This window comes from Somniosus microcephalus, chromosome 11, assembly GCF_052327205.1.
Source record: "Somniosus microcephalus isolate GS21.2 chromosome 11, FLI_Smic_1.0, whole genome shotgun sequence".
NCBI lineage: Eukaryota > Metazoa > Chordata > Chondrichthyes > Squaliformes > Somniosidae > Somniosus > Somniosus microcephalus.
Genome location: NC_140997.1, coordinates 64,964,687 through 65,108,865, shown reverse-complemented (window position 1 = coordinate 65,108,865; position 144,179 = coordinate 64,964,687).

Genomic DNA, 144,179 nt, shown 5'->3' with positions numbered 1-144,179 from the left:
TGTGCAGTTTTGGTCGCCTTATCTGAGGAAGGATGTTCTTGCCATGGAGGGAGTGTAGCGAAAATTCACCAGACTGATACCTGGGATGGCAGGAATGACGTATGAAGAGAGATTGGGTCGATTAGGCTTATATTCGCTAGAGTTTAGAAGAATGAGAAGGGATCTCATTGAAACTTATAAAATTCTAACAGGACTAGACAGACTAGATGCAGGAAGGATGTTCCCAATGGTGGGGGAGTCCAGAACCAGAGGTCACAGTCTAAGGATAAGGGGTAAGCCATTTAGGACTGAGATGAGGAGGAATTTCTTCACCCAGAGTGTGGTGAACCTGTGGAATTCTCTGCCACAGAAGGCAGTTGAGGCCAATTCATTAAATATATTCAAGAAGGGGTTGGATATATTTCTTAAGGCTAAGGGGATCAAGGGATATAGGGAGAAAGCAGGGACAGGGTACTGAAATTGGATGACCAGCCATGATCTCATTAAATGGCGGAACAGTCTTGAGGGGCTGAATGGCCTACTCCTGCTCCTATCTTCTATGTTTCTGTGTTTCACGCCTGTCTTTGGCAGAATTTGAATTTCTTCCCCTTGGCTTCACAGCCCTCTGGCTTTCTCTGCTTTTACTGTTGTGGTAATTTTCACCCTGCTCACCTGGTGGGGTGGCCAGTTAAAATCGTTGGGGGGCGGAGGGGACTTATTCACAGGCTTCAATTTTCTCCTCCTGTTCTAAGCAGGCGAGAAAGACCCCCCATCAGAAAGTGGTGGAGTCCTTCTTTAAAGATGCAGATTGAGCTTTAATGACCTCATCGGGGCCCTACTGCTGTTTGAACTGTGGGCCTGAGTGGGGAAATTATTGTGGCTTTCCTGCCAGTTCACCCCAGTGGGAAGAGGAGTCAGGGCCAGAAGAGGCTCAAAGAAGTACGTTTTTCAAACTTTCTTTGTAAGGCCACGAGGAGCAAGAATGCTTCTCTGGACCCCATGTGGAAAGTTTGGGCCTCTGCTGTCCTGGGCTGCCCCCTCCCGATCACAAGGACCTCCCAGAGCCCCCTCCCCATGACTTACTGGAGCGCCGGGGATCGTTCCTTTGGTCTGCGCCGGTGGCCTCATGCCCTTGACACACCTCCCCTGCCCGCCAGCCAGCTGGTGCTTCCTGCTGGTTTTGAGCTGGAAACTGATCATGGGGCCATGCAGGTGAGACATGGGAGTTAAAATCTTCCTGACTTCATGATGCCAAGGTCAGGACTGTTTGTCACCAACCCCAGCTCCCTCTCCCTCCGGATTCCTGCCCTGATTAAAATCCAGCCTTGTGTGTCTTTACACAGATCCTCTACACACGTGCAATACATGGATCAATTCCTTGTCCTGGGTGAAACAATGAATGGTGTGGCTCTGAAACACTGCTCCTTCTAGTTCTGTAGGCTTCACGAGAATATCAGCTGTGAAATGAAATTATCAAGGCGCCAGTAATTTAGAACGCTGTCCTGGAGTGTTGGTCAATTGTCTTAATTTTCTCCTTTTGATAGTTTTGCCTCCCTCAAGTCATTAAGACAGGGTGAATCCATGATAGTACATGGCCTATGGGGTGACCTTTTCTCAATCTATTCTTTTAACCCAGTTGCTACAATATAGTGACTGCTTTGCTAAGAGTTTTGGTTGCAAAATGAGTTATCTGGACTGTTTCTCTAAGGAGAATGACATCCTATTAAAAGTAAAACCCTGTAACTCTTTTTTGTCCTTAACTATTATTCTTTAGATGGCAAGAATTGAAGAAACACTAACCGTAATCTTTAATTATCCCTTACTTGTATACACAACATGGGTCCAGTGATTATTATAACTATTCATGAGTAATGTTTATGTTTATTACCCTCATTCACCAAAGACAATCCAAAAGACCAATTTTAGCGACAATGTTATTGGTAAACAATCTCTTCCAGTTGTTATCATAGACAAAGATGACACTAAAGAGAATACAAAGCCAAAGGAGGGTATTATAAAAGTAACACGACATCTGGTGTATATTTTTTGTCTTTGCCAACTTATGCCAACTTACTCATTACATCTGTTTGTCCATTAACAAAGACCTGTGGTACATGACTGAACTATTCTCTGTATCTACGCAGGAGATTGAAGAGCTTTGTACATATCAGCCGGGTTAACTCATTTATTGCAGATAAGTGATCCCGTGAATGCTATGTGTGGCCAGTCAATTCAATTATTCTATTATAATGCATTATAATAATCTAGAAAGTCCTTGATAGTGACAGCTTTACATGACAGTTAAAGATTTTTAATGTTATTTTTTATGAGGTCACAGCTGCCAGGTGAGGTGTAATGAATTTAATTGACTCGAAGGCTCTAATCTGACATGTTTTATTTAGAGTATCAGGAATGTACGATTCCCTCTTCTGGGTTCGGCCCAGGCACACAGAGCTGCTTGGCTTCGCTAATCTCTTCATCAGGTGATGGTCTGCAGTGGCTGATGAGGTTCCAGTGCAACCCAGGCGGGACGATGGCTGAGCCACATAGCACCTCGACCGTTAAGGAAAGCAACGGAGGATGCAGGGTGATTCTTGGCACTGCAGCTTCTTGGCAGTATTTCAATTCCAACAGACTCCTGGTCCCTGATACTTAAGCAGAATTCACTTTCAAATAACCAGGTATGGCCTGAAAGTTATATATTTCTAATCGGGCAAATACTTGAACATATATCAACTCCTAAACTAAGGGGGAGAACAAGACAAAGGAAAACATGCCATGAAAAGATAGAAATGGGGAATTCCTTCACTTAAAATATATTTTCTAACTTGCTATTTTAAGGTTTTTAATAAAGTTCTCTCTGACAGTATAGAGTCGTCCATGGACATTCCAAAGTGACAGGTCATTTGGGGTCATTCGCTCCTGAATAACATTCTAGAACGTGGTAATGTAATACTTTTGTTGCCTAATGAGGAAAAAAAATCATACCCATTAAACTTAGGGAGGATGTTGTTATCAGGTCATGGTTCTTTCATCCAGACACCAACCCTTATGTCACCTGTACTTTGCAATCATATGCCCCACCCTTCAAAATATATTTCCCGTGGTGTTTAGGGTTTATTGGGCAATGAATCATGTTATATTTAAATAGTGTACATGAGGTTGATATTGGTTACATGTTTGAAATAAAAGCATTTTTATAAGTCTTTATTCAGACCTCAGTTTTGATGAAGTACTTATTTACTCTTGTGGGACTCATTTCTTTGCAGTTGGGCCTTGAAGAGTATATTTTCCCAAGTCATTTTAAAACAAGACTACGAAGAGCCTGCAATTATTCATGGGGAAAAAAAGTGAAATAGCCATTTTCAAATCCAGGGCAGCCCTTGGCCCTTAGACTTATGGCATGTTACAAGACCTACATGTTCACCATACAGGATGTCAAATGGTTGAAAGTTTTTTTTCCTTCACATGAATAAACATTTGCATTCACACTGCAGGATGCTCTCTGGCCCCTGACTCATGTTTTTGATTTCTATTAACGCTCTTCAGTCTGCCTGAGGTATTCTTAAAGTCCAATTGACCTAGGTGTGTGTTGGAGGTGTTTGTGTCTATGCTGCAGGATTGGAAAAAATAAATGAGAATATTATTCACAATGTTAGAATAGTCCCTCTTCAGGGAAAATGGATTAGTGAGGAAAGACTTGAAAAAGATTAGGGTTTAAAGGATAGGACTGAGAAATAACCTTCTGTACTTATATAAGGTATAGAATGAGAGTACGACAAGGGGATACAGGTTGAAATTAGTGAAAAGCAAATTTAGGATTGAGGTCAGGAAGTTCTTTATACAGAGCAATCAACTCATGGACATCTGGGTATACTAGTGGGAAAACCTTGGAGTCACTTAAGACATTGCTACTTGATTTCCCCCTCTTCTCCTTCCCAGGACACAGAAGGGCGAGTTTGTTGTTGAATTTAATGATGTATCAAGGCAAATTTAATAGGTTGCATATATAAAATTATTGGGGAACTTCTGGGTAGACTGAATGACTCTACATCTATATCTATCATGATCTTATGAAAACCTTTTTCCACCTGTTCCTTTACATATGGGCAGTGCATCTAAGAGGCCGCTTCCCATTCGGTGTTTGCTGTCACTAATAAGAAGAAAGGGACCTTTTACCACACAGCCACATGATTTGTTACTTTTTTTTCTATCTTCGAAAGTATTGTAGTGTGAGAGAAGATTAACATTGAAGTGAGATACTGTAGTGCCGAGTATAAATAATACACGGACTGCAGGAGAACAATAATAACAGGTATTTACTGAACAGAGGGTACTCTTTTGTTTGGACCGCAAAAAAACCCAAAACAAATTGGACTGTAAATTAACAAAAGTTCAACTAAAACTTAACAAATCAAATTAAAATTTGGATTTCCGGGTTGATGATGCACTCCAGTCCCCGCGGCGCCCACCGGTCGCGGAAATACGCAAGCGTGCCGGCGGACACCGCGTGCTCCATCTCCAGGGCCACCCGGGCGCGAACATGGCCGCGGAAGAGAGGCAGGCAATCTGGCTGGACGACCCCCTCGACCGCCCGCTGCCTGGACCAATTGATGACTCTTTTAGCCAGGCCCAGGAGCAGGCCCACAAGGAGGTCCTCCAACCTGCCCGCTCCCCTCCGCACCGGGTGACCGGAGATCAAGAGCGTGGCACTGCAGTGCAACCAAAAATCGAGGAGCAGCCCCTTCAAGTAGTGAAAGAGGGGCTGCAACCTCTCACACTCGACGTAAACGTGAAACACGGACTCCTCTAGGCCGCAAAAAATGCAGGCGGCCTGGGAGTCCGTGAACCTACTTAAAACCATATTGCACGGGACCGCTCCGTGCAACACCCTCCAGGCCCAAGTCCCCGATGGAACAAGGGAGGACTCCCGTGTAGAGAGCCCTCCATTGGGGACCTCCGCCTCCGCCGGTCGGCAAGACGCCACGCCAAGGCATGTCCGGACGGCAGATGAAGATGGCAAAGTGGAGAGTGTGCAGGAGCAGCCTGTACAGGAAACCCCTCCACGCGGAATGAAAAGGCACGGAGGGTATTTCCTCGAGACGGCTCAAGTTGTGAGGCACTGGTTCCCGAGGGGAGTTTCGGGGCTGGGCGCCGATGAGGAATTCCGTCCGAACGGGGGTAAGCTCGGACGGGATCGTCCCACGTGCTTGAGCCGCCTTGATACACCTAGTGGAGTCGGGGCCCAGTGCCACTTTCACCGACTCGATGGCTTCGACCGCGAGCCGGACGTTAGCCCAGGACAGGCGCCACGCCAGCTCCTCCGGCGCCATCCAGCCTGCTCCTCCGCCATCGAGCAGGTCCCCGACTCTGGTCACCTTGCCAGGCACAGCCCTGCCCTCCGCCAGCCGCCTGAAACCGCGGTCGTGGAGGTGCGGATTCCTGAGCAGCGGCTCCTGAAGGAGAGCCGCCACTCCTGACGGGGGAGAGCTACGCCTGGAAGCGACATAGTTCCAAACCCATAGCAGTTACTGGTAGAAGACAGGCAGCTCCCGCAGGCCGGCACGCCTGCAGCCCACTTTCACAAACAGGAGCTGCGTGTCGTAATTGAGGCCGTGCAGCTGGTGGAAGAAATACGTCGCCAGCGCACACCATCTCGGAGGATTCTCGACGTACAGGTATCTCTGCAGCGTCTGAAGACGGAAAGTCGCAACCTGGGTGCGAAGGCACACCAGCGCCTGACCGCCCTCCCTAAGTGGGAGACTCAGAACCGCGGCAGAGACCCAGTGCTTCCTTTTGTCCCAGAAGAAGTCGATGAGCTTCTTCTGCATCTTGGCGAAAAACGCAGGGGGAGGGATCAAAGTGACCAACCGGTACCACAACATGGCGGCCACCAGCTGGTTTATGACCAGCGCTTGACCCCTGTAGGACAACACTCGGAGCAGTCCTGTCCAGCGTCCTAGGCGAGCGGTGACTTTGGCCTCCAGCTCTTGCCAGTTCGCTGGCCAGGCATCCTTGGCAGGGCTAAGGTAGACTCCCAAATAGAGGAGGTGCGTGGTGCTCCAGGCGAAAGGCCTGAACTCCTCCGGCAGGGAGTCCACCCGCCACTGACCCACCAGGAGTCCGGAACATTTCTCCCAGTTGATCTTGGCGGAGGATGCGTCCGAGTAAATCTGCTGGCATTCCCGCATCCTCCGCAAGTCAGTGGGATCCGTGACCGTGAAGAGCACGTCATCAGCGTAAGCCGAGAGGACCACCTCCACGCCCGGCCCTTGCAGAGCCTGTCCCATCAACCTCTTCCGCAAGAGGTGCAGGAAAGGCTCCACGCAAATGGCGTATAACTGACCGGACATGGGGCATCCCTGACGCACCCCCCTCCCGAAGCGAAGGGGCGCCGTCAAGGACCCGTTAACTTTAATCAGACATTCCGTGGCGGCGTACAGAAGTCGGATCCGGGCGACGAAATGCATCCCGAACCCGAATGCGCTCAGAGTCCCGAAGAGATACTCATGATCTACCCTGTTGAATGCCTTCTCCTGATCCAGGGAAAGGTAGGCGACCGACAGACCAGCCCTCTGGGAGTGGTGGACCAGGTCCCGGACCAGATGGATGTTATCATGGATGGTCCGGCCCGGGACTGTGTAGGACTGGTCGGGGTGGATCATGTGGGCCAGCACGGTGCCAAGGCGAGCAGACATGGCCCTGGCAAAGATTTTATAGTCCGTGCTGAGGAGGGAGACCGGGCGCCAGTTCTTAAGGAGGCGGAGATCGCCCTTCTTAGGCAGCAGGACAATGACCGCCCTGCGCCAAGAGAGGGGCATCTCCCCGGTCGCCAAACTTTCCCCCAGGACCTGCGTGTAGTCACCCCCCAAGACTTCCCAGAACACCCTGTGGAACTCCACGGTCAGCCCGTCCAGCCCCGGGGACTTCCCCCAGAGAGCTGGCGGAGGGTCAGCTCCACCAGGCTTAGCGGAGCGTCCAATTTTTCAGCGTCCTCCGGGCTGACCTTCGGCAGGTCCTCCCACAAAACTCTGCACGCATCTTCGCTGGACAGATCCAGAGAGAACAGAGCCCCGTAATAGGCGCGGGTCTCCGCGCTGATTCCCTCCGGATCCGAGACCAGAGCTCCGTCATCGGCCAGCAGCCCCAAGAGCTGCTTACGGACCCCCCCGTCTTTTTTCCAGCGAGTAGAAGAAGGGGGAGCCGCGGTCCAGGTCCCGCAGGAGCTGGATCCGCGACCTCACGTACGTGCCTCGGGACCCGACGAGCAGCAGGTCCTTCAGCGCGCCCTTCTTCTCTTCGTACACCTTCCGCAGGGCCGGGTCCTCGACGACCTGACCGAGACGGGACTCCAGGTCGAGCACCTCCTTCTCCAACCGCCCGACCCGGGCCTCCCGCCTCTTGGTCGACCCCTTCGCGTACTCCTGACAGAAGAGACAAACATGAGCCTTGCCCACGTCCCACCATAGCCTCAAGGAGGGGAAGCCCCCCCGCTTCCCTCTCCAGTCGGCCCAGAACCGACGAAACGAATCCCGGAACCGCGCGTCCTCCAGCAGCAGGTTGTTAAATTGCCAGTACGCGGACCCCCCCACGTGCGCAGCGGAGCGAGCTCCACCCACACCAGGTGGTGGTCCATGCATGGCACCGGCCGCATGGAAGCCGCCAGAACGCAGGAGACGTACGCCCGGGAAATGTAGAGGCGGTCGATTCTGGACCTTCCTCCCCCAGACCTCACACTAGTGAAGGCGCTGGAGTCGGGGTGGAGATTTCGCCAGACGTCCACCAAGTCGAAGGACCCGACCAGGTCCCTCAACTTCTCCATCGCCGCCGGGCTTCGCGGGGGACCCGAACGGTGCCTCGCCTCGAAGGTGCAGTTAAAATCCCCCCCGAGGATGACGCACTCACCCGCGTCGACGGAGCCCAAAAGAGCGGGCACTTCTTCGAAGAAGCGCACTTGCTGCGCACCAGTCTGAGGGGCGTACATGTTCACTAGATGGAGTGGCACGCCCCCCAGGCGAACAGTGACCTGGAGCAAGCGGCCCGGCACGTGCTCCTTGACGCCCAAGATCTCCGGCTGAAAATGCGGGGCCAGCAAGATAGCCACCCTGCTGGAATTGTTGGAGAGGTGACTCATGCTGACCCCTTCTTGCCACTCCAGGAGCCATGTGGCTTCATCTCCTGGAATGGTGTGGGTTTCTTGCAGGAAGCACACCGCATACTTCCCGTCCCGAAGGACCGAGAAGTTATTGAATCTGCGGCGCGCCTCCCTGCTGCCGTTGATGTTGAGGCTGGCTATGGTTATCTTCATGTCAGAAGCATAGTGCAACCTCTACCTACACCTAACGGGGGGAGGGAGCGCAGCCGCTGGTCAGCCGCCACTTCCTCAGCAGCCCAGTAAGAAATGTTCTGAGCCGACGCAGCTCGAGCAGGTCCACGCCCTCGTCCGCGCCCATGATTTTAACAGCAGCGCGGACGGACATGATGAGCAGCGCCAGCTCCGACCACCTGTCGAGGGCCAGCCGGATCTTATTGTGCCGACCCTGGCACGTGGCCATAAAGTCCCGGAGTTCCCTTACGGGAATGAGGAGAGACTCGGCGAGGGGCACGAGGTCATCCAGCGCCTCGTTGACGGTGGAGTCCAAATCGTCCTCCGTGCCCATCACCGAGTCCCCATCCTCCTCCAGGGGGTCATCACCAGCGGCCGACCCGTCCGTCGCGCAGTGCGCAGCGAACGGCTCCGCCACACCAGCCGGCCCCGCCTCCGCCCGGATCCCACCCCCAGGATCGGCAGCAGAGGATTCCTCCCTGGGCTCCTCTAGGGGCGCCGGGCCAGAAGACGGCGGCGGTTCGGAGTCCCCCCCTGCCTCAGACGCCAGAACGACCAGAGAAACTGGGGAGAGAACAATTCCCAGCTCCTCCAGTACGTCTGGCACCAGAAACACAGCCAGGGGGCCATCCTCCTCCCCACCACCAACCTCCGACCCAGCGGATGGGGTGTCTTGAATTAAAACCTCGACCGGGATGAGCAGCCCCTGGGAGATGTCTGGATCGCATTGGGCGAGCTCATTTTCCTCGAGTTTGCCCGACCCGGGCCCCAGGCCGCCCAACCCGGCGAGGGGTAACGGTACATATAAAATGTCAATTTCTGCGGGTTGATCCGCGACCCCCCCCACGGGCAGGGTCTCATCCCCATCCCCGGGAGGCACGTGCCGGACAGACCCGTCTGCCTCAGCCTCCCGAGAGACAGGCGACCCCTGCCGATCGCTGGTGATGATGACAGCGGGAGGGGGGTGTGCAGTACCCGCGGCGGGCGATGACTCCCCCTGCTCGGAGGGACCTTCCTCCTCCCGGTCCTCCTCCTCTTCCAGGGGGTCGCGCCTTCTTTTTAGCACGGCGGGAGCGAGGGAGACCTCCATGTCTGCAGAGGCCTCCTCCTCTGCTCCCTCCGGAGGAGCAGGTTTGTCGGGTTCCTCGGGTCCGAGCCCGGCCGCAGGTATTGGCGTTACCGCTACGGCGGTTGCGGCCACAGGCTTGGGCACGAGGCCCCTCCCACTCACGTCTGTCCCGATCAACTCCGCGAGGAGCGCGGGTGTAAGGGGCGCAAGGGGCAAGGGGTGGCCCTCCACGGGGGTACCTGCCCCAAGGTGTTTAGTTTTATTCCGCGCCTTCATTCCGGCCGGACGCGCTCCCTCCCCCCCGCCGGAGGCCTTGGTGGCATCGGCCCCCGATGTCGACCGCGCAACAGACGTTCCCGACACGCGGGCAGAACTGGGGGGGAGGAGCGGCAGTGGCGCCAGCCTCGGCCGCACGAGATGATCCGGCGGCTTTGGAGGCGGGGCAGTTTTTCCGGATGTGCCCCACCTCCTTGCAGGCGTGGCACCGCACACCATCCGACGTCCAGAAGACGCGATAGGTGGTCCCCTCATGGTGGACGATGAACGCCCCGTCGGTGTCCTTCTCCCGCGCCAGCTGGACGAACAGCTGGCGCCGGAAGGAGAAGACGTGGCGATGGCTGGCTTCCCGGAAGCCGAGCGGGATGGGCGTGATCCCCAACCTCACCTCCCCAAGTTGGCGCAAATGTGGGAGGAGGAGCTCACCAGGGACATAGGGCGGGGCATTTGAGATGACAATTCTCTGCGCGGTGGCCTCGAGAGGAACCACCGGCAGGAAGGTCCCACCCACGGTGAGCCCCTTGGCGACGGCCAGGGACACCGCCCGCTCCGACCCCAGGAAGAACACAGCCTTCCCATACATTTTTGAGGCCGCGACGATGGCTGAGGGGCCGATAACCCCAGCCATGGCTTTAACGCAGGCCTCAATAGTCATAGTGGGGTGAGTGTAGCTCTTCACCCCAAGCTTTTTTGTTATCAATCTGAATGGTGACAGGGCAGCAGAAGCAGCGGGAGCAGCTGTGGCTGTGGCTGCCACTCCCGCATAAGTCCTGGCTGGCCCCGCCACCGGTGAAGATGCAGTCGCCATTCTGGGGTGTTTTCTAAAAAGGGCTACACTCACCCCAAGTCACAGGCCTGAAGGTGTTAATTGTGGCCTCAGGTATTTTTTGGTCCTCTATTGAGCAGAGGGAGCTGTTTAAATTGAAGGCACACCTCTCCCCTTATTGATTAGAATTGGGGGAGGGGCCTTCTCCCCTCTGCTCAATAGGTAATTAAAATATAGATAGATGAGGTGCCTTTTGAGAGAAAGGCAGAGAGAGAGAGACAATGAGAGAGAGAGAGGGGGGGTTGGGAAGGAGGGAGGCCGCAAGGGCAGGGTTGCCACTCAGGATGGTGGGTGGGTGGGTGGGTGTTGGCAGGGGTGCACTCTCCGATGAAAAATTAAAGTCTTTGAAGGTGGTCTTCTAGCAGGGGGAGAAGATGTCTTCACCTGGGAAAGCTGGAGATGCCCCAGGCTCAGTCCCACACCAGGTCTTAACGATGTATTAATTGGGCTGTTCACCTAGGCAGCTCCAGCTATCCCAGGTCAGGCAATAGGAAGGGGTGCTTAATTAGTGGTGTGTGTGGCCTAGTGTTTTACAAGAGCCACACACACACACACACACACCCCTTGATGATCTGGCCCTTTTTTCTTCTTTTCTCCCCCCACCTAAAATACAAAGTCTTTGGGAGAGTGCACCAAATAACACCCACCTGTAGATGTTCTGAAAAGATGATGTTGTTCTTCCCTCCTTCCAAACAGTTGGTTGTTTTCTGTTGATGGTGGTTTCTCTCCCCTCTCTCCCTCTCCTGAAGTGGAGGCCAATTTGGGGAGGCAGTGATAGGAAAGGCCTCTCCCCTGGTTGATGTTGTTGCTGGCCTCCTTTCTCCTTCTCCTCCTCTGTCCTCTCTCTCCAGGCACCCCTGTTGATGTTATGATGATGGTGGAGGTGGTGGTGGTGGCCTATCGTTGTCCTCCTCTTCCTGGTCAGGAGACCACCACTTTCCACTCTCCACTCTCCTGGTTTGGCTGCTCCTTCTCCTCCTGCTGACTGAGGCAGCTGCACAGCCAGCAATGCTGAGAATGAGGTATGGAATCGAGGGTAATGTTAGACTGACGTACAGAAGCCTGCTATGGCTTTATATACAGGGGTGGTCACTGCCGGTACTGCTGTATAGAATCAGTTCTTCTCTTAAAGGTACATACACAACAATTCCTCCCCTTTTAGATAAACAGTACATAACATTCGTTTAACAACTAAATAATAATTAATTACAATTACAATTTTCTCTGTACTATATACATCAACTGAAATAATCATTTATAATTTCATTCTTTGAGGAGGCTTCCTGATCCTGACTGGATAGCGCCTTTCTCGAGTCTCCTGTTCTTGCGGCAGAGTTGATTCTGGCTCATTGTCATTGGTTGGTTCGTCAGCTTCCAATACCACTGATTCTGAGGTAGACGCAATCTGTACTTCGGGTTGATTACCAGGTGCACCTGCTCGTGGTATGGGTTTGGCTTGTTCCTGTGACTCTAGAATCTGGTCAGCGTGGCGTCTCACGATGCTCTCTCCAACGTCCACTGTGTACATTAGTGGTCCCTGCTGTGTGCATATCGTTCCTGGCTGCCATTTTTCTGTTCGGTAGTCGCGGTCCAAGACTGGTTGCCCTATCTTGAAGCTCCTGGTTGGCTTCTCATTTATGTGCTGGAATTGCTTATCCTCAACATCTCGTCTTATGTTTGGTTTGAGCAAATCCAGGCGACATCTTAGCCTTCGGTTGAAGAACATTACGGTTGGAGCTTGGTTGGTGACTGCATGTGTCGCATTCCGGTAAGCAAACAAAAAATTATCCACCTTGTGTTGTAGTGGTAAGTCATCATTATACATTGCCTTTATGGCCTTTTTAAAGGTCTGAACAAACCTCTCAGCCAATCCATTTGTGGCTGGATGATATGGGGCAGATGTGTAATGTTTCACCCCATTATTCCTCAGAAACCTCCGGAAATCCTCGGACACAAACTGTGGCCCATTGTCGGAGCAAATCTGTTCTGGCAAGCCATTCCTGGCGAAGATGGTCCGTAGGACTGCAATAGTTTTCTCCATGGTGGTGGAGGACACTTTGATGACCTCTGGCCATTTCGAATGGGCGTCCACAGCGATTAGGAACATTGAGTCCATAAACGCCCTGGCTAGGCTCTTCATTTTTACCCCTCCCAGATGACCCTCATGAAGCTCATTGAGTACTCTATCTCTCAACTTGGGTGGAATTACCACTCGGGATCCACACATCAAGGTCCCCCGGCACACTGACAGCTGTTCTCTCCTTGGCGAGAATGCTGGCAACAGCGAGTCGCCATGTGCTGGCCATCCCTTCACCGTCAAATCATAGACCCGAGAGAGTGTCGGGTCATTTCGGGTTTCCTTCTCTATACTTGAGTTTGTAACAGGTAGACATTCGACGATGGTTGCATGGAAGTTCTCAACAGGGTCCACTGCAGGTGCTTCCTCTACCATAGGCAACGGTAGGCGCGACAGCCCATCAGCATTTCCATGCTGTTTCGTACCCTTGTACTCTATGTCGTACTGATGTGCCCCTAGAAAAAGTGACCATCTTTGCAGCCGTTGCGCCGTCATCACCGGAACGCCCTTCTTTGGGTTAAAAATGGAGACCAGGGGCTGATAATCAGTCAGTAGGGTGAATTTCTGCCCGTGCAGATAGTGATTGAACTTCTTCACCCCCCACACCAGGCTGAGGGCCTCCCTGTCAATCTGGGCGTAGTTACGCTCGGCTGAGGTTAACGAGCGCGACGCAAAGGCTATTGGCCTCTCTGAACCGTCAAGGAATTTGTGTGACAGCACCGCCCCGATGCCATAGGGAGATGCATCACATGCTAACCGAATCGGTAGTGTTGGATTGTAGTGGTCCATTACTTCTTTTGAAGTGATTAGGCATTTACATTTCTGAAAGGCACGCTTACACTCATCACTCCATTTCCATGTTACTCCAGTTTGCAGTAGGGCGTTCAGTGGGTGCAGAATTGTAGATAAATTCGGCAAGAACTTATGGTAGTAGTTCACCAACCCGAGGAACGACCTCAGTTGCGACACATTTTCCGGTGCTGGAGCCTTGACTACAGCCTCAATCTTGTCCGGCGACTTATGCAACCCTTCCTCATCAATCATGTGGCCACAATACGAGATTTGTCTCCTGAAGAACTCGCATTTGGGGTGGTTGGCTCGTAGCCCATATTCCTGTAATCTCGTGAGCACCTGCTCCAGGTTGGCAAGGTGTTCACTGTCATTTTCGCCCGTAACCAGGATGTCGTCCAAATAACACTGGGTCCCCGGGATCCCTTGCAGGACTTGTTCCATCGCCCTCTGCCAAATAGCCGGGGCTGATGCTACCCCGAATACCAGTCGATTGTACTGGTAAAGGCCTTTGTGAGTGTTTATCGTGAGGTATTTCCGAGATGCTTCTTCCACCTCCATTTGTAGATACGCTTGGGCCAGATCAATCTTTGTAAACCGTTTCCCTCCAGATAGTGAGGCGAAAATATCTTCTATCCGTGGAAGTGGATATTGTACTGTGTGCAGGACTGGGTTCACAGTTACCTTGAAGTCCCCACAGATGCGAACCTTCTTCGGTTCCCCAGGCGTGCTGCTCAATGATTTCTTCATTACAGGAACGATGGGTGTGGCCCACTCGCTCCAGTCCACCTTGGACAGCACACCCGAACACTACAGACTATCCAGCTCTGCTTCAACGGCTGGGCGGATCGCGTAAGGTACCGGTCTGGCCTTAAAAAATTTTGGGTTTGCGTTATCTTCGATTTTTATCGTTGCCGTTACTCCTTTTAGAGTCCCAAGTCCTTGTTGGTACACCTTTTTCGCGTCAGTTAGAATCTTTGACAGTCGTCCAGGTGTGACGTCATCATTCTTTTTATCAGTCACAGTTAGCGCCTGAATGGAATGCCAATCCAATTGTATTTTTCGGATCCATTCACGTCCCAATAATGGTGGTCCTCCATCTTGTAGTATATGTAGATACAGTTTCTGTGTTTCCTTGCCGTTGTATTCAACTGGCACCCTTATTTTTCCTCTGGGGTAGACTTTTTGCTCCGTGTATGTCTTCAATACAATGGATGTGTCCTTCAAGGGTATGTGTGAGAATAGCCGCTCATAGTCTCGGCGATTCATGACAGTTAGGGCTGATCCTGTGTCCAATTCCATCTTTACTGGGGACCCTGCTATCATGAGGGTGACCCAAATGGTTTGGTGATCCTCCTTTGCGATCACGTTGTGTAACTTTAAACAACTTAGTCTCCTGCTCCCGGAGTCCTTATCACTCTCCTGATCTTCTGAACTACTGTCTGTCAATTTCTTTACTTTCTTGTACTTTTCCTTAGTAGTTCTTGTAGTATTGGTTTTCTTTCCCGACCTGCAGACTCTTGCTATGTGTCCCATTTTCCCACATTGCCTGCATACTTTGTCCTTAAACCAGCAGTCCTTCTGATCATGGGTTGTTCTGCTGCAGCGATAGCACTTTTCTGCTCCATACGCCATTTTGTTAGCGCTGTATTCCTGTGGTTTCTGTTGTATTTTCGCAGCTCCCCGTGCTGCTGCTTCATAGGATACTGCCACGCTGAAAGCCTGTTCTAGTGTCAGGTCCTTTTCTGAAAGTAGTCGTTTCTGGGTTCCTTCACTCTGGAGCCCGCAGACAAACTTATCCCGTAAGGTGTCTGCCAGTCCTGCTCCGAACTGGCAGTGCTTCGATAACTTGCGTAGTTCCATAAGATAGTCAGCATTGCTCTCATCTTTGTGCTGGTTTCTTTTATGGAACTTGAATCTTTCTGCTATCAGCAGCGGTGTAGGGTTTAGGTGTTCCTGTAAAATATTAATAATCTCCTCAAAACTTTTCTCCATTGGTTTAGCTGGGGTAATTAAATTCCGCAATAGGCCGTACGTTCTCACGCCCATCAAATTTAATAATACCGACGCCTTCTTTCCATCGGCCACCTCATTTGCCTTGCAGTACACTTCAATTCTTTCCACATACGTGGTCCAGTCTTCTACCTCATTGTCGAAAGCAGTGATACTGCCACTTTTCGGCATCTTGGGTGATTTAAAATGGCGCCTCCCGCGCTTTTTCTTCTTCACCAATGGATTAAAATGGCGCCTCCCGCTCTTTTCCTTCTTCCCCAATGGAATAAAATGGCGCCTCCCGCGCTTTTCCTTCTTCCCCTTGCTGCCACACTGCTCCTAGCATTCTGCAGGGTAATGGCGGCGACCCACGGCTTCGGCGTGTCTCACTTTTCCTTCCCCTTGTTTTATTTTCGCTACGCTGCCTCATTCTTGAGCACCGACCGCGCCTTGTGCGCTCCACCCTCTCTCTCTCTCTTTTCCTCCCGACGACGCTGCACGGCCCCTTTGCAGAGCCGCTCAATCGAGCTTGAGCCCGCCGCAGTCCGGAAGGGTCAGCGCACTACCTGCTACCAGCATGATTTGCTGGAACACCTTGACTGGGGAGCCAAGCCCAGTTCTCCACAGCCATCCTGCAACTCTCCGAACTCCGATGGATCCTTGGGCGGTTGCCCGCGGTCGACGCCTGTTGTTCTGACTTCGACCTCCAAAAGCTTCTTCTCAGGGAAAGATCCCCGTGAGGTGATGCAGTACTGCAGGTGAGTTCGAACCTGTTCGTCGCCAATGTAGTGTCCGAGTATAAATAATACACGGACTGCAGGAGAACAATAACTTAAGGCTGACGTACAGAAGCCTGCTATGGCTTTATGTACAGGGGTGGTCACTGCCGGTACTGCAGTATAGAATCAGTTCTTCTCTTAAAGGTACATACACAACAGATACCCAATCATTAAAAGGAATACTTTGTAGATGGTTGATAAAAATTTGAGTCTGCTGTAGATACCTTCTCAGGTTTAACGATGTAGGTTGTTCTCATAAGTAGTCTCAGCCGCTTAGCTTTATGGCAGTTGACTCAAACTGTCCTAAATCTACTTGCACAGAAGCGTAACAATAAATCCCTTTGTGATCTGGACTGGATATTCATGCTTTTTCAATCTCTTCAAAGGCAGACTGTGCAATCACTTTGTGAGGCAAGGCTTTATCCAAATCATTAAGCTGCACTATTTCACAATGAATGAATATATAGAGTGATAGGTCAGATTCACTTAGTTCCCTCAGTACAACCTTTCTTTGTGCAGTAATACAAAATAATGAAGACGCTGCACTTCCTCACTTCTGTGCGTTGTCTTGCTTGACTTAAAGAAGATGGGGGTGATTTTCACTTTGTGCAGACCGTGAGTGGGCGGTGGGCACCACGGTTGCACTGACCACCTGGTGTCCTTGGCGAGAGGCCCAAGCTAGTTGAGGGCCAGGCTTCATTTCCATTTCAGGGCTACGCTTTATTTGACCGGCAAGCTCTGATTGTTGAACTAGTGAGCACAGTCAGCTCGTTGACCGGGGTAGAAAGAACATCAGGTAGCTCATCCTTGGATCCAAGCTGAAAGTAAGTGGCTAAAGGGGAGGGAGAGGCAATCGTTGGGGGGAGGGATGGGCCAGCTGCAGGTGGGAGGGTAATTATGGGGCAACGGGGAGTGTGAATACTCCTCCTCTTCCCATAAAAACCAGTGCCACATTGTTTCTGGCCATGTTTTCTGAGCGGCCTGCAGTGATCCCTTTAAGGACTGCTGGTTAGGCCACTCGATGCCTGGCACACTTTGCCCATTGGTACCTGAATGTGCCATTAGGGTCTTAAAAATGGTGTAGGATCCAAATTAGCATATTAAAAATGTCCCCACACCTGAGAGAGGTGGACGCTTTGCCTGTGCATTTCCAGGATGAGTTGAAAGTGGCGGCAGACTAAAGCGGCAGCAGGAACAGGATAGTAAGCACTGCACCACAATATTCGGAGCACGACTGGTGTCCTGGCCAATATTAAGCCCTCAATCAACATCACTAAAAAAAAAACAGATTATCTGGTCATTATCACATTGCTGTTTATGAAAGGGAAATCGTGTTTGACAAATCTGTTAAGAGTTTCTTTAAGGTTGTAACTAACAGATAGATAAGGGAGAACCAGTGGATGTGGTGTGTTTGGAATTTTAGAAGGCATTCAATAAGGTGCCACACAAGAGGTTATTAAACAGAAATTAGGACTCATGGGATTGGGGGTAATATACTAGCATAGAAGGGTCATTGACCTGAAACATTAACCCTGTTTATCTCTCCACAGATGCTGCCTGATCTGCTGAGTATTTCCAGCATTTTCTGCTTTTATTTCAGATTTCCAGCATCCGCAGTATTTTGCTTTTGTATTGTTGTAGCATAGATTGAGTATTGGTTAACAGACAGAAAACAGAGAGTAGGAATAAATGGGTCATTTTCGAGTTGGCAGGCTGTAACTAATGGGGTACCGCAAGGATCAGTGCTTCGGCCTCAGCTACTCACAATCTATATCAATGATTTGGATGAGGGGACCAAATGTAATATATCCATGTTTGCTGATGATACAAAGCTAGGTGGGTATGTAAGTTGTGAGGAGGATGCAAAGAAGACAAAGATCGATAGATTTTTGGATATTAAGGGAATCAAGGGATATGGGGATAGTGCAGGAAAGTCGAGTTGAGGTGGAAGATCAGCCATGATCTTATTGAATGGCAGAGCAGGCTCGAGGGGCCGAATGGCCTACTCCTGCTGCTGTTTCTTATGTTCTAATGTTCTTATGTTCTTGCTGTGTGCAAATTGGCTGCCACGTTTCCTACGTTACAACAGTGACTACACTTCAAAAAGTAATTTATTAGCTGTAAAGTGCTTTGGGACGTCCTGAGGTTGTGAAAGGCGCTACAGAAATGCAAGTCTTTCTTTCTTCTTTCTATTCCTGCCTGATGGAAGCCCTAAAAATTGCCCCATGTTTATTAACTGTTCCTCCAGCGTTTTTTATTTTTCTGAGCCTGCCGGAAGCTTTTTCAACACTCTGTTTAAAAGCCTGACTGCCCTTGTAGCCTTTCCCCTTAACAAACCAATCTGTCCTTGCAGCTTACCTATTCCAAAATTGCCTCTCCAGCTATGGTGCCGTGTCTTCTTTTTATCTCGCTCTTCACAGACACAGATAGGACTTTCCAAAACAATGGGTGTTCTGTGTTTTTTAATGACCTGGACAAGCTAACAAATTGCTTATTGTTTAGGATCTGGGGAAAACAACTTCCATTTAGCAAATTAACCACCTTTTGTCCGAGTATCGGTTTTATAAACTTGTGAGAAAAACTTTGCTTAGAAAACATTAAAAAGTTACTTTCAAACCCTTTCTGTGGAAAAAAGATTTTTTAAAATCCTGAACTCTGACAGTAGCAATAACCTTTCTGTGCAAATGAGGAATAATCGAGTCCGTTGTTTATATCTATGCATTAAGAAGGGCGGGGGGAGGGGGGAGATTTTCTACTTGCGCCTGTGCAAAAACCTGGTGTTGTGGATCGGACACCTGTCAGAGAAACTGTATCATGTTCACTTCTATTAAAATCATTGGAAATATTAATTGGGTGATTTATATAATGACCAGTCTATCCACAAAAAAACAGTTTTACGCCCAGGAGTCAAGTTGAAAACTCACCCCATGGTTTTTAGCTGGATTTCATTCAATCTATTTGATGAACGAGGCTTAGATTTCCACAGAAAGTTGTTCTTGTACATTGAATAATAAAAAATGGGCTCCTACTTTGAAACCTTTCCAAAGGTTAAATGTTCAGTGTGGTGCAAAATAATCCCAACGTATTCATGTGAGGGGAAGGTAATCTGTTGCAATTCCAAAATAACGTTATGTATGCAACCTGTCAAATTTCACTTTGTTACATTTTAAAATGCAGCAACAAATTCTCCCTTCCTTCTGTGTCCTGGGAGGCAAGGAGGAGGAAATCGAGTAGCAATTTGTCCACATTTTATCTGCTTCATAAAATATTAGAGGCCCGACATAATTTGCTAACACTAAGCCCATCATGATTGATGTACCTCATTAGTCTTGGTATGTGCTGCACAAACAAATCAAGGACTGCAATTTATTTTCTGATACATGCATAAAAACTGTTGCAGACACAAATGTGTTTATTTCTAATCAAAGGATGCTGTATTGTTTATTGCGTAAAATTTCCTTTAAGAGGCTGCCGCATAATATTTGTGAATTAACAGTCAAGGAAATTGAAGCAAAATTGTCCACACTGGTGATTGATAGGAAAGGAGCTGGCGACATCCGTGTGTATAGTCTCCTTGCTTTACATGGCAGATGTCTGCTTCGCTGCTTCCTATACGTGTACGGAGCATCCCAAAACTCAGATCAATAAATGGCTTCCACAAGAGATAACATTTTGAAAGACTATCGAAGCAAGATCCGACTCCTTGCTTCGATAGTCTTTCAAAATGTTATCTCTTGTGGAAGCCACTTATTGATTTCATCTCGAGGAAAATTTAAGATAGACTGAAGTTACTTTGCTACTCAGTCAAGCAATAGGTGACTCAACCCTTCCACCAGCTTCAACATATGAGTCAGAACAAAATGTGCTCAGAATACCAAAGCCTAGATTCAGTTTTTTTTGGTGCTATTTTCATTTTGGTGCAATAAATACAATATCACAGCCATACAACATTTTAATAATGAACTCTACATAAATCTGATAAAACTGATGTAATCCAACAAAGATTTTGCCACAATCAATTATAGAAATCTGCTCAGCTGATCAACCTCGTAGCTGAAGCAATAGGTTATATGCCTTTTACCAGGGGGTTGCATCTTTGGGCCCTTAGCATCTGTCACCCAAACTTTGCTTATCTTAGCCGGACAGTTTTCATTAGTTTGACCAATGGAGTGTTGTTTGATAGTGAGGTGGCTCATCTGGGAGCGTAAAAGAAATACTGGAGACAACCAAACCATCGGGTCATAAGATCATGGGTTCAAGTCCCACTCTAGAGACTTGAGCATAAAATCTAGGCTAATACTTCAGTGCAGCACTGAGGGAATGCTGCACTGTCGAAGATGCCGTCTTTTGGAAACAACGTTAAAGCAAGGCCCTGCCTGCCCTCTCAGCTGGACGTAAAAGATCCCATGGCTCTACATAGAAGAAGAACAGTGGAGCTAGTCCCGGTGTCCTGGCCAATATTTATCCCTCAACCAACATCACTAAATCAGATGACCTGGTCATTATCGAATTGTTGTTATGGAACCTTGCTGTGCTCAAATTGGCTGCTGTATTTCCTACAATGAGTACATTTCAAAAGTACTTAATTGGCTGTAAAGCGCTTTGGGATGTCCTGAAGTCGTGAAAGGCGCTACAGTAAACTCTTTCTTAGCCGGCACCTATGGGAACAGGATGGTGCTGGTTGATGAAAAATTCTGGATAACAGTGAGGTATACCTACCAAGGAAATTTTTAACACAAACAAAAATAAAAACCACTGGCTCACTCGGCTACCGCGGGAGACTCGGACTCGGCAAAACGAGTGCTGGATGGATTCGGCAAGATTACCGGTTATCTATTTTGCCGGTTATTAAAGTATTCCGGATGATTAAGTGCCGTTTAAACAAGAGTTTACTGTATATAAATGCAAGTTATTTTTTTCTATCCTGCCTGGAACTTGGATCCCTGTAGGTCATTCATAAAGTGGCTATGGCAATGTCTGACTGTCTTAGCCTCCTGGTTGATGGAAACTATATCGGGGAGCAGTGGCTCACCTGTAGCCACATTTCCCTTCACTCTCCTACAATCATGGCACCATACTTCACTCCTTCTCCTCCTACTCACACACTCTGCCCCTCCTACTCTCACCATGTTGCAACCCTCACTTCCCCATACTTCAACTATGACAGGCGCTTTCTGAAAATACTTCACAAGGACGTCTCTAACACACTCCCTTCTTTCTTGCAGGAGAAGGTCGCACATAACATGTGGCAGGAGGCGGCAACCGAAGGAGGATGAGCCCGGAAGCACAATCTTTCCTCTCTGGAGCAAGACGTGAAGGCCAACATGTCATGGCCGTGGTGAGTGGCATCGCTGGAGGAGACATCATGCAGGATTTTTTCACACCTTATCCTCTGTTTACTTTCTTCCTTCTATCTCGCCTTACACACTCTGCATGACTAACTGCATCTGCTTTCACCAGCCACTTGTCCCTCTCTTTCATTTGAGGTGCTGAAAATGTCGAGGCCTTTGTGTCAGTGCAGGAAGAAGAGGCCAGCCTTCCTGAAGATGCACCATCACTTGTTCTGACCCTCGCAAGTACCAGCTCAGAGAGTGGCACCACGCATACTTTAGAAGTTGGAGGAGGGGGTCTTCACGTGGTGAATCGTCGGCCTCAAGTGTGCTGGGGCTGGTGCGGGAAGGTAGGAAGCCACAGGTGCCAACTCGCCGGAGGGTGAGATCTCATACTAGCTCTGCCTCAGAGGACTGAGATGCAAATTTCAAAGACCCAGCCTACCAAAGATGACTGATGAGCATACACCAGGAAATGCTAGAATCACTGGGCTGCCTGAAATCAAGATAAGTTGTGCTTTTGATTGAAAAGCCAGTATTCATTTCTCTTGCATGTCTGATACGTACGTCAAATAAATGACATAGAAATGGTGCATGTCACATACGCAAGTATTACGAAGTTCCTATATGACATGCATTTGATATAAGCATCAGGGCAGCTTTTGTAATGTAACCACTTTCCTCCAATGCAGTTCTATGTTCAGTATGCAAGAGGCTTCCTTGTTGGCTGAGGGAAGTGCCAGTTGGAATCTCCCCTGTTTTAAGATGCTCTGCCCAGTGATCTATGCGAGAATTGACAAAACGTATCAAAGTTTAGGCAGACAGATTAAAGTGCAAACGACACCGGAGCATGAAACTTACAGAAACGATTGCTCTTACAGCTGTGTTGTAAGGCTGCCAGAAAGTTAAGATTGTTCTACCACGAGTAAGAAAACAGTTTGGGGTAAACTTTCATCCATTGCCTGGGTGTTACGCTGGTGGAGCAGGCCTCCCACCCACTCTAGATCCCACCCAATTTTTATCCCATTTATTTCAGTGGATTGAAAATTGGTCATTGCCTCTACGAGATGTATGATCCACTCGGCCAGATTACTGCCCAGACACTGAAGATGAAAATTTACCCCATTATTTACAATTTTTGGAAATGTTGAAAGGAGATATTTTCATCTCTCACATGCCCCCTCTGCCACAGAAGGAGACCATTCAGCCCATCGTGACTGTGTCGGCTCTTTGAAAGAGCTCTCCAATTAGTCCCATTCCCTGGCTCTTTCCCCACAGCGCTATAAATTTCTCCTTTTCAAGTATATGTCCAATTCCCTTTTGAAAGTTACTATTAAATCTGCTTCCACCACCCTTTCAGGCAGTGCACTCCAGATCATAACAAGTCGCTGCGTAAAAAAAATTCTCCTCATCTCCCCCTACGGCACAACGGGCGATACTGAATTGGCTGCTTGTATACTCTGGAAAAGAGGTTTTGTGAAGATGGAAAGAAGCAAGTTGGTTCGAATTTTTTTTCAAGTTTTGGACCATATTTTAAAAGTCAGTCGATTATTTAATGTTTTTAGGTAAGGCTGCTGGCTTGATTTCTATCTTATTGAAACATATAAGATTGTGAAGGGGTTGGATTGGGTGGATGCAGGGAGGATGTTCCCGATGATGGGTGAAACTAGAACTAGGGGGCATAGTCTTAGAATAAGGGGCTGCTCTTTCAAAACTGAGATGAGGAGGAACTACTTCACTCAGAGGGTGGTAGGTCCATGGAATATGCTGCCCCAAAAAGCTGTAGAAGCTACATCATTACATAAATTTAAAACAGAAATAGACAGTTTCCTAGAAGTAAAGGGAATTAAGGGTTACGGGGAGCGGGCAGGAATTTGGACATGAGTCTAGGTTCGGATCGGACATGGCCCTGTGGGTAGCGGAGTGGGCCCAGGGGCCGTGTAGCCTGATCCTGCTCCTATTTCGTGTGTCTAATTCTGTTAGATTCAGGAGATGGTTCTGTGATAGTAGATTGGCGGTTAGGATCAGATCAGCCATGATCTTATTGAATGGCGGAGCAGGCTCGAGGGGCCGATTGGCCTACTCCTGCTCCTATTTCTTATGTTCTTATGTTCTTATGAAACGCATTGGCCCAGAAATTCGGGTCGGAGGCTTCCCGCGGCTGCAAGCCTCCAACCTGCACTTACCTAGCGCGCCAGCCGTTGAGCTGTGGGCCCGCGTGGGATTCCGATCCTGGGCCTGCTCCAACTGCCGGCGCGCAGTGCTTGCGTATCCCAGGGGCACAGTTAGTTCGATGCGTCCCCTGGGATCACGTGGGCCATGGAGAGCCAATGGTAGCAGGGAAATGCCCATTCATAAAATTGACAGGAAGAGCTATCAAAACCGTAAATACTATAAGCCCCAAAACATCACTAAAACGTCAAATACATTAAAAAAATCACATTTTTAAAATAACTAAATAACAAAATAACTATTTTAACAATAATTTAAATTTTTGAAAAAATTAGTTACATTTCTAACGGGGCTAAAAGTAAACTTACCTTTCTTTAAAGTATTTAAAAATAATAAACCTGTGGAAAAAATGTTTTAATTATAATTAATTCACCACTTACCTTGTTAAAAGCAGGCCTTGCACCTGCATTTTACATCTGTAACTTCTGGAGACTTACCCTCCCGGAGAACCTTTAAAAAAAAACGTAAGTTCCATGCGCACGCGCTGCCTCTCCGATGTACACGTTCGACCTCTGAACCCCTTCCTTTAAGGGAACAGAAGTTCCGGTTTCCCGCGCATGCGCAGTGCATGCACGAAACCGGCACTTCCGTTGGGGCTACGGGTGAGTACCCCGTGCGTACTCACCCGCGGAGACCCGAATTTCTGGGCCATTATGATTTGTATTAATTTTGTTCATAGTATTGTCTCGTGTACCTCCAGCCATGTGGGAAGAATGGAAGGAGTAGTAAGGCAGATTATTTAATATCTGTTTCATTAGGTTACTGAAAAATTGTTTATTTTCTAACAGTCTGCTATTCAATAATTGTAGTATGGCCAACACAATGAAATCATTCTGGTGTTGAATAAACAAGTTTTAAAACCAAATTCAGAGGACTCTTGTATTAATTGAGGTAGAAAGTGAGAAAACCATAGAAGAAGGAAAAGAAACAAATACAGAAATACAGCAGAGTATCCACAAGAGTTGACCAGATTTGTAGTGGAAAGTCAAAGGCTTAGAGATTTGATGACGCTGTGCCCGTTTACAAGCGCAAAAGCATCCAATATGGCGGGCAGTGTACGCGCACACATTCTGAGCTGGAAGTGTGCCACCTGCCATATTGGTATAAGCATCAAATGAGGCATCAAGGATCCACACCTAAAGCATGCGTTAGGCTCTTTGCATATGCAAATAAGGGACTAACACCTATTTGTAGAATTGGGCTGTCCTGAACGCAAATGACACCGGGCTGGCTGCATTCAGGAAATCCAGTTCCACATATGGCCTACCCGGTGGTCCATAAAGGATCCACTGCAGGCCGCCACCACAAAGTTAGGTTTTTTTGAAAATAATTACCTGAATGTGGAGTGGGGAGGTGCAGGAGTACTCCTCCTGGATTCCCATTAAAACTATGGGCCGCTGACGGTCATCGCTCGCTCCCTTCCTTCCTGATTTGTTCCTTCCCTCTCCCAATCGCTGCCTCTCTACTTCTGGTCGCAGTTTCCCTGCCGATCGCTTCCCAACCCTGTAGGGGGGGGGCTTCTTTTAACTGGTTTAAGGTAATTCACCTGGTCAGGCAGCCTTGCTGCTGCACTGTAAACCAATATCCAATAAATCAATTTTCAAACAGCAGTTTCGAATCGCTACCCCACCTTCCAGTTCTGACTGCAGGACTTATAATTAATGATATTAAAACGGACACGTGGTTTGGATGAGAGAAAAATCAAGTTTTATTAACTGAAAGAAACTATAATCAAATATCAAACTATACCACACGAACACAGTAATTACAGTAAAATTGCTTAAATGGGGGAATGCAGATGGTAAAAACAAGGGGTAAGTGACTACAATGTTAATTAAACAATCTTAGCAATATCCCCTTAATTACCATCCCCTAACCCTTACTAGGTTGCTTTGCTGAGGAGTCAGAAACTCTGCTCACATGTGGTCCAGTGAAGTGAGAGAGAGAGAGAGAGGGAGGCTCACCTGTGGTCCCAGGAAGTAAAGAGAGTGATAGCTTCTCAGGAGCTATCATATATACCTGGTGAGACCCCCCCCCCCTGCTGTTTGCCTGTCTGGAAAATTTGCACCCAAAAAGTTCCAATTCACAAGAGAAAAGCTGTGATTGGCTAACTCAAAGTGGTTGGACTGGGTTAGTGTGTCTGCACTGTGGGGCCGAAATGTTCCCGCCCACATCCGGAGCCCACCTGAGCTAAAACAAAAGGGAAATTCAACTGCTCTATTGTCCAGAATGATGGGTGATTTAAACCCATTCAATTCTTAAACGGTTGCAAATCGAAATCCGTTCCATGATTTCAGTCTATCATTGTCTAAGAGAGCTTTGAATGGCTGTGTAAACAGAAGCAGTTTCAAATCGATTGTCCTGCGGTTTTCTCAAGTGGGCAATTGCTTAAGTCAATAAACAACTTCAAGTGCTTCTGAAGGGAACCTCCCTTTGATTAGCAGGTCTGACTCAGCCACTGCTAGATCCTCCCACTTTTTCACACAGACAACTCGAGCTGCCTTTTCCAAGCCCCATTCTTCTTGGCCAATGCTTTCTCTGCCATTTTAAAACCTTTTGTGATTACCCAAACTCCAGGGAACAACTATTCATAAAAGTACTGTCTTAAGGTGTGTGAATATTTCCACGAATTCCTCAATTCCATTGTTGTCCATGCCATTTTCAGGCCCCTCTGCAATTTGCACAGTTCGAAACTCAAAGGGTACCATTTTAATCTTAAAGTCCTGGTGTTGAGACAATGTAGGTCACGCAATTCTTTATCCACGATGTGGACCAATATTTTTCAATCTTCAGGGAAATAGGGGATTTTGCGAAACCCCTACACCCCTTTCAAGGCCTACCCGAGGGATTCTGCCAGCAAAGTAGTGGCGCGAAATTCAAATCCTCTTTGCCGACAGATGCCTGGGAATGGCCAACAGACATCTGTAGCTGGCTGGCCTCAAGTAACTGAGACACGAGGCTCAATATCGGGCGGGCTTTGGGCCTACCCGCCCTGGTGCAAGAATCTATCCCTGTGCTCAGTTTGCGCCGGCCTGCGGGCACGAGCCACTTTCTAGGCCAACGTGCCTAATACCCCGGTGGCACCTGGCTACATATTGCGCATAATGCTCGGGGGAAACCCTTTTTTTGAAATAGAAAATCTTTTCTGCTGCATCCAGTGAAGTTAAGCACTTGTACCATTCTTTCAAAACTTCCTTCCTGTAACAAGGATATTAATGGTTGCATAATTTTAATGTTTTATCTATTTGAATTTCAAACTATTGGCTAGCCTACTTCAAACAAATGCAGTTCGTGAATTGATTAGAACACTGATATTATGATATTTCGAACTTGTGCAATTTGCATTCTGCACTCTCATGCAAGTTTATACCACAGTTTATGATGTGCTATCTCCTATATTTATGCGTTGCCGCAGCTGTTATTCTGTTAACTAATTCAGAAGTGATAGCCACCCACTTTCTGCCCCGTTGTTTATGGCATAGGAAGTAGCACAGAAAAAAAAAAGTGCTCGGTATAAAAGTCTGTTTATTTAGTGGGGCTGCAAGAAGCAAAACGTTAAGTGGATAATGCGTATCCCCTGAGCTATGCCCACTTCTCCCCATGAACAATTTATAACAAATCAAGTGGTTTTTATATACAATAAGGACTAGGGGGATCTTTTAAACAGGGAACCTGTTTATGAGGATTTTCACAAAGAGAGATGGCAAAATGTCAAGACTGATGAAGGCTGAAAATTCTGAAGTGAATAACATGCAGAATATTCCACAACAAATGGGTAAGGTAAAACAAAAGCAAAATACTGCGGATGCTGGAAATCTGAAATTAAAACAGAAAATGCTGGAAAGCACTCAGCATCCGTGGAGAGAGAAACAGAGTTAAGAGCCGTAAATTTGCTGGGAAAATAACAGTGATTTTAATACCCACGCCGTTATTACTGGTTAAATAACCCAGCAATTTGTAACGAGGGAGAGATACATCGTGATTAGCAAATCGCCACAATTCGCTGCTGTTAGCGTGGCAAAAATGGAAGCTCGCTATCAACCTCCCCGTGAGTTTCAAGAAAATTAAACTCACTGTAGAAAGTTAGGGCTGGTACTTAATGATGTAAGGACCCTTTTAATGACAGGATTTATGTTCCTGTAGTGCCACTCAACCTCTCAGGCTCAGAAAGGAACAACTGAAAATGTGGAATCTCATTCTTGCAGGTAGTAAATTGTTCTTAGAGGTTTTTAAAATGAAAAAAGAAAAATTTAATTTTTTCTTTACTTATCCCTTCTGTTCGCTTTCTCTTAGTCCAACCTTTCTTTCCTTCTCTTTATATCTCTTTCTGTATCTAATTTGACTCTTATTCGCCCTATTTCTTTCTCTATCCTTGAATCTCTTTGGTTAAGGAGATAGGCTGCCAGTCCCATCATTCCCCAAGCTCCCAGGCGCCCCATTGACCTCGCCGCCCCATTATCAACTCGCACTTCCAGCAATTTGCAGTGCAAATTATTTTGAGCTGAAGGGTGAAGGAAAAAAATCCAACAGGCGGAGCACGCCACGAGATGCCCCACTCCAGCTAATTCTGGGCCAGCGTTTCAGGTTGATGACCTTTCATCCTTATGGATAGGTGCTGTCTTCCATTGGAAACCTCCATTGACTTTGCTAATGGACATGTCTAGGGCGGTACCCCAAGTAATGATGGCAGCTCAACTCCTTTTCCAACCTATGGTCAAGCAGCAAAATGGAAATTGAGCTGTGTGTTTTTCAAACTGGATTATTACTTGTTTAGTAGCACATTGTATCGGACGAATACAAGTGAGGGGCCAATTGTCCTGGGCAGACGCTGTTTGGAGGCAACTAAACTGATGTTAAGATGTTCCAATTGCTGCAAATGAGGAAAAAGGACAGTTAAAATGGTGGTGCAGTACTTAATGTACTTACTGCCCTGTTTGCGCCTCTGTTGCAGCCACTGCCATTTTGAAGGGGCCTACCTCTGGGCGTCCGAAGCGCCTGCCTGTTTCAGGTGGTAGACCTCATTTAACATGCAAATTGGAATCCTCGATTGTCATATTAGGAGAGAACTGGTCATGGCGGCGCTGTGCATGCGCCAATCAGTTCCACAAACGATACAGCTGACGAGGTCCAATAAAGGCAAGATTGAAATTATTTTTGTGGTGGTGGCGGGGGGGCGGTGTGGAGGGGGTGAGAGGAGCAGCAGTGCTCCTCCAGGCCCCAGAAAAATAATCGGGGCCACCCTGAGATCTCCCCCTCCATAATCTCACAACCTCACCGCAATTACCTGGCTGCTGGACAAGGCCGGCCCGATATTCACCAGCCTTAATCTTGCAAGCTGCATCTAGACGTCCGTTTGGTGCACTGCAACTGGCTGGTTTGATGCGAGCGAGGCCCGGGCCTCAAAACCGCGGCTGCCCTTTGCCAATGGGACTGCCAACGCACTCCGCCGGCCGACAGCCCAAACGTCGGAATCGACCCCAACAAATGCACTTGTCCCTCGAATGGTCATTTGAATTGAGGGTGGATTTTCCCCGCGTGGAGGTATGCAGCTGGAGCAGGTCACAGAGGCAACTGTAAGTTGGGGCGTATCTCAAAAAGAGGCATGGAGCAAGTCAAAGCAGGAACAAGGAAATGCAACTGAACAACTACTACTGAATGGTCCTGAGGTTCTTGCAAGAAGATAAGTGGCTGTTTTAGCCGCTCCTGATAGTCTTAGTGTATAAAAAATTTAAACTAGCTGGGAATTTTAGTATAAAATGCTTTCAAAGTATTGGTGACTGAAGTCTGCCCTGGAATGAATGTGCTTTTGCTGTTTTTGCAGTTCCGTCCCTTGATACTGTTTTTCTGCTTCTCGGGCAGAATAGGAAGGCAGCAGCACAACAAGGAAAGTAAAGCATTCTACAGTTTCAGGTGAGTACACAGGTTGTGGAGAGGCAGAGGGCAGTGTCATAACCTGCCTCCGGCAGATAAGTCTTGAAAGCAGCTGGACGCAATGCAAAGCAGCAAATAGCAGAAGAACTGAATTCTGGTTATATCGCCCAATGCACATGGATACAATGCTGAATCCTTTTAGAAAAGACAAGGGAGGTTATGCTTCTCGCTAATGAGAAGGCGATTGCCATGCACACCTTGATACATCTGTCTCTTACGATCTCTACCGCTTTGCACGGATCCTGAAAGCCTACTCTTTTCACTCTTCTTCCATCACCACTCAGTCTCACTCCTCCAGGCACCTGAAGTGTAACCTGACAATGCCGATGGCTTGCCCGATGACACATCTTGCTGTCATATGGCTGTCATCGTCGTGCTCTTGGAGTTCATTGGTGGGATTCCTCGGAGATGTCGTCAGCCAAATTTTAAGGGGGTACCCTTTGTCCCCAGCAGCCACCCCTTAAAGGTACTTCCTGGTACAATCAGGTCGGGGATGTTGTACTGACACAGTAGGAAAGCATTATGGCATCTCTCGGGGAATCTGGCGCACGCCTGCATGAACCTTTTCTTGTGGCTGTACACCATCTGCACATTGATGGAATTAAATCTCTTGCAGTTGACGAATACCCCTGGTTAATCTGGAGGTGCAGGATTGCCATGGGTTTGCAGTCAATGGCACCCTGTGCCTGTGGAAAACTAGCCAGAGTCGTGAATCCAAGTGCCTGCTCATACTGGCTATTGTCATCACAGGGGAAGTTTGCATAACTGCCAGCCCTGGCAAACAATCCATCCATCACTTGCCTTATGCATTTACGTGCAGCCGATTGTGAAACCGTCGCTATGTCTTCAGTGGCGCCCTGGAAGGAACCAGAGGCAAAATAGTTGAGGGCAGTGGTGACCTTCACAGCCAATGGTAATACGTGGCTACCAGGTCCAGCAGGGAGCAAGTCTTCTTCTAGGAGGCTGCAGATGTCTGCATCCATCTGATGTGATAATCTCAGGCTCTGGAAACACTGCTCTTCTGAGAGGTCAAGGAAGCTTAGCCTCTGCCTGTAAACCCTGTTAGGTGGGAAGTGCCTCCTGCGAACTCAACCCCTCTGTTGTTGCCTTCTCTGTTGTCCTCCTGCAGCTCCTTCCACAGCACGCCCTTGCTGCTACTGATGCTGATTGCCTTCCTCATCCGAAGTCCAACCATGGCGCACCCATTCTGATGTCCTGTGTATGAAGATCTCCAAACTCTACAAATAAGTCTCTCACAACAACTACTGTCACCAACACGTTTCCCAGGGGGAACTGAGAAAGCAGCTGCAAGCACTGAGCTTTTATTAATCTCGGGACTCCTGACCTTTAACTAGCCCCATGAAGTGCCGCTCAATCTCGCCTCTGTTAAATGGCAACTTTCCTAAACCCCGGGAAACCTGTGCATGAGGCGTTAAGTTAAAATCGTGGCGAAAATCTTATTAATTCACCCTAATTTAAATGTTGACATCACTAACCCACCTCTCCGGAGGGGGTTACTCACAGCTAAACCCAACGCGATTAAACAGGAAGTAGACGCGTTCTTAGCGGGTTGCATTCAGGTTTTAGATTTCTGCAAATTTACCCCACCCCCCAGACCCTCTCCCACCCATACGTGCATGAGCACGATGCACAATGTAACTCATAGCCTACAAGATGTACCAGGTCGATCAACTTCAAAGGCAAGCCAAATACTATACCTGCAACTTTGATGGACAAGGGATATCTGAGGCGTTAGATGGACTCCAATGTTTGACGTTGAATGACAAAGATGAGAGTAATTTTTATTCCATTAATCTTATTCAGATACATTCACCAGAGGAGAGTTATTTGGACTGGAATCAAGTATCCAAAATATATCGGGTAGGGCCATGGAAATAAATAGAAATGGGCAATTGGAAACAGTAAATCTGAAGATTTTGGAATTGTACCCAGAAACATTTTACACCAGACTATAGTGCTGTGGGACATCTGATCTTGAATATTGCTTAAAGCACCAGAGTTCATGGATCACTGAACATCATCACTGGATGTGATGCAAAAAAGCCTTGAGTTTTTTCTGTCCGAAACTGAAGAGCCCTCCCAAGTGGCTATGTTAAAGATAGGTCAGATCCCAATTGTCAAACCAACACCAGATCAAAGGAAAGCTGCCACAAGGTCAAGGAAGACCACTCTTGGAAAGAATACAGCAACTCTAAAATACAGATTTTTCTTAAAGCAAATGCTTTTAAAAAATATTTTCAAAAAAGAAGTACCCAAATGTAGTAATATGATTCAAGTGTTTACCAAATGAAGAAGTAGAATAAAGTCTGCGGCCTAGTAATTCGATCGAGCTGCTCCTATTTTAAAAGCGTAAAACGGATGCCTAAGGGTCCAGTATGGCAGGCAGCACGCACGTGCCAATTCTACACCAGAAGTGCGTCACCTGCCATATTGGATCGGGCATCTGCATAGACATGCAGAGCGCATGCTGCAGGTATTAGTAACACTCATTGTAATATTTATACAAGGGTGCTACGCTTGTTGTAAGACCCTGTCATGAAATTGGTCTGCCCCAGCACCTGACTTGCCATGTGATAAACTCGTTCAGGAAATCATGACACTAACAGGCAGCAAGGACCCTTGAGCAGCACTATTTAAACGGCTCTTCCACTCTGTAGTGATCAATAACATGTCATTCTATAGTGGACACTAGGTGGAGCCGTAGAGCTGCGTAGAGCTGTATATAGCTATATGTATAAGATTACACTACCCAGCTGTATATATATTAAGACTACATTACCCATGAGGCACTAGGCTACCCAGAAGGCAGCAGTCAAGATGGAAGCCTCCACAGATACAGTCCACATGTGCTCAATAAAAGGTCTAGCAAAAGCTAGCTGTGTTCATAATAAGAATGTCTAGTTATTAATGAACATAACATGGTACCAGGGTGGTGACGATCTGCTGAAAATTGTGAAAAGCGACATGGAGAATTTGAAGCCACCAGAGCGTTTGAATCTCGAGGGAAATGTCGACTACAATTGGCGGATTTTTAAACAACAATTCGAACTCTACATTGCAGCCATCGGATTCGGTACGAAGCCAGACACAAGGAAGATAGCGTTGCTGCTTACGGTTTCAGGCCCACAAGCGATAGAGGTATTTAATACATTTGTATTTAATCCAGTGGGGAACAGAGAAAAATTAGAAGATGTGCTAAAACAATTTGATGCACATTGCTCTCCCAAAAAGAGTGAGACCTATGAAAGATACATCTTCCGTTCTCGGACACAGCAACAAAATGAGACTTTGATAGCTTTATAACTGATCTGAAACTGAAAGCACAGACATGTAATTTCTCTGAGCTCAAAGCATCCATGATTCATGACCAGATTGTGTTTGGTATTCATGATAAAAAAGTCAGGGAACGTCTGTTGAGGGAAACCGAACTAAATTTGGAAAATGCGGTGAAAATATGCCACGCCAGCGAGCTAGCTCGAAAGCACGCGAAGACTTTCAGTGAAATCAATAATGATGCGAATGTAATGAGTGATAATGCTGCTGTTGGTGCTGTGTCCTACAAGGGGAAGAAACGTGGGCAGAACAGAAATGAAAAGCAATCGGAGGATGAAATTTTTAATTGTAAACGCTGTGGTTACAAACACCAGTTAAGACAATGCCCAGCGTTTGGAAAAATGTGCACAAAGTGTAATGGAAAGAATCACTTTGCCAAACAATGCTTTTCAAAAGTAAAAACAATGAAAGGGCAACAAGTTAATGTAATTGAGGACACTGATTTAAGTGAGGCATTTTTTGTAGGAATGGTGTCATGTGACAATATCAAAAAGGATACAGAAAATGTGCAGCCCTCAGAAATGGACAATGCTGAACATAAAGTTAATGCAGTAAAAGAGGACAAATGGATGATCCCACTGCAGGTAAATGGAGCATTAGTTACCTTGAAACTAGACACTGGGGCAAAAGCAAACTTAATCAGTATGAGTGACATTAACAATATGAAAGAAAAGCCCAAAATACAGAAAAAGTCAGTACTACTGAAGAGCTATAATGGACAGAAAATAGATAGCTTAGGTGTATGCAGACTTAAAGTGACAGTCAAAGACAAAGTGCATCATCTCATGTTTTCTGTTGTGGACTGAAAGACTTGATTTGATACTAGGTGACAAAGCTTGTGAAGACTTAGAACTGGTCAAGAGAGTCTACCGTATAAACTGTGCCATAAGCAGACCAGATGACTCAGCTGATGAAGCAGAGAGCCCATCAAGGATGAAAAGGCCAAAGGGTATCCATGTCTTCAAAAAGCCTAGTTTCTCCAAGAAGAAAGAAAAAGACTTTAAGGTCAAAGAGAAGCCAAAGGAAGAAAAGCACAAAGAGGAAAAACACAAGGAGAAAAAGTCCAAAGATATAACCGCAGCAGATGTTGGTAAGCAGTGGAAAGAGAAAAAGAAAAAGGAGAAGCCTGCACCAGAGCAGGAAGCAGTTCCGGTGGATACTCCTTCTTCCCTCAGGCCAATCTTTGGTGTTCCATTAGCCGAGGCTGCTGAGAGGCCTATGCTGTATGATGGGATCCAGCTGCCAGCAGTTTTTCGAGAGTGCATTGACTACATTGAGAGTTATGGCATGAAGAGTGAAGGAAACACTGAAACCCTCTCCAAGCAAAGATCGCAAGGAGACCTCGATCTATACAAGAGCAGATTGATGACAATGCCGCAACTGCATCTTGTCATTCACCGCCAGAACAATCTCATGAAGACACATCAGACTTACCCATGTTGAGAAGATCCACACGTGAAGTAAAAAAGCCTTTGAGTACAATGTAAAGCTTTGAAAATGTGTTGACTGTTTTGAAAATGTTTATGTTTATAGAGCACTAACAAAAGTGTTACTGATATTATCTTTATTGTTTTCTTGAAAGTTGATTGATATTGATTTTGTTAAACCTCAAAGAAAGGGGAATGTAGTGATCAATAACATGTCATTCTATAGTGGACACTAGGTGGAGGCGTAGAGCTGTATATAGCTGTATTTATAAGACTACACTACCCAGCTGTATATATATTAAGACTACATTACCCATGAGGCACTAGGCTACCCAGAAGGCAGCAGTCAAGATGGAAGCCTCCACAGATACAGTACCTAGTCCACATGTGCTCAATAAAAGGTCTAGCAAAAGCTAGCTGTGTTCATAATAAGAATGTCTAGTTATTAATAAACATAACACACTCCATACAGGTTAGTTTCTGGTTTGCCCTTTTAGGCTGTTAGTTAACTTCTGGGCGTTTTTTTTTGTTGCCTATTTTTATAACTAGTTTGTGACTTCTGATAAGATTTTGCTGGTGATGGACTGCTTACGTTTGCCTTCAAAACCATTTTTCTGCAGTCATGGGTGGTCTGGTTGGTTTGCCTTTGGGGCGGACGGATGAGGGGGAGCAGTGAAGCAGACAATGAAGAGCAGTAGAAGCTGGGAGAAGAGGAAGGAGCAGTGCACTGCGCAGGGGCCCTTACTAACAGTGAGTCTTCAGGGAGCACTTAACTTAACTGAGAAGCAATGTGTAAGACACCTTCACTTCACCAAGGAGGTTGTCACTGCTGCAGCCACGAATAGACCCTTAAGCTAGGGCATGAACAGCACCACCTGTGGACATAAAGGTCACCGTGGCCTTTCATTTTTATGCAATGGGGTCGTTCCAGGCTGCAATAGGTGACATCAGCGAGATCTCCCGGTTTGCTGTGCGCCGTTGTATCTGGGAGGTCACCGAGGCTCTGTAAGCCAGGTAGAACACTTACATCTCCTTCCCATAGGATTGAGCGAAGCAGGAGGAGGGTGCACTAGGCTTTGCCTCATTCCAGGCTTCCCTAGGGCCCAAGGTGCCATTGACTGCACCCACATTGCATTGCATGCTCCACATCACCATCCTGGCATCTTTCTGAATAGAAAGGGATTCCACTCACTCAGTGTCCTGCTTGTTTGCGACCACAGGCAGCGTATCATGCAGGTCTATGCTCAGTTTCCTGGCAGTAATTATCCTGCGCCAGTCCTCTGTGTTGCCTTTATTCCAACAAGGCCGTCAGGTCACAGGCTGGTTACTGGGCAACAAAGGATATCCCCTTTAGACATGGCTCATGATTCCTGTCAGGAACCCGGGCACAGCTGCAGATTTGGCCGACAAAGAGAGCCATGCCACCACCAGAAATGTCATCGAACAGACAGTCAGCATGGTCAAGCAATGCTTCTGTTGCCTGGACTGTGCAGGCGGAGCTTTGCAGTACAGCCCTGACCGTGTTTGCAGATTTGTGGTTGTGTGCTGAATGCTACATAACTTTGTAATAATGAGGGACCAGGCCTTTTCACCACTTGGGCAACAAGAAGTGCAGGAGGAGGAGCAGGAGAAAGAACAGCATGGAGAAGAGGAAGAGCATGAGCAGCAACGACCCTAGCTGCCAGAGCTCTTAGAGAGCAGCTCATCCAAGAGTGCCTCACATGAACTATCACTTCCATCTCCAATGCAGCAACAGTCCCGCAATCCTTATCACCACTGTCCTTACTACCAACCTCCGATTGCTTTCCTTTAGTCCAGCCTTATGGGTCTTGCCATCACTTCATTACAAATATTAACACCAACACCAAATCTAGAAAAAGAAATGTACCCGTGGATTTTCAGCTCCTTTGTGTCTTTTAAGATATGGACCTCGAGGTGTGGCCTCTTTCATTATTTAATAAATCAATATTGATTCCTTTAACATTAAAGCCTTAGTTCTAGCTCTGCCAAAATAAAGTTGCTTCAGCTGTGTAATGTTTTGCAGAATGTATAATTAAACATTAACATTTTGGTGTAGCTAATTTATGATAAATAAAAATGATTATTAATATGTCGGCAAAAATAATAAATCTGCTTTCCTAAGCTTTATGCATTTCTTTACATATGGCATTTTCTCCCTGGCATCATCCATCTTATTAGGTTTAGCAGGATGCTTCAGCATTTAGGTAATGAAATTTATCTATCGCCTGAGGTAACCTATATTCATGCCTCAATCACTGGGAGATTATTTTCTCACCTTTGATAGAATTATGTCAATGGGTGATTATTACATTCAGAGCAACTGATTCTAATTAAACTGCTGGCACACCACGAGAAATATTAGGTCAATCAGTTTCTCCAAAGAGTGGTCATATCTTGCCTTGTACTCATAAACCATATTTATGATACCCTCCTCTTCAATTGCCCTGTCCAATGTTAGCAGCACTGCTATTTCTCCAGAAATGAATCTAGGAGCAAAAAGGGACAAAAGGAGCATTCGGGGCTGAGAAGAGCTTAATAATATTTATTTTACATTTGCTGGGGGTCAAGAAATTCTAAGGTTTGTTAGCACCTTTTGTGTAGAACGCTTCTATGTATACACTTCTAAAAGCTCGACACCATCCAGGACAAAGCAGCCTGCTTGATTGGCACCCCATCTACCATCTTAAACATTCACTCCCTCCACCACCGGCGCACCGTGGCTGCAGTGTGTACTATCTATAAGATGCACTGCAGCAACTTGCCAAGGCTTCTTCGGCAGCACCTCTGAAACCCGCGACCTCTTCCACCTAGAAGGGCAAGGGCAGCAGGCACATGGGAACACCACCACCTCCAAGTTCCCCTCCAAGTCACACACCATCCTGACTTGGAAATATATCGCTGATCCTTCATCGTCGCTGGGTCAAAATCCTAGAACTCCTTACCCAACAGCACTGTGGGAGTACCTTCACCACACGGACAGCAGCGATTCAAGAAGGCGGCTCACCACCACGTTCTCAAGGGCAAATAGGGATGGGCAATAAATGCTGGCCTTTCCAGCGATGCCCACATCCCGTAAACGAGTTTTTAAAAAATGTACTTTATTAGTTTATTAACAAACCCTTTTTGCATGTGGTGATAAACTATGGGGGCAACATTGAACCTCACGTTTCAGGCACAAAATGGAGGCAAAAAGGTCTCAATTTTGGGGCTATGTGTCACACCCCAAGGGCGCCTGAAATATAACCAATGCCATAATGGCTTGGGTAATAATCAGGTTACCCCAGCAGCCACCTTAAGCAGGCACTAAGCCCCTTGCATATGCGATTGAGAGGTCAAAAGCCTGTTTAAGGATCACATGCTGAAATTGGTCAAAAAACTAGGCACTAGATTTTCCGGCTCCACAGCAACCAAACCACCAGTTCTTAAAGGGACCGCTGGAGGCAGCCAAAGACAAGGTAAGTGAACATTTTTTCACATGCCTCAATGTGGAGCCAGGAGAAACTGGAGTGCTCTCCTTGTCAGCTGTGGCTCAGTTGGTAGCACCCTCACCTCTGAGTCAGACAGTTGTGGGTTCATAGTCCCACTTCAGGAACATGAGCACATAAATCTAGGCTGACACTCCAGTGCAGTGCTGAGGGAGTGCTGCACTGTTGGAGATGTCGACTTTCAAATGAGATGTTAAACCGAGGCCCCGTCTGCTCTCTCAGATGGACGTAACAGGTCCCATGGCACTATTTTAAAGAGCGGGGGAGTACTCCCAGCATCCTGGCCAATATTTATCCCTCAATCAACAGCACTCAGAAAAACAGATTATCTGGGCATTATCACATTGCTGTTTGTGGGAGCTTGCTGTGCATGAATTGGCTGCCGCGTTTCCCACATTACAACAGTGACTCCATTTCAAAAGTACTTCATTGGCTGTAAAGCGCTTTGGGATGTCCTGAGGTCATGAAAGAAGCTATATAAATGCAAGTCTTTCTCTCTTCTTTTCCTGCACCTGGACCTACCCGAGGACCACTGCCAGCACCACAACCAGCCCAAATTAATCTGCAGCAAGCTGGCAAGTTGCCTTTGGACAACCGATTGGAATCTGCAGCTCGCTGGAATTATTCAGTTAAGGCCCGAGGCCCAATTTTGGCCAAGCACTGGGTGCCTGGCTTCTGCCACATGCTTTGCACGTGAAAATGGGCCTCAAACAAATGTCTCTCCTTATAATCTTCAGGATGTCCTGAGGATATGTTGTGGTGCAATACAATGCAATTTATTTTTCTGTCTTATGACAGGTCAAAACTTTACTCTTTAATTTTACGTACAGCAAACACTTTTACCAGAGGATCAGTAACGATTACAAAGCCACTGTATTGCATGCTGGTGGTTGATAATTGAATAAGCAATGACTCTTTGCTTTCCTATTATACTAAAGCTTTTCTTTATAAACCTTTTTTAGGCCCTCTTTTTAGAACTAATTTTAAAGAGTATTTTTGCCGAACTGCATCCCTTCCACATGCACTGCGCCCATTAAATGTAACTCAGAGGATAGCTATGCAGGCTGAAACTTGTATTTATGTCATCTATGGTTTAACCTAAATAAAGGTTTATAGTAGAGGAATGGTTACACCACAAACCAGGTGCAGAATTACGAATTGTTGAATAGTACCTTCCTTATGTTGTCACAATCGTATATTTGTTCATGATATTCTTAAAATGCAATAAAAAATTGTGCTTACATCTTTTACCATATAAACCAAATACACAAAGGGGAACATTCAATTTATTCAGTCTAGGAAAGATCTACCTACACTCATAAGTCTGATAGTTCTTACAGACGGAACCATTGGTGACATCAAATATTATTCATTTTTGAACCAGAAAAAAATTCATTGGCAAAGATGACTTTTTAATACAAGTGTCACTCTGCATAGCATATTCAAATCAGGCTTCACTGCACAAAGATTTACTTATTATAATGTAAAAGAGCGTATATTAAGTTAAAAGATCGACACATCTTAAATATCAGTTGTATTTCTTTTCATCAACACAATGAGACAAGTCAGCTTTGTTTATTCCAACTTATATTCTTAAGTCCTTTGAAGGCTTGATTAAAGATAAAAATGGTACAAGTTACATAAAATAGGTTGTAAGAGTGCTGGGGACCTTGAATGGCCTCATTAATGTACAGGGTCACTTTAATTTTTAATATGCGGGAACAGCTTCTGAAAAAAGTGTGCCTTACCTCAGTATTATTAACAAATGCAACCAAGTGAAGCGGACTGCATCTGTCACTGAGAATAGAGATGCTTGTTTGGAGGAAAATTTCAGACTCCTTCCCAGCATGCAGTATTCACGGTTCAAAAACTATGGCACAGATTGGAGATTCATCCCAGGTCAGCTTCTCCTTGACAGTAAATGCACCATTGCATACTAAGTGACTAAATGTAAAAGTTCAATGACAAAAATAAACAGAATTACCCTAGGGTAAAGGCATGCACTGTCAGTTCATGTGCCCTTAAATATGCCTTCCAGTTTTCGCTGTATAAAAACAGAGATAGAAATTGGGACGGAATGATGTATTTAGCTTCACTGTTACGATACATTTAATAATAATTTATTATGCAATCACATAAAATAATTTACCAGGGTAAAATAAAAAGGGAGGAACTATGCCAATCAACAATACAGCTACAAATATATTTAAGTATATAGAATGAAATGTCAGATGCATAAGGAGTTGTCGCTGACTAGCTGTGATCAAACAGATTTCAGAAGGACTGAAGCGTAGCATCAATTAATTCAGCCATGCAGATTTCCACTGTTAGTTCTCATTGGAGGCAGTGCATCTATATCATGAAGTATGCAATTTATTTATAAACTCTTCCCACCTGCATGTCTGGGAAATGTGATATTTTCCTTAAAAGCCTCAGTTGCATTATTTTACAATGCAGTTTTTAAAGTGTATGCATTGTTGCATCTTATCCATATACAGAATACCAAACATCTCTGAAGAGTGTTGCAATAAGTTTTTTTTAAATGCAAACCTCCCTCCTGACACCATTAACCTTCATTCCGATTTGTACTGTGCTAGCTTAATTCATTGTTCAGTGAAACCTCACAGCTGTGCAGGATTTTGAGAATTAAGTGTGTATAATTAGGGCAAGTGGTTTGACGCTGTGTGACATCCTGTGACAAATCCTGCAAATCTTTACACTTATCATGTACAGCACAATTCGCTGTCTGATGACTGCAAGAAGTCACAGGGGCAGTACAAATGCTGGGATCCGAGAGATAAATCATTTGTCCACGTTCCAATTAACAAAGAATTTTTTGGCAAAATTTGAAACATCAGTTCTTAACAGACGAAAGCTATATTTAGAGGCCACTCCATAACAGTTGGATCCGAATGACAGAACTGACCTGTAAAAATGACTACAGAAAATGCTGGAAACACTCAGCAGGTCAGGCAGCATCTGTGGAGAGAGAAACAGAGTTAACCTTTCAGGTCGATGACCCTTCGCAGTATTTTGCTTTTGTAAAAATGACTAATATGGAGAGGTTTTTATAGCTGTCATCCTTGCGTCTTACTCTCTTTATTTGGTAAACTGCGTACACAGTGACGACACTTCAGAAGTATTTCATTGGCTGTAAAGCGCTTTGGAACGTCCTGAGGTCGTGAAAGGCACTGTATAAATACAAATCTTTCTTTTCTTTATGGTCAGTATAGGTTACAATCATTACGCCTAAATAACATTAGTAACTGCAGTTCAAAAGTAATTAATTTGTGGGAAGTGCCTTGATTTGTTTCAATATGATAAGTTTGCATGTAAATGCACCTTATTATTATAGTGCTATTATGGTACAAGTATCATTTAAGTGCATGTTTTTCAGACTAACTGTTAGAAAGATATTACATTATTTTTAAAATGAGCCACTGCGCACTCACTTGTGTATTTAACAAATTAGCATTTTCCAGATTGTTTAAAGCAAAGTCATCAAATAGCATTCATTCTATAGAATAATGATCAGATAAGACGCACTTAGAAGAAGAGGCACTGTTCGCTGTGTTCACCTTGTAACCAAGTTGGAATAAACTGTTAGCTTCAAAGGTAAAAATAAACTAAGGAGGGAATGGCTGGCTGTTCCTGCCAACTTTAACAATCCTTTATGCTTGACCCTCGGAGGCCATTCTAACTTCTCGCAAGCGTCTTATTATAACAATGATATCTGAGGGTTCAAGTAGCATGATGATGTGAAGCTCAAGCAGTTTGTAAAAGGGCAGTTCTATAGTCACCTTACTAGGCTATTATTTTATTAGTGAAGCCTTCTGTCTGCACGTTGGTTGCACTTTACGCCTCACGCTGGCCCTGAATTTCCACAGGGTTCTCCCGATCGATCGTCGTGACTTCAGAAGATGATCAACTGGAAACAACAACAACAACTTGCATTTACTGTATATAGCACCCTTAACATAGTAAAACATCCCAAGGAGTTTCACAGCAGTATTATCAAACAAAATCTGGGACCTAGAAATTCATTTGCCCCCTGCGGGGATCGCGATGCACTTTGTGCTGTCTGCTCATTTCCATGATTGTGGAGTTCAGCCCAGCGCTCCTGGGCCTCATTGGTTGGGTTCCTCACAGGTATCATCTGCCATGTTTTAATGGTAGTATAGTGGTAATGTTACTGGACTAATAATCTGGTGGCAAGTGTTCAAGTCCCACCACAGCAGCTGGGGAATTTAAATTCAGTTAATTAAATAAATCTGGAATAAAAAGCTAGTATTAGTTATGGTGACCAGGAAACTACCAGATTGTCATAAAAACCCATCTGGTTCACTAATGAAGGAAATCTGCTGTACTTACCCGGTCTGGCCTATATGTGACTCCAGACCCACTGTTGATTCTTAACTGCCCTTTGAAATGGCCTAGCAACCCACTCAAGGACAATTAGGGGTGAGCAATAAATGCTGGCCTTGCCAGCAACGTCCATACTCTGTGAACAAATTTAAAAAAAGTGGGTATCCTTTGTCTCCAAGCAGCCAGCCAGTAAGTCTGCTTCAAGGTGCAAAGAGATCAGTGGAGGGTGGACTGGCCCAGGACAAAAGAATCTTGCGCACATCTGCATAAACATCTTTTGTGGTTGCACACCAGCTGCACGTTGATGGAGTGGCATCACATATGGTTCACAAACACTCCTGAATGATCTGGGGGTGCCTTGATGGCCACATGTGTGCAGTCGATGATGCCCTGCACCGGTGGGAACTCAGCCAAAGCAGCAAACCTGAGCACCCGCTCATTCTGACTGGCATCATCAGTGGCAAAGTGTACATAATTGCCTAACATGACATCAATCACCTGTCTTATGCATTTGTGGGCTGCCGACTGCGAGATCCTGCAAATATCTCCGGCAGAGCCCTGGAAGGAGCCAGAGGCAAAGAAGTTGAGGGTGGTGGTGACCTTGACAGCCACTGGAAAAGCATGGCCACCAGGTCCACTTGGCAGCAGGTCTTCTTCCAGCAGGCTGCAAATGTCTGCCACCACCTGACGCGAGACCCTGCGCCTCCTGAGACACTGGTGTTCTGACATGTCCAGGAAGCTCATCCTCTGCCTGTATACCCTGTGTTGCGGGTAATGTCCAGGAAGCTCATCATCTGCCTGTACACCCTGTGTTGCGGGTAATGTCCAGGAAGCTCATCCTCTGCCTGTACACCCTGTGTTGCGGGCAATGTCCAGGAAGCTCATCCTCTGCCTGTACACCCTGTGTTGCGGGCAATGTCCAGGAAGCTCATCCTTTGCCTGTACACCCTGTGTTGCGGGCAATGTCCAGGAAGCTCATCCTCTGCCTGTACACCCTGTGTTGCGGGCAATGTCCAGGAAGCTCATCCTCTGCCTGTACACTCTGTGTTGCGGGCAATGTCCAGGAAGCTTATCCTCTGCCTGTACACCCTGTGTTGAGGGCAATGTCCAGGAAGCTCATCCTCTGCCTGTACACCCTGTGTTGCGGGCAATGTCCAGGAAGCTCATCCTTTGCCTGTACACCCTGTGTTGCGGGCAATGTCCAGGAAGCTCATCCTCTGCCTGTACACCCTGTGTTGCGGGCAATGTCCAGGAAGCTCATCCTTTGCCTGTACACCCTGTGTTGCGGGCAATGTCCAGGAAGCTCATCCTCTGCCTGTACACCCTGTGTTGCGGGCAATGTCCAGGAAGCTCATCCTCTGCCTGTACACTCTGTGTTGCGGGCAATGTCCAGGAAGCTTATCCTCTGCCTGTACACCCTGTGTTGAGGGCAATGTCCAGGAAGCTCATCCTCTGCCTGTACACCCTGTGTTGAGGGCAATGTCCAGGAAGCTCATCCTCTGCCTGTACACCCTGTGTTGTGGGCAATGTCCAGAAGCTCATCCTTTGCCTGTACACCCTGTGTTGCGGGCAATGTCCAGGAAGCTCATCCTCTGCCTGTACACCCTGTGTTGCGGGCAATGTCCAGGAAGCTCATCCTCTGCCTGTACACTCTGTGTTGCGGGCAATGTCCAGGAAGCTTATCCTCTGCCTGTACACCCTGTGTTGAGGGCAATGTCCAGGAAGCTCATCCTCTGCCTGTACACCCTGTGTTGCGGGCAATGTCGAGGAAGCTCATCCTCTGCCTGTACACCCTGTGTTGTGGGCAATGTCCAGGAAGCTCATCCTCTGCCTGTACACCCTGTGTTGCGGGCAATGTCCAGGAAGCTCATCATCTGCCTGTACACCCTGTGTTGCGGGCAATGTCCAGGAAGCTCATCCTCTGCCTGTACACCCTGTGTTGCGGGCAATGTCCAGGAAGCTCATCCTCCGCCTGTACACCCTGTGTTGCGGGCAATGTCCAGGAAGCTCATCCTCCGCCTGTACACCCTGTGTTGCGGGCAATGTCCAGGAAGCTCATCCTCCGCCTGTACACCCTGTGTTGCGGGCAATGTCCAGGAAGCTCATCCTCTGCCTGTACACCCTGTGTTGAGGGCAATGTCCAGGAAGCTCATCCTCTGCCTGTACACCCTGTGTTGCGGGCAATGTCGAGGAAGCTCATCCTCTGCCTGTACACCCTGTGTTGCGGGCAATGTCCAGGAAGCTCATCCTCTGCCTGTACACCCTGTGTTGCGGGCAATGTCCAGGAAGCTCATCATCTGCCTGTACACCCTGTGTTGTGGGCAATGTCCAGGAAGCTCATCCTCTGCCTGTACACCCTGTGTTGTGGGCAATGTCCAGGAAGCTCATCCTCTGCCTGTACACCCTGTGTTGCGGGCAATGTCCAGGAAGCTCATCCTCTGCCTGTACACCCTGTGTTGCGGGCAATGTCCAGGAAGCTCATCATCTGCCTGTACACCCTGTGTTGCGGGCAATGTCCAGGAAGCTCATCCTCTGCCTGTACACCCTGTGTTGCGGGCAATGTCCAGGAAGCTCATCCTCTGCCTGTACACCCTGTGTTGCGGGCAATGTCCAGGAAGCTCATCCTCTGCCTGTACACCCTGTGTTGCGGGCAATGTCCAGGAAGCTCATCCTCTGCCTGTACACCCTGTGTTGCGGGCAATGTCCAGGAAGCTCATCCTCTGCCTGTACACCCTGTGTTGCGGGCAATGTCCAGGAAGCTCATCCTCTGCCTGTACACCCTGTGTTGCGGGCAATGTCCAGGAAGCTCATCCTTTGCCTGTACACCCTGTGTTGCGGGCAATGTCCAGGAAGCTCATCCTCTGCCTGTACACCCTGTGTTGTGGGTAATGTTCCCTTTAATTTTTTTTTGAGTGTGCGACCCATTCAAATTCCCGCTCATGCGTGGTTTTTTCTATTTGAAAGCCGGTGCGCCGGCTGCACGGGAACGCCAGACAGTTGTGCGGCTGTGCAGCTTAACGGGAACATTGGTTGTCTTCTGCAAGCTGCACCTTGCTGCTCATCGCCTCTCTCCTGTGGAGCGGCAGGTCTGTGAGGAGCAGGCTGTTGCTGCTCCTGCTGGTGCTGCTGGTGGTGCTCCTGCTGCTGGTGTTCTTCCTGCTGCTGCTGGTGCTGTTGATGCTGCTGGTCATCTTGGTCCTCATCTGAAGTCCAAAGTAAAACAGCATAAGCAGCGCCCATGCTGATCAGATAGATCACAGCTGCAAAGTGGAGATCAGATGTACAAACCTCCAAAGTAGTGAAAGTGACAGGTACTGTGAGCAAAAGCCTTTCACCCATTTAGGCAAGAAAGCAACTGTGAGGTTTCAGTATTTATTGGAATATTTGCCTGTCGTTTCTCCAGCCCCCTCAATTGCCGTTGTGTTCTCACCTTGCTTTCACTGGCAAGTTTCGGGAGCCCGTGAAAGGGATGGAGAGGAGGAGGAATTTCTTCTCTCAGAGGGTCGTGAATCTTTGGAATTCTCTACCCCAGAGAGCTGGGGAGGCTGAGTCATTGAATATATTCAAAGCTGAGATAGACAGATGTTTGTACTACAGGGGAGTCAAGGATTATGGGGAATAGGCAGAAAAGTGGAGTTGAGCCAAGATCAGATTAGCCATGATCTTATTGAATGGCGGAGCAGGCTCGAGGGGCCGAATGTTCTTATAAACTCTTGCACCCACAGTTAAATCCCAAAACCCATGTTAATATCGCTCTTAATGAGCTATTAACATATTGAAATTAACAACTCGCATCTTCCAAGGGGGTGCTGCATGTGCTGAAGTTAAATGCGGAAGTCAACGGGTTGGAGCCGGATTCCTGTCGCGCTGTCAATTTCAGCACTTTTAACCCCCCCACACTCTCCCAAACTCAGTCGCTCCTGCAAGTAAAATTTCCCCAGATTTTAAACCTGTAAACTCTGGTTACCAATCCTTCTGCCAGTGGAAACAGTTTCACCCCATTTATTCTATCAACACCTCTCATAATTTTGAACACCTCTATTAAATCTTCCCTTAACCTTCTCGGCTCAAAGGAGAACAACCCCTGCTTCTCCAGTCTCTCTACATAACTGAAGTCTCTCATTCCAGGTCCCATCCTGGTAAATCTCCTCTGCACCCTCTCCAGGCCTTGACATCCTTCCTAAAGTGTGATGCCCAGAATTGGAAACAATATTCCAGCTAAGGCCTAAACAGTGATTTAAAAAAGGTTTATCATAGCTTCTACAATAGTAAAATACTGCAAATCTGAAATAACAACAGAAAATGCTGGAAACACTCAGCAGGCCAGGCAGCATCTGTGGAGAGAGAAACAGAGTTAACGTTCAGGTCTGTGACCCTTGAAGTTCTGACCCTTGAAGAGCTTCAAAGAGCTGTCAAACGCTGATATTTCATCTGGCAAAAGCTCTTGACAGATGAAATGTCAATCTGTGACGTCACCTGTTGCTGGGTGGCCCTTAATTGGCCTGCTGAGCCCGCTGGGTGGGCTCAACAAGATCAATCAAGTGAAAATCGCGTGGGTTGGCCACAACTCGATGGAGGTGGGACTACAACCCCGAAAGTTGTAGTCCCGCCTCCATCACACCTCCCGTATCAAAATCCAGCCCTAAGCCTCTATAAAGCCAAGGATCCCGTATGTTTTTTTAACAGACATTAATACCTGAATTTTACAGACTCACAATACAGAGACTATTCCACCCCAAGCCTCAATGGTTCATTCCTATTTGCCAGCCTGCTGTGTTCTCAACTCCCTGAGCTGCAAAAAGGACTCGCCAGTCAATGCAGGTTACAGCCACTATGACATGACCGAGTGTGAGTGCACAGGTATATGATGGTAGTAGGATATTACAAGGTTATTTTTGCAGCGAGCCACTGCTTATTCGGATATAACGAATTAGCAAATTCTGGATTAGTGCTTAATGCAAAATTAAATGTTTGACCTTAAACAAAGTTCATTCTGCACATGAGTCAGTCAGCTACACTTGCAGCTTTTGCTCAGTATGAGAGCCGATCTTGAAGTACATTCATTGGTTTCTGCCACAGATAAAAACATAAAACTGAATCAGACTTACACACCAGTCAGCATTGAGGTCAGTATCGAGGTAGCACATTATAGATTTTAAAGCTCTGCAGTTCTTTCTCAATTTTTTATCTTGCTTTTGAATTGAACTATTGAAGTACTCAGATGAGTACTACTGAGATATTATATTACAATTAGGTAAGCACTAATATCCATTCAACAAGATATGCTGAGTGATAAAATCTATGTAATATGAAACAGGAGCAATCTGTACCTATCAATGCTCAGCTTCAGTTCACTAATGGGTTAATTAATCAGAAAATACCAAATGCTACTTTGTAATTAGTTGGTATTTGCTCCTTTGACCGTCCCCCTTCAAACCTACTGAGGATCTGTGTGCCGTTGTCCTGAAGGTGGGGAGTGAGCAGATGGCTGACACGGGATTGTAGATCCCTATTCGGGACATACGGCACCCATTTAATACAAATTGCTTTAGATTGCAGTTCACTCAGACCTGTGCATAGACAGCTCTAATATAAGCTGGCAAGGGATGAGGTAGACAGGATGCCACCTTTCCCCTCCTCTCCCCCTGGTGCACCACCCAAGCTGATTGCAGAAGAACCCGCTTTTTAGAGAAGTTGTTGAGAATCAAGTTAATGGGCCTGAATTTGCGGTCGGAGGCTTCCCGCAGGCGGATGCCTCCGAACCGCAATAAATCTATGCACCTGCCTGATGCTCCTGGATCCACGGAGACTCACTCTCCTGGGCCACTTCGTGTACACCTGCGTAGAAGCCCTCGTATCCCAGGGGCGCAGGCGGTTCGGGAGCGTCCCTGGGATCATGTGGGCCGGCCCAACCAATCAGAAAGGGGATTCCCATTATGCTTATGGGGATTCCATTTATGTGCGGAATCCTCATAAGGTCAATAGGAATCACCCAAAAAACACACTTTCACAACACTGAAATAAAAAAAAAACACTACATGTTTAAAATTAATTAAAATACAATTTCATTAAACATTTAAAACAAAAATGTAATTTTTTGAAAAATAAATTTAAACATTTTTTAAGGGGCCAAAAATAACACAAACTTATTTTACAGGTTTTTGAATATTAAAATGTCATAAAAAATGTTATTTTAATATTTATTTCACCCATACGCTGGTAAAAGGCCTTATGCCTGCTTTTAGCAGGCGTAAGAGTTTCACGGGCGTACGCTGGGCAGTAGTCTTTGCCCGCGGATGTCCATTTCCCAGGCATGCGGAGGATCTGTCAAGTAGATTCTTGACAGATCACAAGTTCTGGCTTTTCGCGCATGCGCAGCCCATGCCTAAACACAGAACTTGCGAGCCATTTATGCGTATGTGGTCATAGGCCACAGAAAATCCGGGCCAATATTTATAGTGACCCATTTTTATTGGGTTCTGAAGAAAGTCCATTGGTATTTTCTGAAGCTACTATAACTATAGGCGTATACTCACATATATATTTTATGAGGTTATTGTACATTTAGGTGTACATTCATATGTTTTATGAAGTCACTGTACATCCTGGCTGCATGATGTTTGCGACTGGGATGCATCGACATGTCCAGACTTCTTGGTATGACTGTACTTGCACTGGGAGCAACGTGGGCCAAGGGTTGAGGCAGCTTATTTGGCCTTAGATTCTGGGAGTTAGGTAGACTTGGGGTGGTGGGGGATGGGGACTTTGTATACTGCTGGGCATGTTGGTTGTGATCACTGCCTCTCATGGCCAACAGGCGGGTCGCTGCACTGAACAGGCGGTTTGTGCAGATAGGTTCTCCAAAAATAGGCCCCAGACTACCTAATATTTCCCCAATCTAAGTTGTAATATACTTGGGTATAACAAATGAAGGACAGAGACAAGATGAGTTGCTAGTCCATGTGCTTGCTTTATTAGGCCAGAGCGAACTGAGCATGCTCATACCAAACCATGTGATAATACATTACATAAGTGAAAGTTAAGTATCACTTGTTCTGATTGACAGATGTTCCATGGGTATTTCAGCCAAGTTAGCTGTGGTGTGGATGCACTCCACCACAGAGGAAGGATGCATCTTCTTGTAGTTAGTAACGAGAGTTGTGTTAACCTGCTCTTTGTTGGGGACCCTTCCTCGCTAATGGGCAGTGGGGTAGGTCTAGCTTTCAACTGGAAGTGTATGAATGGCAGGCTGTGTGGGGGAGGGTAGTCCTGATTCCAATCCCAGCCACGGGTTTTGTTGGGAGGGGCTAGGGTCCAGGCCACAATCACTTGTATCTGGGCTACCCAGTAAATGTATTTGAAATTTGGGAAGCTCGGAGGGGGTGGGGGGCGGAGGGGTTTGCCTGCCCAGCGGAACTTGGTGATGCAACTGCCCAGTTTGTAGAATTGTTGGGCTGACACCTTGACGGACATTGTCTGAACTAGGTAATGAGGCAGTAAGAGGATTCACCATTATTGAGTTGACCCTACCCAAGGATGATAAGGTCAGCTTAGTTGATCTGGTTAGGTTGGTGTATATCTTGGCTGGGAGCAGGGGGAGTGGGTGGGGTGGGGGGTGGGTGGAGTTCCTTTTGTACAGGGTGATGGGTGTCAGTGTAATGTGTATGCCAAGGTATCTGGAGCATACCCTGATCATGCAAGGGAATAGGAGTCGTGTATTTGTGTGGGACCGTTTAAGGGAAATGCCCTCTTTTTCAGTGTCATTGAGTTTGTAACTGGAGAGTTGTCCAAGTTTTTTGATGCTTTGAAAGATGCTTGGAAGTGAAATGGTTGGGTTGGTTATGCTTAACCAGTATGTCGTCAGTATACAGGGATATTTTGTGTTCAGTCCTTCTTGGCTGTATTCCATGGATGCTCGGTTATAGTGTAGCTTTTCCGCGGAATATTATTCATTTATGCTCCTAAAAATATTGCAATATCTCACTTACAATCACAAAAATTCTACTAATTTGAGAAAAAGTTCGGAGTTAGTAATGTATATGGAGAACAAAGTTGTGGGAATTTTCAGTAAGACATTTCTGTACATAAGCTAATTTGCTTCCTTTAACCATTAATTTTACTGAACTAGTAGCCATAGCTATTGGAATTGCTTCTGTGACGTACTGAAATTAATCTCTTCCTTATTACCACTATAATTAGTGATTTGCTTAAATCCTGTTTAATTAGATACGTCACTGCAATTTATCTACATTATACAGGTAGTAGCACTTAAAACAAATTGAGATGCCTTACGTTTATGAGCTTAGAAATGACTGATATTACAGCACAAATGGCTGTGCTCAAGTGGCATTCCTCTGTCTGTGATTTTAACTCGGGTGTTTATTTTAAATAGGTTAAATTCTCCTCTAAATTAGCAGACGGGGCAATTTCATATGAATGTATTAGGTGTTCATCTTTAATATTGCAAATTGTAATTTCAAGGCTAGCATTCCTAGCATTAGCGTCGTTATGGTGCAAATGGCAGAAAATACACCATATGATATATATTCAGCATTTGTATCTCATTACAGGAAACTCTCGATTTACCGGCACCTAAATAACCGGAAATCTCTGTTAACTGGCAAAATTCAGGAGTGGGTTCAGGTAAGTTTTACTTCATATTAGTGGCCGTTCCTGGAACTGTGGCTGTGTAATCGGGTTCCTGCACTTATTGCTAAGCAACAGGGACACTTGGTCTGTGGCCGGGCTTCTTGCACCTGTTGCTAAGCAACAGGGAAGCCTGGATTTGTTGCTGTGTATGGAGCTCTCGTACCTTTTAACTATACCTCTCTGTAATCTGGACTTTTTGACAAACCGGCACCACGCCGGACCCATCGGTGCCGGATAAAAAAGAGTTTCCTGTACAATGTGTCTGCCCATACTTGTGAGGGTGTGAATGGGACTGCCACCAGCACTGCTGCTGGGAAATCCCACAAGTGGTGGAGAAAGAGCAGAACATCTCTCTGTCTGATTTTCACCCCTGCCTGCTGGAGTTACACTGGTGAACTGGTGTAACTCCTGAGAAAAGTTGGCTCCTTTATCCACCTCCATTTTGAAGGAGTTATGCAAGCATTAGGGGGGAAAAATTCAGTTGGTAGCGCCACCCATTAGCACCTTAAGAGGACGCTAAGTGGGGCGAAATTGACCGAACATTTTGCGGCGGTGCTAAACAATACCGCTTGATCTCCTGCGCACGCAGACCTTGACGTCATTCGAGAGTGCAACGCCCTTGGGGCGCCCTGGACCGTAAATTCAGTGGCGCCCCCCTCCTTCCCGCCTGGCGCTACCAACGACAGGTTGACTGGAATGCATCCCAGTCGCTGTGGGGCTGGGGGGGCGCTTTTTAAAGGGGGCCTCTTCCTGTGTGGTAGCCATTTTTGCACCACTCATTCTGAGAGAGAGAGAGAGATTTGGAGAGAGAGAGAGACTTCTGCATTGAGTCAATGCTGTCTCAGGTAGTTTTGGCTTCTGACCATAACTTTGCAGGTACTTTGCTTTTTGACCTTCATAACTTTGATTGCTCAGATACTATGGGGGCTGCAATGGATGGGAACGTCGTCATTCTCCATCACATTCGGAGGGCGCAGAGACGCAGAGAGAGAGTGGCAATCATGGCCAGACGGAGGAGGGCCAACAGGCCTCGGTACAGGAGACCTTACCCTCCCAGGGTTTTTCGCCAACAGTTCTCCTACATTAATATGTCTGAGGAGCACTGTTTGCGAAGGCTGCTATTCAGCAAGGAGGTGGTCACTGAGCTCTGCCACCTACTTCAGCCAGATCTGCAGCCTCAACTGAGGAGCAGGACGTCTCTGTTAGTGGCAGTGAAGATAACAGTGGCTCTCAACTTTTAAGCCACCGGCTCATTTCAATCAGCTACTGGGGACATCGCCAATATCTCCCAGTTCGCGGTGCATTTCTGCATCCATCAGGTAACAAATGCCCTCTTTAAAAGGAGACGAGGGTGCATCTCTTTCCCCATGACCCCGGCCAAGCAGCAAGAACACGCAATGGGCTTTGCGATGATAGCGGGCTTCCCACTGGTGCAGGGCGCCATTGACTGCATGCATGTGACATTGTGGGTGCCGCAAGAGAATGCCGAGGATTTCCGCAACCGAAAGGGCTTCCATTCCTTAAACGTCCAGTTGGTCTGTGACCAGAGATAGCTGATACTCGCTGTCAATGCCCACTTTCCAGGCAGCAGCCATGATGCCTTCATCCTGCGCCAGACTTCTGTGGCAGACCTTTTCCAGGCACCGCATCACCCAGGACGTTGGCTTCTCGGGGACAAGGGATATCCTCTGTGCATCTGGCTGATGACACCGCTCCGTTCGCCCAGCACCCCTGCTGAGCTATGATACAACGAGAGCCATCAAGCTACCAGGAACATCATTAAGCATACAATTGGCATGCTCAAGCAACGGTTCCGCTGTCTGGACCATTCTGGAGGAGCCCTGCAGTACTCGCCTGAGCGAGTCTCCCACTTCGTTGTTGTGTGCTGCATGCTGCATAACCTTGCAATCCTCAGGACCCAGCCAATGCCACCAGACATTGGAGCACAACCAGAGGAGGAGGAGGAGGAGGAGGAGGAAGATGAGGAGGTTGATCATCAGCAGCACCAATGCAGGAGGGTGGCATAAAGTGGAAGGGCCGTCCGTCAAAGGCTCATAGCAAGTCGCTTCCAGGCCCCCTCTGAGGGAATGGCTTCTGCTATTCAAACAACCTGAATGAAAGCATCCCGCAACCCCTAAGCCGGTCAAGGCAACAATGAGTGCAAAGACCAAACATGTACATTTTGAATACAGACTCTGTGTCATTTCATAAACTCTGTGTGTCTCATTTCCACATGACAAAGTAATAGAAAGAAACACAAAAAAAAGCAGTCATTCACATAACTGGCTCTAACAACCTGGAGACAATGTCCAAAACAGTAACAAAAATTTGACCACGAATCTCAGCCTTCAATAAAACAATGAAAAACATTTTGCCACACCTCCTACTTTTTTCCCTTCGAGGGTGATCTGCTTCCCTTGCGAAATTCCCCCCTTCCCACCCTGCAGCTCCTCTGTAATGGGACCCCAGTGGCTGGAGCAGGGCTGGGGGAAGGCTGCTGAGTGTCAGAAACTGAGACTGCAGATGCCCTTGAGGGACGGCCTGGACCAGCTCTGGGCCTGGAGGGCCCAGCTGCTGACTGCACCAACACTGCATGGGCGGCAGCAGTCTGTCCTACAGGTGGTGGCAACTGCAGTGGAGAAGTGCCAGTGGTGGCAGCAGGAATGCTGTCATCTTGAGAGAGGACAGCAACTCCCTGCTCGACAGACACACTGGCTCTCCCACGGGGCAGCACTTCAGCATCCAGAGTAGTCTGATGGAGCACAGATTGCTGGCCTGCTGTGGCGCGGTGAGAGCCCCGGGGAAATCTGCCCAATCCTGCGAGGGTGGCAGCAGTCAGTGTTCGCATGGCCTCAATCTGCGTCTGCATGAGACCAGCCACTGACTGCATTGCAGCACTTAGCATTTGTGTGGCAGCTGCCTGTGCTACAGTGAAGTGCTCCACACTCCTTGCCAGCGATTCAATGGATTCGGGCAACCTTGCCACTGCAGCCATGAGCTCAGTGTGCCTTTGCTCCGCCTGGGCGCTCATTTCAGTGAGGACCGGCGCCTCGTCTGCGTCCAGTGCAGCAGGACTCGAGGCCATACTCTCCCTCCGGGGAGAAGGCCCCTGAGCTTCCCTACCCCCATCGCGTTGCTGCAACCCGCTGGGTCCTGAAGCTTCACCCTCATCAGACCATTCCCCCCTGCTCCCCTCCAGGGAAGGCATGTCCCCAGTATGGGCATGGGCTGCCCTGGTAGTGGGTAGCGCTGATGGCCCGGCTTCCTCTTCCTCCTTGCCTTCAGCTTCACTTTCACTGGCAGCTTGAGGGCCCGTCTCCTCACCTGGTGAATCATCATCTGAAATCAGGGAGGTACAAGAGTGGCTTTAGCGTGAGGACAGGGTGGCAGCACGGGAAGCATGAGTGCAGCGATTTAGTGATTTGGATTGAAAGTGTCAAAGGCTGCTGTTGTGAGGAACAAGTGGAAGGAGAGAGGACAAAAAGGTGATGACCTTACCATTGCTGTCCAGAACGGGGTTGGCATCTCCAGTGGCGACGGGACCAATCACCCGGCTTGCCACAATCCTGTGGAGCGCTCCTCAAGATCGCAGAGGGGTTGAAGCTGAGGCCGCCCTCCACCGGTCCGTTGCTGCTGTCTCCTATCATGAGACAGCTTGGCCTGCAAGAAAAAGGACGGCGTCTGAGTAAATATACAGCCATGGTCTTGCCTGATGTGCCTCCCATAGTTGAATAGCCCTTACTGTATGCAGCCATGGTCTTACCTGATATGTCTCCCATAGTTGAATAGCCCTTACTGTATGCAAAGTGTGGAATGTGCGTGTGTGTTTGATGAAAGGGCCATAGGTGTTGGATGAGTGTTGGGCATTGGGGCTTTCAAGACCCTCTGGCCATAAAGTGAGGTTGAGATGGAGGGATGAAGAGGTTTTGAAAAAAAGGCACTCACCCCGACGACCCGAGTGAGGTCGTTGAACTTTTTCCTACATTACACATGGGTCCTAGGCACCATGCTGCTTGAGGAAACGCTTTGAGCCACCTCCCTCCACACTCTTCTGTACTCGCGTGGCAAAGGCCTCCTGCCACTCTTTGGGTATAGAATGGATCTTCTGCGCTCCACCCCGCGAACCAGAGCCTCCAAAGCCCGCTCGCAGAAGCACTGTGCTCGCTCCCTGGCCCTTTCCATAGTGTCTGGCTGCTAGATTTAGCCACAGGTCTGCCCAGGCCAAGATTCAAGGCTCCAGTGAGCAGGGTGTGGCTGCAGAGCAAGATCGACCCTCCCTTTTAAGAACTGACTGGCGCCAGTGTGTCTGTGTTCAATCGCTAACTGACAGCACCTGCGCTGCGCCCGCCCTCTGAGGTAGCGCCTCGCTCCTCGGCGTTAGCGCCTTAAGAGAGTCGTGTAGCGCCTGATTTAGTGCTCCAATCACCTCCAGGGGCGATAAAAGCCAAGTTTGCTGTCGGAGGCAATAATTAGCGCCAGGCGCTAAACTTTGCGCACCACCAATAATGGCGCCCCATATAGGGCGATACCGAATTTTTCCCCCTAACTGTTTTAGATGAGAATATGTTTCACATGCCCACTATTCAGCAGGAAAGCAAACAATCTTCTAGTTTCTAATTTTGTTCATTTAATAGTGGCCAGAATTTTTACTTCTGAGTTGGGTCGGGTGCGTGCGGGCTGCGTAGCGGGTCGGGAACGTGATGTCTTGATCAGACTGCTCTTCAGTGCGACTATTAGCATAATGGCCCCAAATAAACCAGCCATGCGCATTTCCCAGCCTTGTTAAAGGGTGCGGGTCTGATGACATCATCCATGACTCATTTCCAGCATCCATATTTAAAGCAGCCTTGCAGACAATTCATTTGAAGTTTGGTAAAGGAGTGTGGAAGGAGCATTCGAAAGGTTGGTGTTATTGTGCAAAGTGAAAAATATGAATACCCAAAGACAGAGGACTGCACCCTGCTTTACAGATGCCTCGCTGCATATTCTGGTTGAGGCAGTAAGAACACGCAGGGTGGTCCTCTTCCCAGCAGATGGGGGCAAGAGACCTCCTCAAGAGACCAGAAGAGCCTGGCTGGAAATAGCAGAGGAGGTCAGCAGCAGGGAGGTCGTGAGGAGGACCTGGATCCAGTGCAGGAAGAGATTCAATGACCTCATGAGGTCAGGAAAGGTGAGTGGAAAGCCACTCTCACCCTCATCCTGAAGTACCTGTCACCACATCCCCATCACTCTGCCTTCCCCAACCTACTCCTGCACATCATTCCTCACACCAATACACCTTGCACATCCACCCATCCCTCTCTCTCTATGTACTTACTCACATCCCAATCTGACTAACCACCCCTCACACTCACCCTCATCCTAATGCAATCATAGCAAGTTGTTGTGTATGTAACCTGTTCCACCTTAAGAGAGCTTAAGCCTGTTCCACCTTAAGAGATGTACTACTTTCTCAGGCTGCTGTAGACGTAATACCGGGGGTGAACACACCGGTATATAAGCACTGTGCAGTAATCTTGTATTCAGTATAGTCCCTACCTCCAACCAGTAAAGACCTGTTTTTATTGTTACTCATTAGTCTGTTTTAATTAACTAAATAATTCACAGACTTAACACTGGCGACGAGTCAGGTTCTTACCCTGCGGCAGTTATTCCACGGAGGTTGAAGAGAGGTTTCAAACCTCACCACTCACCACCCCACTGGAAGTGACAGGCATTAGGACCCTGAAGCCTCCATCAGCTTGTGAACCGGAGTAGAAGACAGGACTGGGGAAGAGAGAGGTATAGGGCGATAGCGATCGGCAGATAAGGGCCGGGCCGCTTTCAAGTGCGAGGCGCAGCCGGGCCATCGATCGCATCCGCTGATAAGGGCCGCACTCGGGGGCTGAAGGGAGACGGCGTCGGGGGACGGGTGAAGACCGCCAAGCGTGGGAAAACCGCCATTTTGTGGGCGGAGGACGACGGCAAGAGCGGGAAGCCGCCAGCTTTGATAACAAGTAAAGAAAAGAAAATCTGAGAAATTGCAAATCTACAATGCCTAAACACGGGAATATTAGCACCTTTGATAGTGACCTCGAAGATTGGGCCATATATGTTGAAAGAGTAAAAAATTATTGTAAGGCCAATAAAATTCGTGACCAAGATAAAGCTCTAACATTATTAAATTTAATGGGTGCGAAGACATACGGGCAATTGAAACACCTGTTATCACCAGATGAACCGGCGGATAAGACATTCGATGAGATTGTTACTGTCCTGAAAGATCATCTAAACCCCACGCCGCTGATGCTAGCGGAACGATTTAAATTTTACGACAGAAGGCAGCTACAGCATGAAAGCAATGCTGAATATTTGCTGGAATTGCGTAAATTAGCGAAATATTGCCAGTTTGGAACGGGACTGACAGAGGCACTTCGAGACAAATTTGTGTGTGGTTTATTTAAACAGGATACACAAAAGCGACTGCTCGAGGAGAATGAGCTGACGCTTGAGAAGGCGGTCACTATGGCAGCAGCACACGAAGCCGCAGCGAGAGGCACGGCAGTAATGCAGCTACGGTCACCGGAGCTCAGTGCACACAAATTGGGTGTGAGTTCTGGCAAATGTTATCGTTGTGGAAAGACAACGCATGATCAGAACCAGTGTTGGTTTAAAAACCAAGAATGTAGAACTTGTGGTAGGCTTGGACATATAGCTAGAGTATGCAGGTCAGCGAAGAAGACCAGCAACAAGAAGTCACCGCAAGGGAAATACGCAAAGGTACACAAGGTGGCCGAACAGGAGTCCGATTCAGACGCAAGCAGTATTGAACTGGCTAGCTTAAGGGTACTCAACGTTGGTAAGGGTGCAGACCTCCAGACAATTTGGGTTACTCTTCAGATAGAAGGAGTCCAAGTAAAAATGGAATTGGACACTGGATCGGCATTGTCGGTCATGAATAAGAAAGATTACAGAAGGTTATTCCAACATATTCCCCTACAGGATACGGAGATTATATTGACAACCTACATGGGGCAGAGAGTGTACCCCATTGGGACAATAAAGGTTGCAGTGGCCAACAAGGGCGAAGGAAGTCAAATAATGGACTTATATGTGCTACCGGAGGGAGGTCCACCACTACTAGGCCGGGAGTGGTTTAGAAACATAAATATGGACTGGCATTCGCTAAAAGCCATAAAGGGTGAGAACTCGGTGCAGATAATCAGCCCAGACTCTAGAACTGATGATGGTAAGACCAACCCATGTGCAAAAGACAAAGTTTCAGCACAGAATTCCACTGAGCAACAACAACATAGTTTAACAGAGAATTCTGAGTCTGTCAAGTCTACTGATATGCACATTTTTGAGGGACACTGGGCTCGAACTCAACTCCATTTCAAACTACAACAGCAATTAGAACAAATGATTCGCCGTTTTGAGCAAGAGATGAATGAAATAAAAAAGTTCTTTGTTACAGAGTGGGAGAATCTGGAAAGTCAACAGAAGCAACTGATGGAGAAAATGGAGCAGGAGCACACCAACCATCTGCGCGAGGAGGCCGAACGAATCAAAGCTGATTCAGGTTCTGAAGGTGCGTGCCATAATCTGGTGTCAGAAGAGTTAACGGTCAGCCAACTCCTTCATATGCTGAGGGACAAGACTCTGAAATGGGAAAAACTTGAACACGAGCTGCGATCTTCAAAGGAAAAGGGTTCGGAGCTCTCAAAAGTCATTGAGATGGCTGATGTGACGACACAGACTGAAACGACTGCAACAGAGCAGCCATTGGATGCCAAAAGTACGCTGACTCACGTCAATGTAGAACAACAGACCGCTGAAACAGCTGCTCCGGTAGAGGGATTGCATAGTCCGATCAATCAATCTCCAAAGGAAGTTGAAGTATTAAAATCACAAATGAGGTCACTAGTAAACGACTTGCTGAAAGCCCAGAAAAAGCTGGATGCAGAGGTACACATGAAGAAGTCTCTTCAGGAAAGATGTCTGGATTTGGAACAAGAGCTGGCTAACGTCCAGCTGGGTATGGAGGAAATAGACGACCCTCTCACTGGTCTAGCTCAGGACGACACCGAATATTACCATGACCTGGTGGACGACACCGAATATTACGATGTCCTGTCCTGCCCAGCTTGTAACTTCGACTCCCAAAGTGCAGAAATCATGGAGGAGCACCAAAAGTCTACGGAACATCGGGAGAAGCTGGCTCTACGACGGAAACAGGAGGAAGAGAAGGAGGAACTGCGCATGCAGCTGGCAGCTGTGGCAGCTGACAATGGAGCCCAGAGAGTCTCCAAGAAGCAGAAAAGGAAAAGTAAAAACAGAAGATGACCCATCTGAACCATTATCACCTCTACCAGATCACACACGTGGTCCCTCCGAACAGAGCCAAATCAGTTCGGAAGTTCAAGCTGTTAAATCCATGAAAGGACTATTGAATGAGTAACGTGAACCGACTACACCACAGAGATTGAATCTGTGAACTGTTTTCCGCAGAGACTGAATCTGTGATATGTTACGTTAAACATGAAGTTATATATGTATATATGTTATTACGTTATGTTAAATGGGGGGGATGACTATAAAGCTAAGAAGGGAGGAGTGTTGTGTATGTAACCTGTTCCACCTTAAGAGAGCTTAAGCCTGTTCCACCTTAAGAGATGTACTACTTTCTCAGGCTGCTGTAGACGTAATACCGGGGGTGAACACACCGGTATATAAGCACTGTGCAGTAATCTTGTATTCAGTATAGTCCCTACCTCCAACCAGTAAAGACCTGTTTTTATTGTTACTCATTAGTCTGTTTTAATTAACTAAATAATTCACAGACTTAACACAAGTAACACCAGGGAAGGAGGCTATTTGGCATTGGCATCCCACTCCCTCATAGTCACCCTTTACAGATGTAACCCATCCATTCCTTACATTCATTCCATCACTCTCACTCAAACTTCTCTTCTTTCCCTCCTTGCAGGAGAAAAGAGCCCAGAACAACAGAGAGAGGGAGAGAATGGGAGGTGGCCCTCCAGTCTATGCAAACCTAACAGCAACAGAGGAAGGGGCTCTGGAGATCTCAAGAGCTCGAGAGATGCTGGTGGTGGGAGACGGAGAGAGGGGGAAATCATAGCAACCAGGTGACTGAATCACATCTCATAAAGCCACATGGCATACAGCAATCACTCATATGATGACTGATGTCAGCAGCCAGTGAAATGTCATCATGTGCATAATGGTAACATTACCCATTCTTATTATAACATAGAAACATAGAAGATAGAAGCAGGAGTACGCCATTCGGCCCCTTGAGCCTGCTCCACCATTCAATGCGATCATGGCTGATCATCCAAATTCAGTACCCTGTCCCTGCTTTCTCCCCATATCCCTTGATCCCCTTAGCCTTAAGAAATATATCTAACTCCTTCTTGAATATATTTAATGAATTGGCCTCAACTGTCTTCTGTGGTAGAGAATTTCACGGGTTCACCACTCTCTGGGTGAAGAAATTCCTCCTCATCTCAGTCCTAAATGGCTTACCCCTTATCTTTAGACTGTGACCACTGGTTCTGGACTCCCCCGCCATCGGGAACATCCTTCCTGCATCTAGTCTGTCTAGTCCTGTTAGAATTTTATAAGTTTCAATGAGATCCCTTCTCATTCTTCTAAACTCTAGCGAATATAAGTCTAATCGACCCAATCTCTCTTCATACGTCATTCCTGCCATCCCAGGTATCAGTCTGGTGAATCTTCGCTGCACGCCCGCCATGGCAAGAATATCCTTCCTCAGATAAGGGACCAAAACTGCACACAATACTCAAGGTGTGGTCTCACCAAAGCCCTGTACAACTGCAGCAAGACATCCTTGCTCCTGTACTCGAAACCTCTCGCTATGAAGACCAGCATACTATTTGCCTTCTTAACCGCCTGCTGCACCTGCATGCTTACCTTCAGCGACTGGTGCACAAGGACACCCAGGTCTCATTGCACTTCCCCTTTTCCCAATCTATTGCCGTTCAGATAATAATCTGTCTTCCTGTTTTTGCCACCAAAGTGGATAACCTCGCGTTTATCCACATTATACTGCATCTGCCATGCATCTGCCCAATCGCCCAACCTGTCCAAATCATACTGGAGTTTCTCGGCATCCTCCTCACAGCACACACGCCCACCCAGCTTTGTGTCGTCTGCAAACTTGGAGATATTACATCTAGTTCCCTCGTCTAGATCACTGTGATATTGTGAATAACTGGGGTCCTAGCACCAGTCTCTGTGGTACCCCACTAGTCACTGCCTTCCACTCGGAAAAAGACGCGTTTATTCCAACTCTTTGCTTCCTGTCTACCAACCAGTTTTTTTTATCGAAGTCAGTACCTTACCCCCAATCCGATGTGCTTTAACTTTGCAACCTAATCTCTTATGCGGGACCTTATCGAAAGCCTTCTGAAAGTCCAAATACACCACATCCACTGGTTCTCCCTTATCTATTCTATCAGTTACATCCTCAAAAAATTCCAGTAGATTAGTCAAGCATGATTTACCTTTTGTAAATCCATGTTGGCTTTATCCAATCCTGTCACTGTTTTCCAAGTGCTCTGGTATTACATCTTTTATAATGGACTATAGCATTTTCCCCACTACCAATGTCAGGCTTACTGGTCTATAATGCCCCATTTTTTTCTCTACCACCTTTTTTAAATAGTGGGGTTACATTAGCTACCCTCCAATCCATGGGAACTGTTCCTGAATCTATAGAACTTTGGAAGATGACCAGCAATGCATCTACTATTTCTAGCGCCACTTCCTTATGTACCCTAGGATGTAGATTATCATGCCCTGGGGATTTATTGGCCTTCAATCCCGTCAATTTCCCTAACACCATTTCCCTACAAATACTGATTTCATTCAGTTCCTCCCTCTCATTAGAACCTATGTTCCCCAACATCTCTGGGAGGTTATTTGTGTCCTCTTTTGTGAAGACACAACCAAAGTATGTATTTAATTGCTCTGCCATGTCTTTGTTCCCCATTATAAATTCCCCTGATTCTGACTGCAAGGGACCTATGCTTGACTTCACCAATCTTTTTCTCTTCACGTATCTATAGAAGCTTTTACGTCAGTTTTTATGTTCCCTACAAGCTTACTCTCATATTCTATTTTCCCCCTCTTAATTAATCCCTTTGTCCTCCTTTGCTGAATCCTAAACTGCTCCCAATCTTCAGGTTTGCTGCTTTTTCTGGCCAATTTATATGTCCTCTCCTTGGATCTTATGCTATCCCTAATTGCCCTTGTTAGCCAATGTTGAGTCACCTTTCTTGTTTTATTTTTATGCCAAACAGGGATGAACAAATTCTGTAGTTCATTCATGCGATCTTTAAATGTTTGTCATTGCCTATTCACCATCAACCCTTTAAGTAACATTCCCCAATCCATCCTAGCCAACTTGCGCCTCACACCATCGTAGTTTCCTTTATTTAAATTCAGTGCCCAAGTCTTTGAATCAACTACTTCACTCTCCATCTTAATGAAGAATTCTATCATATTATGATCGCTCCTCCCCAAGGGGCCTCGCACAACAAGATTACAAATTAATCCTTTCTCATTACATAATACCCAGTCTAAGATGGCCTGATCTCCAGTTGGTTCCTCGACATATTGGTCCAGGAAACCATCCCGTATACACTCTAGGAATTCCTCTTCCACAGTATTGTTACTAATTTGGTTAGCCCAATCTATATGTAGATTAAAGTCACCCATGATAACTACTGTGCCCTTATTGCACGCATCTCTAATTTCCCATTTAATGCCATCCCCAACCTCAGCATTACTGTTTGGGTGTCTGTATACAACTCCCACTAATGTTTTTTGCCCCTTGGTATTTCTCAGCTCTACCCATACAGATTCCACATCATCAGAGCTAATATCCTTCCTTACTATTGTGTTAATCTCCTCTTTAACCAGCAATGCTACCCCACCACCTTTTCCTTTTTGCCTGTCCTTCCTGAATATTGAATACCCTTGGATGTTGAATTCCCAGCCTTGGTCACCCTGGAGCCATGTCTCCGTAATCCGAATTATATCATATCCATTTACATCTATTTGCACAGCGAATTCATCCACCTTATTATGAATGCTCCTCGCATTAAGACACAAAGCCTTCAGGCTTGTTTTTTTAACACTCTTAGTCCTTTTAGAATTATTGTTTACTGCGGCCATGTTTGATTTTCACCCTTGATTTCTCTGACTTCCACTTTTGCTTTTCTCCTTCCTGTCTTTTGCTTCTATTCTTGCTTCCCTTTCCTCTGTCTCCCTGCACAGGTTCCCAACCTCCTGCCATTTTAGCTTAAACTTTCCCCAACAGCACTAGCAAACACTCCCCCTAGGACATAGGTCCCAGTCCTGCCCTGGTGCAAACCGTCCAGTTTGTACTGGTCCCACCTCCCCCAGAACCGGTTCCAATGTCCCAGGAATTTGAATCCCTCACCCTTGCACCATTCCTCTAGCCACGTATTCATCTGAAATATCCTTCTATTTCTACTCTGACTAGCACGTGGCACTGGTAGCAATCCTGAGATTACTACCTTTGAGGTCCTATTTTTTAATTTACCTCCTAACTCCTTATATTCAGCTTTTAGGACCTCATCCCATTTTTTACCTATATCGTTGGTACCTATATGCACCACGACAACTGGCTGTTCACCCTCCCCCTCCAGAATGCCCTGCAGCTGCTCCAAGACATCCTTGACCCTTGCACCAGGGAATCAACATACCATCCTGGAGTCTCGTTTGCGGCTGCAGAAACGCCTATTTGTTCCCCTTACAATAGAATCCCCTATCACTATAGCTCTCTCGCTCTTTTTCCTCCCATCCCGTGCAACAGAACCACCCATGGTGCCAGGGAGTTGGTTGCTGCTGCCTTCCGCTGATAAGCCATCCTCCCCAACAATATCCAAAGCGGTATATCTGTTTGAGAGGGGGATGGCCACAGGGGACCCCTGCACTACCTGCCTGCGCCTACTACTCTGTCTGGCGGGCACCCATTCCCTTCCTGCCTGTGCAGCCTTTACCTGTGGTGTGACCAACTGATTAAACGTGATATCCATGACATCCTCAGCATCGCGAATGCTCCAGTTTGTATCCATTCGCAGCTCCAGCGTCGCAATGTGTCTGCCAGTAGCTGCAGCTAGATACACTTCCCGCACACATGGTCGTCAGGGACACAGGAAGTGTCCCTGATTTTCCGCATAGTGCAGGAGGAGCATGCCACAGGGCCGAGCTTTGCTGCCATGACTTACCCTTTAATTAATTTAAATTAAATCAATACCACCAATTATACTACAATTAAATGATATACTCAAGGGCTCTTGCTTCCTAGCACACCCCGCTACACAACAGAGACCTTAGAAACTATAACCACAAAATTAAGACCTTCTAAACTTTATAAACTATGGCCTAGAAATTCATTGTAGCCACTTTTGGGGCGGTAAAGTGGAGCGGCTGCTAAAGTTTGCACCCGCCGCCAAATCGAGGCCACTTCTCCGATATTCATTAGCTTCGCCCTAAGAGTTCGCTCGAGCGCTAAAACTGGTGTTGGACGCCTCTGTTTGGGCGCTAAGCCGGAGGTGCTGATCGATAGCGCCGAGGCCGGGCGCAGCGCAGGTGCGGCCATCTCGTGATTGACAGCAGACACCCTGGCGCCGGCCAGCTCTTAAGGGGGAAGGGTCGACTGTGTCTGCTGCCACGCCCTGGATAGTGGAGCCCTGCAGCTAGGCCTGAACACTGCTGCTGGACCCAAATAGCGCCTGAAGCCATGGAGAAGGCCCGTGAACGTGCGCAGCGCTTCTCAGAGCGTGATCTGAGTGTGCTGGTTGGTGCTGTGGAGAAGAGGCGCCATGTTTTGTACCCGCACAATGGCAAGAGGGCGCCGTTCCACGTCTACAGGAGAGCCTGGAGGCATGCCGCCAGCAAGCTGTCAGCCAACAGCGAGGTCCCCAGGAGCGGTGTCCAATGCCGCAAAAAGTTTAATGACCTCACGCGGATTGTCAGGGTGAGTACCCTTTCCAGTGGCCTCCTCATCCTTGCATGTGCACCTCACATTATGGGCAAAGGGACCTGAAAGCCCTAATGGCCAGCCCTCATCCAGCAGCGATGGGACAGGCATGAACATCAATTGCACATTCTGCACTTAACACACTGGCCAAACTATTCCACCATGGGAGGCAGTGCACACAAGATCAGGGCGACACACTGGCCAGGCTATTCCACTATGGGAGGCAGTGCACACAAGATCAGGGCGACACACTGGCCAGGCTATTCCACCATGGGAGGCAGTGCACACAAGATCAGGGCGACACACTGGCCAGGCTATTCCACCATGGGAGGCAGTGCACACAAGATCAGGGCGACACACTGGCCAGGCTATTTCACCATGGGAGGCAGTGCACACAAGATCAGGGCGACACACTGTACTTAGAGGCCGTCCTTTCTCTTGCAGGCCAAGCTGGCAAATAATCGGAAGAGCCGGACTGCGACCGGGGGAGGCCGACCCCAGATCCAGCCGCTCACCGAGCTTCAACATCGCGTGGAGCGCATCATGGGTGCCCGGGTGATTGGCCCTCTTGCATGTGGAGATGCCGACCCTGTTCTGGCCACCAATGGTAAGGACATCCACGTTTGGACCTCTCTCGTCCCACTTGCGCATCAGATCTACATCCTTTGCCACTGTCCGACCAATGCGCTGAATGCCACCACTCATGCATCCCTTGCTGACGCCCTCTCCTCACTCTAAAGCTACTCTTGTGCCTTCCTGCTTTCAGATGGTGAGGAGGAGGTCCCTGAACTTGCTAGTGACAGCCCCTCAGAAGAGGAGCAGGAGGAGGAGCAAGAGGAAGGCGGCCCATCAGGGGAACCCTCAGCCGCGGCCACCCAGGCCAATGTAGGGGACACGTCTTCCTTGGAGGGGAGCGTGGCGGAAGTTTCGAAGGGGAGGGGAGCTCATGGGACCTGCGGCCTGCAGAAATGCGGGAGGGGGGTGGAAGCTCGGCGGCCTTCTCCCCAGAGGGGGGATGCGTCGGAGGGGAGTCCAATTGCTGGGCCCAGCGGCGAACAGCAATGCAGGAAGGGTCAGCCAGCTCGGCGGCCTTCTCCCCAGAGCGAGAGTCCGGCCCCCAGTCCGGAGATGGTCTTCGCCGAGGAGATGGAACGCCTCGAGGACTTGTCCGCGGACTCGGAGCGCCGGCACACGGAGCTCATGGCGGCAGTGGCACGGTTGCCTGAGGCCATCGAGTCCCTCTCTCGGAGTGTGACCGAGTTCAGGCCCTCAGAGGCCATCAGTCGGGCGGAATTCCGGGCAGATCACGCAGCGAGTCGGGCGGAATTCGGGGCAGATCAGGCAGCGAGTCGGGCGGAATTCGGGGCAGCTCTGGCAGCGACTGGCCAGGTGATCAGTGGTGCCATCCAGTCACTGGCTGCTCTGATGCGGTCAGTGAACAGGTCAACACGGGCACTCACTGCTGCCACACTCGCTGTGTCAGCCAGGCATCGCCAGGGCACGCGGCGCGCTGCAGCAGCACAGCGGTCTGTCCCTCGGCAGATTGGTGCGCATGCTGCAGTGCTGGCCCGGGCGAGTGCCAGTGTCTCAGGCGACCAGCGAGCACCTGCCATCCACCAGCTTGCCCGCATTCCTCCAGCCGCCACTGCCACTCCCCCAGTGGAGCTGGCAGGAGCTACTGCAGCGACTGATGCTGGCCAGCCACAGCTGCAGCATTCAACAGCCGACCGCTCGACGGCCAGACCTCGACTAGGCCGACCCCCAAGGGCATCTGCCGTCACGACATGTGCCCCTCCGGCGCCTGCCCCCAGCCTTGCAGCAGCCAATGGCCTTACTTTGAGGAGGAGCAGCAGGGCGGGCAGGGGCCACACAAAGATGGCCAAGGCATCGCCCTAGCGGGCCAAATAGTCGAATGTGTGGCCAGTTGTGTTTGTTTTTTGAGGCCGAGATTTGGATGTTTGTTTTTTGAAGGCCGATGATGTGATGTTTGTTTTTTACGAAGGCCGAGAATGACGGCCATTTTAGTTGCACTATTTTGTTAATCCTCTCCAGGTTGTGGGAGCGAGTAATTTGTTTGAGTGTTTTTTGGGGGTTTCGTCTGTTTTTGGTTTTCATGTGGGAAGGGAGCTGAGTTTGAACAATAAAGCATTTTATTTATTAACATTGTCCATGTTTGATCTTTGAAGTGTTTGTTGCCTTAACCGGCTGAGGGCTTGCGGAGCGGCTGCAATCATGTTCTTTCATTGGCACATGCCATTCCCTGACAGGGGGCCTAGAAGTGACGTTCAATAAGCCGCCGACGGGCGGCCCTTGGACCTTGTGCCTCCCTCCTGGGCTGGTACTCCTCGTCCTCCTCCTCCTCATGCTCCTCCTGCTCCTCCTCCTGAGGTGGTGGTCCAACGTGAGGTGGCAGTGCCTGAGTTCTGCGGATAGCCAGGTTGTGCAGCATGCAGCAAACGACGACGAATTGGGAGACTCGATCCTGCGAATACTGGAGGGCTCCCCCGGAGCGATCGAGACAGCGGAACCGTTGCTTGAGGACGCCGATTGTTTGTTCTATGATGTTCCTAGTCGCTTGATGGCTCTCGTTGTATGCCTCTTCAGCAGGGGTCGTGGGCGCGCGGAGCGGGGTCATGAGCCAGGTACACAAAGGATAGCCTTTGTCCCCGATAAGCCATCCTCTTGGGGGAGGCTGTGCCTGGAACATGTCAGCCACAGTTGTCTGTCGCAGGATAAAGGCATCGTGGCTGCTGCCTGGAAAGCGGGCATTGACAGCTAGGATGCACTGCCTGTGGTCACACACCAGCTGTACATTGAGGGAATGGTAGCCCTTCCGGTTGCGGTAATCCTCGGCATGCTCAAGAGGTGCCCGCAAAGCCACATGCGTGCAGTCAATGGCGCCCTGCACCATGCGGAAGCCCGCTATTCTTGCAAATCCCACTGCACGCTGCTGCTGCTTGTCCAGGGTCATGGGGAAGGAGATGAATTGATGTCTCCTTGTGAAAAGGGCTTCTGTCACCTGGCGGATGCAGCAATGCATGGCGAACTGGGAGATGTTAGCGATGTCCCCAGCAGCGGATTGGAAGGAGCCGGTGGCATAGAAGTTGAGAGCCACCGTCACCTTCACTGCCACCGACAGAGACGTCCTGCGCATCAGCTGTGGCTGCAGATCTCTGTGAAGCAGCTGGCAGATGTCTGCAACCACCTCCCTTCTGAATCGCAGCCTCCTAACACACATCGCGGCAGACATGTTCAGATAGGAGGACTGCTGGCGGTATACCCTGGGTGGGTAAGGCTTCAGTTGGCGATGCCTGTTGCCCCCTCTGCGTCTGGCCAGGGCTGCCACTCTCTCACGGCGTCTGTAAGCCCTTCTGGCATAAGGCTGAAAGTCAGCGTTGGCACCCAATGCAGCCCCCATTATATGCTGGCAAACACTGAGCTCTCAATGAAGGCAAAGATAATTGCTAAGCTCTGGCCTGAGCCAAAAATACCTGTCCTAGTGTTGGTCCAAACCAGTAAGCTCTCCTCCTTGGTCTCTGTCCAAAAAACCGTGGCACAAGAGTGAATGCAGCAAAATGGCTGGCCTTTATAGTGCAGGGTAAGTGCCCTTTAATTGGCGCTCCCCGCAGCCCGGCACGGCTGTGTACCGTTCCACTTCACAGTCGTTAGGGCCGCCCGGCGCACAATGGGCCGGCGCGAGTGAAGTTCCGGTTTGGGGCGCACAAAGGGCGTTGCACTATTAAATGACGTCATGATCTGCGCGCGCAGCAGGGCGCGCGCTAAGACTTTGCGCCGGCGCTAAATGTGTCCTGAAGTTGGGGAGAGGCACAGATCGCGCTGCGCCCGGGCGATAAGCGCCTAGCGCTCGAGATCTACTCCTCCTAAGGCGCTAACGGCTGGCGTGCCCAACTGAATTTCTAGGCCTATGAACCTTAACTGTCAAACTATAGAGTAGTATAAGTACTCACCCAATCAGCTGCTTCCTCCTGCCCGCGTCACGTTTTGAATCGTGACGTGGCTCTGGAATGCCGCTGCGGTCTGCGAGATTGGTAAGACTGTGAAAAAAACCCGTGAAAGTGAGTTTAAATACTCACTGAAACTCCGCTCTCACTGCTCCCGACAATAGCCTGTGAAAAAAGCCCACAAAAGTGAGTTTAAATACTCACTGAACCTCCGCTCTCACCGCTCCTGACAATGGCCTCTGAAAAAAGCCTGCGAAAGTGAGTTTAAATACTCACTGAGTCTCCGCTCTCACCGCTCCCGACAATGGCCTGTGAAAAAAAGCCCACAAAAGTGAGTTTAAATACTCACTGCGTCTCCGCTCTTACCGTTCCCGACAATAACACTTCTAATTAATCTCTTTACACTCCCACAGGTCCATCAACTGCTCCCCCCCCCACACTCTCCAGCCAGAGGAGGAAGATGACTCTTCAGAGGAACCTCCAGCCTCTGAGGGTGCAGCGTCAACAGACTCAAGCGCAGTCAGCACCAGCGCAGATACGCTCACCATGGTGGGTCCTGTGCGCCATAGATTAGAGCTGTCACCTGGTGTCTCACAATTCACAAGTGAGCAAGAGCAGGTGGTGTTGACAGGGACAGCAGTGGAGACTGCTCGCCAGAGGGTGCAGGACGCTCCAAGCTCTGCTGAGCAGCATGCAGATGCTGAGCCTCGGGGACCATCCAGAAAGAGGGTGATCTTGGAGGGGCAGCAACAACTGCATGAGGCTTTGGCATCTTTTGCAGCCGTGATGTCTGCAAATGTTCAGAGAATGGAGGAGTCCATCTCCAACATGAGCATCACCATGTCGCAGGCGATGGCGACGATGTGCTCTTCCATGGAAAGGATGGCCACCAGCATGGAGCAGCAAATGCGCCACTCACATGAGCACATGCTAGCTGTGGATAACAGATAGCAGGCGCTCATAGACCTCCTCTCAAGGCAGGATGTAAACGTAAACTTGGGCCCTCATCAGCTCCTTGCTAGCAGGGAAGTGCGGGTGGCCCATGAGAGGTATGATGGTGAGAGGGACATGGAAGTGGGGCTCTTCTCAAAGCACTCCCACTTCTCCTCCATTGCCTCCCCCTCAGTTAGAGTCCCAAATACTTTCTCGGATCCCGATGGCCGAGTCTGCCCCTGCACAATCCCAGGAGGAGCATGTAGTGTATGTACCTTTAAGGGGGGAACTACTTTTTACAGCTCCTGTATACTGTAGTACCGGCAGTGACCACACCTGTATATAAACCCTGAGTAGGGATCTGTATGTTTAGTTTTAGAGTAACCCTCATCCAGTAAATACCTGTTGATTGTTCCCTGCAGTCTCGTGTCTAGTTATTGAAGGACACACAACATAAAAATACATGGATCTAACAGTGGCGACAAGGCAGATTCGAACCTACCTGCAACTCTGCATTACCTCCCAGGGATTCGCTCCTGGAGAACAGTGGAAGAAAGTTGAGGCCAGATGCACGGGCGTCGACCACGAGCAACCGCCCAGTCATCCAGCAGAGATTTGAGCATCGCAGGGGAGGCTGTTGAGAGCTGGGCTTGGTTCTCCAGTCACGGTGGTCCAGTGAAATGGGCTGGCAACAGGTACGGCGCAGACCCTTCCCGGACAGCGGTGGCTAGAGCCGACCGACGGCACAGAAAAGGCCGTGCAGCGTCGACGGGAGAAGAGAGAGGGTAGAGCGCACAGGGCGCAGCCGGTGTTCAGGACCGAGCGGCGTTGATGGGAGAAGAGAGAGGGTCGAGCGCACAGGGCGCAGCCGGTGTTCAGGACCGAACGGCGTCGACAGGAGAAGAGAGAGAGGCGCGAAGGAAAATGCGCAGAGCGCAGCCGGTGTTCAAGGGACAAGCAGCGTCAGCGGGGAAAGAAGGGAAACGCGCAGAGCGCAGCCGGTGTTCAAGGGCCGAGCAGCTGCAGCGGAGAAGAAGGGAGAGCGCGGGAAATGCCATTTTGAGCCACAGCGGAGAAGAAGGGAGAGCGCGGGAAAACGCCATTTTGAGCCAGTCTAACCACACCCAGGGATGTCGAAGAGTGGCAGTATCACAGCGTTCGACAATGAAGTCGAAGATTGGACGACATATGTCAAACGCATAGAAGTGTACTGCAAGGCGAATGAAGTGCCAGATGAGAGGAAAGCGCTGGTATTGTTGAATTCCATAGGTGCAAAAACGTATGGCTTACTGCGAAACCTAGTAACCCCAGAGAAGTCAGTGGACAAGGATTTTGGAAACATAGTGGCAATCCTACAGAACCACTTAAACCCCACACCGCTGCTGATAGCAGAAAGATTTAAGTTTCACAAAAGGAACCAGCATAAAGATGAAAGTAATGCTGAGTATTTAGCGGAACTGCGCAAGCTATCGAAACACTGCCAGTTTGTAACGGGACTAGCAGATACTTTAAGGGACAAGTTTGTGTGTGGGCTTCAAAGTGAAGGAACCCAGAAACGTCTTCTATCAGAAAAGGATCTTACGCTGGACAAGGCTTTCAGCATGGCAGTATCACACGAAGCAGCCGCACGGGGCACTGCAGAGATACAACGGAGACCGCAAGAATATGGCACAAATGAAACGTCATACGGAACAGTGAAGTGCTATCGCTGCGGCAGAACAACACACGACCAGAAGGATTGCTGGTTTAAGGACAAAGTGTGCAGACAGTGTGGAAAAGTAGGACACATAGCAAGAGTCTGCAGGTCGGTAAAGAAAACCAGCAGCAAGAAATCTCCACAGGAGAAGTACAAGAAGGTACATAACGTGACGGAGAGTAGTTCAGACGAACAGAAAAGTGATACAGACTCCGGAAGCAAGGAGCTGGGTTGTCTGAAACGACATAAGGTGATCCAAATGGAGGATCATCAAACTATCTGGGTCATGCTCAAGATAGCTGGAGTCCAAGTGAAAATGGAATTGGACACAGGATCAGCCCTAACAGTCATAAACCGAAGGGACTACAAGCGGCTATTCTCACATATACCCTTGAGAGATACAGAGATTGTCTTGAAGACGTACACGGGGCAAAAAGTCTACCCCAAAGGAAAAATAAGGGTGAACGTTGTATGTAACGGTAAGGAAACACCAAAAATGGACCTATATGTATTGCCAGATGGAGGACCACCACTACTAGGACGTGAATGGATCTGGAAGATACAGCTAGATTGGCATTCCATACAAGCACTTACTGTAGGTGCCAAAAAGGATGACGACGCCACATCTCGACGACTGTCAAAAATGCTAACTGACGCACAAGAAGTGTTCCAGGAGGGACTTGGAACACTAAAAGGTATAACAGCGACAATCAAAATAGAGGAAAATGAAAGCCCAAAGTTTTTTAAGGCCAGACCGGTGCCTTATGCAATCCGCCCAGCTGTTGAAGCAGAGCTGGAAGGTTTGGAACGTTCAGGAGTACTGTTCAAAGTGGACTGGAGCGAGTGGGCCACACCCATCGTTCCTGTAATGAAGAGGTCATTGAGTAATACGCCTGGGGAACCAAAGAAAGTTCGCATTTGTGGGGACTTTAAGGTGACAGTGAACCCAATCCTTCACACGGTACAATATCCGCTTCCACGGATTGAAGATATTTTCGCCTCGCTATCTGGAGTGAAATGCTTCACTAGGATTGATCTCGCCCATGCGTACCTGCAAATGGAGGTAGAAGAAGCCTCGAAACAGTACCTCACGATCAACACTCACAAAGGCCTCTACCAATACAACCGGCTGCTGTTCGGGGTAGCATTATCTCCGGCTATTTGGCAAAGGGCAATGGATCAAGTCCTGCAAGGGATTCCAGGGACCCAGTGTTATTTGGACGACATCCTGGTCACGGGCGAAAATGACAGTGCTCACCTTGCCAACCTGGAGCAGGTGCTCACTAGATTGAAGGAATATGGGCTCCGAGCAAATCGCCACAAATGCGAGTTTTTCCAGAAGCAGATCTCGTATTGTGGCCACGTTATTGATGAAGAGGGGTTACATAAGTCCCCTGAAAAGATTGAGGCAGTAGTCAAGGCTCCAGCACCAGAAAATGTGTCACAACTGAGGTCGTTCCTCGGGCTGGTGAACTACTACCATAAGTTCTTGCCGAATTTGTCTACAGTACTACACCCACTGAACACCCTACTGCAAACGGGGGTACCATGGAAGTGGAATGACAAATGTAAACGAGCTTTCCAGAAGTGCAAAGAATTGATCACATCAAAAGAGGTGTTGGCTCATTTCAACCCAGCACTACCAATTCGGTTGGCGTGTGATGCATCACCCTATGGCATTGGAGCGGTGCTGTCGCACAAGTTCCCGGATGGCTCGGAGAGGCCGGTAGCCTTTGCGTCTCGGTCACTAACCTCAGCCAAGCGTAACTACGCCCAGATTGACAGGGAGGCCCTCAGCCTAGTGTGGGGAGTGAAAAAGTTCAACCACTATCTGCACGGGCAGAAGTTTACCTTGCTGATGGACCACCAACCACTTGTCTCCATCTTTAATCCAAAGAAAAGTGTGCCGGTGATGACTGCGCAACGGCTACAAAGATGGTCGCTTTTTCTAGGGGCGAACCAATATGAAATCGAGTATAAAGGCACGAAACAACATGGAAACGCTGATGGGCTATCACGCCTGCCACTGCCTACTGCGGAGGAAGCACCAGCAGTGGACCCTGTCGAAATATTTCATTCGACTATAATTGAATGCTTGCGAGTAACTAACGCTGATATAGAGAAGGAGACCCGAAATGACCCGACACTGTCTCGGGTATATGACTTGACGGTGAAGGGATGGCCAACACATGGCGACTCATTGTTGCCAGCATTCTCATCCAGAAGAGAACAGCTGTCAGTATGCCAGGGGACCTTGATGTGTGGATCCCGAGTGGTAATTCCACCGAAGTTAAGGGAGAGAGTGCTCAATGAGCTTCACGAAGGCCATCTGGGAGGGGTGAAAATGAAAAGCCTCGCTAGGGCTTATGTGTGGTGGCCGGGGATCGATCAGCAAATCGAGGACCTGACAAAGAGCTGCACAGAATGCCAGAAAGTCCAAAATGCACCACCACATGCCCCTCTACACCCATGGGAGTGGCCCTCATCTCCATGGCAACGGGTTCATATTGATTTTGCTGGTCCATTCATGGACTCAATGTTTCTAATAGCCGTGGATGCGCACTCGAAATGGCCTGAGGTGATCAAAATGTCGTCCACCACCACGGAGAAACTATTGCAGTCCTACGGACCATATTTGCCAGGAACGGCTTGCCAGAGCAGATTTGCTCTGATAACGGACCACAGTTTGTGTCCGAAGAGTTTTGAAGATTCATGAAAAGGAATGGGGTAAGGCATTACACATCCGCCACGTATCATCCAGCCCCAAATGGATTGGCTGAGAGGTTCGTACAAACCTTTAAGAAAGCAGTAAGGGCCATGTGCGATGACGACATTCCACTGCAGCATAAGGTGGACAATTTCCTGTTAGCCTACAGAAATGCGACACATGCAGTCACCAACCAAACCCCGGCCATGATGTTCTTTAACCGAAGGTTGAGATCTCGTCTGGTTTTGCTCAGACCAAATGTACGAAGAGATGTTGAGAATAAGCAATTCCAGCATATCAATGAGAAGCCGACAAGGAGCTTCAATGTAGGGCAACCAGTCTTGGCCCGCGACTACCGAACAGAGAAATGGCAACCAGGAACGATATGCACACGGCAGGGGCCAGTAATGTACACAGTGGATGTTGGGGAGAACATTGTGAGACGCCATGTCGACCAGATCCTAGAGTCACAGGAACGAGTCAACCCCCTGTCTCGCGCACCTGGTGATGAACCCGACATACAGGTAGCATCTACCCCAGAAACAGTAGCATCGGAAGCTGATGAACCAACTGACGTCAGGGGGCCTCCGCACCAAGAACAAGACACTCAGGAAAGGCGCTATCCAGAAAGGATCAGGAAGCCGCCCCAAGACTGAATTTATAAATGGACTATTTTCAGTTAATGTGCATGTTAAAAGTGTTAATTGTTAAATGAATGTTATGGTACTGTCAATCTAAAAGGGGAGGAATTGTAGCGTATGTACCTTTAAGGGGAGAAATACTTTTTACAGCTCCTGTATACTGTAGTACCGGCATTGACCACACCTGTATATAAACCCTGAGTAGGGATCTGTACCTTTAGCTTTAGAGTAACCCTCATCCAGTAAATACCTGTTGATGGTTCCCTGCAGTCTCGTGTCTAGTTATTGAAGGACACACAACATAAAATACATGGATCTAACAGAGCAGACTTTGGCGGAGCCATCACAGGCTCCAAAACCCAGAGGACGTCGGCCAAAAGTGTCTGATGAGTTGCAACAGGGAAGTGAGCAGCCTGCAACTACCTCTCCTGAAGCCACAGAGGTTGCACCTTGTAGAAGCACTTGGAAAAGAAAAAAGACACAAAAGAAGATGCAAAAGGGTAAGTGCATGGGTGTATCAAAAAATGTTAGTGCTAAGTTTCAGTTATCTTGATGACACACATAAATATTTTTCTTCACACCACTTTCGGGTCTTGTCCATCTTTGCGTCAAACCTTGGAAGTGTCTTTGTCACTTGCATTGAATGGTGAGACATTACTCACAACCTCGAGCATTGGGGCTTTGTGTGGGAGGAATGGCTTGGTCATTGTAGGGATGTTTTATGGTGTTATTGCTGTGGCGGGGGGAGCTTAGTACAACATGTGGCTGCATTGGTGCAAGTTAAGTAAATTTGGCCATGATGAGGCTATCCCGGGCCTCCTGGGCAGTAATGTGCGCCTCTGCTGGTGCCATCTGCCCCTCAGGTTCCTTATCCTCCTCCTCCTCATCTTCCTCCACCTCCTCCTCCTCCACCTCTGAAGAGGCTGTGTGCTCTGCGCTATGCTCCTCCTGCAGCTCCAATCCTTGCTGCTGCACTATGTTGTGCAGGGTGCAGCAGACAATGTTGATTCTGGAGACCCTAGCTGGTGCATACTAAAGGGTTCCTCCAGATCTGTCAAGGCATCTGAAGCACATCTTCAGCATGCCTATTGTTTGCTCTATGACACATCTGGTGGGCATGTGGCTTTCATTGTAATGCTCCTCGGCCTCAGTACTTGGCATCCTCAGGGGTGTCATGAACCACGGCTTTGGTGGATAGCCCTTGTCTCCAAGCAGCCAGCCGGTAAGTCTGTTTGGAGGTGCGACGAGCTGAGGGAGGGTGGACTGGCGCAACATGAAAGAGTCATGACAGTTGCCAGTGAATCTGACGCACACATGCATGATGATCTTTTTATGGTTGCAGATGAGCTGCACATTGAGGGGTGATGATGGGGTGCCTTTGTGGCCACATGTGTGCAGTCGATGCTGCCCTGCACCTGTGGGAAGTAAGCCAGAGCCACAAAGCTGAGTACCCGCTCAGTAACACTGGCCTCATCAGTGGCAAAGTTGATATAATTGGCTGACTTGTCAAACATGGCCTCACCTGTGTGATGCATCTGTGGGCGGCCGACTGCGAGATCCCACAAATGCCTGCTGCAGATCCCTGGAAGGAGCCTGAGGTGAAGAAGTTGAGGGTGGTGGTGACTTTGATAGCCACTGGTAATGAGTGTCCACCAGAACCTCTGGGCAGCAGGTCTTGTTCCAGCAAGCTACAAATGTCTGCGACGACCTGGTGCAATAGCCTGAGCCTCCTGAAGCACTGCTGCTCAGTCATGTTGAGGAAGCTCAACCTCTGTCTATATACCCTGTGTCGGGGGTATCGCCTCCGGCGTGCTGCAGCCCTGTGGTGCCCCCCTCTCTCCTGTGGAGCATCAGGTTGTTGAGAAGGCTGCTGTTGTGGTTGCTGCTGGTGCTGCAGGTGTGGCTGGTGTTGGTGGGGCTCATCTTGGTCCGATTCTGAGGACTAAGCTGAGACAGTATAAGCGGCACCCATGCTGATGTAGTAGATAGCAGGTAAAGTGGAGATCAGAGGGCCAATTCCTCAATGTTGTGATAGTGAGTAGCAATGTGGCTGCAGACATCGTAATCTGTGGACAAAATGAAGTGAGCAGGAGCTTTTCCATGAGGCAAGTAATGAAGTGTAATGTTGCAGTATTTATGTGCTTTTCCCAGCTCTCAATGAATGGACTCGCCAATGGCCACTGAGCTTCAGCCTGCCCTTCACAGGCGAGGTACCCGACCTTCGTGAATCCCGTGTTCCTGCAGTAAAAGTCAAAAGCTGGCATTAAAATTATTCTTAAGGGTCTCTCAACAGGCAGTTAATGATTTTAATGAGGTTGCTCGCCTCAGCCGATCGGGTCCGTGTCACACCTTCAAAGCCACCCGAGTTAAATGCGCGAGGGGGGCGGGATCCCGACGCGCTCGCTATTTCTGGGATTTTTACTGCCGACCCACCCCCAAACCCGTACGCGTGGCAACGGGAAGATTCTGGCCACTGTGTTCTCTAATTCATGCTCAGAATCCAAGTTAAATAGCTTGCCTACATCGATATTGTCTATGCCTGCTCAGCATTTAATAGGCTTGGTCCATGTTCCCTCTCAGTCTCCTTTTCCTCAGAGAATACAAGTTCAACTCTGCGATTGTCTCTTCATAATTGCGAACGCTAAACCCCTGAATCCTCTATATTGGTTAAAATTTCTGCAAATGTTGCAGTTCCTTTGAAAATATTGGGCCTCTACAAAATGTGGCAATGGAAAATACAACGGGCTGTATATTCTGATCCCTACAGGTGTGTACGCGCTGTGTTCACACCCATTGGGACATCGGAAATGCCGGTTTCAGGCATGCCAAGCGCATGTGCTGAAAACCGGCATTTCCGATCTGTCAAGAATGCTCTTGACAGATCGGACACCTGCCCTGGAGAAGGGCCTCTGCAGGCGGATAGTTCCGCTTTCTGCAGAACCTCCGCCCGCTGAAAACCCTTAGAAATCTTACGCCTGGTAAAAGCGTAAGGCCTGCTTAGGAGGCATCCGCACGCAGGAAGCCTTCGATCGGAAAATACGGGCCAATGAAGTTGGAGCAAAATGAACTTTTGAAAATACGACTTCCTCTAATGTGGTTTTTAAACATTTCTTTGTTGTAAATGGCACGCTTCAAACCGCTGCTAAATAGTATCTTTGAGGGTCCAAGGGAGAGGATGTTCTTCTCTTTGCTAATTTTAGTGAATAAGTAGAAGAGTAAAACATGGTGTAGATCTCAAATTTATTATTGTAACCTTCTACTTCCTCACGCTCCTCAGTGGAATAACTATCTTTTTTTTAAAAGCGCTCTTTAAAGTATAGCAGTTCCTCTGGGTATATTTCGAAGGAGTGTAATCTATGTCGTGTAACTATTTTTAGAGTGCTGCCCTGGACAACATGTCTGAGGAGGAAAAGGATAGAATTCATAAATGGCTCCATGCAACACCATAGGCAGAAACTGAGTACGTTGTACATTAAATTGGAAGCTGGAATCAGGTATGAGGCAAAGGTTCTTTTGATTCTCCACAGCGTAAGGCTTCACTAAAAGCTAAAGCCTTGCACATTGTCAGTCACTCACCAATTGATAAGATTTAGCAGCTAATTACTAAATGCCATCAAGCCATGTAAAGGGAGATGGCTTCGTTAGCAGAATGTCACGGCATCTATTTTTTTTTACCATTCAGGGACTTCATCATCACGAATAACAGGAACCATAACATGCATAACCCTCTTTATGCCTGGAAAGTACAAATAAGTCGATAAAGATGGACAAACATTCAGATTATATGCATATTAACAAGTGACATTGATTCAAAGCTAATGATTCTATTATCAATTAATTGTATAATAATACTCCATAATTGTGCCATCAGCGGAGAGCATGAATACCCCTGAAAATTACTTTGATTTGTGGCAACTGGCATCCCTCTTCAAACTGTTCTGTTTACTTTGTGCTTGCCTGACAGACAGGGAGAACATGAATGGAATGGCAGCCAAAAATAGTCCAGTTTGAAGTGAATCTAGATTGAGTGTCAGTCATATTTATTCAAGGAAATGGAGACCATAGCAAATTTTAGAGGGCAGTAAAGGCATTGCTTTTAAGTATGCATGCGAGCGCTGTAATAGGTTTACAAGTTTCACATCAGTGATTATTTTAAGAGACTGTATTTTATTTTCTGTTTGTATATGCTGTCAGCACTGATGTGGCCCATTAATATTCATTAGCATTTAATATATTCAGATGTAAAGTGAGCAAGTACCTCAGTGTTGCTGATTCCTAATCTGTCCATTTGCTCAATAGGGACGTGTGTGAGAGGCACATAGAGACAATACTTCGGTTGCATACTTAATAAAGCTAGAAAAATGGTGAAGGTCTGGGACCAGATGTAAATATATTCTGGTAGTGTTCAGTAGATGTGTATAACCTTACTGTAGATTTGCGTGTGAAAAAATCCTTCCACTCTTAGTTTTTTCTTAATGTCTGTCTCTTCATCGAGGTGATGGATGATAATACTAGAAAAAGAAATGTTTCTGCTCTGTACCGTGGCTCTGTCAAGTACTCCACAGTTAGACATAGCATAGGTTAGATTGTAGTACTCCCATTTTTTTAGGCATATTTTCCATGGTGATAGAAAGATTGGAAAGCTTTGACAATAAAAATTTGTTAGTGATAAAATAGGAATTGATGTAGATTGAAAATCCAGTATGTAAATCGAGGATCACATAAGTGCATTAGCAGATAGGGATAGAAATTCGTGGCCTTAGCACCCCTCCGTAGCGCCATTAAATAGTGCTAAAACCCCGGCTGCCGCTCTTTCACCAGGTCCCTACCTTTGCACTGCTGGTAACTGGCAGCGCCATCCCGAACAAAATGGCTGCAGTGTGACGGCAATCAGCGTGCAACGCTGACTTAACGTCACAAACGCGAAATTTGACACTAACGCTGAATTCTGTGCTGGGACCCAGTAAGCACACCAGGTTAACCTGGTGTGCAAGCAGGCTGACAGTGGTGATGTCAGCACCTGTTAAAGGGACACACATTTTTCAGGTAAGTTTGTATTTAAGCTTTTGGACTTTTTTTTGATTTTATTGAAGTAGTGGCTTGCTGCAATAGATGTGAAAAGTTTTTTAAGTGTGTCGGGAGTGCTGCAGGATGCTTGCAAGGGCTCAGATGGTAAAGGAAGGCCTTTCAGAAGACAGAAAATGCTGCAATTACTCAGCAGGTCAGGCAACACCCGTGGAGAGAAAAACAGAGTTCACGTCTCAGGTCTAGATGCTGCCCGACCAGTTCAGTATTTCCAGCATTTTATGCTGTCATTTCACATTTACAACATCCGCTCACAGAGGGAGGAGAAGGACACAGAAGTGGAGGAAGCCAAAGAGGAGGAAGCCGAAGAGGAGGAAGCAGACAGAAGGATGCATCCCAAACAGCCCCTTTCTGACCGGGATATCTGGGATGGAATCATCTGCCTGCGGCCCCAGTGACCACAACCCCAATTCTCCTTTCAACATTAGTTCCACACCTTACCTTCCATCTGTTACTGACCATCACCACATCCTCTTGGCCATGATGTTGAAATAAAAGCCACCACAAAGCAAACTTTCCAATCCATTACATACATCTATCCATCCAATGTGACATCAAGAAATCAACTCATCACCCGTATGCATTCTCTTAGTGACTGTCCTGTGTGTGCCTTTGCCTATCCTACTGATGTCACACAGTGCTACCCCAGTGGCTGCAGCATGGCTGGTGGAAGGCTGCTGACTTTCAGTGGGGGACACTGCAAATGGCCTTGCTGGTTGACCTTAAGAAGCTGATGGGTGGGAGTGTCAAATCAATCTTCTTCTTCTTGTACTTCTTCACTCTCCTCTCCCTCTTCTTGGTCACCCACTGGCTGGGCAGGCTGTATTTCTTGGGTGCGTGAAATGAGGAAGGCACAAGGATGGAGTTGTGGTGAGCGGAGGGCGGGAAAGCAAGAGGTGCATGTGAGAAGGAGGATAACGTATGAGGATACCCTAACCTTGTATCCTTTCAGCCCTGCCACTGGCCAAGGGCTCAGCCATGCCCCTACCAAGAATGGCCTGCACCGTCTCCTCCAAGGGGGTGAGGTGAGTCTAGGACTGGGAGATGTGCCTCATAATTGTGCAAATTGTTGGTAGGTGAGTGATTTGGGGGAATGGGGAGAGTTGTGCATTGAGCAGTGTGTGAGGCTAGTGGGGCAGTTAATAGGAGACAGCTTTTGAAGATGCATTCACTGACCTTGACCAGTGGTCTGAGGTCATGGAGCTTCTTTGGGCACTGGAGCCAGGTGGTGGGGACGACACTGCTGGCAGTGACAGCCTCGGTGATGTGGTCACACATCCTTCTTTCTGGAGGGCCTCCTGGCCCCTGTGGGTAGAGGACCTCTCTTGCAGAGTTGACCCCCTGCACAAAGCTGGAGTGCTGCGTGCGAGACCCTGAGTGCCCCTTCCCTGGCTTGCTGAGCCATTTGTGTTAGTGCTGAAGCACTTTTCCCATTTTTTGAGGCTCGGAAGGGAATTCAGTTTTGAGTGCTGAATACTCACGATGCGGTCTCCTCTACATTGGGGAGACCAAACGCAGATTGGGTGACCGCTTTGCGGAACACCTCCGTTCAGTCCGTAAGGGTGACCCCGAGCTTCCGGTCGCCTGTCATTTCAATTCACCGCTCCATTCCCACTCGGACCTCACCGTCCTTGGCCTCTTGTACTGTTCCACGGAAGCTCAACGTAAACTCGAGGAACAGCACCTCATCTTCCGATTAGGCATTCTGCAGCCTTCCGGTCTCAATATCGAGTTCAACAATTTCAGATCATAACCTCGGCCCCTATTTCATTTTTACTTATATTTTTCCACTCCTTTCCTCCCCCCCCCCTTTCCTTTTGTTTCTCTCTCACACCTGGCAGCTATCTTTTGCCCTGCCAGTACACTTTACACCTAATCCCAGCCTATTACCATCTCGTCTAGCTTCTAATCTCTTTTACTTCTTTTGGTTCTTTTATTCTTTTGTCCGATCGCAGCCCTGCCTTCGATCTAGTTCCTTTTCTCTCCAGTTTTGAAGAAGGGTCAAACCCGAAACGTCAACTCAAATTTCTCTCCACGGATGTTGCCTGACCTGCTGAGTTTTTCCAGCATTTTCTGTTGTTATTTCGGATTTCCAACATCTGCAGTATTTTGCTATCATTCACATTTGGGACTTCTTTTTAATATATATTTTTTGAAAAGGCAGAAAGGGCTTAAAACTGCATTGTTTCACTGGAGTTTAATTTGTATGACTCCAGTGTGCATAGCCCCTTTAATTCACAGGCCTTTTCGTTGCCCACAATTCCTTGCGAGCTCCACAGCCTCACTTCCAGAGGTTATGCGAAGCTCGAACGTCGCACCTGGACAGGAACTTCGGGTCGGATGCCTCCAGCAACGCCACCAGGACGGCATTGCATGGAAGGTAAGCATTGCACCAACGATCTCCATCCCGCCAAGATGAATTTTGTCCCGTTAACGTTGCGGCCATTTTCAGTGGCTGTTACCGCCAGTTGCCGGTGAAACCGGTAACGTTACTGGCGAACATGAATCTTTCCCCCTCAGTGTCTTATTACAGGACTGTGCAAATGCACTACAATCAATAGCACCCCAGAAAGTATCTAACCCATAGCATCAGGAGAGCACCCCCTCCTGCACCAACTTTACGTATTTTGGACAGGATTCTCCACTCAAGTTATGCGAGGCAACAGAGTAACTCGAGTGAAATGTGGCAGAAAATTCTTCAGGAGACACTCAGCCAGTTCACTGCTCGGCCCTTGTCCTTCCTGCATTTATCACTGGCGGTGACGTTGGACAGATAGGCCTAGAAATTAGGCTCCACCCGGCTCTACAATAGGGTAAGTAAAAAAGTTGAATGTAACGTTCGGGTGGCAGCCTCCAGCGGTATCTTTAAGGACCATTGACTTGGCTGCTAAGTGCCTGAAGAAACTGACTGCAGCATGCAGTGTAGACCTGAAGTTTGTATCAATTGAAAACTGATTTTGAATTCCATTATCTTTCCCAAAGAAACAGATTGGAACTTGGTCTACATTTATCCATCACATTTCCTCTGTCAAGGTGACTGCACGCGACAACTCCAATGATACAATTGCCATTCCTACGATCAGCTGCTCCTCTCATACACACAAAGTGCACAGAGCTGCCTGTTAAGATTCAGGCTTCTTTCAGTCACAGATGCTTGTTCATATTACATAGAATTTGCAGCACAGAAACAGGCCATTTGGCCCAATTGGACTCTGCTGGTATTTATGCTCCACATGACCTTCCTCCCACTCTAACCCTATCAGCATATCCTTCTATTCCATTCTTCCTTATGTACCTACCTAGCTTCTGTTATGTCTCAAGAGTTTATTTACCTTGCTTGTATAACAATTAAAAGAGCACGCAGGAGACAGTGTTCAGTTAACAGCCATTACTTCCAGAAGAATCTCTCACTTAATGCACTCCATTTCCCAGAGTGCATTGCACATCACAACTACGGTAAGCTATGTGAAACAATTCAAATACAACATTCAAAATACACAACATCTCCTCCCCTCTTACATTAGATGTCCCAATAGAACCATAAAATTTAAAAACACAATAATAATTCAAAATTTTTAAAACACAATAATAACACAATAAAACACAGAGATAAAGGATAAGCCTCTGAACTATAAGTTCAAATGTATAGGGGCCCGCCGCTCTCTGGTAGGATACCGGCGGTCAACCTGGCTCTCCAGTTCATTGTCTCTCACAGGTGACGCCACCACAGGTGTAGGCGGCTGAGGTGCCTGTGTACAGGTCTCCCTTGCTGATGAGATAGGGGCTGAAACAGCTGCTTCCTCAGAAGGTGAGCCTCTCGGTGTAGAAGGTGGATGACCCTCAGCATCACCCAATGGCAGATAAACTGCTGTTGGTGGTTCAGTGGGTGTTGCTGCACTTCGTAGAAGCTGATCGGTGTGTCTCTTCCAGACAATGTCCTCGGGTGTCTGTACAGTGTAGGATACTGGACCAGTCTGTGCAATGACAGTAGCAGGAACCCACTTAGGTCCACCACTGTAGTTCCGTGCCAACACATGTTCACCTGGACTGAAGACTCTGTCTTTGGAGCGTTGCTCACGTCGCTTGACCTGCTTGTCCTGCTGATACTGTACCACGTCTTTCACCTTTGGCGGTTTCAGCAGGTCGAAGTTGGTTCATAGCTCTCTTTTGAGCAGTAGAGTGGCAGGTAATGCTTTTATGGTCACATGTGGTGTGTTCCTGTAACTCAACAGGAAACTATTCAGGTGCTGATGAAGCGTTCCCTGGCCTTGCGATGCCTTTAGAGACTGTTTCATGGTCTGAACAAACCTCTCAGCTAGACCATTGGTCGCAGGGTGGTATGGTGCAGCCCTGATATGTTGTACACCATTCACCTGCAGGAATGTAGCCATTTCTTGTGACACCCACTGTGGACCGTTTTCTGAGACAAGTTGCATTGGAGATCCAAATCGGCTGAACACCTCACCTAACTTCTCGATGGTCTTCTCAGCGGTGGTGGACCTCATTATAACAACGTCTGGCCACTTACTGTGTGCGTCAACAGCCACCAGGAACATTCTCTCCTCAAATGGACCTGCAAAGTCTGCATGAATGCGGTGCCATGCTTCCTCCGGAAAGTCCCAGGGGTGAAGAGATGCAAGCTGTGGCACATTACGAACTCTCTGACATGAGGAACAGGTTTTAGCTTTGTCCTCAATCTGTCCATCCATACCCAGCCACCAGAAGTAGCTCCTCCCTATTTCTTTCATACGAACCATTCCGCAGTGTCCGGAGTGTAGTTGCTGTAACACTGGTTTCCGTAGCGATGCTGGAATAACCACTCTCCTCCCCAACAGCAAACATCCAGACTGCACCGACCGTTCATTTCTCCTTAAGAGATATGGGTTCAGGTTTGGGTCATCGCTGTCAAGCTTGCCCCTGACGATAATGTCCAGCACTGCAGACAACACTGGGTTGTTTCTTGTGTTTTGTCGGACCTGTGTCGAAGTAACAGGCGCGTTCTCCACCTGCCTAAAATAGCAGATGTCCATGCTACTCGTCATAGGCTTGGTGACAGGCAGCGGCAACCTGGAAAGACCGTCGGCGTTGCCGTGCAGGTCAGACTTACGATATCTAATGTCAAAGGTGTGTGCAGACAACAGCAGCGCCCACCTTTGCATTCTACTCACAGCAAGTGACGGAATCCCTGTATGTGGCCCGAAGATGGACGTGAGAGGGCGGTGATCTGTTAATAGGGTGAACTGTCTCCCGTACAAATATTGGTGAAACTTGCAAACGCCAAAAACGATGCTCAGTGCTTCTCGTTCTATTTGGGCGCTGTTAGTTTCAGCTCTGTTCAAAGTCCTAGATGCGAATGCTATCGGCTTCTCTTCTCCGTTTGGCATGATATGAGAAACGACCGCTCCCACACCATATGACGATGCATCACAAGCTAACTGTATTGGTAATGAAGGGTCAAAATGCGTCAAAGCCTCTGTCTTCAGGAGTGTGTCCTTTGCTGTCATGAACGCCTCTTGGCACTTGTTAGTCCATTCCTACTTCTTGTCTTTACATAACAACCAATGCAGCAGCCTCAGCATCGAGGCTAGGTTCGGTATGAACCGCCCATAGTAGTTCAGTAACCCTAGAAAAGAACGCAGCTGGCTGATATTTTCAGGTGCTGGGGCATCCACGATTGCCTTGGTCTTGGACGGTGCCTTGTGAAGGCCTGTGGCATCGATCACATGACCGAGGTACTCAACTGATGCCTGAAAAAAATCGCATTTATCCCTGCGAACTCTGAGTCCATAATCCCTCAGTCTCTGTAGCGTTGCGTCCAAGTTACGCAGATGGTCTTGGTCATCACACCCAGTAACTAAGATATCATCTAAATAGCACTGGATTCCAGGCAATCCACTAAGGATCTGGTCCATAGCACGTTGGAAAAGCGCTGGAGCTGATGTAATTCTGAAAGGAAGTCGACGATACCTAAATAGGCCCTTGTGCGTCACAATAGTCAGCATTTCTCGTGACTGTTCATCCACATGCATTTGCAGGTAGGCTTGACAGAGATCGATTGTGCTAAACTTCTGGCCCCCAGCAAGTCCCGCAAACAAATCATCAATATGGGGAAGCGGATATTGCTCCACTGACAATACAGGGTTAACAGTTACTTTAAAATCTCCACATATCCTAACTCCACCCCCCTTCTTGAGCACTGGTACGATGGGTGTTGCCCATTCACTCACGCTGACTGGTTCTAGTACTCCGCTTTCAACTAGGGCTTCTAAGTCAGCCTCGACCTTTGATCTGATGGCATAAGGTACGGGTCGTGCCTTCATGAACTTGGGTTTGCTATCCTGCTTAATACGAAGCTTCACAGTAATATCTTTCGTGCTACCCAGTTCTCCATTAAAGACTTCAGCATGTTTCTTTAAGATGGCGGTTAAGCCTGGATCATTGTGTGACATCATGTGGACTGATGACCAGTCTAATTTTATTCTCTCCATCCACGAACGTCCCAGCAGGAAGGGGTAGTCTCCTTTAACTACATAGAGTGGTAACTTCCTAGTTTGTCCATTCAACTGAACTGTGACCTCAGTGATACCTCTCACGGTTACTCTTTCACCGGTATATGTCCTTAACGCTAGGTTAGCTGGCTGAAGTGGAAGGTGCTTTAACGTCTTTTTGTAGACTGTCTCTGACATAAGAAATACTGCTGCCCCGGTATCGATCTGCATTCGCACAGGCTGCCCCTCTAGCAAGAGTGAGACCCAGTAGCCATGCGAATCCCCAGCTACAGTCAGCATGTTCAGTGATAATTCCTCCTCTGAAGTGTCACTTGCCTCTGTTTTGTCCTGTTCTACAGAGCGGACATGCTTCTTTGTCTTTTGTCTGAATGTTTTTTTTTCCTTCCGTCTTTGACGTTTTCTCTGTGTCCTTTTTATTTCTGCATGTGCGCTGAATATGTCCTTTTTTACCACAGCTGTGGCAATCCATGTCCACACACCAGCATGCAGACGCAAGATGCCCCGTTTTGCCACAACGGAAACATGGCCCTTGACTCTCTGTTCTTACTTTGTGCACTTTTTCTGTTGCACCCAACTGTTGAGCTTCCTTAGCTGCCAATTCCATGGAAATACTGATTTCAATGGCCTTTTGTAGTGTCAGATTACTCTTCATTAATAGTCTCTTCTGTATGGCTTCAGTTCTTACACCACACACTAGCCTGTCTCTTATTGTATCATTCAGCACGTCATTAAACTCACAGTGCTCTGATAGTCTTTTTAGTGCAGCTACAAACATGGTCACTGTTTCTCCTTCTTCCTGGTTACACCTGTGGAACCAAAACCTCTCAGCTATGACTAGGGGTTTGGGTGAAAAATGCCCTTTTAGTATCTCCACAATTTCGCTATACTGTTTAGTCCCTGGTTTATCTGGATGCACTAAAGTACGCAAAAGCTTGAAAGTCTTTGGTCCCATCACACTTAACAATGTAGGTACTACTTTGTTCCCTTCAATGTCATTTGCTTGTGTGAAGTATTCAAATCGTTCTGTGTATGCATTGTTCGACATTCTCCTCAAACGGTCCAATGTTACCGATAATACCAGCCATTTTCCTCCTCTCAGGCTCCTAGTTATCATTCACTATCAGTTTTTTAGTGCTTCAATTCACAGATCTTTTCACAGTTGAATAAATGTTCTTCCCGATTTACTCACTGCTTTTCCTCCCCTTCCTCACTTTAATTAACTGTCCACGGCAAAATAAACAGTTTTAACTCGTAAAACCCGACTATCTTCCGCACAGCCGAGCCACGTAAGTTCAGATGTCCTTGTCGCCACTTTTGTTATGTCTCAAGAGTTTATTTACCTTGCTTGTATAACAACTAAAAGAGCACGCAGGAGACAGTGTTCAGTTAACAGCTACTACTTCCAGAAGAATATCTCACTTAATGCACTCCATTTCCCAGAGTGCATTGCACATCACAACTATGGTAAGCTATGTGGAACAATTCAAATACAACATTCAAAATACACAACAGCTTCCCCTTCAACTTCCATGTGGTAGCAAATTTCACATTCTAGCCACTTTCTGGGTAAAGAAGTCTCTCCTGAATTCCTAATTGGATTTATTAGTGACTATCTTATATTTATGACCCCTAGTTTTGGAATCCCCACAAGTGGCAACATCTTCTCTACGTCTACCCTATCAAACCCCTGCATAGATAAAGACCTCTATTAGGTCACCCCTCAGTCTTCTCATTTCTGGAGAAAAGAGCAACAGCCTGGTCAGTCTTTCCTGTTAGTCGTACCCTCTCAGTTCTGGTAACATCTTTGTAAATATTTTTTGCACTTTCTCCAATGCTTCCATATCCTTTTTATAATATGGAGACGAGAACTGTGCACAGTGCTCTACGTGTGGTCTAACTACGTTGCTACTTTTAATGATTTGTGAATCTGTACCCCTAAATCCCATTGCACCTCTACCACAGTTAGACTCTTGTTTTCCAAGGAGTAGGTGGCCTCCTTTTCCCTCTTACCAAAATAGACTACCTCACACTTACCTATATTGAAATTCATTTTCCATTTACATGCCCGTTTACATGCCCATTCTACAAGTTTATTAACGCCTTCTTGTATTTTGCCGCAGTCTTCCTCGGTATTAATGATATTGTCATCCACATATTTTGATATTGCACTCCTGATTCCTGAGCCCTGAGTTTATCTTGTGCATCCCTTAGTGGCCCTATCCCTATCTGGGGAAGGTATTGTTAATGTGGGACTAAACTAGCAATGACATTCCTGTCTCTTTCTCCCTTCCATGATGGAATGCCGTGGTCTGTGTACAGCTCTATCCAGCAGCCCAGTGTAGGCTTGGTGAAAGGCATTTGAATGTGACAGCCAGACTCCAGTGTCTCAAGCCTACAAACGTACAACAAACACTCTATTGCCTGTTATTGCTGTCTGCTTTTTATTTTATACTGAAATTATTATATGTTTCATTCATTATGTATTTTGTCAGTTAATGACTTCAAATTGAATATTAATATTCATTATAATGTGCCACTTCAACGCAGTGTCAGCTTCACAAGAGTAAAAACTGTGGGTATTCTATTTGAAATGGCTGTCCTGGCAGGAAAGTTGCACATTATAATATCAAAGCCACAGAATTCCTTATTACTGACCTGAATGGGTTTCCAAAAACTGTCAAATATCATATCTACATTCTGTACTCATTATTTTTAACATGTCGGAAAAGCCTTCCCATTAGGTTCCATTATGGAACCGACTGACAGGTAACATAAGTCTACCCCAATCCTTCAGATCAAAGGTTCCGACCAGGGTCCTTAAAAATCTAGTTCCCTGGTGTCTGTTCCACACTACAATGAACTGTTCATGCTCCACTCCTAGAATCAGTAGCAAAACAAGACACAAGGTACTATCTATAGTTAATTTTAATATTAAAGGTTATTGAAGTTATTAAAACAGCAAGTATTACCTTCAAAACATATGTAGTTCTGGAATGAGCTGGGTGGTAGGGCCTGTTTCCCCAAATAATATTGTCTAAACACCAACTTGTATAATGGCAACGTGCAGAAATTCGCAAAGGTTTCTTTTATGCACAATTTCTGGAGCTACCTCTGGCGAAAGTTCAATCTGGATAATTTTCAAAAGCGTAAAGTGACGCTAATTGTTAATTTGCTGGAAAAAGACAGTTTCTCTTTGTGATGCACCATGCAAAAATATTAAATGGTTAAAAGAAACACATTGGCCTGGATTTTGATTTAGAGACAATGATCAACTTGCAATTCCAATCCTTTATGATACGCAGTACAGGAAAGGGCTGGGTGATTCTCATTGAATTCTGCTTTATTTGATGTTTCTGTAAATGTCCATGCCTCCTGGGTTAGAATATCCTTGTCCTCTTGGGTTAGAATAGAAGGTAGTAGCAGGAGTAGGCCATTCGGCCCCACAAACCTGTTCTGCCATTTAATGAGATCATGGCTGATCATCCAAATTCAGTACCCTGTCCCTGCTTTCTCCCCATATCCCTTGATCCCTTTAGATACATAGAATATCCTTGTCCTCTTGGGTTAGAATATCCTTGCCCCCTTGGGTTAGAATATCCTTGCCCCCTTGGGTGAGAAGGTCCTTGTCCTCTTGGGTTAGAATGCCCTTGTCCTCTTGGGTTAGAATATTCTTGCCCCCTTGGGTTAGAATGCCCTTGCCCCCTTGGGTTAGAAGGTCCCTGCCCCCTTGGGTTAGAATGTCCTTGCCCTCTTGGGTTAGAATGTCCTTGTCCTCTTGGGTTAGAATATCCTTGCCCCCTTGGGTTAGAATGTCCTTGTCCTCTTGGGTTAGGATATCCTTGTCCCCTTGGGTTAGAATGTCCTTGTCCTCTTGGGTTAGAATATCCTTCTCCTCTTGGGTTAGAATGGTCTTGTCCTCTTGGGTTAGAATGTCCTTGTCCTCTGGGGTTAGAATGTCCTTGTCCCCTTGGGTTAGAATGTCCTTGTCCTCTTGGGTTAGAATGTCCTTGTCCTCTTGGGTTAGAATATCCTTGTCCTCTTGGGTTAGAATGTCCTTGTCCCCTTGGGTTAGAATGTCCTTGTCCCCTTGGGTTAGAATGTCCTTGTCCCCTTGGGTTAGAATGTCCTTGTCCTCTTGGGTTAGAATGTCCTTGTCCTCTAGGGTTAGAATGTCCTTGTCCCCTTGGGTTAGAATGTCCTTGTCCTCTTGGGTTAGAATGTCCTTGTCCCCTTGGGTTAGAATGTCCTTGTCCCCTTGGGTTAGAATATCCTTGCCCCCTTGGGTTAGAATGTCCTTGTCCTCTTGGGTTAGAATGTCCTTGTCCCCTTGGGTTAGAATGTCCTTGTCCCCTTGGGTTAGAATGTCCTTGTCCCCTTGGGTTAGAATGTCCTTGTCCTCTTGGGTTAGAATGTCCTTGTCCTCTTGGGTTAAAATGTCCTTGTCCTCTTGGTTTAGAATATCCTTGCCCCCTTGGGTTAGAATATCCTTGTCCCCTTGGGTTAGAATGTCCTTGTCCCCTTGATGTGAATGTCCTTGTCCTCTTGGGTTAGAATGTTCTTGTCCTCTTGGGTTAGAATGTCCTTGTCCTCTTGGGTTAGAATGTCCTTGTCCTCTTGGGTTAGAATGTCCTTGTCCTCTTGGGTTAGAATATCCTTGCCCCCTTGGGTTAGAAGGTCCTTGCCCCCTTGGGTTAGAATATCCTTGCCCCCTTGGGTTAGACGGTCCTTGTCCTCTTGGGTTAGAATATCCTTGTCCTCTTGGGTTAGAATGTCCTTGTCCTCTTGGGTTAGAATGTCCTTGTCCTCTTGGGTTAGAATATCCTTGTCCCCTTGGGTTAGAATGTCCTTGCCGCCCTGGGTTAGAAGGTCCTTGCCCCCTTGGGTTAGATTGTCCTTGTCCTCTTGGGTTAGAATGTCCTTGTCCTCTTGGGTTAGAATGTTCTTGCCCCCTTGGGTTAGAAGGTCCCTGCCCCCTTGGGTTAGAATGTCCTTGTCCTCTTGGGTTAGAATGTCCTTGTCCTCTTGGGTTAGAATGTCCTTGTCCTCTTGGGTTAGAATATCCTTGTCCCCTTGGGTTAGAATGTCCTTGTCCTCTTGGGTTAGTATATCCTGGTCCTCTTGGGTTAGAATGGTCTTGTCCTCTTGGGTTAGAATGTCCTTGTCCTCTTTGGTTAGAATGTCCTTGTCCCCTTGGGTTAGAATGTCCTTGTCCTCTTGGGTTAGAATGTCCTTGTCCTCTTGGGTTAGAATGTCCTTGTCCTCTTGGGTTAGAATGTCCCTGTCCCCTTGGGTTAGAATGTCCTTGTCCTCTTGGGTTAGAATGTCCTTGTCCTCTTGGGTTAGAATGTTCTTGTCCTCTTGGGTTAGAATGTCCTTGTCCTCTTGGGTTAGAATGTCATTGTCCTCTTGGGTTAGAATATCCTTGTCCCCTTGGGTTAGAAGGTCCTTGCCCCCTTGGGTTAGAATGTCCTTGTCCTCTTGGGTTAGAATGTCCTTGTCCTCTTGGGTTAGAATATCCTTGCCCCCTTGGGTTAGAAGGTCCTTGCCCCCTTGGGTTAGAATATCCTTGCCCCCTTGGGTTAGACGGTCCTTGTCCTCTTGGGTTAGAATATCCTTGTCCTCTTGGGTTAGAATGTCCTTGTCCTCTTGGGTTAGAATGTCCTTGGCCTCTTGGGTTAGAATATCCTTGTCCCCTTGGGTTAGAATGTCCTTGCCGCCCTGGGTTAGAAGGTCCTTGCCCCCTTGGGTTAGATTGTCCTTGTCCTCTTGGGTTAGAATGTCCTTGTCCTCTTGGGTTAGAATATCCTTGCCCCCTTGGGTTAGAATGTCCTTGTCCTCTTGGGTTAGAATGTCCTTGTCCTCTTGGGTTAGAATGTCCTTGCCCCTTGGGTTAGAATGTCCTTGTCCTCTTGGGTTAGACTGTCCTTGTCCCCTTGGGTTAGAATGTCCTTGTCCCCTTGGGTTAGAATGTCCTTGTCTCCTTGGGTTAGAATGTCCTTGTCCTCTTGGGTTAGAATGTCCTTGCCCCTTGGGTTAGAATGTCCTTGTCCTCTTGGGTTAGACTGTCCTTGTCCCCTTGGGTTAGAATGTCCTTGTCCCCTTGGGTTAGAATGTCATTGTCCCCTTGGGTTAGAATATCCTTGTCCTCTTGGGTTAGAATGTCCTTGCCCCCTTGGGTTAGAATGTCCTTGTCCCCTTGGGTTAGAATATCCTTGTCCTCTTGGGTTAGAATGTCCTTGTCCCCTTGGGTTAGAATGTCCTTGTCCTCTTGGGTTAGAATGTCCTTGTCCCCTTGGGTTAGAATGTCCTTGTCCTCTTGGGTTAGAATGTTCTTGTCCTCTTGGGTTAGAATATCCTTGCCCCCTTGGGTTAGAAGGTCCTTGCCCCCTTGGGTTAGAATATCCTTGCCCCCTTGGGTTAGACGGTCCTTGTCCTCTTGGGTTAGAATATCCTTGTCCTCTTGGGTTAGAATGTCCTTGTCCTCTTGGGTTAGAATGTCCTTGTCCTCTTGGGTTAGAATATCCTTGTCCCCTTGGGTTAGAATGTCCTTGCCGCCCTGGGTTAGAAGGTCCTTGCCCCCTTGGGTTAGATTGTCCTTGTCCTCTTGGGTTCGAATGTCCTTGTCCTCTTGGGTTAGAATGTCCTTGTCCTCTTGGGTTAGAATATCCTTGCCCCCTTGGGTTAGAATGTCCTTGTCCTCTTGGGTTAGAATGTCCTTGTCCCCTTGGGTTAGAATGTCCTTGTCCCCTTGGGTTAGAATGTCCTTGTCCCCTTGGGTTAGAATGTCCTTGTCCTCTTGGGTTAGAATGTCCTTGTCCTCTTGGTTTAGAATGTCCTTGTCCCCTTTGGTTAGAATGTCCTTGTCCTCTTGGTTTAGAAGGTCCCTGCCCCCTTTGGTTAGAATGTCCTTGTCCTCTTGGGTTAGAATGTCCTTGTCCTCTTGGGTTAGAATATCCTTGCCCCCTTGGGTTAGAATGTCCTTGTCCTCTTGGGTTAGAATATCCTTGTCCCCTTGGGTTAGAATGTCCTTGTCCTCTTGGGTTAGAATATCCTTGTCCTCTTGGGTTAGAATGGTCTTGTCCTCTTGGGTTAGAATGTCCTTGTCCCCTTGGGTTTGAATGTCCTTGTCCCCTTGGGTTAGAATGTCCTTGTCCTCTTGGGTTAGAATGTCCTTGTCCTCTTGGGTTAGAATGTCCTTGTCCCCTTGGGTTAGAATGTCCTTGTCCTCTTGGGTTAGAATGTCCTTGTCCCCTTGGGTTAGAATGTTCTTGTCCTCTTGGGTTAGAATGTCCTTGTCCTCTTGGGTTAGAATGTCCTTGTCCTCTTGGGTTAGAATGTCCTTGTCCTCTTGGGTTAGAATGTCCTTGTCCTCTTGGGTTTGAAAATCCTTGTCCTCTTGGGTTAGAGTGTCCTTGTCCTCTTGGGTTAGAATGTCCTTGTCCTCTTGGGTTAGAATATCCTTGTCCCCTTGGGTTAGAATATCCTTGCCGCCCTGGTTTAGAAGGTCCTTGCCCCCTTGGGTTAGATTGTCCTTGTCCTCTTGGGTTAGAATGTCCTTGTCCTCTTGGGTTAGAATATCCTTGCCCCCTTGGGTTAGAATGTCCTTTTCCTCTTGGGTTAGAATGTCCTTGTCCCCTTGGGTTAGATTGTCCTTGTCCCCTTGGGTTAGAATGTCCTTGTCCCCTTGGGTTAGAATGTCCTTGTCCTCTTGGGTTAGAATGTCCTTGTCCCCTTTGGTTAGAATGTCCTTGTCCCCTTGGGTTAGAATATCCTTGCCCCCTTGGGTTAGAATGTCCTTGTCCCCTTGGGTTAGAATGTCCTTGTCCCCTTGGGTTAGAATGTCCTTGTCCCCTTGGGTTAGAATGTTCTTGTCCTCTTGGGTTAGACTATCCTTGTCCTCTTGGGTTAGAATGTCCTTGTCTTCTTGGGTTAGAATGTCCTTGTCCTCTTGGGTTAGAATGTCCTTGTCTTCTTGCGTTAGAATATCCTTGCCCCCTTGGGTTAGAATATCCTTGCCCCCTTTGGTTAGAATGTCCTTGTCCCCTTGGGTTAGAACGTACTTTTCCCCTTTGGTTAGAATGTCCTTGTCATAGTGTCATAGAGAATTATACAGCACAGAAAGAGGCCTTTGAGCCCATCGTGTCCGCGCCAGCCATCAAGCCCTATCTATTCTAATCCCATTTTCCTGCACTTGGTCCATAGCTTTGTATGCCAAGGCGTTTCAAGTGCTCATCTAAATGCTTCTTCAATGTTGTGAGGGTTCCTGCCTCTACCACCTTTTGAGGCAGTGAGTTCCAGATTCCAACCACTCACTGGGTGAAAAAGTTTTCCCTCAAATCCGCTCTAAACCTCCTGCCCCTTATCTTGAAACTATGCCCCCTGGTTATTGACCCCTCTACTAAGGGGAAAGTTCCTTTCTATCTACCCTATCTATGCCCCTCATAATTTTATACACCTCAATCAGGTCCCCCCTCAGCCTTCTCTGCTCTAAGGAAAACAACCGTAGCCTGTTCAGTCTCTCTTCATAGCTGAAGCACTCCAGCCCAGGTAACATCCTGGTGAATCTCCTCTGCACCCTCTCCAAAGCAATCACATCCTTCCTATAGTGTGGCGACCAGAACTGCACACAGTATTTCAGCTGTGGCCTAACTAACGTTTTGTACAGCTCCATCATAACCTCCCTGCTCTTATAATCTATGCCTTGGCTAATGAAGGCAAGTATCCAATATGCCTTCTTAACCACCTTATCTACCTGTCCTGCTGCCTTCAGGGATCTATGTACATGCACACCAAGGTCTCTCTGATCCTCTGTCCTTCCTAGGGTCTTACCATTCATTGTGTATTCCCTTGCCTTGTTAGTTCTCCCAAAATGCATCACCTCACACTTTTCAGGGTTAAATTCCATTTGCCACTGTTCTGCCCATCTGACCAAACCATCTATATCGTCCTGTAGCCTGAGACTTCTCTCCTCGCTATTTACCACTCCACCAATTTTCGTGTCATCTGTGAACTTACTGATCATACCTCCTACATTCATATCTAAATCATTAATGTACACTACAAACAGCAAAGGACCCAGCACCAATCCCTGCGGTACACCACTGGACACAGGCTTCCAGTCACAAAAACAACCTTCGACTATCACCCTCTGCCTCCTGCCACTAAGCCAATTTTGGATCCAATGTGCCAAATTGCCCTAGATCCCATGGGCTCTTACCTTCTTGACCATTCTCCCATGTGGGACTTTGTCAAAAGCCTTACTGATGTCCATGTAGACTACATCAACTGCACTACCCTCATCCACACACCTAGTCACCCCCTCAAAAAATTCAATCAAATTGGTTAGACATGATCTCCCCCTGACAAAGCCATGCTGACTATACTTGATTAATCCTTGCCTCTCCAAGTGGAGACTAATTCTGTCCCTCAGAATTTTTTCCAATAATTTCCCTACCACTGATTTTAGGCTCACTGGCCTGTAATTCCCTGGTTTATCCCTACTACACTCTTGAATAATGGTACTACATTAGCTGTCCTCCAGTCCTCTGGCACCTCCCCTGTGGCCAGAGAGGTTCTGAAAATTTGGGTCATAGCCCCTGCAATCTCCTCCCTTGCCTCACACAGCAGCCTGGGATACATCTCGTCTGGGCCTGGGGACTTATCCACTTTTAAAACCGCTAGTACCTCCTCCCTCTCAATACTAATTTGTTCAAGTATATCACAATCCCCCTGCCTGATTTCTATGCCTACATTGTCCTTCTCCATAGTGAACACAGATGTGAAATATTGATTTAAAACCTCACCCACATCTTCTGGCTCTACACACAGATTGCCACTTTGGTCCCTGATGGGCCCTACTCTTTCCCTAGTTATCCTCTTGCCCTTAATATACTTATAAAACACCTTGGGATTTTCCTTTATTTTGCCCACCAGTGTTTTTTCATGCCCCCTCCTCGCTCTCCTAATTTCTTTTTTAAGTACCCCCCTGCACTTTCTATACTCCTCTAGGGCTTCCACTGTTTTTAGTCCTTTGTATCTGCCAAAAGCCTCCCTTTTTTTCCTAATCCATCCTTGTATATCCCTTGATATCCAGTGTTCCCTGGGCTTGTTGGTCCCACCCTTGACCTTTACGGGAACATGTTGGCATAGTACTCTCTCTATTTCCTTTCTGAAAGACTCCCACTGCTCTGATGTGGATTTTCCTACAAGTAGCTGATCCCAGTCCACTTTGGCCAGATCCTGCCTTATCATATTAAAATCTGCCTTCCCCCAATTTAGAACCTTTATTTCCAGTCCATCTTTGTCCTTTTCGATGACTACCTTAAATCTCACCGAATTATGGTCACTGTCACCAAAATGCTCTCCTACTGACACTTCTATCACTTGCCCGGCTACATTCCCTAGAATTAGGTCCCGTACCGCCCCATCTCTTGTAGGACTTTCTACGTGCTGGCTCAAAATGCTCCCCTGGATGCACTTTAAGAATTACGCACCCTCTAAGCCTTTCACACTCTGACTATCCCAGTTAATACTGGGGAAGTTGAAATCCCCTACTATTATTACCCTATTATTTCTACACTTCTCTGAGATTTGCCTACATATCTGTTCCTCTATCTCCCACTGACTGTTTGGGGGCCTATAGTACACTCCGAGCAAAGTGCTTGTCCCCTTTTTGTTTTTAAGTTCTACCCATATGGCCTCATTAGAGGAACCTGCTAAGATATCATCACTCCTTACAGCAGTAACTGACTCCTTGATTAATAGTGCGACACCGCCTCCTCTTTTACACCCCCCTCTGTCTCGCCTGAAGATTCTATACCCCGGAATATTGAGCTGCCAGTCCTGCCCCTCCCTCAACCATGTCTCTGTGATAGCAACAATATCATACTCGCATGTGTTCATCACCACCTTCAATTCATCTGCCTTACTCGCAAGACTCCTTGCATTAAAATAAATGCCATCTAACCTTGCCATACTCCTTTGTGCCGTTACATATTTGCTCTGTCTTCCAGGCTGACTTGTTTTTTCCTCTATAATTGGCTGTGCATCACCCCCTACTATAGCTCCACTCCGTATCCCACCCCCCTGTCAAGTTAGTTTAAACCCCCACCCCCCCAACAGCACTAGCAAACCTCCCCGCAAGGATGTTGGTCCCGTTCCAGTTCAGGTGCAACCTGTCCGACTTGTACAGGTCCCACCTTCCCCAGAAACAGACCCAGTGATCCAGGAAACTAAAGCCCTCCCTCCTGCACCAACTCTTTAGCCACGCATTCATCTGCTCTATCCTCCCATTCTAGGTGATACTGCATGATTTTTTATCCCAAGCATTGTCCTCTTGGGTTAGAATATACTTGTCCTCTTGGTTAGAATATCTTTACCCTCTTGGGTTAGAATGTCCTTGCCCTCTTGGGTTAGTTTACTCCCAAAATAATGCCGTGGGTTTCTCAATGCAGCAAATGTGGGACTGTAGTGTATTTACAGAGGACGTTCCATTGGCCTAGATGATACTGCATGATTTTTTATAAAGGTGAAAAATGGAAAATTGGCAAAATTCGTTGACAGCACCAATTCCACCCTTTGCAAATACTAAAAATCTCCCCAAGCACTTTTGAAAATATGGCTGTTGTTGCAGAAATCAAAAATAGTCATTCATAAACTGATTTTATAAATTCTTACACCACCTTTTTACCACAACAGTTACAGCTTCTTCCTCCTGAAGCATATTCATTTTCCGTGCTGCCTACACACATGCACACTATTATATTTACAAAACGCACTAGTGACTAATAATGGTACACATTAAATCTGCTCCATTTAACTATATTTCAATCTGCTCACAATTACTTTTGTTTTAGGTCCTTTGAATATCAGGTTATATTTTGGTAGGTCGGAGCTGATCTTAAGTAGATTCCATGTTTGCATTTGATCTTGCTGCCACCTCAGGATTCAGAATCTCAAGCAACGCTTGGAGTTACAGACAACTGCTATTGTGTCATACATTTCTATTAAGAACATAGCAGAGTTGTTGATAATTAAAACTGATTTATGCAGATGATCAAAGAAATCTGGCAGCTTTACATTTTTTGATGTCACTGTTTCCCATTACTTTCTGCTGTCACTAAACCACCGGTACTTTGGTCTATAAATGCTGCCTACACAGTTGTACATTGTGACTATCGTGAACCATCTGTCAACTTTCTGCTTTCATGCATCCCACATGTAGCAGTATGTGGTTATCACAGCGCCAAACAAATAGAAATCGATTTATCGCCGGTAAATCCTGTCAGGTAAAGTTTGGGAATAAACATCAATTTTTAAAAAAGCTAACAAAACAAAAATGTAAAAATTACATTTGAAATGCCTACATTGCAAATGATTAATAGTCATGTTAAGTGCTTGTTGTCAGGAATTTGTCACAGCGATGGTGCTTCTGAACCTTCCAGTTGACCTATTAGCACAAAAAAGACGAAAGAGAAGCTGGGTGACATAATCAATACTGTCAAGTTCTTTTCGGTCCTCTGACAGAAAATATGGCCTAGAATATATGCTAATGGCTAACAGTTTATGATAACTGACAATTACTCAATGATTCTGTCCTGTGGAACTGCATTGTAAAAATCATATTCTACAGATGAGTCACCCATAAAAAAAACTGGAAAACAGAAACATTGTATAAATGGAATCAAAATCCTTCAGCTTCCATTTCAAGCACTCAAGAATCCAGCTAGCAGAGCCATTTCACAGTTTGTTATTTTACGAGCTTATAGGTCAGCTTTCCCTTGGCTATACCATAGTTAGCAACCATGTATCCTACGGCATTCGGGAAATCATCATTAACATACAGCTTCATCCTTGATAAAAGCACTTTAAAACCCATTTTGTTTCCTTGGGTTAGCTTCTAACACATTAACTTACCAAAGCTTCTTCAGCAACACCTCCAAAGCCTGCGATCTACACCACCTAGAAGGACAAGGGGAGCAGGTGTATGGAAACACCACCCCCTCCAAGTGCCCCACATAGATCAGCAATGCATTCTGGAAGGAAATGAAGACACATTTGAGGCATTACTGTCATTGGCTGTGCCAGCCTTAAGCTGCATGTTTGCTGTAGGCATCCTTGCAGTAGATGGCCATCTTGGTTCATTGGTAGCACACTCATCTCTGAGTCAGAAGATTCAGTTCCCCCTCCAGGAATCATTTAGGCAGACACTTCAGTGCAGTACTGAGGAAAACTGAATTTTTGAGGTGACGTCTTTTAGATGACATGTTAAAACAAAGCCCTGTCTGCCCTCTCAGGTGAATGTAAAAGATCTTGTCACTGGTGTCCTGGCAAACATTTATCCCTCAACTAACATCAGCCCCACAGTTTATGTGACCATTTAACTCATTGCTGTTTGTGGGACCTAGCTGTGTGCAAATTGGCTATGGAGTTTGCCTACATAACAACAGTTCCAAAGTAATTGGTTGTCTATGAAACGCTTTAGGAAATCCTGAGAACGTGAAGGGCACTATGTGCAAGCAAACTCTTTCTTTCCTTTCCTGTGCATCTGACTCTCTTCTACCCCAGAGACTGTGGAAACTCAAAAATTGACGGGTAGGTTTACCCAGCCTGCAAATATGGTTGATGGTATCTTGGCAGGAGCTGCTGATCTGGCTATGCGAGGTGGTGGTCACCCTGGAATGCCTTTTTTCATGCATGACGTGCTATGATTCTGCTACTTCTGAAGAACCATCCAAGTTAATGGCATTGGGTCTGCTGCAATGACCTCCCATGGAATTTGGAGACTGCATGTTCTAATTTTGGTCTGTAAATGTGGGCATGAGGATATTCCCTGGTGCAGTCTTATCTGCCTAGCATCCCTCCGTTGGTCCTCCACTTCTTCCTTTAAAAAGCTAAGATATAATGGGATTACCACTGGGAAATATTGTGGCACTATTGGAAATATAGAAGATTAAGAGGTAATCTAATTGAGGTGTTTAAGACAATCAAAGGAGATGATAAAGCAGATAAAGAGAAACTATTTCCTCTGGTGGGGGAGTCCAGAACAAGGGGTCGTAACAAAATTAAAGCTAGGCCATTCAGGGGTGATGTGAAGAAGCACTTCTTCACACAAAGAGTAGTGGAAATTTGGAACTCTTTCCCCCAAAAAGCTGTTGAGGTAGGGTCAATTGAAATTTTCAAAAATGAGATTGATAGATTTTTATTAGGAAGGGGCATTAAGGGTTACAGAACCAAGGTGGGTAGATGGAGTTAAGATACAGATCGGCCATGATCTAATTGAATGGTGAAACAGACTCAAGGGGCTGAATGGTCTACTCCTGTTCCTATGATCCTAAAAATGATAGCAGAACAATTGCCACAAAGGCTCCTGAAAATCTAAATGGTAGCAGTAAAAAAATGTTAGAAAAAAAGTGAAGAAGGCCTAAAATTGATCAATGTATCTTCTTATTATATCCTTTGGGGGAAAATTTGGTTGTTAGCACCACCCGTTAGTGCCTCCGGGGGCGCTAACGGGGCGCTAATGACTTACCGCCCGTGCGCGATGATTTTAGCGCCGCCTGCAAAATTCAACTGGCGGTTTGTGGTGGCGGAAAACACTACCACATCCGGAGATCGTGATGTCATCCAAGCACGCATTGCCCCGGTAGCGCCCCGGACCGGAAATTGATTCTCGCCCCCTGCCTCAATGCCTGCCGCTAAGAATGACAGGTAGAGCGGGACAGTTTGCAGTCAGCTGGGAGCTGGGGGAGCACTATTTAAAGGCGTGCGCTTCCTGTTTTTTCCTGTTGGCAATCAATTCTGCCTACACACATTGAGAGAGGGAGAGAGGCGTTTGGAGAGATTTGACGGTTTCCTACTTGAAGGAGTTTTGGCCGTCAGCAAAACTTATCAGGCTCCCATATCTCTTACCTTTGGTACGACCACATTTACAGTTAATGGGGGCTGTACTGGCACAGGGCCTCGCCCTCCAGCTTCACCATCAGAGGCAGCAGAGGCGGAGAGAGAGAGTGGAAAATGTGGCCAGAGGGACGAGGGCCAACGGGGCTTTCCACAGGAGACCTTACCCTCCCAGGGTATCTCCGGGAGCAGTTCTCGTATATCCATCTGTCAGAGGAGCAGTGTTTTAGAAGGTTCTGCTTCAGCAAGGAGGTGGCCACAGAGCTCTGCCACCTCCTGCAACCAGAGCTCCAGCCTCAGCTCAGGACCAGGGTGTCTCTGTCGGTGGCAGTGAAGGTCACAGTCGCTCTCAATTTCTATGCCAGCGGCTCCTTCCAGGCTTCAGCAGGAGATATTGTGAATATCTCCCAGTTCGCTGTCCATTGCTGCATCCAAGAGGTCACAGATGCTCTCTACAGAAGGGAAAGGGAGAACATCTCATTCCCCATTACCTGAGACAGACAGCATGAACACGCATGTGGCTTCGCTAGGATAGCGGGCTTCCCCATGGCTCAGGGCGCCATTGACTGCACGCACGTGGCATTGCGGACACCTCATCAAAATGCAGAGCTGTTCCACAACGGCAAAGGCTACCGCTCTCTGAACGTGCAGTTGGTGTGTGACCACAGACAATGCATCCTCGCCGTCAATGCCCGCTATCCTGGCTGCAGTCATGATTCATTCATCCTGCGCCAGTCTGGTGTCCCAGACCTGTTCCAACCACCGCATCAAGCTTACACTGGCTCCTCGGGGACAACGGTTATCTACTCTGCACCTGGCTGATGACACCGCTCTGTAACCCCAACACTCCTGCTGAGCTCGCCTACAATGAGAGCCATAGCGCCACTAGGAATCTCATCGAGCAAACTATTGGCGTGCTGAAGCAACGGTTCCGGTGCCTTGACCACTCTGGAGGAGCCCCGCAGTATTCCCCTGATTGAGTATCGGTTTTCATAGTTTTGTGCTGCATGCTGCGCAACCTCGTCATTCTGAGGACCCAGCCATTACCACCAGGGATTGGTGGACCACCCCAGGAGGAGGAAGAGGGAGAGGAGGAGGAGCAGCACCAACGTAGGAGGGAGCTGCTCAATGTTGCTTTTGCAAGGGCTGTTCGTGAACGCCTCATTACACAGTGCTTTTTAAAAATTCATTCATGGGATGTGGACGTCGCTGGCAAGGCCAACAATTATTGCCCATCCCGAATTGCCCTTGAGAAGGTGGTGGTGGGCCACCTTCTTGAACCACTGCAGTCCGTGTGGTGAAGGTGCTCCCACAGTGCTGTTAGGTAGAGAGTTCCAGGATTTTAACCCAGCGATGATGAAGGATTGGCGATATACTTCTAAGTCAGGATGGTGTGTGACTTGGAGGGGAACTTGGAGGTAGTGATGTTCCCATGTGCCTACTGCCCTTGTTCTTCTAGGTGGTAGAGGTCGCGGGTTTGGAAGGTGCTGCCGAAGAAACCTTGGTGAGTTGCTGCAGTGCACCTTGTAGATGGTACACACTGCAGCCACGGTACGCCAATGGTGGAGGGAGTGAATGTTTAAGGTGGTGGATAGGGTGTCAATCAAGCGGGCTGCTTTGTCCAGGATGGTGTCGAGCTTCTTGAGTGTTGTAACTGCACTCATCCAGGCAAGTGGAGAGTATTCCATCACACTCCTTACTTGTGCCTTGTAGATGGTGGAAAGGCTTTGGGAGGTCAGGAGGTGAGACACTCACCACAGAATCCCTAGCCTCTGACCTGCTCTTGTTGCCACAGTATTTATGTGGCTGGTCCAGTTAAGTTTCTGGTCAATGGTGACACCCAGGATGTTGATGGTGGGGGATTCGGTGATGGTAATGCCATTGAATATCAAGGGGCTGTGGTTAGACTCTCGCTTGTTGGAGATAGTCATTGCCTGGCACTTGTGTTGCACAAATATTACCTGCCAATTATCAGCCCAAGCCTGAATATCGTCCAGGTCTTGTTGCACGCGGGCATCGACTGCTTCATTATCTGAGGAGTTGCAAATGACACTGAACACTGTGCAATCATCAGTGAACATCCCCATTTTTGACCTTATGATGGAGCGAAGGTCATTGATGAAGCAGCTGAAGATGGTTGGGCCTAGGATACTGCCCTGAGGAACTCCTGTAGCAATGTCCTCAGGCTGTGATGATTGCCCACCAACCACCACAACCTTCCTTTGTGCCAGGTATGACGCCACCCAGTGGAGAGTTTTCCCCCAATTCCCATTGACTTCAGTTTTACTAGGGCTCCTTGATGCCACACTTGGTCATATGCTGCCTTGATGTCAAGTGCAGTCACTCTCGCCTCACCTCTGGAATTCAGCTCCTTTGTTCATGTTTGGACCAAGGCTGTAATGAGGTCTGGAGCCGAGTGGTCCTGGCGGAACCCAAACTGGGCATCATTGAGCAGGTTATTGGTGAGTAAGTGTCGCTTGATAGCACTGTCAACGACACCTTCCATCACTTTGCTGATGATTGAGAGTAGACTGATGGGGTGGTAATTGGCAGGATTGGATTTGTCCTGCTTTTTGTGGACAGGACATACCTGGGCAGTTTTCCACATTGTCGGATAGATGCCAGTGTTATAGCTGTACTGCAACAGCTTGGCTAGAGGTGCGGCTAGTTCTGGAGCATAAGTCTTCAGCATGACAGCCGGGATGTTGTCGGGGCCCATAGCCTTTGCTGTATTCAGTGCGCTCAGCTGTTTCTTGATATCACGTGGAGTGAATCGAATTGGCTGAAGACTGGCTTATCTGATGGTGGGGACCTCAGGAGGGGGCTGAGATGGATCATCCACTCGGCACTTCTAGCTGAAGATGGTTGCAAACGCTTCAGTCTTGTCGTTTGCACTCATGTGCTGGGCTCCACCATCATTGATGATGGGGATATTCATGAAGCCTCCTCCTTCCGTTAGTTGTTTAATGGTCCACTACCATTCACGACTGGATGTGACAAGGGTGCAGAGCTTTGATCTGATCCGTTGATTGTGGGATCTCTTAGCCCTATCTATAACATGCTTCCGATAAATGAGAGAGCAGATGGCATTTGGGATCAACAACCACATCATTACAGCCAGCTCGCAGCCCCATGACCGGCCAAAGTTCCAATGAGAAACATGAGGAAATTCGTTACGTAGAAATAAACATTTATTATTCTGCACAACTCTGTCTTATTAAACACAGCCAATAACAAACAAGCACAACAATTTATGAACCAACAGAACTGGTTCTTAGCACACGGAAACACTTCTTACCAAAATGAACAATATATTTACAAACACATCCAACTTTGGTACACACACTCCCCCCATTTGCTCGAAAAATGTTATTTACTGGGCTTTCTTCAATGATTCCCCTCCCCCTCGCACTTCCCCCCTCCCAACCCTACTGCTCCTCTGTAATGTGCCCCAGTGGCTGCAGCAAGGCTGGTGAAAGGCTGGAGCCAGAGACTGCAGATGGCCTTGCAGGATGCCCTCAACCAGCTTTGGGCCTGGAGGGCCCGGCTGCAGATTGCACCAACTCTACATGGGCAGCAGCAGTCTGGGCTGGCTGTGTTACAGGTTGTGGCAAGTGCAATGGCGGAGTGGCAGTGGTGGGAGCAGGGCTGCTGTCATCCTGAGAGAGGACAGCACCTTCCTGCTCGACCAACACACCGCCACTCTCCCAGGGTATACCCTCAGCATCCGGAGCAATCTGCTCGAGTACACATTGCTGGCCTGCTGCGGCACCGTCAGATCCCCGGAGGACAGTGGTAGACCCAGCGACAATGGCAGCAGTCAGCGCTTGCATGGCATCAATCTGAGACTACATCAGAGCAGTCTGAGATTGGATGGCACCAACCAATGACTCGATTCCAGCACTAAGCCATTGCGTTGCCTCGGCCTGTGCTGCAATAGATGCTGCCACCTCACCCATTACACGCGGCATGGAGTCTGGGTTCCATGGTCTCCCTGCAAGTCAACCATCTTCTGCAAAGAGGCAAGGATGGGCTCGAGGGTTTGCGCAGAGATGGCAGCAGTGCTGGCAGCAGACTCCTCCACGCTCCTAGCCAGTGCATCCATGCTCTCGGGCACCCTTGCCATTGCACCCATGAGCTCTGTATGCATGTTCATCGCCGCGATATTGAGGTCCTCATCCGAGTCCTGTGCAGCAGAACTCATGCACGCACTCACCCTCCGTGGAGATGGCCCCTGAGCTTTCCTTTCCCCGTGGCGTTACTGCAGCCCGCTGGGTCCCAGAGCTTCACCCACATCAGAGCCAATTCCTCTGCTCCCCTCCAGTGACCGCGTGGCTCCAGTATCCGATGTGTCGCCCTTGGGAGATGCAGGCAGTGAAGCTCCGGCTTGGTGTTCCTGATCCTCTTCCCCCGTCGCTGCCACTGGGAGGCTGAGGGACAGGCTGTTCAGATGGTGGCTCACTATCTGATATCAGGAAGGCACAAGAGTGTGTTTAACATGAGGGGAGGGGGGCAGGACAGGAGCAAGGAATGGAGACAGTATACTTAGATGGAAAGTGGGAAGGGCTCGTGTTGTGAGGGGGAAGTGGGAAGGGCTCGTGTTGTGAGGGGGAAGTGGTATGAGAGAGGAGGGAGAGGTGATGAACATACCATTGCTGTCCCCAAGAGGGTCGACCTCTCCAACTGCCACAGCGCCCACGACATGGCTTGCGATGATTCTGTGCACTCGCTCCTCCAGCTCAGTGAGGGGGTGCAGCTCTGCCTCACCTCCTCCCGTGTATAGCTGCTGCCTCCTATTATGAGCAAGCTTGGCCTGCAAGAAAAAGGACAGCGTGTGAGTGAGTGTGCAGCCATGTGTTTGGCAGATGTGCCTACCATAGTTGAATAGCTGTTAATGTCTGCAAGGTGTGAGATGTGGATGTGACTTTTAGTAGATGGGCATAGTTGTTGGGTGAGTGTTGGGGATTTGTCATTTTATACCGTCTGTGCACAGAGTGAGGTTGAGATGGTGGGATGTAAAGGTATTTCAAGCACCTACTCACCCTGACCACCTGAGTGAGTTCATTGAACTTCTTGCGGCACTGGGTGTGAGTCCTTTGGACCAGGCTTCTGGACAAGATGTAATGGGCCACCTCCCTCCACATCCTTGTGAACTCCCGGGGCAATGGCCTCCTGCCAGTGTCTGGGAACAGCACTGCTCGTCGGCGTTCCACAGCCACAACCAGAGCCTCCAATGTCTGGTCGCTGAACCGGCAAGCTCTCTCCCTGGGCCTCTGAGCAGCCAAAATATTCCTGGTTCAAGAATTGCACCTCCTTGCAGGCCCAGGTCACAAGCAGCAATGATCAGGGTGCAGCATGATTGAACCTCCCCTTTAAGAACTGGAAGGCACCAGTCTGTCTGAGTACTAGGTGATTGACAGCGCCTGAGCTTAAGTAGCGCTCTGAGGTAACACCCCGTTCCCTGACGTTAGTGCCCTAAGAGAAGTGTGTAGCGCTTCACCTCCTGGAGATGAATTTCGCGGTCGCTGGCGCTAATTTGCGTCGGGCACTAAAGTTTGCGGCTGGCCGGTGTTAGCACCCCAAAATGGTCAATACTGAATTTTTCCCCCTTTAAGTTTATATATAAAATGAATTGCCTAGCAACCCTAGACCCCCATTATATATGGGCAAGAAGATCACTTAATGAAGTGCGTGCTAAAAAGTAGGAAAATAGGGTGCATGTCAGTATGATGTCACCCAACCTGAATTTAAATATTACAATGAATCTCTTGCCTGTGTTTTTAATGCACATAATGAACTTGGTGCTACAAATTTTAGCAATTTTAATGTCGACAGCTCCAAAAGAAATTGTAAAAGAAGGATCAGTTCTCAACATCAGGTTCCACGTGTATGCTGATGACTTTCAGCTTTATCTCACCACCACCTCTCTCGACCCCTCCATTGTGTTTGATTTGCCATAGTGCTTGTCCAACATCCAGTATTGGATGAGACAAAATTTACCCCAACAAAATGTTGATAAGACCGAAGCCAGTGGGCTGGATTTTGATACTGGAGGCGTATAGGAGCCGGGACTACAACTTTCGGGGTTGTAGTCCCGCCTCCATCGAGTTGTGGCCAACCCACTCGATTTTCACTTGATTGACCTTGTTGAGCTCACCCAGCGGGCTCAGCAGGCCAATTAAGGGCCACCCGGCAACAGGTGACATTGCAGATTGACATTTCATCTGTCAAGAGCTTTTGACAGATGAAATATCAGCGTTTGACAGCTCTTTGAAGCTGTCAAACACTGACAATCTGTACACCAAGTTAATTCCTTTCTCTCAGGCTGATTTAAAGATCTCTCCAGAACAGAAAGCTGAATGCTGCAACTTTTGACAGCTCGCGGCCATTCTGCTTTCTGTGCCGGTGAGATGAGGGACTCCCGAGACCTGAAGGAAGGAAGGCTGTAAAGGTAAGTAAAGATAAGTAAAACTTCTTTAAACACTTTACACACACCAAACACACTTACCTCTGGACTCATGCACCCATCACTCACCTGAACACCGGACATCTCGAACCCTCCAAGCCCTTCAGCCCGACGGTCCGCCTCGCTAACTTGCCGTGGTTTGGAGCCGTCGGGAATCCCACACTTCAACAATAAAAATAGGGATTAGGCCAAAAACTGCCTGTTAACTACCTGTTAACAGGCAGTTAATTGGCACTAATCCCCTTCCCGCCTCGGGGAGGTGGGTCCCAGCACAGGTCGGGTATCCGCCTCCTTTGAAACTGGCATGGAGACGGGTTGGGGGCGGGATCGGTTTGTGACCCTGATTTCGAGATTTTAACCCCCCACACACCTCCAATACCACCTCCACGGCCCAATGAAAATCCTGCCCATTGTCTTTGAATCGCGCCACAATTTCCGTTCCCTGACCACCGTTTCCATCCCTCTCCCTGGCAGATGTCTGAAGCTGAGCCAGACCATTCGCAATCTTAGTGTTGTGTTTGATCTTGAGATGAGCTTCCGACCACATATTTGCTCCATCACCAAGACTGCCTAGTTGCACCTCCATAACATCGCTCGACTCCGAACCTGCCTCCGCTCATCTGCTGCTGAAACCCTCACCCGTGCCTTTTTAACCTCGAGACTTGCCTATTCCAACGCACTCCTGGCCGGCCTCCCATCTTCCACCCTACATAAAGCTCATCCAAAACTCTGCTGCCCGTATCTTAACTCGCACCAAGTCCTGTGCTTGCTGACCTACACTGGCTCCCAGTCCGACAACACCTCAATTTAAAAATCCTCATCCTTGTTTTCAAATCCTTCCATTGCCTCTCCCCTCCCTATTTCTGTAACCTCCGCCAGCCCTACAAGCCTTTGAGACCTCTGCGCTCCTCCAATTCTGGCATTTTACGCAACCCTGATTTTAACCTCTCCACCATTGGCGGCCGTGCTTTCAGCTGTCTTGGCCCTAAGCCCTGGAATTCCCTCCCTAATCCTCCCCACCTCGCTACCTCTCTCTACTCCTTTAAGATGCTCCTTAAAACCAACCTCTTTGATCAAGCTTTTGGTCATCTGTCCTGATATCTCCTTCTGTGTCTCAGTGTCAAATTTTTATTGATAACACTCTTGTTAAGGGCTATATAAATGCAATTTGTTGTTGTTTGTTCACTTGACTAACAATCTTAGTGATATTGATTTGTAAAACATAATTCTGTTATTGAAGTTTCACATGATCATTTTCACAGATGTTTGGTACCAGATGAAATTTCTGTAACAGAGATTACAATTGATTGCGAATGTATTGAACATTTTTTTTCAAAATAAGAAGGTAGTTGTTACCCAATAAAAATTCCACATGCTACTGTCTTCCTAGATGTTGAGAGGTTACTTATTGTTTAAATCACCCGATGATATCTAGGCTTCCATACTGTAGAAAGGTTTGGAGGAAGCTACAATATGACTGAAAAGTTGCTATCAACAGTACGTGAAAAAAAACTGCGTAGATTGCTAAGATCACTGTAAGTAGCTAAGCATTGAAAGAAACAGAGAGAGGGAGAGAAAACAGAGACAGATAAAGAGCTTTCCTTGCCCCTGCTCCATTACCTCCAGATAATTTATTTTTCTATAAGTGCACTGACTCCCACAGCTACCTGGACTACACTTCCTCCCACCCTGCTTCCTGTAAAGACTCTATTCCATTCTTCCAGTTTCTTCGTCTCCGTCGCATCTGTTCTGACGATGTCACCTTCCATACTCAACCGATGATTCCTCTCTACCATGGTTGACACGGCCCTCGACCGTGTCTGTTCCATTTCCTGCACTTCTGCTCTCACCCCTTCCCCTCCCTCCCAGAACCACAATAGGATTCCCCTTGTCCTTATCTTACACCCCACCAGCCTCCACATTCAATGGTTCATCCTCCGCCATTTCCGCCACCTCCAGCGTGATCCAACCACCAAACACATCTTCCCCTCCCCTCCCCTTTCAGCATTCCAAAGGGGCCGCTCCCTCCGCAACACCCTGGTCCACTCCTCAATCACCCCCAACACCCCTTCCTCTTCCCATGGCAGCTTCCCATGCAAGCGCAGGAGATGCAAGACCTGCCCTTTTACCTTCTCCCTTCCCACTGTCCATGGCCCCAAACACTCCTTCCAGGAGAAAAAGCAATTTACTTGTACTTCTTGCAAATTAACATACTGTACATGCTCACGATACGGTCTCCTCTACACTGGGAAGACCAAATGGAGATTGGGTGACCACTTTGTGGAACACCTCCATTCAATCTGCAAGCGTGACCCTGAGCTTCAGATCGCCTGTCACTTTAATTCTCCGCTCCACTTCCACTCTGACTTCTCTGTCCTCGGCCTCTTATACTGTTCCAATGAATCTCAATGTAAGCTCGAGGAACAGCACCTCATCTTTCTAGTACACACTCCACAGCCTTCTGCACTCAACATTGAGGGGGCATAGATTTAAAATAATGGGTAGAATGATTGGAGGGAAGTTGAGGAGAATTTTTTTCACCCAGAGGGTGATGGAGTCTGGAACTCTCTGCCTGAAAGGGTGGTCGAGGCAAAAATGCTCATCATATTTAAAAAGTACTTGGATATGCAATTGAAGTGCCATAACCTGCAAGGCTGGAAAGTGGGATTAGGCTGGATAGCTCTTCTTGGCCGGCACAGACACGATGGGTCGAATGGCCTCCTCTGTGCCATAAATTTCTATGATTCTATGATTCTAAATAAGCCTTTGATAGATGGTGGCACCAAGACATGTTTAAGCTGTTACAACATCTGAACCTTCTGAGTTCTGTAAGCTGTTAGCTGTGACTCAATTAATAGTGTTGTATCTATGCTTTAATGTGTTCAATCAAGCATGTAGATACGTCAAATTAAATCAGAGTCAGGCAGACAGGCTTATAACTGCGATGTTCACTTTATTGCGCAAAATGGCCGACTGCCGTTTTCCCGGGTAATTCCCATAATGCAATGCACATTACATTACCGTATTGACTGGTGTCAAACTCGCAATCAATACACGACATCCCCCTTTTCCTTGGAAACAAACTTGCAGTTTACAAACAGTTGCTTACAATAACACTGCATAACTTATTTGGTTTATAAACTTTTTACAAACTTGTGTCTTACCACACAACTAAATAATTCCCAGGTTTAAACATTTAACATCACCCATGCAGTTCTCGCACAGTTTATGTTGTGACATAATCAGACCGTCTTTGGGGTTTTCTTTTAACCCTTTGAGGTCTGGCTGTATTGGGTATGTCTGACATGTTGGTGTCAGTGGGTATTGCCTGTGTCACAGTGGCATGTGTGTCAGGGTCTACTATACTGTCCTCAGTCCCTTGTGTTTCCTCCTGCTCATGGAGTGTCTCCTTTGGTCCATTGGTTCTGTATTTCTTCACAAACGTAGTGTTTCTCGAGTAGCGTGCTCCGTCTGGAGATTCTACTACTACTTGACTCCCTGTTTTACTCAAAACTTTGTGGGGTGTGGCATTAAAAGGAGTGGTGAACTTGTCCACTTTGTCCTGCCGTACCAGCACTGTGTCGCCAACTTCCACCTCTGAGTATCGTGTTCTCCGCTGTTCATCTGCGTACAGTTTGGACTTGCCTTTTTGTTCTGCGTCCCGGTCACGTACTTCCATGTCTGCGCACGACTCTGTGATGTCTGGCAGCTTTCCTCCCATTTTCGGTTTAAAGAGCAGCTCTGCCAGGCTCTTTCCTGTCATGGCATGGTCAATGCTCCTGTACACAGTCGCATATTTTCTAAGTTCACGTTTCCAATCTAGTCCTTCTGACTGAGCAATTCTGATTCTCTTCATCAGCGATGCATTCTGGCGCTCGACTTCTCCGTTAGCCTGAGCCCATTTTGCTGTCATTTTCAGGTGTTTGATCCCATTGTTTTCACAGTATTCTTTGAATAATTCGGATTTGAATTGGGGACCATTATCAGATTTGCAGGTGATTGGCAAACCATGACGGCTGAAGATTGACTCTAAACTATCAATAACGTTCTCTGTTGTTGTGGAGGTCATGATGTCATATTCATAGTAGCGACTATAATAATCAACTACCACAAGAATGGAGTGGTTGGATGGCAAGGGTCCCAATAAGTCTATAGCTACATCCTGCCAGGGGCCCTCCGGTAATGGTGTTGGTCTCAACGGTTCAGGTGGGTCGGGTCTGGCTACTATCTAACAGCCGTGGCACGCTTTACAGTGTTTTTCAGCTGCCTTGTCCATGCCAGGCCACCAAACCTTGGTTCTGAGATGTTGCTTTGTTCCAACTATTCCCAAGTGTCCTTCATGTGCTAACACCAGGGCTCATGCGTGTAACACTGTGGGTAGCATGATGTGTGTTCCCCGAAGAACTAGGTATCCCACTACGCACAGCTCATTTGCAATTGCTGCATAAGCTTTACAGTTCTCAAAATGTCCGTTTGTGATTGCCTTCTGTACCTCAATCAGCTCTGGGTCAGTAGCAGAGGCTTCCTCCACCTCTCTAGTAGCAAGTGCTTTTGGTGTCGCACTCACAGCTACAAATCTCACGTATTCATCTGAGCCATGAGAATGTCTCTCCTGTTTTGCTGTCTCCCCCAGCAATCGTGACAGTGGGTCTGCAATGTTTTGCTTGCATGGAATGTGTATCACCTTGAAATCGTACGGCTGTAATCTAAGTACCCATCTCTCTATACGGGCACAGGGTTTAGAGTGTGGGCCGTATATCACTTGTAATGGCTTATGGTCAGTTACCAAGTTAAATTTTCGGCCATACACATATGGGTGCAGCCTCTCACAAGCCCATACAAGAGCTAAGGCCTCTCTCTCTGTTTGAGAGTATTTCCTCTCACAGTCTATTAAACTACGACTTACATAGCATATTGGCACCTCTTGTCCCTGTTGGTCCTGAACTAGTACTGCGCCTAAACCTACAGGACTGGCATCTGCTATCACCTTGGTTGGTGCGTCCTTATCAAAATATGCTAAAGTGCCAGCTCTGGCCAACTCTTCCTTGAGTACACTGAATGACTGTCTCTGTTGTGATCCAAATTGAAATGGTGTGTCTTTTCTCGTCAGGCGTCGCAGTGGCTCTGATAGCGTTGCAAACTGCGGGATGAATCTGCTACTGTACCGAACGAGTCCCAAGAAACTCCTCACCTCTGTAGCATTCTCTGGTTCCTGAGCTTCTGCCACCGCTTGCACTCTCTGCTGTTGGTCCAATGCCCTTTTCAGACAACAGGATTCCCATGAAAATCAATCGGTCCATGTTGAATTGGTACTTCTCTGAGTTTAGTGTCAGTCCACTTTCCATTAGTCTGGTCATGACAGCGTGCAGGCATCTGTCGTACATTTCCTGGTCGTGTGCATGCACGATAATGTCGTCTGAGATCTTTTCAACACCCTCTATTCCAGTTAAAGCATTAGTTATCTCGTGCTGATATTGCTCACTAGCTGAAGGTACACCGAATATCAGCCTCTTGTATTTGTATACTCCGTTATGTACTGCAAACGTTGTGATTTCTCGTGACTCAGGGGTCAGTTCTAGCTGGTGACAACCCCATTTCAGGTCTAGCTTACTAAACACCGTCGAGCCGTTCATACCTTGGAGTATCTCATCAACGGTGGGGATTGGATATCGTTCCCTCACTATTGCCTGGTTTGCTCGTCTCATGTCTAGGCATAACCTTACATCCTTATCCGCTTTTGGTACAATAACCACAGGATTTACCCATGGGGTGGGACCAGTTACAGGTTCGATAATGTCCATGTCCCTCAATTGTTTTATTTTGGCCTCTACTGCCCCCCTTAAGTTGAATGGTATACGCCTGAGTGGCTGGGCCACAGGCTTCACTTGTGGGTCGATATACAAACTGATCTGTTTTGTGTTCAGCCTTCCTACTCCCTGGAACACCTTTGGATACTGCTGTTCTAGTAGCTGTCTTACATCTACCACAGCTGAGACATCTGCGCCTATTTTTAAAACTCCCAGTTTCATGGCTGTCTCCCTTCCTAGCAACGGCTTTCCATGGCCTTTAACCACAATGAACTCCACCTGCTCAGTTCTCTTACCTATTGTAATCCCACATGTGAATAAACCTTTAACTGACAGTGGTCGGCTAGAAGCATAAGAGAACAACTTTCTCTCTGTCTTAGGGACATGTGACTGACACTTAATGTGTTCTGACTTTAATCCTTCCCATGTATTCTCATCTATCACATTACTAGTTGCACCCGAATCAATTAACATTCTCAGGTTTACTCCCCCCACACAAAAGGTAAGTCTCTCTGTCACGTTATTTCCAGTAACAGCAAATGCAAAGTCATTTTGTTCCTCTACATTGTTCACGCTGTGTTTCTTTGTACCCTTTGTGCGGCATACTTTGGAGAAATGATCCTTTCCCTTGCACTTATGACATGTTTGTCCGCATGCTGGGCATTTTGGATCTCTGCCCATGTGGTCTGTGTGTCAACATCTGTAACATTTCCTTTAGTTCCTATCACCATTTCCCTTTGGTTTCTCTGTCGAGCTTTTCGCATAATATCCTCTTTTCTGTGTAACACGACGAACAGTATCTGTCTCCGCCTTCTCTGTACATGACATGGCTGACATCTGCTCCTCGACGTTTTCACATTGTGAGGCCAATTGTAATGTGTGGGCGAGCGTTAGACCATGCCCTTCCTCTAGCAATTTCTACCGCACATAGGCTGACGTGCACCAAGATGCACTGCAGCAACTCGCCAAAGCTCCTTCAACAGCACCTTCCAAACCTGCGACCTCTACCACTTAGAAGGACAAGGGCAGCAGACGCATGGGAACATCACCACCTACAAGTTCCCCTCCAAGCCACACACTATCCTGACTTGGACCTGTATCGCCGTTCCTTCACTGTCGCTGGACCAAAATCCTGGAACTCACTTCCTAACAGCATTGTGGGTGTACCTACAACATATGGACTGCAGCGGTTCAAGAAGGCGGCTCACCACCATCTTCTCAAGGGCAATTAGGGATGGGCACTAAATACAGGCCTAGCCAGCCAGCGATGCCCACATCCCATCAATGAATAAAAAAAAACTCAGGATAGCGTCTCTTATTTGATTATCCGCATACCCCCCAAAAGCACAGTCTTTAGCGGCCTGCTGCAAGCGAGTAGCAAATTGTTGCACAGTCTTACCTGTCTTCTGGGACAACTTATGAAAAGTCTGTCTAGCAAATGCTGCGTTGACCTGGGGCATGAAGTAGTGATTCAAAGCACTAACCGCCGCCGTGTAGTCTGCTGGCTCTCCTGTGTCCGGTAGAGTCGAAAAGATATCCTGGACATCTGGTCCTGCTAGGTGTAGAAGTAGAGCTCTTCTCCTCTGCTTTGTGGCAGCTGTAGAGGTATCATCGATAATGAGTCCTTTGCCGTCGGCATAAAGCTCAAAAGACATTAACCACCTCGTCCATCTTGGACCCAACGTGGCTGGCTCAGCGAAGCATGCAAAATTTTGAAAGCCGGTCTTCTCCATCCTAGCTAACTAAAACTTGGGCAACTACCTAACTAAAATGATTCCATTCGTTATCCTCATTGCCAATGTTGTATCTATGCTTTAATGCGTTCAATCAAGCATGTAGATACGTCAAATTAAATCAGAGTCAGGCAGACAGGCTTATAACTGCGATGTTCACTTTATTGCGTAAAATGGCTGACTGCCGTTTTCCCGGGTAATTCCCATAATGCAATGCACATTACATTACCGTATTGACTGGTGTCAAGCTCGCAATCAATACACGACAGATAGCACACTTGCCTCTGAATCAGAAAGTTGTGGGTTCAAGTCCCACCCCAGACTCTTGAGTACAAAAATCCAGGCTGACACTCCAGGGGAGTGCTGCACTGTTGGAGGTGCCATCTTTTGGATGAGACGTTAAACCGAGGCTCTGTCTGCTCCCTCAGGTGGACGTGAAAGATCCCATGGCACTATTTCAAAAAAGAGCAGGGGAGTTATCCCCGGCATCCTGGCCAATATTTATCCTTCAATCAACATCACTGAAACAGATTATCTGGTCATTATCACATTGCTGTTTGTGGGAGCTTGCTGTGCGCAAATTGGCTGCTACATTAAAACAGTGACTACACTTCAAAAGTACTTCATTGGCTGTAAAGCGCTTTGGGACCTCCGGTGGTTGTGAACGGTGTGATATAAATGCAAGTCTTTCTTTTTTTCTTTAAGCTCTGTGTGAATAAGTAGAAATTACTGTAAGAGTTTACAAAGATTAGTTTCCAAACACAGTGGGAGGCCATCAAGACTAGTATTTTCCCCAATGTACTCAACAGATTTTTAGATTGACCCTGGAAGTACACCTCATGTAAAATTGCATCAGGCAAATTTTAGTCACCAGGTTGGCTGCCTGAGACTGGTGGCAAACTGAGTTGGTCATGCAAATCGGGGTCCTACGCCAGTTGTAGGATCCTGATGTCAAATTGGACAGCAACCAGGCAGAGCTTGCTAGTTCTACAACTAGTTCTTCCAGGTGTGGCGTGACTTAATTAACAGTCCTAAAAGGAAGCTGCTGAAAAAAAGGCCCCAAACCGTTGTATTTTGTGGAGTTGGAAAAAAAGGATTGCTCCTCCTGGCTTCACAAGACAACTGTGGGTTGCTGCTGATCCAGGCTCGCCCCTCTCAGCATCATCTGCGCCCCCGCCCCCCACCTCTCTCACAACACCTACCTAAGGGCCTCTGCTGGCATCGTAGCTGACTGAACTTGCTGCCATTTGAACCAGCAAGCTGATTTCGGATGCCCAATTGACGCCCGCTGATCCCCAGTTAAATGAAGATGCAGCCTAGTGCCAAATTTGGCACAGGACTTGTGTGCCAGCACATTGACCGCTCCATTGACTTGCTGCCCTCGTACACCTGCAACAGAAATTTTACATATTTAGTGTGTATTAGAAATCTTGCATCTCTGCACACTTCCTGTTGTGTAAGACTTACTTCCTGTACTGCCACAGTTTTGCTATCACACGTTTGCCCAGCCTGTTTTCCCCTTCACACTTTGTTGTTCAAGGTGAAATGGCTACAAATCAGAACTGAAGTGCTGGGGAACATACGAATCGAAAGTTATAAAAGTGACTAGAACGTGACAATAAGAAACTACTAAGTACTTAGGAAAAAACAAGGCTGAATGACCAGTCAGCAGAGAATGTATCACTAAAAATGGTGAACTAATCAATAGTTTTTTGAAATAACAACAGAAAACGCTGGAAAAACTCAGCAGGCCAGGGCAGCATCCGTGGAGAGAGAAACAGAGTTAACGTTTCAGGTCGAAGACCCTTCGTCAGAACTGGAGTAATATTTTTTTGAAAATGTTTTTCTTAGTAACCAAAATTTTGAATATTCAAGATAAGGTGTTTTTAAATAGAAATATTACGTATTGCACAATAATATAATTAGCGGTCTTTTGTATCTTTTGATATCTTCATTGGATTGTTTCCTTCAAGGCCTCAGCCTATCTCAAAGGCCTATGCTTCGGGTGGATATTTGGATCTCAGAGCAGCTAAAGGAAATTAGCAACCACATCTCTGTATTTTCTGCACGTGCAGCTTGCAGAATCTTCTGACATTCATCAGTAGCTTTCTTTGAGTTAATAACAGAAAATGCTGGAGATAATCAGCAGGTCAGTCAGACGAAAGGTCATCGACCTGAAATGTTTACTCTGTTTCTCTCTTCACAGACGCTGCCTGACCTGCTGAGTATCTCCAGCATTTTCTGTTTTTATTTCAGGTTTCCAGTATTTGCAGTATTTTCTTTTTGCTTTCTTTGAGTTGAGGTAGAGGGGGTATCAGCCTCATTCTGATTGGAGCTGGAGGTTTCCAAAAGAAACAAAAAAAACCCAAATAGAAGGTTCAATCCTCAAAGCTTTATTTCAGGCAAGTTTCAATGTTTAAATGCACAGTTAGACAGCACCTGTGATTAATAACATCTGCGGATTCTTTAGTTGACAGTTTGAATGCAAAACAATTAGCTAGAGTGGTTTTTTTTCCTGGTGGTAAAAATGGAATTGTGTTTCAATTTTTCCAAGTCATCTAAAGCTAGCTGAAAGATAGATTTGAACTATAGGCTGACTTACTATTTGACTGGTGTCCATGTCAATTATGGCAACCTCTCTTTATTTTGGCTCCACATTCAGTTAACACTTACAGTGGGTGTAATATAAAGTACTCGGCCCTGATATTCCATGGGGGTTCTCCAAGCAATTAATGCTGTTTCCTTGGGGGGCTCCACTGGTCTTCTACCATCGGAAACTTGGAGACCCATCAAAGCTTGGAAACTGCATAAACAATGACATTTTGACTGTTTTATGACTTTTTTGTTTAATGAAAATTATATTTACCAAAGACTGTAAAATTTGGCAAACAGTGCATATGTTTTAAGGCTGATAATGGGAAAACCGTGCGGGAGGGAATCTGATGGTCCAAAAGGGGCAAAGGGCAACTCAAGCTTTCCCCCTGTGTTCACCGGTACTAGACCACAAGACATATGGCGAGATCTTAAGGCTCCATTCTGTTCACAGTGGTTTCCAGATCCTAAGGTTGCCACTAGTGCTGATGAGCCAGTGTCCCTGATTCTAGGCTCTTTAGTGTAATGATCAATAACATGTCATTCTAGAGTGGTACACTAGGTGGAGCCACGGTGGCATAGTGGTTAGCACTGTTGCCTCACAGCGCCAGGGACCCGGGTTCAAATCTGGCCTCGGGTGACTGTCTGTGTGGAGTTTGCACATTCTCCCCATGTTTGCGTGGGTTTCCTCCGGGTGCTCCGGTTTCCTCCCACAGTCCAAAGATGTGCGGGTTAGGTTGATTGGCCATGATAAAAAAAAAAAATTAAAAATTGACCCTTAGTGTTAGGGGGGGGGATTAAATACGTGGGGTTATGGGGTTATGGGGATAGGGCTTGGGTGGGATGGCTGTCGGTGTAGGGACCGGGTGCTAGGGTTTGGATGATCAGCCATGATCTCGTTGAATGGCGGAGCAGGCTCGAAGGGCCGAATGGCCTACTCCTGCTCCTATCTTCTATGTTTCTATAGAGCTGTATATTTAGTTGTATGTGTTTAAGACTACACTACCCATGATGCACTAGGTTACCCACAAGGTAGTAGTCAAGATGGCTGCCTGCACACAGAAGTACACATGCTGAATCTCTACAGATGCTGTACCTAGAGAACGTGTACTGAGTGAATGACTAGCTAGAAGCTAGCTGTTCTTAATAAGAATGTCTAGTTATTAATGAACATAACATGGTACCAGGAGTGGGGTCTTTTTAGGAGAGAAAACACCAACAGTTCCACCATCTTCCCTGGTGGCCACTCCCATCTCCGCCAACAGAGCCTCCCTCTCCATCCGGATTGCCTCCGTTTTACGCAGTTTCTCCTCCCAAGTTTCATTCAGTTCCTCAATGATTTTCTCGGTTTCCTGCAGGCGGGCAAGTCTGATCCTTATCTCGCCCTGCTGAGCTACCGAGCCTCACCTTTAGACTGTGGTTCTTCACCTGCTGAACTACTAATGGGTCGCAAGTTGCGCACCACGCTGCCCTGCTGTGCAAATGAAAAGCAAAGTAAGGAACTAAGACAGAGACTTCAACTGTTAAAGCTGAAACAGAAATCATACTATGACAAGTCATCCAAAACTCTAAAACCATTGACAAGGGATGATGTTGTCAGGATTGAGGATCCAGATGCATGGAACAGGAAAGCTACAGTTCTTGAGGAAGTACGACCAAGGTCATACACTGTTAGAACTGAGGAAGGACAGATTCTCAGAAGGAGTCGCCGTTCCCTCCTGAAGACACAAGAAACTATCCAAGAGCAGATTGATGACAATGCCGCAACTGAATCTTGTCAATCACCACCAGAACAATCTCATGCAAACACATCAGACTTACCCGTGCTGAGAAGATCCACACGTGAAGTAAAAAAAGCCTGATAGACTTAATCTTTGAGTACAAAGAAAAACTATATTGAAAATGTATTGACTGTTGTGAAAATGTTTATGTTTATAGAGCACTAACAAAAGTGTTACTGATATCATCTTTATCGTGTTTCTTGAAAGTTGATTGATATAGATTTTGTTAACCTCAAAGAAAGGGGGATGTAATGATCAATAACATGTCATTCTAGAGTGGTACACTAGATGGAGCCATAGAGCTGTATAGAGCTGTATATTTAGTTGTATGTGTTTAAGACTACACTACCCATGATACACTAGGCTACCCACAAGGCAGTAGTCAAGATGGCTGCCTGCACACAGAAGTACACATGCTGAATCTCTACAGATGCTGTACCTAGAGAACGTGTACTGAATGAATGACTAGCTAGAAGCTAGCTGTTCTTAATAAGAATGTCTAGTTATTAATGAACATAACATTTAGATTCCACTTGGGTTCTTCCCAGTCTCCCACTGTGCAGGGAACTAATGGAGGGAAATGGTGTAAATGGCAACCAGGGTGTTCAGGACCGACTACTTTATGTAACACCCTTGTTTTTATAACACCTCAAACTCACCGTGAATACTGCCACAGGATCTCAGTTAACGTTACATTAACATTATACAACTAGAGCACGCTTCCTGTAATATGAATGCCACACTTCCTGTGTGACATTTTGGAGTCACATTTGGCAGAGGCCAATTATATACCAATTTCTTGCAGCTGATTAACTGATATGTAAATTTATTCCAGTTCAATGGAACTGTCATCTAGCTGGTTAGATTAGATGCAAATCTATTAACTGTGATTCTAATTTCATAATAGTAATTTGATAATAGCAAAATTTATTAGAAAAGAGAAGGCAAAACAATTAAATTATTTTCACTCATCATTTTTGATCCCCTCGGCCTGCTGCCCCAGGGTCAAAATATGGTAATAACATTTAAAAAATACATATTTCACAACAACATGATTAAGCTTAACTATATAATTATCTTTAGTGTCTGAGTAGTTTAATTAATGTCGTTAGTTGAAGGTCTCAGACTCTCTCAATAGCCTAGATTTGGGATTGATGTTTCCCTAGAGGTTTCACTCTGTTCGCTGAAGGGAGATGCTGCAGCCTGAACAAGTGTAGTGTGCACATTTTCCCAGTATGTATCAATAAGATTCTCTCAGTACATGTGAAAAGGCAGTTCTCAATATGCTGTAAAGTGGTTTCTGAGTTTCTCCAAATGAATTGAAAATTAGTATAAAATTATTTTTTTCAGGTAAAGTTTCACATTTATTAACTGCTTAATTTTAGTTCAGGGACTGAGTAAGAAAGCATAAGTCAGTCAAAATGAGTTATCCAGACAAAGGTAGAGAGACAAAGAAAAAGGGTTTATCACCACCTGTGTTTTTTTCGCCTTCTGTTCTCTTTACCCCTCCTAGACGGCTCTCTCCTTTCGTCATGCTTCCTTTCATTTCTCCCTTCTCGGGTACTCTGCCCTCCCAAATCCCTACCCCAACCCATCAGCACTCCTTGACCTTCCTACTCTCCTGCTGCTGTCCCAGCCTTGACTCCCTCTCAGGTAAGGCAACAGCTTCCCTCTGTGCCTCTCTTGGCATCCTCTGAAGGGCCCATCAAGGCACTCGTCGCTGCCTCCTTATGAGCAGCAACTCCAACTGCCCCGTCCTACTCTCTCGCCGACCTTCCTGCACAGTGCCCTCGCGGGGATTAATATTTCCTACCTCCTTCCCAATGCTGAGTCTGTGGACTCTGCCACTGGATCAGCTATCACCATCCCTCTCCGCATTTCTCTCCAGAATGTCCATTCACTTGTGAACAAGGCCCTTGCCATCCGTGAGTTTATTGTGGATGATTGCATCAACATCATGGCTTTGATGGAAACCTAGCTGAGAAGTGATGACAACCTAAATGAAGCCTCCCTGCCTGGCTATTCCTTCCACCACTTGCCCCGCCCAGACCGTCGCGGTGGCAGTGTGGCTCTTATCACCAAATCACACCTTGGTCTGTCCCCTTACTCCTCTGGCACCTTCTTCTCCTTTGAGCATCTCACCATGTTCCACCACTGTCACCACTCATTTAAAATCCCCGTTCTCTACTGCCCACCCAAGTACCATGGCAAATTTCTCACCGAGATATCTTCACTGCTTTCCTCCCTCACCCTCTGCACTGAGCGACTTCTCATCCTCAATGATTTCAACCTCCATCTCAACTCATCATGCTCTATCTCCTCTGAGTTCACTGCCCTCCTTTCCTCCCTTAATCTCTCCCTCCATATAAACTCCCCAACCCCTATTCACAGCCGCCCCATTGACCTTGCCATCTCATGTGGCTTTGTGACTCCCATCATGTCAATCATAGATAAGGTCCTCTTTGATCACTTTCTCTTATCGCTCTCCACCCACAACCCCTCCCAACCCCACTTCCTTCTGTGTCCACCCCTGGAAAAAACTCTCTATCAACTCACTTACAACTGCACTTTCAAAATCCCAACTGACCAGCCTTTGACCTCCCCATTCACCATGACATTTATGCAGCTACGGATCTGCTCAACCACACCCTCACCTCGACCTTTGATGCCCTAGCCCCCATTAAAATCATTATTCTCTCTCACCCTAGTCATTCCCCCCGGTACGGCCCTCATCTTCACTCCCTTAAGTCCAAGGGATGCAGACTTGAACGTATATTGTTGACAACTGATTTAGCCATTCATCGGCAGATCTGGCTGGACCACATAAAGTGCTATCGGGACCAGCTCTCCTCTGCCAAAAATGCTCACTATTAACCCCTGGCTTCTTTTCTCTACTGCAAACCGTCTTCTTAAACCCCTCCCCCCTGCCTCCTCCACCCTCACCTCCAACCACAAGTGTCAGGAGCTCATGGACATCTTTGTCACTAAGATTGAGATCATCCATTCAGCTGCCTCTGCCACTTCCCTCCTTTCCCCTAGCCCACCGGGCTAAACTTCCTCTAAGGTTTCCCCCTGCCCTAGCCCTGAACTTGCATCTTTCTCTAGTTTCTCTCCTATCTCACCTCATACTCTCTCCGAGCTAATCCTGTCCACCTACTGCTCCCTCAACCCTATTCCCACCAAACTGCTGACCACACAACTTCCCTTCCTGGCCCCCATTTGAGCTGATATTGTTAACGGTTTTGACGTAAGAAAACTACTAGGCACTTGGTCTAAGCATTAAACAAAGCTTTAATCAACTGTTTTACAACATGGAGGTCTAGTTGTGTCCTTCACTAGTTCCTGTTAAGAATGTCCTGCGCAAGCTGGGCCCATGCCTGAGTATTTATACTCTCCCTAGACAGCGCCACCCGCAGGCCGCTCAGTTGATTCATGTCATTCTTCCCACCTGAAGGATTGGTAGTCTGGCGACTTCCTTCGGATTAATCGGGCTATGAATAGCTGCAGTCGTTTCGATCTCCGTTTGTGGCTGGAAGGCACGTCTCCTCGGACCGAGTCTTGGTCCCTGGGTCGCTTGGTTCGTACCGGCGGGCTGGCAGAGCCCGTGTCGCCTTGATCGACCTGAGGGGGACTGGGGAGAACGTGACTCCGGGTGCGGGCCCCCACAGGCGCCGAGCTGGCTTCATCCTGCTCAGTAGTCGGGGATTGACCGGCGTCCTGGCTTCGGGTGGTCATCCCGCGGGGAGCGCTCTTCCCCGGGTTGATCCGGCGGAGTAGCTGGCAGATCCCTTGACGTCCCGGGTAAGGCGTCATCCTCGGAGGAGCGCAGAACATCAGCGTCGTTAATACGGATCCCTCTATCGATTGGGTCCATGGGACCGGTTGGGCAGGGAGCCGGATCCCGAAGTGAAACTGTGGACTCCTGGTCAGCAGGTTACTACACGTACGCATATGTAGGATTGACATCCATTAGTTCCACTTCGTCGATGAGGGGATCACTCTTGGAGGATCGGACGAATCTTCGGAGCAGCATGGGGCCAGGAGCTGCCAACCATGATGGTAGCGATGTCCCATGAATGGAGCGATGCTGGAACCCGAAGAATCGTTTGTGAGGAGTAACATTGGTGGCTGTAGAAAGGAGAGACCTGATGGAATGCAACACGTCAGGGAGCATAGTTCCCCACTGCTGATCTGGTAGTTTGTGTGAACTTAGTGCAAGACGAACAGCGTTCCAAATGATAGCGTTGTATCTCTCAACCTGTCTGTTTCCAATAGGATGATACGGTGTCATTTCACTTGTGGCGATTCCCCGTTGGGAAAGATAACTTTTGAGTTTGCTTGACATGAAGGAGGGACCCCGATCAGAGTGGATGAAATTGGCCATACCACAAAGGGAAAAGATCTGTTCGAGGCATTTGATCACTGTGGAAGTAAACATATTGGGAGAGGGGAAAGCAAAGGGAAAGCGTGAATATTTGTCCACCATAGTAAGCAAGTAGGTGTTTCACGTTGAAGAAGGCAGTGGCCCTTTAAAGGCAATGCTGAGTCACTGCATAGGCTGTGTAGGGTGTATGAGCGAGCCATCCGACGGACAGAAGAATTGCGGTTTTAATTCAGCGCAAATTCTACAAGTGGAGCTATTCTTTTCACGTCTTCCGTAGAAAATGGGAGATTTTTAGGTCGCACAAAGTGTAACATACGGGTAACGCCAGGATGGCATAAGTCAGTATGAAGATCTGCAAGAGTCGAAGTTGACATGGAAGAGCAGAATGCACGCGTGAGGGTATCCGGGGCCACATTATTTTTGCCGGGTCGATAATGTATGGTGTAGCCAAAGGCGGCCAATTACATTCTCCAGAGCTGTATCTTGTTATTCTTGACTTTAGTGCATTCCCGGTTATCCAGCATAAAGGCCACGGAGCGCTGATCGGTTATAAGCGTGAAATGGCGACGAGCGAGAAAATGACTCCATTTACGTACTACTTTGATGATAGCCGTAGCCTCCTTCTCGACAGGAGGATAATGGAACTCGCTACCCTGCAAAGTTCTGGTCAGAAATGCAACGGGTCAACCACCTTGATTCAAGGTAGCCGAGATCACCACCTCTGATGCATCGTACTCGACCACGAAAGGGAGATTTTCATCAATGGAACGAAGCATGGCTTCTTCCAGTTGTTGCTTGAGTAGGTCGAAAGCTGAAATAGCCGTTGCCTCCAACGGAAATGACTTCGCGTGAAGCAGGGGCTGGATCTTGTCGGAAAAGTGGGGTATCCACTTCGCATAATAGGCAAACATGCCGAGGGCCCGACGAAGAGAGCCGAGATTCATAGGAGGAGGGAGCTCCTGAAGCGGACAAAGTCGTTCCAGATCCAGTTTGATGACACCATTGCCCACCCAGTAGCCAAGGATGTTGACTCATGGTACTGATTTCATGGATTTGGACTCATTTAAGTTTAAGTTGCGATGACGGAGAACGTCAAGAAATTTCTGGAGGTTGGCATCTGTTATGTATTGTGTGTTCTATTGTGTGTTCTCCTCCCACCTGTGGTGGCGCTGTCACAGGAGATAAATAGTTGGGTGTTCTCTGTTAAGTTTAGCTCTCTTTGTTTGGAACTTTCCAGAATTTCCTTTCCTTCCAATAAAGCACTTCATGTTTGAATCTCTGAGTTCTAAGTCCTAAATTGTGTCTAGGTAGAAAGGTACCGACACAACAAGTGGCAACGAGGAGCGGATGAATCTGCGTACGTTACGGGTGCAGGGAGTAAACAGAAAATTTAATTTGAAACGTGAGATGGCTACTATATTAGGAAACATCGGTGATTTTGATGAAAATGTGGAGCAATGGAGCGCTTATACAGAACGTTTTGACTATTTTGTATTGGCGAATGCGGTGGCAAATGAAAAGGTCGTGCCTACCTGTTTGAGTGTAATCGGGCCGAAGACATTCAATTTACTTCGCAGCCTCGTGCAGCCAGATAAGCCAGGAACTAAAACATATAAGCAACTAGTGGAAATTCTTGGAGCACATTTTTCACCAAAACCTCTGGTTATTGCTGAGAGATTTAGATTTCATGAATGGAATCAAGAGGAGGGGAAATCAGTGACGATGTTTATTGCTGCTTTAAAAAGGTTGTCGGAACACTGCCAGTTCAAGGAGGTGCTGAATGACACCATTAGAGACAGACTTGTGTGTGGTCTGCAAAATGCAGCCACACAGAAGCGCCTTCTTACTAAGGACAACCTTACTCTTGAAAAGGCCATTGAAGTTAGTGTCTCCGTGGAGATGGCGGAAAAGGAGGCTCACCAGTTGAGTTCAACAGGGAGAGTTCACAAGGTGTCTTCTGAGCCTAAAGGTGCGCGGAACGGCACATGTTACCGTTGTGGGAAAACGGGCCATCACGCTAATGACTGCTGGTGTACGGAGCTGGAATGCCGAAATTGTGGCAAAAAGGGTCACATTGAACGCGCCTGTAGAGGTAAAAAAAGAACAGACAGAGCTGGGAAGCATGGAAGCAAAATGTCTGTATTTGGACAAGAGAGGAAAAAGAGTGTTCATTCAGTGCAGTATGATGGAACAAGCAAAACAGAGGGGAGCGACACCTCTGAGGAGGAAGAGGTGCACATACTGATGGTTGCAGGTGATTTAAATGGCTACTGGGTGTCACCACTGGTGGAGGGACAATCAGTGCGGATGGAGGTGGACACAGGCACGGCTGTGTCCCTTGTTTCAGACACTGTCTACAACAAAATGCTAAAGCATCTTACCCTTCAGCCAACAAACATTGTGCTAAAGACGTATACCGGCGAACCTGTGGCCATGAGAGGCATCATTGAGGTGACAGTTAAATTGAATGGACAGACTGCAAAACTGCCACTATATGTGGTAAAGGGAAATTACCCATCGCTACTGGGACGTGCGTGGCTAGAGAAAATCACGCTGGACTGGCCTGCAGTCCGCATGATGTCAAAAGGGGAGTCAGGTCTGACTGCAGTGTTAAACAAACATGCAGAACTCTTCAATGGGGAACTTGGGAGCATGAAAAAGATCAGCGTGAGACTGGACATTAAACCTGACAGCAAGCCAAAGTTTCACAAAGCCTGACCTGTACCCTATGCAATTAGGCCAAAAGTTGAAGCTAACTTGGAGGCCTTAGTCGAGAATGGAGTCCTGGAGCCTGTGAGCGTGAGCAAATGGGCCACACCCATTGTTCCTGTCCTGAAAAAGGATGGATCTGTTCGAATCTGCGGGGATTTTAAAGTGACTATTAACCCGGTGCTGTCTGTGGAACAGTACCCTCTTCCCCTCATTGATGATCTTTATACGGGCCTGGCCGGAGGGCAAAAGTTCAGCAAAATAGACTTATGCCAGGCTTATCTACAAATGCATGTCGATGACAAATCAAAGGAGCTGCTGACAATTGTGGAGCAATGGAGCGCTTATACAGAACGTTTCGACTATTTTGTATTGGCGAATGCGGTGGCAAATGAAAAGGTCGTGCCTACCTGTTTGAGTGTAATCGGGCCGAAGACATTCAATTTACTTCGCAGCCTCGTGCAGCCAGATAAGCCAGGAACTAAAATATATAAGCAACTAGTGGAAATTCTTGGAGCACACAAGGGGCTATACAGGTACTGCCGCCTTCCATTTGGAATTACATCGGCCCCTGCTCTATTCCAAAGGGCAATGGATCAGATTTTGAGTGGACTGCCAGGAGTCCAGTGCTACCTGGACGACATCCTTGTCACTGGGACAAATGAGGAGGATCATCTTCTGAACTTGGATGCGAGACTACAACGACTGAAAGAGTACGGACTCAGAGTTTGTAAAGACAAATGTGAATTCTTTCAGTCTTCAGTTGAGTACCTGGGGCATGTGATTGACGCTACTGGCCTGCATAAGGAGCCGTCAAAGGTCAAGGCATTCGTGGAGGCCCCAGCACCCCAGAATGTGAGCCAGTTACGTTCATTTCTGGGGCTACTTAACTACTATGGGAAGTTTCTTCCAGACTTAGCAACATTGCTGAAGCCATTACATCAGTTGCTATGTCAAGACAAAACATGGAAATGGACTGAACTGTGCAACGAAGCTTTCGCCCAAGCAAAGAAAGCATTGCTGAAATCGGAGGTCCTGACACACTTCGACCCAAAGCTACCCGTGCAGCTAGCATGTGATGCATCACCATATGGTGTGGGAGCAGTCATATCCCACATCATGCCTTCGGGTGAAGAGAAACCTATCGCCTTTGCATCACGCACCTTGAACAAGGCCGAGAGTAACTATGCGCAGATCGAGCGCGAGGCCTTGGGAATCGTTTTTGGAATTCGAAAATTTCATCAGTACCTGTTTGGGAGAAGGTTCACACTCCTGATGGACCACCGTCCATTGACTTCAATCTTCGGGCCCCACACCGGAATTCCGTCTCTCGCTGCAAGCAGGATGCAAAGGTGGGCTTTACTGTTGTCAGGACACACATACGACATCAAATATCGCAAATCAGACTTGCACGGCAACGCAGACGGTCTCTCGAGGCTACTCTTGCCTGTTACTCCCCCAGAGCCTCGTCAGATAGACATCTTCTACTTTAGACAAGTGGAGGGAGCACCTGTCACTGCAGTTCAGGTGCGAAGGTACACCCGCAACGATCCAGTCCTGTCTGAGGTAATGGACGATGTCATTCGAGGGAGAGCTATAGGAGATTCTCCTAGTTTGAAACCCTATGTTTCAAAAAGAAATGAGCTCTCCGTCCAGGCAGGTTGTCTTCTTTGGGGACGCCGTGTCATCATTCCGCCACCTCTGAGGGAACCTATACTGCAACAACTTCATACAGGCCACAGTGGGATGGTTCGGATGAAGGAAATAGCAAGAAGCTACTTCTAGTGGCCAGGTCTCGATGGGAATATTGAGGAGAAAGCCAAAACATGTTCCCCATGTCAAAGGGTCCGGAATGTTCCACAGCTGGCAACCCTACACCCCTGGGATTGGCCTGCAGAAGTGTGGCAGCGAGTACATGTGGACTTCGCCGGTCCTTTCGAAGAGAAGATGTTTATGGTGGTTGTGGATGCTCGTAGCAAGTGGCCGGAGGTCGCTGTGATGAGGTCTACCACGGCAGAGAAAACAATTGAGAAACTTGGTGAGATGTTCAGCCGTTATGGCTCACTGGAACAACTCGTAAGTGACAACGGTCCACAATTTGTATCACAGGAGTTTGCAACCTTCCTGCATGTGAATGGTGTCCAACACATCAGGTCTGCGCCCTATCATCCTTCTACTAACAGCCAGGCAGAAAGGTTTGTGCAAACTTTGAAGCACGCCTTGAAGGCATCGCAAGGTCAGGGCTCAATCCACCAACGTCTGAACAGCTTCCTGCTGTCCTACAGGAATGAGCCGCATGCCACAACCAAAACTTCCCCCGCTTCGCTCATGATGAAGAGGCAGTTGCGGACAAGTTTTGACTTACTCAAACCTCCAAGGGCAGGACAGGTCGTCCATTGTCAACAACAAGGTCAAGTTGAAAAGAGAGAGAAAAGAGCCAAGGAGAGACGGTTTCACCCTGGAGAGCACGTCCTAGCTCGAAACTACAACACTGGACCGAAATGGGTTCCTGCTACGGTGATCGCGCAGATGGGCCCTGTGCCTTACACGGTTGAGACTGCTGAGGACGTCGTCTGGAGAAGACACACAGATCAACTGTTGCTAGGAGCAGAGACAGCCACAGAGGCTCCAACGGCTGGTTGGCCTGAACTGTTTCCGGATGATACCGCAAACCAGCATCCTTTGCCACAGTGCTCTTCTCCAACACAGGAAGTCAAAGAGACTGTTCCACCTGTGCAAACTCCTGACTTTCGACTGACACAGGCACCTTCTCCATCCAGGCCTGTGTCAATGCCTACTGCTGTGGAAGCCAGCGATGACCGCTGGTATCCTGTCAGAGAGCGGCGGCCTCCAAGACGCTTGGATCTGTAGGCTTAGTGACTTACCCACAAGACTGGAGCAGAATAAACCCCAGGGTAAAGTCAGGGGTTGAGGCAGTCTACCTCTACCCTAGGTTCATTGAGTGCATTGAAAGTAACTTACCTGTTGAGGAATAATGTGGACCTTCCATTTAAGAGGGGAGGAAATGTTATGTATTGTGCGTTTTATTGTGTGTTCTCCTCCCACCTGTGGTGGCTCTGTCACAGGAGATAAATGGTTGGGTGTTCTCTGTTAAGTTTAGCTCTCTTTGTTTGGAACTTTCCAGAACTTCCTTTCCTTCCAATAAAGCACTTCATGTTTGAATCTCTGAGTTCTGAGTCCTAAATTGTGTCTAGGTAGAAAGGTACCGACACAACAGCATCGTGCTCCTTCTGATCATGATCAGCAATGGTGATATTACCCAGATATGAAAAAGTGTCCGTTAAGTTCTCCTGTTTTACTAGGCTGTCCATTGCCCATTGAAAGACGGCCACCCTATTGGTGACCCCAAACGGAAGGTGACAAAACTGGTAAAGCCACCAGTTGGGCTCAAAGGCCATATACTTCTTGTCAGAGTCCTTTAACGGTGCTTGATGATATGCGCTCTTTAAGTCAAAAGTTGAAAATACCCTGTAGTTGGCAAAATTATTGACCATGTCATCGATGCGTGGTAGTGGGTAGGCATCCAGGTCGGTATACTGGTTAATAGTTTGCGAGTAATCGATGAAAAGACATTTCTTGTGTGGCTTCCGAGGATTTTTAACGACGACGACTTGAGCCCACCAGGAAGATGAACATGGCCCAATGATACCATCCGCTAGAAGGCGAGAGATTTCTGCCTCGATAAAGGATAGGTCATCTTGGCTGAAACGTCGTGATTTAGTGACTATGGGCTTATATCGGGGGGAAAGATTGGCAAACAAGGAGGGCTTATCGAGCGAAGCTGCCGAAAGCGCACAAAACGATACTTTGGAAATAGTAAGCTCTGGCTTTGACCCTCCAAACTCGGAAGTGAGTCTTTTGTGTTGCTTCTGGAAATCCTGTCCCAGGAGCAGATCACTGCATAGGTTGTTGAGCACCCTGAGCCGGGTGGAGAAATAAATGCGGCCATTGAGAATAAGATCGACAAGACAAAAGCCAGAAGAGTTGGTGGTCAGTGTCGTCAGAGCCATTACAATTTCCCTGTCCGAGGGGTAAATACGCAGTTTTAACTTACTGACAGCCTGCTCACTGATGAAACTGTCAGAGGTACATGAGTCAATTAGTGCACTCAAAATGTGTCCATTTACCAAAACCTTCGTGGCTGCAAGGGACAGGCTTTGGGGAAAAACAGCTGTGATGGGAGGAGGGGCAGTTTTATACTTGACAGCTGTAACATTAGTAGTGGCTCTTGGGGGAGGAGCAGATTTATACATGACAGCTGTAACATTAGTAGTGGCTCTTGGGGAAGGAGCAGTTTTATAGATAGCAGCTATAACCCTAGGAGAGGCTCTTGACTGACATACTTTAGAAAAGTGACCTTTCTTACCGCAATGATTGCAGGTTGCATAACGAGCAGGACAAAATTTCCTATAGTGAAATGCACCTCCACAGAAGAAACACTTCCTTTTAGATTGCCAAGATGCTGCTAGGGTAGGGTCGTCATCAGCTAGGATAGAGTCATCCTCAGTGAGGGCTTCCGCCTGAGGCTTATCGGAGGAGTCACTAAAAGTGATAGCAGCAGTCCGTGCATGTGGTAAAAGATAGGCATCTGCATTTTTTTTTTTGCTAAGTCCAGAGAATATGCCTGGTCATAGGCAGCTTGTAACTCGAGGGTTTTATTCTCCAACAGACGCTGGCAAATGAAGGGAGACGCAATTCCATTAATAAAAGAATCACAAATTAATTCCTCCTGGTACTGCTCAGCTGAGACAGCTTTGAGATTACAGTCTTTGCTGAGCCTGCAAAGCTTTTGAAGGAATTTGTCATGTGATACCCCGGCTTGTTGTCGAGTTGTGGCCAGTATGTGCCAAGCAAAAATTTTATTTGGGGCCTTAATTTTTTGGATAGCGGAATCATAGTCTACACAGTCTTCAATATAATCAAACACATGAGGAGATACATAATTGGCAAGCATTTGTAACTCATCAGGAACATTCTCACCACAAGCCCCGAGGAAGTTGCTGAAGGTACGATGCCAGTGTTTCCATACCTTAGCAGTTGTAGGTGTAGACGGGCGGGTCTGAGTAGTTTCCCCATGATGGATTGATTACTACGTCTGGTTCCCTTCTACACATTAGAGTCGTAGCCATCTGTTACCAAAATCACTTAGAGCGTGGAGCAAGTTTCTGTTGATTAAATTGACATAAGAAAACTACTAGGCACTTGGTCTAAGCGTTAAACAAAGCTTTAATCAACTGTTTTACAACATGGAGGTCTAGCTGTGTCCTTCACTAACTCCTGTTAAGAATGTCCTGCGCAAGCTGGGCCCATGCCCGGGTATTTATACTCTCCCTGGACAGCGCCACCCGCAGGCCGTTCAGTTGATTCATGTCAGGTTTTCTCTGCTCAGGTACTGTCCCCCTCTCCTTTAAATTTGCCGTTATCACCCCCTCCTCAAAAAAATAAACCTTGACCCCTCTGACCTTGCAAACTACTGCCCTATCTCCAACCACCCTTTCCTCTCCAAAGTCCTTGAAAGCCTCCCAAATCCATGCCCATCTTTCCCGGAACTCCATGTTTGAATCCCTCCAATCAGGTTTCTGCCCCGTCACAGTACTGAAACGGCCCTTATCAAAGTCACAAATTACATCCTTTGTGACTGTGACAAAGGTAAACTGTCCCCCCTGGTCCTTCGTGAACTGTCTGCAGTCTTTGACATGATTGATCACTCCATCCTCCTCCAACGCCTCTCCACCGTTGTCCAGCTGGGTGGGATTGCACTTGCCTGGTTCCAATCCAGTTGTAGCCAGAGAATCTCCTGCAATGGCTTCTCTTCCCGCTCCCGCACCGCTACCTCTGGTGTCCCCCAAAGATCTATCCTTGGCCCCCTCCTATTTCTCATCTACATGTTGCCCCTTGGTGACATCATTTGAAAACACTGCGTCAGTTTCCACATGTACGCTGACGACACCCAGCTCTATCTCACCACCACCACCTCTCCGACCCCTCCACTGTCTCTAAATTGTCAGACTGCTTGTCCGACATCCCGTACTGGATGATCAGAAATTTCCTCCAATTAAATATTTGGAAGACCGAAGCCATTGTTTCCTGTCCCCACCACAAACTCCGTTCCCTAGCCACCGACTCCATCCCTCTCCCTAGCATCTGTCTGAAGCCGAACCAGACTGTTTGGAACCTTGGTGTTGTATTTGACCCTGAATTGAGCTTCTGACCACATATCTGCGGCATAACTAAGACCACCTATTTCCACCTCCATAACATTGTCCGTCTCCACCCTTGCCTCAGCTCATCCACTGCTGAAACCCTCATCCATGCCTTTGTTACCTCTAAACTTGACTATTCCAACGCTCTCCTGTCAGACCTCCCATCTTCCACCCTCTGTAAAATTGAGATCATCCAAAACTCTGCTGCCCGTGTCCTAACTCGCACCAAGTCCCGTTCACCCATCACCCATGTGCTCGCTGACCTCCATTGGCTCCCGTTTGAGCAACGCCTCGATTTTAAAATTCTCATCCTTGTTTTCAAATCCATTGCCTCGCCCCCTCCCTAACTCTGTAATCTCCTCCAGCCCCACAACCCTCTGAGATATCTGCATTCCTCCAATTCTGGCCTCTTGTTCATCGCCGATTTTAATCATTCCACCATTGGTGGCCGTGCCTTCAGCCTAGGCCCTAAGCTCTGGAATTCCTTGCCTAAACCTCTCCGCCTCTCTACCTCTGTTTCCTCCTTTAAGATGCTCCTTAAAACCTACCTCTTTTACCAAGCTTTTGGTCATCTGCTCTAATATCTCCTTATGTGTCTCGGTGTCAAACTTCGATTGATAACGTTCCTGTGAAGCGCCTTGGGATGTTTTGCTACCTTAAAGGTGCTATATAAAAACAAATTGTTGTTTTTGTGATTGTATGTTAAAAATCTAAAACAATTATCGGGAAAAAATTGTTAAAAATTATTTTAGTCAATAGAACATTTTATTTTTCTCGGTGTCTTTTCTCATGCTGTAATATTATTTCTCAGCTTTTTGTTCTCCAAATAAAAAAAAAACAACTGAAATTTAATCCTACTAACTCTTCATATAAACATTTCACAAAGACAAAGGCTATCACAAAAGTATTGATCAGATTTTTAGATTTAAACATTCAAATGAATGTGGTGGTGTTGACAATGGAAAACAAGCGAAAGGAATTTTGGAGCCTTTCTGAGTAAAGATGCAGGATTGGGGGAATGATTTCCATCTGTATGAGGAGATCAATTCAACTCCTCAGCCCCGCAAAGTTTATATTAAAAAATATGACGCTCTTCTTCAGCCAGCCCCGATAGTCTGGGGCAGGTGTCTGAGCCCTGTGAATAGTGGGTTTACTCCCTCCCCTGAGGTGGGCTCCCTGACGGAGGTGGAAATCTCACTGGCAGCCCACAGACATTCATTTAATGATCCTGACCTAGAAATTCCATGGGAGCCATTGGGCCAACTGCCTAACCGACAGAAGCAAAAGGATTCTACCAAAATGGAAAATCCCAGCCTTGGGTTCCAAGAAGCCAATCTTGCACTTCTATTTAGTGTCATATAAGGGCAGGTTATAGCCATAAAATAAAAGGTATCATGACTACTGCCAGAAAACTGAGCATTTAGCTGATTGAAAGCCCTTGTGATTCATGAATGCTCCATTATTAAGTGCAGGAGTGCACAAAGGCTACAACTAATTATTCCATGGACTTTGGTAAATCCACATTTTTGGAAAAGTCCAAGGGGAAGAAATTGGGCATAGCACCGCTCGGGGCGCTAGAATTGGCGAAGCGCAAATTTTATCACCAGGTGCAACTTATCATCACCTCCAGCGATATTGGGTTGCTGCGCCCCGAAGGTGATTGCGGCGTTAAATCAGGCGCTGCACGAGACTCCTAAGGCGCTAACCTGGCGGCGCTACTCAATATCTGGGCGGATGGGCGCAGCGCAGGTGCTGTCAATAATCGATGACCACGAGACATGCTGGTGCCGGCCAGCTCTTAAAGGGGCGGGTCCTCCAGGTTCAGCAGCCACACTCATCGCCCTGTAGGCCTCAAATTCAGCGCTGTGCAATCTGAGGCGTTGCAAACTTTGACCAGATGGAGAGGGTGAGGCAGAGAGCGGAGCGCTTTTCCCAAAGGGCATTGGATGCTTTGGTTGACGCAGTGGAGCACCGGCGAGCAGTGCTGTACCCCGACAATGGCAAGAGGCCTCCTCAGAACGAGTACCGCAGAGTTTGGAGGGAAGTTTGTCAAAGAGTCAACTCCTACAGCGTGGCGCCCAGGACTCCTGTGCAATGCAGGAAGAAGTTCAACGATCTCACTTGGGTCGTTAGGGTGAGTGGCTTGTTGGCAATCTTCTTCATCCCTCCATCTGCACCTGACTTTATGGCCAGAGGGTGCGTGATGCCCCAATGGCCACCTGTCAGCCAGCACCCATGGCCCTTTCTGGGAACGCACACGCACATTCAACTCAGGGCATCATGTAAGGGCTGATCCACCATGGGGGGGCATGAGATGACAACTCAGGGCATCATGTAAGAGCTGATCCACCATGGGGGGGCATGAGATGACAACTCAGGGCAGCATGTTTCAGAACTTCCCGTCCTTTCTCCTGCAGGGCAAGCTGGCCAGGAACTGGAGGGAACAGATTCGTACTGGCGGGGGCCCTCCTCAACTGCAGGAACTGACGGACCTGGAGGATAGAGTCCACCAGATTGTTGGAGGCTGGATGATTGGTCCTGTCACCACTGGAGCTGCCGACCCCATTGTGCACAGCGATGGTAAGGTCATCACCTTTTTGAACTCTCTCTTTCCACTTGTTCCCCCCACCAGCATGCTTTTTCAGTCTGGACCCATGTCAGAGCAATGCAGCACTCTTGCATCCCTTGCTGCCACCCTGTCCTTTCGCTAAATCCACTCTTCAACCTCCCTGCTTTCAGATGCTGCATCACCAGCTCGGGAGCCGGGCCATCTAGCTGCCAGGGACACTGACTCCAGAGGCGACGAGCAGGAGGAAGCTGGACCATCCGTCCCACCTTCAGGTGAGCCAGCCCATCTGCAGACTGGGGATAGTGCTTCCCTGAAAGGGAGCGGGGGGGATGGATCTGAGGAGGAACCAGTTGCAGGAACCAGCGGCCTCCAGCAACGCAAAGGGGGAAGGGAAGTTCGGGAGCCATCTCCCCGGAGGGCGCGTCAGGCCATGATGACTACTGCGCAGAAGAGGTGCATTCCCTCGCAGAAATGAGTGCCCAGGCTCAACTAAGGCACACTGAGCTGATGGCTGCAGTTGCAAGGATGCCTGAAGCCATCGAGACACTGGCAAGGAGTGTGCAAGACTTCGGGGCAGCACAGGAAAGGAGTGCCCAGGGCTTCGGGACAGCCCTGGAAAGGAGTGCCCAGGGCGTCGCGACATCACTGGAAAGGACTGTCCAGGGCTTCACCAATGCACTGGCACCTGCCACGCAAGTGCTGAGTGCTGCCATGCAGTCTCTCGCTGGCCTCATGCAGAGGCAGATTGAGGCCACAGAAGCACTGACTGCTGCCACCCTCCATGGATCAGGCAGGATTAGCCGGGACCCTTGCAGCACCACAGCAAGCCAGCAATCTGTGGACCAGCCGATGGGTCCGCATGCTGCGGTGCTGCCCCGTCAAAGTGCCAGTGTGTCGGCCGACCACGGAGCAGGTGTCCGCTCTCAGGATGTCAGCATTCCTGATGCCAGCGCTGGCACGTCTCCACTGCAGCTGCCATCACCTGCAGGACAGACTGCTTCCGCCCATGCCCAATTGGAGCAGTCAGCATCCGGCCCCTCCAAGCCCAGAGTCCGTCCAGGCTGTCCCTCAGGGGCATCAGTGCTTTCGGACAGTCAGCAGGCATCCCCCAGCCTTCATACAGCCACTGGGGTCCCATTACGGAGGAGCTGCAGGGAGGGAAGGGGTCGTTCTCGCAAGAGAAGTAGATCACCATCAAAGGGGAAAGAGTAGAAGGGGCTGCAGAAACGTCCTATTTCTAGAAATCAAGGCCGTGGATGCTGGTCTGAATGTTAGTCATGTTTTGGATAGTCTCCCGGGTGTGCGAGTCCCGTGTTCTGAATGTTAGTCATGTTTTGGATAGTCTCCCGGGTGTGCGAGTCACGGATGTGTTAGTTTGTTAGTTAAGCTTTCAGTTGCCATTGCTTTGTCATGCTGGAAGGAAGCACAGTTTTCAAAATAAACAAAGAATTTTAATGTCATTGGCCATGTCTGCTATTTACAATCATTGTGGCCTTCATAGGCTTTGGGTTATCCGAATGGTTCCATTCGTGGTCTTCGAATGGCATCAAGCAGTCCGTGAGAGGGGCCTAGAACCGATTCCTTATCAGCCTCAGACGGACGGCCCTTCCATTTTCTCGGACCCTCCCGTCTTGGTCCTCCTCCTCCTCCTCCTGCTCCTCCTCCTCCTGCTCCTCCTCCTCCTCTGCTGGTCCTTCAATGTCTGCTAGCATTGGCTGGGTGCGCAGGGTGGCGAGGTTATGGAGCATGGAGCATGGAGCATGCAGCATACAACGACGAAGTGGGAGACTCTCTCTGGTGAGTACTGCAAGGCTCCTCCCGAATGGTCCAAACAGCGGAACCGCTGCTTGAGCACGCCGATTGTGTGCTCCACAATGTTCCTCGTCGCCTGATGGCTGACGTTGTAGTGCTCTTCTGCAGGGGTGCTGGGCGTACGGAGCGGGGTCATCAGCCATGGGCACAGTGGATAGCCCTTGTCGCCGAGAAGCCAGCCTTCTGGGTGAGCCTGGGCCTCAAAGGTCAGCGACTGAAGTCTCCCGCAGGATGATGGCGTCGTGGCTGCTGCCTGGGAACTGTGCAGCTGCACAGACCAGCTGCACATTCAAGGAGTGGAACCCCTTGCGGTTGCGGAACTCCTCAGGATTCTGTACAGGCGCCCGCAAAGCCACGTGCGTGCAGTCAATGGCGCCCTGCACCATGGGGAAGTCCGCTGTTGCCGTGAAGCCCTCTGCGCGCTCCCGCTGCTTCTCCAGTGTCACATTGAAGGATATGTACTGACGCCGCCTTTTAAACAGGGCATCTGTAACCTGCTGGATGCAGCTATGCACTGCAAACTGGGATATGCTAGCAATGTCCCCGGTTGCTGACTGGAAGGAGCCGGTCGCATAGAAATTCAATACCACTGTTACCTTCACAGCCACCGACAGAGAGGTCCTGTACCTTATCTGCGGCTGCAGATCTTCCTGAAGCAGGTGGCACAGCTCAGTCACCACCTCCTTTCGGAATCGCAGCCTCCTAACACACTGCTCCTCCGACATGTTGAGGTAAGAGAAATGCTGCCTGAATACCCTGGCAGCGTAAGGTCTGGTGTGGCGACATCTGTTGGCCCTCCTCCGTCTGGCCATTCCTGGCCCTCTCTCCCTCCGTCCCTGTGCCCTTTCAAGATGGTCAAGCAGCAGGACGTTCCCCTCCAAAGCAGCCCCCATAATAATAGGTCAGCAGAAATTAAATAGGGTGTAAACGCTCACCAGCAGCAGGGTGATGGTATGAAGGCTGAAGGTCCTCTGGCAGCACTGGGTCACTAGTGAAATGGCTCAGAGTTCAACTTTGCAACTCTGTGTAAATCTCAAATAAGTTGTGCTCCCAAAATGGTTGCCGCTTTTATACCAGTGCAGTCCCCTTTAAATAGCGCCCCCCTAAGCCCGAGAGCCACTGGGGAACGTTCCAGGAAGCTGTCCTTATTAGCGCCGAGCGGAACAGGGGGGGGGGCGCCACTGAATTTCCGGTCCGGGGCACCAAAAAGGAGTTGCACGCTGAAATGATGTCATGATCTGCCTGCGCCCGCAAGCGGGCGCTAAGATTTAGCGCCGGCGCTAAAAGCCCACTCAATATGGCAAGAGGCGCTGGGTTCACTGCGCCCGCCCGAAAATTGGGTAACGCCCCAATTCTCGGCCTCTTTAGGCGCTAATCGCTGGCGCTAGCAACCGAATTTCTCCCCCCAAGACTCTTTTATGCAGTTGTCCATTGAGAAAGCAATGAAAGAAATAACTTGCAATCATATAGCACTTTCCACATCCTCAGGACATACCAAAGTACTTTGCAGCCAATGAAATACTTTTGATGGGCAGCCATTGTTGTTTTGTAGGCTAATGCAATGGTCCATTTGTACACTGTAATAGGACAGATGATCAGATAATCTGCTTTAGCAGTGTTGGTTGAAAGATGAATGTTGCTCACGATACCTACCCTGATCTTCCTCAAATAGTGCCATGGAATATTTTATATCCAGCCACAGAGTGTTTCAGTTTAACATTTCATCTGAAAGTTGGCACCTCCAACAATGTAGCCTTCCTTCAGTACTGCACTGAAGTAGCAGCTTAGATTATGTGCTGAAGTCTTTGGAATGGGACTTGACCCCATGACCTTCTGACTCGGAGGCCAGAGTGCTCCAATTGAGTCAAGCTGCCTCTCAAGCTATTTGTTCTAGCAAACAACATGTCAGTCACCTATTTTATACATTTGGGCAATACAGATTGACTGATATTGTTGATGCCCCTGTGAGAACCCAGAAGGAGCCCGAGGCAAAAAAGATTCAGGGCAGCAGTGAACCTGACAGCCACTGGCAGTTCTACAACTGCCTTGGATTTTGGCCGCAGGTCAGCTTGCAATTTATGACGTATCTCTGTCACTGCCTCCCTCGTGAATGGTAGCTTCTGCAAACGTTGTTCCTCTGACAAGTCTATGTACATCCACAACATTTGGTTGTGAGTATAATGGCAGGTAGGTACAGTCCTCTCACAGTGTACTCTTTAGTTTACGGAGCAAAGGGCGAGAAATTGGGTACATTAGCGCCTCCCGTTAGTGCCTCCAGGGACTTTTCATCCGGGCGTGGCGCTGCTAATGACTCCCGCTAAATTCACCAGGAGTTTAGCGGCGGTGGTAACCGGTAGCAACCCGCTCCACTGCGCAGGCGATGATGATGTCATCACCGTGCGCAGCACCCCATTTTTGCGCCGCCTGCAAAATCTTGAGTGTCGGGCTGCTGGCATGGCACCCCACTCCCCGGTGGTCCAGGTAGGGCCCCACAGAGTTGTGGGCTTGGGCCCTCCCATTTAATGAGGGGAAGAGCCCTTCCATGCGGCAGCGCTACGTGGCCCAGTGCGTAGCGCTGCAGAACGCACCGCCCAGATATTCAGGGTTAGCGCTCTAAGACACAAGTGGAGCGCTTGCATTAGCGCTCCACCTCCCTCTTGGGGGGCGCTAAAACTGAATTTCGCAGTCGCCGGCGCTATTTAGCGCCGGGTACTAAAGTTAGCGCCCAGGTGATGTTAGCAACCCAAAATGGTCAATATCAAATTGTAATTTTGCATAATTTTCTAATACATCTTCATGATGAAAGGAAAACATTTTCTTCTAACTGTAAGCAGAAGAAAGACTATTTAGGAATGAGGCCATTAAATGCCACCTGCAGAATTGTCATTTATTGGCACTCACAGTGCTCAGGTGGCCTCTGTAAGACTACATGCTGCTTCTGCTAAACGTACTGTCACAGCCTCCATTGAGGTTGCCCCATGGGTAGAAGTAAGCCTGTGCTTCACTCTGAGTCTCTCATCAAACCTGAGTGAGTTAACAGGTAGTAGTAAAAGTCTTAGAATGGGCAAAAGGTCTGCTGGTCACTTCCGCCATATATATGTGAAAAATAAAACTAAAGTATTGTGTGGAAAACATTTCTATATAACTATTGTTGTGTGTTGTGTCTGTACCTTTCTACCTAGACACAATTTAGGACTCAGAACTCAGAGATTCAAACATGAAGTGCTTTATTGGAAGGAAAGGAAGTTCTGGCAAGTTCCGAACAAAGAGAGCTAAACTTAACCGAGAGAATACCCAACCATTTATCTCCTGTGACAGCGCCACCACAGGTGGGAGGAGAACACACAATACATAACATTTCCTCCCCTCTTAAATGGAAGGTCCACATTATTCCTCAATAGGTAAGTTACTTTCAATACACTCAACTAACCTAGGGTAGAGGTAGACTGCCTCAAACCCTGACTTTACCCTGGGGCTTATTCTGCCCCAGTCTTGTGGGTAAGTCACTAAGCCTACAGATCCAAGCGTCTTGGAGGCCGCCGCTCTCTGACTGGATACCGGTGGTCATCGCTGGCTTCCACAGCAGTAGGCATTGACACAGGCCTGGATGAAGAAGGTGCCTGTGTCAGTTGAAAGTCAGGAGTTTGCACAGGTGGAATAGTCTCTTTGACTTCCTGTGTTGGAGAAGAGCACTGTGGCAAAGGATGCTGGTTTGCGGTATCATTTGGAAACAGTTCAGGCCAACCAGCCGTTGGAGCCTCTGTGGCTGTCTCTGCCCCTAGCAACAGTTGATCTGTGTGTCTTCTCCAGACGACGTCCTCAGCAGTCTCAGCCATGTAAGATAAAGGGCCCGTCTGCACGATCACCGTAGCAGGAACCCATTTCGGTCCAGTGTTGTAGTTTCGAGCTAGGACGTGCTCTCCCGGATGAAACCGTCCCTCCTTGGCTCTTTTCTCTCTCTTTTCAACTTGAGCTTGTTGTTGACGATGGACAACCTGCTCTGCCCTTGCAGGTTTGAGTAAGTCAAAACTTGTCCGCAACTGCCTCTTCAGCATGAGCGAAGCGGGGGAAGTTTTGGTTGTGGCATGCGGCTCGTTCCTGTAGGACAACAGGAAGCTGTTCAGACGTTGGTGGATTGAGCCCTGACCTTGCGATGCCTTCAAGGCGTGCTTCAAAGTTTGCACGAACCTTTCTGCCTGGCCGTTAGTAGAGGGATGATAGGGCGCAGACCTGATGTGTTGGACACCATTCACATGCAGAAAGGTTGCAAACTCCTGTGATACAAATTGTGGACCATTGTCACTTACAAGTTGTTCCGGTGAGCCATAGCGGCTGAACATCTCACCAAGTTTCTCAATTGTTTTCTCTGCCGTGGTAGACCTCATCACAGCGACCTCCGGCCACTTGCTACGAGTGTCCACAACCACCATAAACATCTTCCCTTCGAAAGGACCGGCAAAGTCCACATGTACTCGCTGCCACACTTCTGCAGGCCAATCCCAGGGGTGTAGGGTTGCCAGCTGTGGAAAATTCCGGACCCTTTGACATGGGGAACATGTTTTGGCTTTCTCCTCAATATTCCCATCGAGACCTGGCCACCAGAAGTAGCTTCTTGCCATTTCCTTCATCCGAACCATCCCACTGTGGCCTGTATGAAGTTGTTGCAGTATAGGTTCCCTCAGAGGTGGCGGAATGATGACACGGCGTCCCCAAAGAAGACAACCTGCCTGGACGGAGAGCTCATTTCTTTTTGAAACGTAAGGTTTCAAACTAGGAGAATCTCCTATCGCTCTCCCTCGAATGACATCGTCCATTACCTCAGACAGGACTGGATCGTTGCGGGTGTACCTTCGCACCTGAACTGCAGTGACAGGTGCTCCCTCCACTTGTCTAAAGTAGAAGATGTCTATCTGACGAGGCTCTGGGGGAGTAACAGGCAAGGGTAGCCTCGAGAGACCGTTTGCGTTGCCGTGCAGGTCTGATTTGCGATATTTGATGTCGTATGTGTGTCCTGACAACAGTAAAGCCCACCTTTGCATCCTGCTTGCAGCAAGAGACGGAATTCCGGTGTGGGGCCCGAAGATGGAAGTCAATGGACAGTGGTCCGTCAGGAGTGTGAACCTTCTCCCAAACAGGTACTGATGAAATTTTCGAATTCCAAAAACGATTCCCAAGGCCTCGCGCTCGATCTGCGCATTGTTACTCTCGGCCTTGTTCAAGGTGCGTGATGCGAAGGCAATAGGTTTCTCTTCACCCGAAGGCATGATGTGGGATATGACTGCTCCCACACCATATGGTGATGCATCACATGCTAGCTGCACGGGTAGCTTTGGGTCGAAGTGTGTCAGGACCTCCGATTTCAGCAATGCTTTCTTTGCTTGGGCGAAAGCTTCGTTGCACAGTTCAGTCCATTTCCATGTTTTGCCTTGACATAGCAACTGATGTAACGGCTTCAGCAATGTTGCTAAGTCTGAAATAAACTTCCCATAGTAGTTAAGTAGCCCCAGAAATGAACGTAACTGGCTCACATTCTGGGGTGCTGGGGCCTCCACGATCGCCTTGACCTTTGGCGGCGCCTTATGCAGGCCAGTAGCGTCAATCACATGCCCCAGGTACTCAACTGAAGACTGAAAGAATTCACATTTGTCTTTACGAACTCTGAGTCCGTACTCTTTCAGTCGTTGTAGTCTCGCATCCAAGTTCAGAAGATGATCCTCCTCATTTGTCCCAGTGACAAGGGTGTCGTCCAGGTAGCACTGGACTCCTGGCAGTCCACTCAAAATCTGATCCATTGCCCTTTGGAATAGAGCAGGGGCCGACGTAATTCCAAATGGAAGGCGGCAGTACCTGTATAGCCCCTTGTGTGTCACAATTGTCAGCAGCTCCTTTGATTTGTCATCGACATGCATTTGTAGATAAGCCTGGCATAAATCTATTTTGCTGAACTTTTGCCCTCCGGCCAGGCCCGTAAAAAGATCATCAATGAGGGGAAGAGGGTACTGTTCCACAGACAGCACCGGGTTAATAGTCACTTTAAAATCCCCGCAGATTCGAACAGATCTATCCTTTTTCAGGACAGGAACAATGGGTGTGGCCCATTTGCTCACGCTCACAGGCTCCAGGACTCCATTCTCGACTAAGGCCTGCAAGTTAGCCTCAACTTTTGGCATAATTGCATAGGGTACAGGTCGGGCTTTGTGAAACTTCGGCTTGCTGTCAGGTTTAATGTCCAGTCTCATGCTGATCTTTTTCATGCTCCCAAGTTCCCCATTGAAGAGTTCTGCATGTTTGTTTAACACTGCAGTCAGACCTGACTCCCCTTTTGACATCATGCGGACTGCAGGCCAGTCCAGCGTGATTTTCTCTAGCCACGCACGTCCCAGTAGCGATGGGTAATTTCCCTTTACCACATATAGTGGCAGTTTCGCAGTCTGTCCGTTCAATTTAACTGTCACCTCAATGACGCCTCTCATGGCCACAAGTTCACCGGTATACGTCTTTAGCACAATGTTTGTTGGCTGAAGGGTAAGATGCTTTAGCATTTTGTTGTAGACAGTGTCTGAAACAAGGGACACAGCCGCGCCTGTGTCCACCTCCATCCGCACTGATTGTCCCTCCACCAGTGGTGACACCCAGTAGCCATTTGAACCATCTGCAACCGTCAGTATATGCACCTCTTCCTCCTCAGAGGTGTCGCTCCCCTCTGTTTTGCTTGTTCCATCATAC